Source organism: Xiphias gladius, chromosome 24, assembly GCF_016859285.1.
Source record: "Xiphias gladius isolate SHS-SW01 ecotype Sanya breed wild chromosome 24, ASM1685928v1, whole genome shotgun sequence".
Classification (NCBI taxonomy): Eukaryota; Metazoa; Chordata; class Actinopteri; order Istiophoriformes; family Xiphiidae; genus Xiphias; species Xiphias gladius.
The window spans coordinates 11,113,072-11,230,430 of record NC_053423.1 but is presented as its reverse complement, the minus strand read 5'-3'; the positions used below and the strand labels follow the sequence as shown (position 1 = coordinate 11,230,430).

Sequence of the window (117,359 nt, the reverse complement as noted above, 5' to 3'; positions counted from 1 at the left end):
CCTACATTGCTTTTAATTGCCTAAATCCAAAAGTTTACTTCCCTTAAATGTTAGTAAATGTCACTGAAACAATGTAAAGATCCAAAAGGAATAGGGTATCACTGTACTACTACAGTAACATCAGTTGGACAGTCAGAGATGAACGATACTGAGTTCAATGCCAACTCCATACGGTGCGTTTCAGAGCTCTCCATAGGGTTGCTGAGGGATGATTATGGGAGCATTACTGTGTTTTTGCATCACAGGCTGCGTGCGGAAGGTAAAGCCATCAGCTCTGACCTGAGGCCCTCGCCAGCCACTGGGGGGAATCGATTCCCACCCTTAGATCACCGTGGCCGTGTTATCTTAAACTTGAGGCTGTTGCTCTGACACAGAGGAATGTCACCTCTGTGGCTCTGAAACACACACACACACGCCCACATATAGGTTGTACACACATAGAGGGAGATTTCACACACCTACCAAACAGGGAAATACATTCCACAGAGAGAGAAAGAAAGAGAGATGGGGAAGAGGGCTGCTGCATCTCAGCTACTACCCCTCTTTGATGTCTGAAGGTAATGGGATGACGCTTGTTATCAGTGTGAAGGCATCTGGCTCTCTGGATTTAAGTGTGCTATGATTTATAGACTCTTTGATGACTGACACTCACACTCAAACATTCCCTCTCCCGCTCATTAATCACGGTTTATATCTGCCTGCTTTGGGCTTGTAGTCCTTAAACAAATCTAAATGTCAAAGGTGCAGGCCTGTGTGTGTTCTAATAGTGCCAGGATATGTAAATCTTTGTAAAAAATGACTTCCCATTCCTCTACATCAACAGCAGGCCCAGATGGTAGCCTGTTTGGTTGTTTAAACACTCCAGCAAAGGTCTACCTGTGTCTTTTTACCTTTTTCAGCTTTGTGTCTCCCTCACTTCCATCTATCTCTGAAATTCCCCATTACAGGGTAACAGGCCCTGGTTTATATTAACCCTCAATGCCACAAAAAGACAAGGGGGGAGAGGAAGTCGGGCTGAGACAGACAGACAGACACAAACACAGTCACACACACACACACACACACAGGGGGAGAGAGAGCAAGAGAGACTAGATTTACAGGTCTGGTTTCCATTAGTGCTAATTATCTGTGTTTTATCTCAACCTTAAGCAGTCTGTGAGTGAGTATGTGCAAGCGTGTATGTGCGTGATGATCATGATTGTATTAACCTGTGTTTCTGTGTGTGCACTAATATCTGTGGGCGGCTGCTTTGGACTCGTGCATCTCAAATTAAGACAATCATACCTGAGAACCTTCTCATTACTGAAAGGAAATATTGCACTCAAACCCTCCGCCTCCACTCATCACTGGTGGAATAAAATTTAAGAGCGAACAGGCCGTACATGAAGTGTTGATACTGATTTGTTATTGACCTACGGCGACAATGTTGAGCATATTTGCATTAAGGTTTATTGCTGACAACATGAATGTCTAAATGCCTTTTCATTTTATTTATTTTATTGCACATCACATTGAATGTCTTTGAACGCCATATAGTTGCCAGGGTGAGAGGCTGGGGTGTGGTCCACCTGATCAGATTGTTGTGATGCTGTATATATAATAAAACAAACACATACATCTATTTTGTTCAGGTGCTGAGTCCAAAAAATCATAATCATAAATATCTCATATTTATCTCTTTCAAAAGACTCACAGTACTGTCAGATGCTTCTGATGTTATTTCATACTTACTGAACAGTATCAAAGAGTTACAACATTTTGAACCCAGTGAGTTCATTTAACTCATTGTTTAATATCTTGTGTGGCAGTGGAGGCAGCTTTCCCTGATCAGAGCTATCTCAGTTTGGGCTTGAGACATATTACTTAACTGTAAGCCATTACAAACTGGGGAGACCGGTTTGAAAGAGTTAGGCATTTGGGAGGCAGCAGGGTATAGTCAAAGACCAGAGTTGAGCTTAGTTGAGTTCCATTATGGAAACTGTAGGATCCAGGCCATATATGGGACTAGAAGTCAGGATAGCTTGGCCTCTGCTTCATTCATTTTGACCAACTGAAAAAAAAAAAAAAGTCCTTTATGAATCCCCCAACTTTTTGGAAGCCAATACCAAGTAACTGGATTAGTATTTAGAAACAGTTTGGACTCCTTCTTTGAAGTAATCATTTAGTATGAAGTAATGAGGGGAATATTTTAAATTGTTGCTAGTCTTTTGAAAGAGATAGTAATACTTTATAAAGTCAGGGTCCCCTAAGCAAGTGGGAACAGAGTGACAGAGAAGTGCAGCCCAGTAACATAATGAGCGCGCGCGCGCACACACACACACACACACACACACACACACACACACACACACACACACACACACACACACACACACACACACACACACACACACACACACACACACACACACACACACACACACATGTTCCCTGAGGTGTGTGCCAACTGCACCAATCATTCTTGACCTGTGACCCCTCAAACTGACCCTGTCCCCTGACTACAGCGACCCCCAGCTGGACCACGAGCCACCTCATTTTGCCTCCACAAAATGATCATTCAGTTCACTAATACTTCTCAGATGCATGGGCAGCGGAGCGCAGCGAGATCTGATGAGGAAAAAGGCGTACAAAGGAAAATGTCCAATTGCAGGGATGAGTCTGAAAATGAACAAGCTGATAAGTAGTGGGAAAAAGAGGAGAACCTCAGAGAAGGAGGCTGGAAGAAGGGAACAAACGTACACGAATCCTCTTGGTGCTCATGCCCCGGGCTGTTTATCTTGCAGATTGAGTTAAGCACAAGCCTCTTATAACTCTCCACATACCAGACAATATCACAGTGGCCCCGCTTCAAGAATATAAACATACGCACTTTATCAAAGACCGGCACGGTTCATTCAAACACATAAGCTCTTTCTCCTAACTTAATTTACTGCACCCTATACAAAGTCCCTGTATTGGATTTAAGCTGTTTGAAAGTCTAATTCTGGCTGAAAATGGGGAACTTCAGGGGGTCTATTGATGAATGTTAAAGGGGTTTTCTTCATGTTTACCTTATAAAAACACACTGGTCTCTTATCATGCATAGATCTACGGACTATCAGTATGGAAAAGCCCTGGGTCACGCACAACACGGTGTGTGTTATTTCCACAGAGAGAAGGCATTGTTTAACTCAACATAGGAGCATTCACAATGCTGGGAGTGTGGCTTTCGATGGGGAAATGTATGTTTCCTTGTTGTGTTAACAGTGGAAAGGATTGTCTTGACTCTGCTCATAGTAACTGAGATTTGTCTGACACAAACACACACATAGTGTTGCATCATCCTGTATTAAATAAAGTTTTTGAGCTTTTCTCTGTTGAAAGCAATAACCAGAGCACAGCCATAGTTTACTGGCATTCTGAAGGCCTCTGTCATAAGTGAATATGCACACACACACACACACACACACACACACACACACACACACACACACACAAGGGTAAAGTGAGGGATGACTTGGCAGTAAGAGTGACTCCAGGCTCAGAGTTGGTCTAAGGGGAGCTATACTGGGAGAGAAATAGACGTTGAAATCTGCAGCCTTCCCTCTGGTGTTCACTGTGGGGTGGTCTCTGTTTCTTTCTCCAGTTTCTTTATTTCTCCCTCCTCAGTCCTTCTCTCATTACTTTGAGGTGGTCTGTTTCTGTCTTTCCGCTTCGCTCTTTTCTCCCTTTTTCTCATCCCAAATCTCCCTCTCCCTCTCCTCCTCTTCATCATATTCTCTCCTTTTATCTATCGTATAATCTCCCTCGCTCTGTTTAATATTTCCCCCTCTCTCATTTCCTCCTCTTCTTCAAACTCCCTCCATTTTGCCCCTTTTTGTTTACCTTGACTCACAAATACAAAAACACTCATCGTGCCCCACTAATTGCTCAACGCCGTTTGCCAAAAGTGCGCGCAACACTGGAGACTGTGAATGTACTTTAAGAAAGGAAGAAAACCATGCCGAGACAAAGAGAAAGATGCTGGGACTGTTAGAAAAGAAAGCCTTGATGATGCAGTGATTATCGCTAGCAAGCATTTTTCTAGCCAGTTGTGCTCTGAATCAGAGAGTGTGTGGGGTTTTTTTTACTTTGCAAAAAGTTTAATATCAGAACATTATATTTGCTTTCCTGACTGTTGTTTTTCTGCCTGCGCCTCCCTTTCTTCTCTCTCTCAGAAGGTGTTGACTGTAATTTTATAGACCTGCCATTTGGTGTCATATGAACCATTGCATGCTTTTTTGCAGGTCCTGTAAAACAGACCTAACTGCCCCATAATTCTCTGCCCCTGGCTGCCTGGTGAGGGTTAGTGCCAACTTTTAAACTCACATACACTAACACACCTACATGCATGAACTGGAGTCATGGCACAACAGGAAAAGTGTAAAATAACACCACCTATTTAACAAAAAAAAAGAAGCAGACTAAAACACATATAAATGCATGGAAGGACGCATGAACACAGATGGTGAGAGAGAGTGAGTTGGTTAGTTTATGTGTGTTTCCAGAAAACTAGTCTCAAGAAATAATAGCACAGTTAAAGCCAGGCACAAGGATTAACAACAGGGCAGAGGAGTATGGAGTGTGTGTGTGTGCGTGTGTGTGTGTGTGAGAGAGAGAGAGAAAGAGAGAGAGCATGCGTGTGGGAGAGTTATAAATAGTTTGATCATCTGGAGTACATTAGAGGTACAGTGTTTAAGTGAACAGGTCCGCTACCTGCAGCCACAGAAACCTCAGAACAGACACTGCCAAGCCCCAAGCTGGACACACACACACACACACACACACACACACACACACACACACACACACACACACTCACACACACACACACACACACACACACACACACACACACACACACACACACACACACACACACACACACACACACACACACGCACACGCACAGACACACACACAGCAAAGCATAAAGAGAAGAAGGAGAGAGAAAATAAAATTAATAAAGGCAAAGTTATTTAACAAAACTAAGCTAAAACAAAGCGCTGAACAGACAGACAGACTGGGTGTGTGAGAGGAAGAGACCCACACAATAACACGACCTGACTGTGGATAAATCATGGCGCTTCACAGCTTTAACATAAACAAGGATCATTAGCAAAGGCACAACAGGGATTTCAACTCTGCTATTAAATGTTGGGCTTGACATGAATTTAAAGAGAGGGGAAACATAATGTCTGCCCAAGGTTGTTTAACTTAGGACTGACCATACACCACTTCCCGAGGCCACACACATGAACAGCACCTGCACCCACTAATAAAAAAAATACTAGTACAAATCCTCATTCTGTCTCATGCACACACAAATATATGTGGAAGCTTACACACTTAAATAATATGTTTCATTTCCCCAAAGTGATGTAAAAATCCTTTATCAACCTTTATTATTTAAATCACTGTTCACAAGCTCATCCATTTACACTATATTACATGTGTTACGTGTATTTGTTTAAGGAGGGCTGTTTATAAGGGGAGATTTTCATCTCTCAAATGCAAGTGTGACTGCAGAGAGTGTGTATTTACACTCACTGGTCTCATGTACATATCAAATGTTTTTTTTTTTCAGTCTTTTAGCAAGCCCTGCTTTCATTTCATCTTCTCGCAGAGTTTGCCACAAATCTAAGCCCCCCAAAATCAGGAGTTGGTGAAGGAAGTGAACCCTCCCCCCATAGCACATTTACACTCACACACACTGAAACCTGAGCCACAGGAAGTGGTTCTGTGCAGCATCATGTCAGGGTAGACAAATTATTCACCATTTGAAAAATGCACCTTTTTTCTCTTCTCCTATATTTTCCTCCTCCCCCTGACTCCCTCCTTGTCTTCTGCTCTCCGTTTATTGTTTTTTTTATTTAAGGTCCTCCAGAGAGCAACAGTCAAGGAGACAAAAAGCTCTGCTACCTGCGTTATCTCAAAATGAGCTGCATTCAGACTCAAAATGAGCTCTTGCCGTGGTTGCACAGGCCCCAGAATTCCGGGAAATATTCTCCTGCGGTGTTCCCAGAAGACTTGTGGTATTCCTGCCCGCAGTATCCCCACAACGCTTTTGTGGAATTTCCTAAATGGATGAAAAGCAGGTTTATTTGAACTCATTTGAAAAGTGAAACATAGATCTTCCTTATCTCTATGTGGCTGTATTATTTTACTGTATAAACCAAACTGTGAATAGGCTGAGGGAGAGAATAAAAAGAACAATTTTGTCCTGGTTTTATGAGAAGAAGAATGAACAAACAGTAAAACCACCCGGTTTAACACATAATGTGGGAGATTAACACTGTAAAACCTCCCTCCAGTCACCTCACCAGCAACTTTACTTCGTGGAAGTGAGTTTACAAGTCAAAGCAGGACGATCCTTGTATCTTTTAAAAATATGTATAACAATATTTGATTTTGAATTGATGGCATTAATACAGGAAGTCTACACAAATTTGCTCACCTTTTCTTTCGCATAAACTGAAGGGGGACCGATTTGATGAAACCACACCATGATATTAACCACACCAGGCTTTTCGTGCTGCTATTGCTTTACCCTATCGAAGTCCATATCCATCATTTTTAAACACTGAATATGATTCGATCCATGATGTATCTTCATCACCTCCAACTGGGATTTGATTGACAACGCAACAGTTGCCCAAAGAAGCACATTTTTTAACCACTACCAGCAAACTGCAAACAGTTTTTGAGAGTGCAAGTGACTTACATATAGAATCTTTTTTAGTTTTTATTACATTTATCAGCCCCTTCTTGTCTTGTTGAACAGACTTTTATATAAATCCAATGGGCTGGATAAAATATTGGGACCTCTGTTTAGACTTGTGTTGTAGTTTTTGGTTCTGCTATCTGTGCTCATAATGTGACGTGTTATTCTGTCTTTTTGCAGTGTCATACCAAATGTCCCTGACTGACAAATATGTCCCCCACAAGGCCAGCAAACTACCCAACTCATGTTGTGTGACAGCAGTTACTATCGGACCACAGGAATGTGCACACAGCCCTAGAATGACACAGTTGTTGTGCACCAGGAAGTGTCCACTCTCCTCCTCCTGTCATGACTGTGTGGATTAGGCTGAGGTCAGGGGGGAGAAGGTTGTGTTAAGTGGAGTTTGGAAGAGCAGTGGCCAAACACACTTTCCCCTCAGGCGAGTGGTCAAGGGACAACTGAGGGCATACACACACACACACACACACACACACACACACACACACACACACACACACACACACTCACACACACGCACACACGCACACACACACGCACACACACACACACACACACACACACACACACCCACTCAACCTTAATCATGCAGTCACATATCCAAAATCGGTTGATTCTGAAGTAAACATCTTGCCCCATCAATATCCACAGTGCCTTGGGCTAGTTGGCCCACCGGCCCACCCTGGTGACCCTTGTTACCGTGGTGATTAGATATTGGGAGGCCTCATCTGCAAACATTTAGCCAGTGTCACCCCTAATCTACCTTGTGTCACCCTGCCACCACAGGTTCAGGAGCAACACACACACAAACATGCAACTGAGGACACAATTGTGCCAAATAATTAACAATTAAAAATTAATCCATCGTCCCTGTGTTACTGCTGTCGGGAAAAAACAAACAAACTAACAAAAAAACCTCAAAACTCTGATCTATTTTTATTATTTTTATGACTAAAAGTTAAACTCTGCCTTAAAATCTACCTTTTGAATGTCAAACACTCACCCAAGGTGACTGTAAAAAGTTTATAGCTTCCTCCTTGACAGAAAACAGTGGCTGATGTCAGCTTGAATTCTCAAACTACTCCAGCACCATAATCCACTTTGCCACTGTCCAGCTGTATTTTCCAAACAGTTTTTGCCAAAACATTGCAGTAGACACACATGTTGGAATTGAGTTCTTAATCAAAACAATGCTGTACCATGAAAGAATAGTATTTAGCTCTATTTTTTTTAACTTTATCTATAATTTAGAATGATTATTTATCTATATATCTATCTGGTTATCAAAAGATACATTTTAAGTAGAACTTTAGCCTCAGCTGAAGGATTTCACACTCTCTGGTTTTGCAAAATCCTCACAAAATCCAAATCTGCAAGGCATCAGGCAGAAAGTAAGGCTGTTTTTTTCTTATAGTTTAAGAGGTAACATTTTGGAAATGTGAGGGTTCCAGCCAACAACAAAAATATACCTATACCTATACTTATAATGTGCATTTCCTTTATCATTAAATTACCAGTTGCTGTCACATTCCACTTCCTGACCTCTGAACTATGACACACTGGTCCTCCTCCTCCAGGCCAGACCATCATGGACGCCATGCCTCAGGTCACTCATTGGCTCACTAAACAGAGCGTTACCTCTAGAAATAAGTCAATGACTCCTTTAAATGACAAATGAATTTTAAGTTGTTGCGCAACTTGCTCAACATGTATTCATCCAATAAATTTATATACTTTGATATTGTGTCTTTATGTCTAACAAAAATTCATATTGAACTACTCGTATTATTTACCACGTCGATGTTAAATGCTCTGACAAAATCACCTACTGTGCTTTTAGATCAAGGGGTCTGCTCACAACCCTTTTGGTCAAACTCTTTCTCATTAAGGGTGATAGAGCAGATAAGACCTCTGGGAATGTACCATCAAAAGAGGAGAGAATGTGTTGCTATATGCATGACACATCCCATCCTCAAGAGCGGGTAGGATTGAATTAAGCCGGATACAATGGATTGAAATGGTAAATAGTTTTTAAAGTAGAAAAAATATTGTAAATGTCCACCAATACTTCTCAAACAACTGCCACGGCACTTGTGGCCACTGTCAGCACGAATGTTCAAACTGCAAAAAAAAAAAAATCATAGTTTCCCCACATATGGCAGATTACATAATTTCCAGTGGAGTTTCAGGGCTTCAAGAGGGGATGAAGGGTGAGAGGGAAGCAGTGTGTGACCTGTATATGACAAGCTAACAACTTCCCTGTTGTCATCTTGTGGGTGGTTGCTGCATTGCCTTTAAATCAAATGTGTTTATGCTCTTTGCTTCAAATCTCCTCCATTTATATTTACTTTTTTTTTTTTTTTTTACAGTTTTGTCTGTATCATTGCTGTGCTTATGCGCTGTTCTTTGAATGGATTGTTTGAGCTTTTTTTCCCCCTGGGGTTTGTCGAAACTATGAATTGCACGCACGAAGGGATTTATTCGAGACACGCCACTAATTGCTCCTCTTAAATCCTCGACTCCCCCTGACGGGAGGTTAACATGGATTAGCAGTGACCTCTAGCGATACAGAGCCAACACTGCAGGTTAGAGGCCGACGTCTCGGCAGTCTTTAAGGACACCGCAGCACCGAGCTGCCGGTGCTGGGGACGCTGTGAAAAAGAGCCAAACGGCTGGAAAGACGAGCACACCCGCAGAACAGGTTGATCAACGAGCCGCTGTTATCTTATGCATACAAGAAAACGCTTACACTTCAACCTGATGTATTCACAGAGCTGGTTGCAAAATTACCACTGAGCTCGTCAAGTGTTCTGCTCATTGTACAGTAAGTCGCACAATGTGGGTATAAAGTCTGCTCTCCTAACTTTCCTGCGCGTTTTCATTGAGGTGTGTGGCGGGGAGAGAAGTAGAAAAACCGGAGGGAGACAAGCAAGAAACACGGGAGGGCTCTTCTGTGTGCACCTGGGTGTTGGAAGAATGGGCAGCCTGGTGGGCGTGCGCCGCTCTCCGGGACGTGGAGGGTCACCACAGAGATGTCTTTCGGCTAACAATCTTTTGCAGCCTCTACGGGACTCTTTGTCTCTCCCTCTTTCCATCCCTACTCTCTCCTTGCCAGGCAGTGTAAGGTGTAGGCCTGCAGTAGCTCAGGATAACGAAGGTGCCACCGGGGGCCACGCATTACGCCTTACCGACAGGTGTGCAGATAGCCACTGGCCAACCACGTGATCAGACTGCACCGTAGTTTCCCCTGCTCTGCCCTCGAATGATGCACTTTATTTGACCTGTGTGACTGGTATCAAGGAGACCCCAAATTATCAAAGCGACCAGGCCTATATTAAAGTGTATATTCAGCGGTGGAAGCGGTGGATTCATTTCAGAATGCAACAAATCCATCACTTTATTACTATTATTATTTTTTTTAGTATATGGAGCTCTATGCATAGCTCTCTGTTGAGCTCACAGACCTCCAGCTGCTGCAGAGACCGCAGCACGTGGCACGCAGGCGACCAGGGGAAGGCGCTTTTCTCGCCGGTTTTTGCCGCCTCTGCATGTGCGGGGCGTCGCCTGCAGCTGGCCGCGAGATCGTGAATTTGATAGGCAACGCGGTACCTATCCGAAAAAAGTACAGTATCTCCTTTTGGCACGTAGTGAAGTTGACGTGTAAAGTAGGATCACATTAAAACACTCAAGTGCAGAACTTGAGTAAATCTACTTGGTGACTTTCCACCGCTGATTATATTAAAGCACAGACCTAAATTTGGAGACATCGGTGAAACCACACAAGTGTCGTGTGTGTAATGGAAAACTTTTGCTTATAACTGGTCTGTAAATGAGCCTAAACCTGCTGTAGGCCTATGCGCAGCGACGCCTCCTCTCTCAGACACAGCACTCTACCATGTCGGCACACCAATGAACGGCACACCTGAGTCATTTCCCTGCACGGTGCCACTGACACAGCTCCAAAACAAATGTACCGACGTGAACCAGACAGAGGGTAGGTTTGGAAATGCTTCTCACGCTCATGCTGAAAGAGGTCTCCGGCGAAGAACTGAGCCACGGCGCCTCGGGTCTGTCGGGCCCCTCCTTTTGCCTGCAAGTTGAACATCTGATCGTGCGCACTTGGCTGCTGTCGGTCCCCCCTCGTCACACAATGCCCCCCTCGATGTCTTAGAGGAATTATAGACACGGGGATACCGTGATCCGCGACTTAGAACCAACGTGGGACAGGGTACAGATACATTTTACACCTACAAAGAAAAAAACAACAACAACAAATGCCTGTCGAGTGGAATTAGGCAGATACACCCACTGAGAATTAACATTCAAAAGAGAGCACTCAAATTTTTTAAGTACCTTAAATCCAGTCCCCTGGACAGCCTCCATTTCAAAGCCCTCCAAACCCAAGAGCTGAGCCCAGAAAAGCCCCCTTTGTCATTTGGTGTTGAGACGAGCTGCCCCCTCTCAAACACAGTCTGACCCGTGTTCAGTTATGTAATCCCACATTTTAATGACATCTCAAAATTCAAAACATTCCTAATATTTATTATTTGTTATATAAAAAATAACCCTAAGAGAAAGGGTATATCTTGCTGCCCAATATATATCATTTTAGTGTTGTTTTTTTTGTCCTTTTCCTTTTTGTGCACTTCCTTAAATTATATTTTGATGCTCTCGCAGTGTTTTTTGAAACTTTCATGCCAATAAAGCATCTTTGAATTTGAATTTATATATTTTTAATTTAAGTAAACCTTGTCTGAGCAAAAGAAGTCAGAATTTTTGGTGAATATTATTGTATATAGGTCAGTCGATTATCAATGCATTTGTGTCTGTCAATCAGCCACGGGTGTGTTTCTGCGTCACTGCTTCCCAGCCAATCACACGGCGACGTCCAGGAACGGGGCACCCAAGACGTAAACCTGGCAAACATGGCGACACTCCGAAGAGAGTACGGAGATTGGAAATACGACCGTTTTTAACCGAGAAAATAACCTCCTCTTCGCATGTTACAATGTGGTGGGGTTAACCAAAGCACGCACAGCCTTTTATACGATGTTTGCAGAGGTAAGTTGGCGCCGGTGAAATTGACGGCTGTATCGTTACAGTAGTTTGTTTTCCAGTTGTAGACATGGCTAGTTAGCTTGTAGCAGCTAGCGCCTTAGCGTTAGCCCCGCAGGTAAACACAGCCTGACAGGGGAGAGGACAGCACATAGCCGCGGTGTTTTCAGAAAGCCCGTCTTCTATAAGTGGCAGTTAGCCCGGGATTACACGGTTAACGCTAAGTTAATTCGATGAGCTGAGGATATCCGCACTGTCAACACCATGCTGGAATTAGCTCGACACAGGCAATGTCGGTAGTATGCGTTTAGATTATGAGTAACGTCCCTAAAAAACGAATTTCTGCATCACAACAAACACAGGTGAGCTGGGCGTTAGCTGTTTGCACGGCTGGTGGGGCTAAAACCTAATGTTAAAGGCAACAGAAAGTTATCTGTTTAATATCTGCAAGGTTGATTAACAGTACAGTTGTGGGCTGCTGGTTTCCCAACAGTTTTCCTTTTAGTTAGCTAGCGTCCACATTCCTAACAAGCATGTTGAGCAGTGGCGGCTAATTGTGCCGATTTGGAATGTTGTGGCATCTCCTCTCCTTCAACTTTAATTTAAGGGAAACACTGTGACGTTTAGCACACAGCTGTCCGATGAAGATGTTTACAGTGGCATTTAGTAGCCAGGCTGTCAGTCAGAATAGCTCCCTTCTCCTGTCAGACACAAACAACTGGCCTAACACAGGCCTGTCCTGAAATATTAATAGGGTATCTTGAGTCCATTGTTGCTGGTCAGAGGTTGTAGAGATTAGCCTTGGCTTTGTGATCATTCGTGACAAGCCGTTTTTAGTGTGACTTGCGATGACATTGTAGTTTTGCTACAGTTCTCACGTGATGCAGTTTCTCAGTGCACACTGGTTTCCTGGGTTTAAATAGATAGACTGGCCATGACATCTGCTGACAAGGAAACAGACTACAGTGTCCATCTCACCTGAGCGGCAGGTGACCTGACCACATCTTGGCACCTCTCCAGCAGCTTAATACAGGTTTAGCCTCGGTAATGAGGGTTCAGCTACCACTGCACTATTCTGCATGTCTGACAGGAAGTACTGATTTCTGTGTAAAGTGCAGTCAGGTGTTAAACTTCAGCTAGACAGTAGCTTTTTTAAAAATGTTGCTCTTTGTTAACGTTTAGTCTGAAGTGAATGATGGGCTTGTGTTGGGCTATCCTGTGATGATTTTTTTGAATTTACGTCATCTTTTTAGTGTCATCTTTGTTATGAATTTCAGATGTAAGGTAAGGTCAGATGTAGATGTAGCTTTAAGGGGCCCTTTCATCAACACCACTCTCGTCGTCGTCGTCGTCGTCGTCGTCATCATCCCAGATCTTACACACGACTGCTATTGCCTCTCAGTTAATAATAAGCCTACCCTCTGCTTGAACTCCTAGATTTTATCTTAAACTTTGATGATCATTATGTTTCATTTAGTCAGTTATTTGCCTTCTGCTAGTATTTGCATTTTTGTGTCATTTGATTTTTTTAAATGCATATTTGCAAAGTAAGTTATAGCTCAACTGTTGCTCTTGTGCTTTGTAGTTTTGTTGCTCATTGGATTGTATGATCACGTTTAGTTGTAGACGTTGGCGTGAACTTTTTTTTCCTTGTCTGGCTGTGATTTACTCCTGTGAGTGAATGGAGTACCCACATAGCGTGATGAATACGCATTTTTTTACACTGAGTTGGTTTGTTGTAGGGAGATGTGAGTGCATTGTGTGTTCAACCATGAGCACAAAAAGTTATCTCAGTGCTTTTCACACTTGGCTAAATCTCATTAAGGTGTCTTAATCAAAGCTTGATAGATATTAAGGCCAGCATGCCTTCACATCAGGCCTGCTTGCCATCTAGTACACCTCTCCCTCCCTCATTCTGTCAATAGAGGTGTGTGCACTATCAAACATGATGATACCTCTCAAGAATTAAGCCCCATTCACACCTGTGTCTGGTATCCAGGTATATCCACAATTAGTCTAGGTCATGCTGAGACACAGAATTCAGTTTACTTTTGTTATCATAATTAGACTTGTGTCACTGGTTTTGATTTGATTTTGCTTGATTTTATTTATCAGTTTTATTTGTCATTTGACTTTAAACTGGTACAGCTGCTAAAGTAACATTAATAAATAAATACATTAGGGGCAGCACATGTGATGCAAACGCCTACTGTTGAGAAGGTTAGGGTTCAATTCCCAGTAGTTGCGCCTCCTGCTTGGTTGTATGTTCCAGTTGGTGGTATGTTGCTGGCTCCAGGAGGGTTTATACACCCTCCTGGAGCCGCTTCTCACTAGAAGGTGACAAGAAGTAGCTGGGGACTATATATCAGAGGAAGCATGTGGCTGACTTCACCCTTCCCAGGGTAACAGTGTATTTAACACGTTAAGACTGCAGCTCAAGACTGCTGTCCATACCAAACTGGACAAAAAAATAAAGGAGCAAATACTTCTCGAACATACAGCTAGGAAAAGATGGCTAACTGGCACCTCACCTTGGCCACAGACTTTGTTTGGAGGGCATATGTGCCACAGCTTCGTGAGAAATTCATATGAAAAAACAACATTAAGTTTCGTAGTAAACTGTTGGGCTTTCACAAACTGCCAGAAAAGCCTCAGTGCTCCTTGGCGTAGATTGAAGAGATTAACACCATTCTTCAAAAAGGTGTTCAGTCATTTTCTGTCTAGGTGATGGTGGTGTAGAGCATCTAATACATCAGCCCAAGGCATCTATGTTTCTCCACCCATTCATTCAGATTTTTTTTTTAATATGGCACCCATACTACATCTGTTCACATGTATGTATCTGTGACCACCTCAGAAAGTCTAGTACTTCTTGTGCAGTCACACCTCCTTTTAGTTACTGCTGTCCCCCTGTGATCAGATCATCCAGGATGCATCATAGTGCAAAGTGTGAGCAGGGCCAAAGATTACAATCTTCTTAAGGTGTTGATATAAAAATTTTTCCATTTTTACTCACTGAAATTTTTGTCCCAATGTACACCTACTGTAAATGAATGTTAGTGCGAAGCATGTGTATATACTCATACATACTCCACTTGTTAGATTTTCTTATCTGTGGAAAATGAAGTACTCTGCTGGTCAAACACTTTAGCTTTACTGTGATTACAAGAGAAGAGCAGTTTACCCAGTTCTCACAGGTTTTTTTTTTTTTTTTTAGGTTAGAAGTGCTGGATTCATCGTAGGATTGTTGAAGAGTGGATCATTGTGGCCTTGTCTGTTTGCTCTCCTGCTGCACTTGTTACCTTACTTAATGTTAATGTAGTTGAGCTAATGATGGCTGAAGACTTGTTTGGTAGGGGATTGCACAACATAGGTTTTGATTTAGCAAGCAGCTAGATTTTTCCAGTCTCTGCTCTACTGACTGTCGTTTGTCATTGTGGGCTGTCAGTAAAGACAGTGGAAGGCTGACCGCCTTCAGATGACACAATAGGTTAGACATGCTGGTAAGTAGGATTTCAGCCAACTAGGATAAAAGACAGCTTACCAGAGCAAAATCTTCAGCAGTAAAATTGGATGCGGCTTATTACTGTGGTATCACAAAGTATTACTTTTATAAATATAAACACAAGGGTAATCCCAACACCAATGGTCAAACACCGCATTTGGACCCTGATGTTACTCCCAATTGACTGACAGATCTTTTGATGCACAGACTGACCAGCCAAGGAGAACTAAACTTTATAATGCTTTCTCAAAGTGTGAGATTTGTTTACATAGATTTGAATGATAATCCACTATTATCATAACCCTGACAAACTTTACCTATTGCAGTTTTACTATACCTTTTTAATTGCACAGCTTCAGTTTACATACTACTTTCATTCTAGAGATTTCTTCCCAAGGTTAATATGGCTGTTCTTTCTATCATGGTCATTCTGGTGGATTAGGACATTATGATCAGTCAAGCCCACTTACTTTCTCTGTCTCAGGCATTAACCATGGATCTCCCACAGGAGAGGTTTAATGGGCTGAGTTAACTTCTCGCCTAGTGACCCCACTATTCAGAGTTGCAGCTAAGCACTTGTGCATGGGTCACAAAAATAGAAATATTTACACCTCAGCTCACACGTGTTTCTGGATATGCATAGTGTGTAGTTGTGCCTAGATTTGTTTTTAAGTTGCGCCAGGAAATCTGGGAAATGATAATCTCCAAGACACTGATAAGAGGCTGTGTGCGCATGTCTGAATGTGCGTGGAGTCAAGGACATCTGACAGTAGAATGCACCTCAAAAACCTTGCCTCTCTTTATGGTAGTGCTTTTACACATTTAGATTATGTACAGTTCAAGTTGAATGGTATTGCTACCGTGATCTAAAACTAGATCTAGGATTTACGGTAATATAAAGTTGAGAAAAAGTTAAGTAATACAGATTTCTGTCTGTATGAGGTTATTTTAGTTTTGCAGTCAAGTCAAATGAACAGTGACTATTTCTCTACTTGATCCTTGGCCATTATAATAACACAACCAATTTATTTTTTATCATAGATCCTCTTACAACTGGGGCTGGGTGATGATTTGAATTAATTAAGTACATTTAAGTGTATGTTTTTGAGCAATGTCTAAAATGTCTGGATAAAACAATCAGGATTCAGTCTTGTGAGTGAGCCACAGAGTCATCTTATGTATCTCTGTTTAGCAAACAATGCCAAGGTCACATCAGTAACACAAACTGTTTTATGAAGACATGTGCATGTGCAGTCTACCAACCAGCCTCCAAAACTAGTGAAATTTTAATGATGCACAAGTTTTATTGCTCATTTATGCTAAGATCTTGTTTTAATTTGTGTTGTCCAAAATAGGGATGAGTGGCACACTCATCCCTATTTTGGATCAAATGTCGAATGAAAGACTTTACTTATGTTTCAGTCTGCATGTGCACACAGTATTGTTTAGAGACTGTAAGTACTGTTATGTTCATGTTTATATGCATCTGTTCAGTTTGGGTTACGTAAGGAATTGCCTAGATGTGTAGATGTGGCTTTGGGCTTTGGTGTTAATCACTTGTACAGATGGTTCATGTTTAAAACCCTGTGTAAGCTGTAATGACTCAAGAGTGTTGGTTATCATCTCTCCTACAGAGCCAAGCCTCCACAGCCTCATCGCCTCATCACACATTCCTACTGATAGCTTTCACAGTCACTGCTGCTGCTCACTGGCACCATTGACGTCAGACAAGACTTAAATTTCCCATTTGAACTACATTCAAATACTTTCTTAGGGAATGATTGCATTGAGTATGATGGATTCAGAAACGAGTTCTTTACATTATCCCTCTTGCATTTGCTCATAGAAGAATGCAAATAACCTAAAAAGGAAATTGTTTAAATAAAAGCTGTTTTTGAACTGCATTATTTACTGAAACTGATACAGGAATTTGCCTACCTAACCTGGGTATCAAAAGATAAACTACCCCAGCCCTTGTATTTACAAAACTACTTGGAAGAAAACACTGCTTGCAATTAGTTCCGACAAGCACAAACCTAGCCCACATGCACTGAATCAGGCTGGAAGTCATTCAAAATGTAAAACTAATTTAGCCAGTGTTGAGAGATGTATTTGGCAGTGTGTTTGTGGATCTGGCTTACCAAGTTCTTTGTTGTCAACTAGAGAGGTTTAGCGAGTAGTTGCTGCTCATGTTCATACAGACAGTTGTGAGACTTTGTTATCACACTGTTATCTTGAGTGTATATAATAGTCACCTGTTAGCCTGTAGCTTAGGCCTTGTGGTAATGACTGCAGTGGGCTTCTGAAAGCTTCTGGACCTTGTCAACAGTGGAATAGCTGCCCTCTCTGTGATTACCGTGTGGGTGAAAGTTAAACAGAGTAGACGTGTTTCTAAAGGTCAAACTGTTCATTGAGGTTCACATGAAAGTCAGTACCTAGAGTATAATTTGGTTTTCTTGTAAATGTCGACAACATTGGGGCTGATAACTGTGTTATAGTTGCTTTGGAAGTATCAAGACATTACCATTCAATTAAGATAGTCAAATTTTGTGGCAGGTTGTAAAATGTCCCATGAATAGCATTCCTTTGTATCTCTATCACTCGTAGCTCAACTGTGATAGTAGTCATCCTCTTTGGCCAGTCCTATTCTCTTGAAGACGGGGTAGTCTAGCCAGTTTGGACACATTCTGCAGCCCGGACACCAGTATGTACACATGTACTCGAGACATTTGATTATTGTCAAGCGTTTTGCAATAACTTTCTTAAACTCTGTAAGAAACCCGTAAGAAATTCTTTAATTATTGTAAGAGGAGAAGCTTGGTTAACACAGCTAAATCTCTGGTGGCTGACCTGATCTTGGCAATGTAGTTTATATGTTTAACAGGGTCGTAAGAAGAGTACTTTTGCGTGAGAAATATTTATGACAGGGAAAGTTGAGAAATCATCACAGAGTGATGAAAGCAAACATTAGCAGTGCTTACTTTTATCCAAACTGATTAAATTGTAAGCTTGAAATTGAAATGAATAAGTCTAGGCAAGCTGGTTTCTGCAGTAAAGAAAAAAATGTTTGCTCCCTTACTATGCTGTTAGCCCAGATGATTCAACGAAAAAGAAATGTCTGCAATGTCTTACATAACTGATACAATTAAATACATCAGCCTAGGTTCAAAGTATGGGAGGGTGTAGGGGAGAGAACTGATTACTCGCATACATGTAAATATGGGGTTTTAGAGTAACTGGGTTATTGCAGCGCATCAACATGTTCTAATATTTTCTGCCCTAACCTGATTTCTCCTATAACCAGGTTTGTAAAGAAGTGACTGTCTGCTACGCGTCATATTTTCCAAGTCGTGCTCATAGATGCTGTTGTTCTGTGATGACACATATGTTTAAAACCAGTTCTGCTGTCTTGTCTCAGCCTACACTCTGACACTCTCACTGTAAATGGCTGTGGCTTTACAGTGAGTAAATAAAGTCAGGGTCAATAGGCCTTACTGACAGTTATCAGCATCAGGTTTTAATTTTTCCAGAGTGCTGCATCATCAGTGTTCCATAGCTGGTGTGGTGATAAGAGATGTCACAAGCGGATCTGCACCATCTGAACCGGAACCAGTCAAAGTCAATTTTTAATCGACTGTTAATAGCTTTATGAAGCTTTGATCTGATAGACATCCTTTGTTTATTGTACCCTATCATACTCTGGGTACACCGTGGATCAGCACAAACAATAGTAGCCAGTTTGAATGGCGCTATCCACACTGACAGGGACTGTCAGCAAGCAAAGCTATCTGAGCAACAACATCTAATATGAGACTACAGCAGCTAATGTCAGAAAAAATATATATGCACATACTGTATTGATTAAAAAGGTTAAGCACAAAGGGTTCTTTTTTTTTTTTTTGGACGATATCAGACTTTTCTTTGTAGTATTTTTCTTACATTATGTTTAGTTTATTACAGAGTTCAGGAAAATGATTTTCCTTTGCATTCAAGTTGAAGTAATGAAACTGTAAGATATCAGGAATGCATATACTTTAGAGGTGAAATACTATATGTGTATTAGATTTCATGACACGATGCATCCCTAGTATCCAGATGTCAAGAAACCTGTGCAATGCTGTAGCATTTTCAGCCCGCCCACTGCCGTATTTTGAGCAGCTGGTATCCAAACCACCAATCTTTTTGGTGCTGACACTTGTTATCAGCAGATACTCCATATTAAATGACCCAGATTGTGAGAGGAAACACAAGAAAACTTCATCAGGACACCGTAGTTATGAGGCGTGCATGTGCGCTTTGGCAGCCGTTCGGCCGTCCCTCTAGATTTTCATGAGATGTCTAAAGTTGATCTTAACAAAAACTATTGTACTGAGTTCAATGAAATGTAGTTCCTATATCTAATCATGCATTAATAATTAGAATTATTAAATTTGTGATTACATCCTTTGTAATCTGTGGTAGCCTTATGCAACAACCTGTTTCAGTGTTCTTTTCTCAGAATGTTTCTGAGGTATTTTCTGATAGGTAAAATTGTAAGATGCATTTAACCAGCTTTACAAAATTTCTGTTAAATCGACCATATTCCTTAACAGTGGTTTTCTTAGTGCGGATTCTCAATAGCCTGCCTGTGTGCAGTGGTCATGCTATACATAGTAAGTTGGCTGGTCCATGTTTCCGACACGTTTGGCAGCCAGTCTAATGTGTGTCATCGGATTGTCCATAGCTGGCTGTGGCAGAGAGAACAATGTGTCAGTGTCCTGTGGAAGCTCTCTCTGTCCCATCTGACTGCATCAGTGGAGCTGCTTATCTAAGGAACTTTAGTGTGAATGTAGGGCAGGCGAAGATCATCGCTGCTGATCATCAGGATGTCTGTCAGTGACTCTGCCGTGATGGATCCATGGCTAGAGTGTTAGCGATATACAGATTGTGACTCTGTGAGTTTTTCACTTAAGTACATTTACTCAAGTACTGTAGTTAAATACTATTTTGAGTTACATGTACTTTACTTGAGTATTTCCAATTTATGCTACTTTAAACTTCCACTCCACTACATTTCAGAGAGAAATGTTGTACTTCTTTAATCCACTGCATTAATTTGACTCCTTTAGTTACTTTTAAGATGAAGATTTTACACAATGGATAATATAACAGGCTTTTAAAATACAACATGTTTTTAAAGATGAAACCGATGGTTTCCAACCTCTTTGGCTTCTGCGGTCTTATAAAAAGCAGTGTGGAGTTGTTACCAGCTCCACCAAAAAGTGATTTTTTTTTTTTTTTCTCCCCCTCTAAACCTCCCGAATGGTTTCAGTTAAATACATGTTCAAATGATCCAATATCCCACCAAAAATCAAAGAATAGAGAAAAAATCCAAAAACTGAAAACAGATTTGTGTAACAATCAGAGGGATGCAACCAGTACTTTCAATTTAGTACTTTAACTACATTTTGCTGCTAATACTTATGTACTTTTACTTAAGTAGGATTTCTTCAAGCAGGACTTTTACTTGTAATGGAGTATTTTTACATTTCTGTATTGGTACTTTTTTTTTTGAGTAAAGGATCTAAATACTTCTTTCACCATTGCCATTATGTAGATAATTGCATGTTTCACATTACCTCACGACACTGCATATAGTATATTTTAATACTTTGCCAAGCTTTTGCAGGGCCTGGTTTCATTTGTCTAGTTTGCCCTAGAGTTATTTAGACCAATACTATTATAAAGAATTGGGAGTTTAAAAATCTGTTAAAGATAAATCGGCTGATAGTAACTAATTTTTAACATAACATAAACAAACATCCTTGATACAGATTCCTTGGATTTGGATGCCCACAGAGTTGAGGACCCAGGTGATTTGGGCAGGAGGTTGACGTATTTAGTAGGGAGACCATCCTTTTTCTGGAGTGTGAGGATTCAGTCTCCCATGCATCCAGTCATGCCTTAGTGTAAATCTCTTTGTAAATACCCTGCTTTTAATATCATGGGTAAACATGACCTAAGAAACTGCAATCGAACAGTGAAGTTTATCTTATCCTATATGATGTGAAAGAATCAGCAGTCGGTTAAATCCCTCAGGCTGCATTGAGCTGACCTGAGTGTGTATTAGCTCTGCTGTTTGTGCCAGGGCTACTTACACAGTGACAGTAGCTTCAGCCTGACAGCCTGGCCTTGCTTTCCCTGACTGACATGTGGAGTGGCTAAAAGTAACAGTTAAGTTTTCTGGTGTTTTACCATTGCAGTAATCACATCCGCAGCATCGGCACAGTATGGGACTGAAAATAGAACTACTAGAGTAACTTATGTGGAAAAACTGTGACAGAGAGGTGCTAGCTGGAAACAAGAGTTTGGTTTCCTGCACTGGCAATAACAGGAAAACCATAGGATGTGACTCATGATTATACACACACACACTCACAGTCCTTACCTTATACTCTCTAACAATACAACACACCAAAGTGTTTGTCTTTTTAAATAATCTTTTCCTGTGCCAACTTTTCTGCATAAAGTGTATAACAGTGTTTTTTCTGCTCTGCGATGTCACTGTACAGTACAATTAGTGCTGCTGATTTATTGTTATTTTTCCTTCACAATGGAGTGAGCAGTTGAGCCCGAACAATTTTATGTGGGCAATTTATGATGGGGCTGGGAGAAAAGATTGAGCCATTTTTAGATGGTACTTAAAAAGCCAAATTTTGATGATACAAATTACACGTTTATTCACATATATAACCAAAGAGTTTGAATCAAAAAAGAGATACAGGGCTGTTTCTGCATGCAGTAAAGTACAGTAAAGTACAACAACGTAACAACAGTTAGAAACAGTGCTAATGTAAACAAATCTTAATCAGTGCCTTAAAACATGAATGATGTAAATTTATTTGGTGTCTGGGTTGCAAATTAAAAGACTTTTTTGACAGTGAGAGAAGATATAAATGCCTTGATGAGACATTAGGCAGGAAGCTTTTCTTCTGACCAACTTAAATGATCTTCAGACTAATTCAAATAGATACATATTTACATATAAGTCTCTGCTGATTAAAGTATAAACATTAACAGGGAGTATTCAGCCTGTGTTTTGTGTTTGTGTGTGTTTCAGGCCAGTCTGTCCATCTGGGGATGGGGGGGTCTTGGAGTCGTGCTGTTCCTCGTCACCTTTGGACCCTTTGCCATATTCTACCTGGCCTTTTATATCTTCTGCTTCATTGGAGGGTGAGCTTTAAGACCTCTAAACCATACATCATGTCTCTTTATAAGCCTGCACTTTCACATTAATCACAGAAGCCAATGTACAGGAGCCTGATGGATCAGTTTTTAACTGCTCTTGCTTTCACTTCTGTTTTCCAGGGGCTTTGCGGTCACTCTGCTCTATGGCAAGATCAACTCCGAGAAGCACCTGGAAAAATGCGAACATTCTTACTTGCCAACCACACAGATTGGTATACTGAAGGTAAAAGCATGCTAAAACACACACACATTTGGACCTCAACTACGCAAACAAACTAATTAGTTGTTAATCATGTGTCTTTGTTGATGAAGTCAACCTGCCAGTTACCATGCAGATCATCAAGGTTTTTACTGTTTAGATTGCTCACATTTCACTACATCTCTCATTGTTCTGTATTTCTTTTTCAGACATTGGATGAGATGAAGCTGGAGATGAAGCCTATAAAGATTGACAGGAGACTGACTGGCTCCAGCTTCATAGATGAACCACTACAACAGGTGTGTGTATGTGTGTGTGTGTGTGTGTGTGTGTGTGCATGTCTTTGTGTCATGTAGTGGGACTTCCTGTATATTTGACACCTGTGTCAAAGCTTCACTAGCATCATCATTGCACCTATGCAAGTAAAAATAGTGACACACATTATTATTATCGAGTTTGATAACATGATATTAGAAAAGGTGTCACACGTGACAAGTGATCTCTGTTAATAATGTATTTTATGCATTCTTTATGCCCCTTTTCAAACTGAATAATTGGTTGGATGTGGATAACTTTGAATTTATGATATAAAATATAAATTACAGTTACATGTACTAGTGTTATGAACTGTACATGATTGACTGTAAAAGAAAACCTTTCCTCTTATTCTGGAATGCTGACTGTCGACTTCGCTCAGCTATCAGAGTAGCAGAGTGAAGTGGAGATAGAGCAGTAGAGTAATTGGCCAGAAAAAAGCATTGCACAGACGGTACTGAGACAACAGCAAAGGAGAGAAGCTAAAACAATTTAACACGATTATGATTCGGTGACACATATCAACACTCCAGACTTTTTGAACTTTGTCCCACTTGGGTCACTGCCTGGCCCCTCTGCTGGCCTGGGTCAGCATTTAAATGGCCTCAGGCCATAAAGTCATCATCACTGTCAAACACTGCATGACCTCATAAAGCCTCTGCGGCTTTCTTTCACAGGAAGTTTGTTCCTTGTGTTTTGTGTGTCATTACATTAGTCTGGACCAGGATGTCTGTTAGCTTGTTTTTTTTCTGGCAAAACATGCATTTACCGAACAAATGATAATTTTGTCCTCCAAAACTCTAGAAAAATATGACAAATAACTAAATTAAGTACTAGCTTAATTGAATGATAAAAGGTGCTGACTGAACAAATTGCTGGCACACACTTAACACGAGCATTTCTTGTTCTTGACAGAATGAATCTCACTTCTGCTCCCGTATTAGTATTAGGTCACCATGCTATTGACACATCATCTTTACACATTATTTTTTTGGGTGTTTTCTATTGTGTCTCCTTATTCCTTTTTTATTTCTTATTTTTGAAATAAATATCATCACTTTCTGTCTAGACACTGAGCAAGCAGATTTTCTTTCTTTCAAAATAATAAGTACTGGACCACACAATGACTTAAGGGTCCACAATAAAGTTATTTTTCCTTCATATATGTATTCTAGATTACTTAAATCATGTAAGCAGATAATGCTGTACTAATGTGCGCTTCTCAAGTCTTACCAGATGTACTGACAGAAGAAAAAACTTGACAGAAAGTGGAAGTGAAAGTTTCTTTACTGTTGCACTGCCACACTACCACTGTTGCACCATCATGTGGCGTAAGCTAAAAAAAATGCATGGCTAAATGTATTTTCAGTAAGCATGGCTGAAATGAAACTGCGAATCTGATGGTGATTTACTCAGTTTAACACATTTGTAAAAAGATCCTGTAAATGATGGTTGGGTTGCCTGTCGGCATTAGCGACATGGGACATGAGCTTAGTGGCTTTTGTCTGGTGGTCACAGTTTGTCTTTTCACCCTATCCTGTGGTTACAACATTTCTAGTTGAAAACAAGCTTTTAGCATGTTGTCCTCAGTAAAGCAGCGTGGTTGGCAGAGTTAAGTGCAGATTCAGCAGTTTGAGACGGTCAGATGACACCAACTGCTCTACTGTGGTGTCGCTGTTCTCCCTTCCTCCCTGGGAATGCACACTAATCATTTCAGCAGCATGTGAACCTCGAGATCTTGCACAGCTTAATGTGACACAATGCAAACCTATGTCATGCTGTCTGAAAGAAATTGGTGGTCTTGATTTCTCTTGCACATTCTCTTAGTCTTTTTTTCTCAGATGCATTTAGATAAAAAAAAATATCTATACCATGACTTGGATAACTGAGAATCTTCATAGACTTAGATTTAAAAAAAAAAAACTTTTCGTGACCAAATGTTCCCTCCCTCTGCAATTCATACAGAAGCAGCGGATACTGACAGTTACCTTGATTCCTGTGTTGGCTTGATTTAATCATAAAACCCAGCTGCAATCTATATTAATATTTAACAGACTACAGCTAAATGAGTGATTTACCCAGGAATCTGTACACTGGGTGTTTGTGCTAGACATTGAAAATCAACAGATTTAATTTTCTTTAAAAGAAGAGTTATTTACTCATCTCACACTCAACTGTGGTGTAGCATTTAATTAACTCTTCCCTCACTCAACTTTTCATCCCCCTCAGTCTGGCTCCTATGTTTTTTACATGCAAATTTCTTTCTCTTTTTTGCTTTCTTTCTCTCTCCTCTTCCTCCATATTTCTCTCTCTCTCTGTAGGTGATCCAGTTTGCTCTGAGAGACTATATCCAATACTGGTACTACACTCTGAGCGAGGATGAGTCTTTCTTATTGGAGATCAGACAGACCCTGCAGAATGCCCTCGTCCAGTTCTCCACACGGTACAAGACAAGCACACAATTCCTCTCAATTACATGTGATTTCTTAACATTTTCTGCCTTGATATTTAAAATTTAGTACAAAAAAATTGCTCTGTACTCATTAGCTTTGTGTGTGTGTGTTTGTGTGTCAAGGTCCAAAGAGGTGGACTGGCAGCCTTACTTCACGACTCGCCTGGTGGATGACTTTGCCACCCATTTACGTGTCTTTAGAAAAGCACAGGATCGCCTCGCTGACAGAGAGGACAAGCAAAGTACACATACACATTCCTGGTTGCTTTCACACCCACTGTAGTCATTAGTATGTTTGGCATGCCTCCTGAGTTGTCTTAAACAGTGATTGTCATTGTGTAGTTTGCAGCTTAATCAGATAATTTGTGATCTTTTGATGGACTACACAATAAGATTTAATCACAATTGTGGTGCAGAAAAATAGTTCCATAGAGCTTATAGGAGAAAATGACAATGAAGAGTTGTGTCTGAACAGGAGACATAACGGAGGAGCTGGTGGACTCGTTCTTCGAGGCTGAGGTGGAGATGGAAAGGAAGATTTGTCGAGACGTAGTGTGCACTTCACACAAAGATGAAGAAGGTAAACACACGTCTGCAATCTCCCTCGTTTTACATTGTAACCCGTCACGCGGAACCCAATCGTGTCTGATTTTATAGCAAGTAAAAACGAATCGTAAGCTGTGTCTGTGTGTGCGGGTTTGTGTGCGTGTCAGGTTTCCTTCGGGACTTGTGTGAGCTGCTTCTGTATCTGTTACTACCTCCTGGAGATTTCCACAACAAGAACATGAGATACTTCCTAAGGGTGAGTGCACATATGGTACACAAACACAAAATCTCCCTCTCACGTACATGGTATACTGAACAACCTCAACATGTGTCACTTCATTGATCTGCTTGACAAAATGAGGCACAGTATGTCATACAGCCTGTGTTGTTATTTCATCACCGTTGAGCCACTGGCCAAATGCTGCCACTTTGGCAGTCAGCCATGAGACTCTCCTTGGCATGTTTGTAGTATAAATTACTATGACTGTGCCTAGAAATGCACTGTGATATTTTTTTTAGGAGGTGCTTGCGCGTGGTGTGCTGCTTCCTCTGATCAACCAGCTGAGCGACCCGGACTACATCAACCAGTTTGTCATCTGGATGGTGAGATTTGACAGTCACACCCATCCATACCTTCTATCTGTCAGCTGATTTTTAGCTGGGGTTTTTTTTGTGTGTGTGTAAATAATTTTAAAACTGTCCAAGAAACCATCCAGGAAGCAAATAAAATAGGACAGACATATTTGGCAGTGTTATCTGTGTTGTCGACTGTAAATGTAATCTGTGGGTGTGGGTGTGGGTGTGGGTGTGGTGTGTGTATGTGTTTGCGTGTGCGTGTGCGTGTGCGTGTGCGTGTGCGTGTGTGTGTGTGTGTGTGTGTGTGTGTGTGTGTGTGTGTAGATACGGGACACGAGCTGTAACTATGAAGCCTTCATGAACATCCTGAAGCTGACAGACAAGCCTGCTGAGCTGGAGGCTGTCAAGGACAAGGTGCTGGAGGAGCTGCAGTACCTCCGCTCCCTGGATACAGCTGGAGATGGTGGGCACTCGCTGACACACATGCACACACACACACACACTCATATGCAAGCATTTAGTCATGTGAGGCACAAAGGACAGCTGAAAAATTGGCAAAATAAATGCACTGCATTCTTCTCCTCCTCTGATGTCTTTTTGTTTCTTCTTCCTTTAGACATCAATGTGATCAAGAACCAGATTAACAGTCTTCTGTTTGTGAAGAAGGTGTGTGAGACCAGGATCCAGAGGTTGCAGTCTGGCAAGGTGAGAAACTACAGCACAGCCTTTATAGTGCTTACACTGGAGGACCCAAAAAAACGTGCATTACTAAAATTAATTTTAGTGTAATCAATTTTGATTGTTGCTTATTTATATATATTAGCATGATTGTCAAACAGTGCCTGCAAAGGTATCAGCTACATTTGCTCGAGGTCACTTTGTTTGTGAAGTTTTTTTCTTTTGGAGTCGGCTAGACTGAGAATACAGTGTTCTCTGTTGTGTGTGTACCAGACTTTTCTTCTCCTGTCTGTGTTGTGTAGGAGGTGGATGCCTTGAAGCTGGCAGCCAACTTTGGCAAGCTGTGTGTTATCCCTCTGGATCACATCCTCGTCCACAACATAGCCCTGCAGTTCTTCATGGGTAATTCTGAAAATGCATCATCATATATACCACGGATGCCAAACTTCATCCCAAGACATTAATCCTGAGCATTTCTGTTAATCATCTTCATACAGTAATCCATAACTTACTCAGTTTCTCTACAATTTATAACTCCAACCTGTCTTGTTAGGCATGTTCATATTCAGTCCCACATAACCTCGTCAGAGATTTTAAAAGGTCACTCCACTTTACAGATCAGATTACAATAGGTGTGTGTGTGTGTGTGTGTGTGTGTGTGTGTGTGTGTGTGTGTGTGTGTGTGTGTGTGTGTGTGCGTGTGTGCGTGTGCGTGCGCGCACTTGCAAACTAGGAGTTAAGCCAAATTGCGTAGGTTCTGGAGTGGAAAATGAGCCCTAGCCAACAACCTAAACATTCTGGCTGGTTCTGTCATTTTATCATTTATGCTGCTAGGACATTTTTTTTGTGATAGAATGAGTTTAGATCACCAAAATTCCAAAAGTGAAAGCAATTTAGGGTAAATTGACTGAGCGAAAGTTACATTTAGTCATTCGAGTGGCACAGTAATCCAAAGTATTTGTGTAATATATATTACAAACTGTAACAACAGACAGAGAGACACCTTTAGGACCAACTGTTGCATGTCTGTGGATCTAGACTTCATGCAGGCTGCAGGGGCCCAGGCGGAGCTGTTTTTCTGGCTCACTGTGGAGGGCTACAGGGTGACGGCACAACAGCAGCTGGAGGCCATGCAGGTCTGGCAGAAAGACGGTAAGAAGCAGCCCAGCGCCACCAAGGGGTTGCTGAAGGCCGCTGCACTGGGTGTCTACGAGCAATACCTCTCCGACAAGGTAGGAGGCATGTTAAGATCACAGGTCAAAAGTCATTTTAGCCATGAAGGAGATAAGCACTGAAGCAAAATGTTTTGGTCCCTCAGAAGTTCAACTCTTTATACTTACTTCCTGTGGTTACATGGTAAATTAATTACAAATGTGCCTGCTTTGAATTCCTCCTTCCCCCAGCCTGTGTACCTCAATACTGCAAGAATCTATCTGCTGACCTCAGTCTGCTATTGATTCTCCTCTAACAGGCGTCTCCCAGGGTGCAAGTGGACGAGGTGTCAGTGACAAAACTGGGGGAGAAGCTGCAGAAAGTTGATGATCCCACACCAGAGATATTTGATGAAATCCAGAGAAAGGTACAAAATGTTTTCAGCAGTGTTAACTCTGTATATGTTTAAGTTTTATGAACCATGGTAATACTTTGAGGAATTTTATTTACGCTATTTTCATAGATTTTAGTGCCTGTGAACTGTTTTTTAACAGAGATACAATTTTTTCTTATTTCCATGTAGTTGTTTTTTTCAAATGTTCTGCCTCATTTCTTGTGTTTTGCACCTGCTAACAAACTGTCTCACACACATTTTACCACAGGTGTATGACATGATGCTACGTGATGAGCGCTACTACCCCTCCTTCAAGCAGAGCCCTCTCTACGTCCGCATGCTAGCAGAGCTGGACATGTTGAAAGAGCCGAGCTACCGGGGTTCTGATGACGGCGATGGAGAATCTTTTAACGGCTCTCCCACAGGAAGCATAAATCTAGTAAGTCGTCTTCATTTCCCGTTTGCAGGTCTTAGAAAAATCCTGACGTGGAGGCACCACTTGCGATTTTTTTGGAGGTCAACTTCCCACTGTTATTTTTGATAACTTTTTTCTTGTGATTTCAGTCTTTGGATGACTTGTCCAACTCCTGCCATGATGAATCTATGCACCTACATGCCTTCATCTCCGACACAGGTACAGACACACACACACACACACACACACACACACACACACACACACACACACACACACACAAAGTACCCTCCTTTTTTGAAAATTTTTTTAAAGTGACAATCTTAAATGAAGGGTTATGAATAAAAATTTTAAGGGTTTGTGTTAGATTTTGGCAACTTGTGTATGCATGTCAGGTTTAAAAACATTTCTTTTGACTTTCACTTGGTTTGAGATTTGGGTTTTGTAACTGCTTATGTCTAGAGGGTTTAAATTATCATGCACACTGGGTATATGTCCCTACCAGCTCCTCCCTGCATGTTTTTTTTTCTTTCAACTTTTCACCTCCTAGCTCCATTTATCTGCATGTGTCTACTGTGTCACTTTCATCCTGTTCCAGTATTCTTTCTTTCATTCCATCACCTTCACTGTTTTTCTGTTCTTCCTCTTTCCTTCCTCCTCCTCCCTCCCTTACCTTTCCTGTCATTCTGTCACATTTTCCTCCCTTTCATTACATCACCACACCCTCTGCTCTGCATTGTATCTTTTGCTTGCTCTTCTTCCCCCCCACTTTGCACTTGCACATACTTTTCTTTCCTTTCGCTTCTTTCTTCTGCTTTCATCCACCCCTTCATCCTCCACTCCCTTGGTGTATGTATTGCCGCGTGGAGTAGCTGATGCTTGTCTCCCCGGCTTCTGGGGTGCTGCAGGGGTTTGCAACGACCACGGTAAGACCTACGCGCTGTACGCCATCACTGTGTTCAGACGCAACCAGGACGGAAGTGAGGACTGCTGGAAGACCTACCGCCGCTACTCGGACTTCCACGACTTCCATATGAGGATCACTGAACAGGTGTTTGTGAGTTGGGATGTTTGTGTAGCAGTTGTCCAGAAGCCAGCAACATTACTATCCCAGAAGAAAGTTAAGGTGTTATAGCAACATACGCATGCATATGTTTTTCTCCTTCTGATTGTATATATTTCGTTTTAGTTTGAGAACCTGGCGTCGATCCTCAAGCTGCCAGGAAAAAAGACGTTCAACAACATGGACAGAGACTTCTTGGAGAAGAGAAAAAAAGACCTCAATGCTTACCTACAGGTAACGCTAATACCGCTAATATATTAGATAAAATGTTTTATTGTCTTAAATTATTTTGTAGTATAACTACAAAAACTAACTTTATGTGTGTGTGTTCCAGTTGCTGATGAACCCAGAGATGGTGAAGGCCTGCCCAACTCTGATTCCTTATGTCTATGATTTCCTAGAAAACAAGGCCTACAGCAAGGGCAAAGGAGAGTTTGCACGAAAGGTCACTTAATGTTTTTTTTAAAAATGAGCATTTCAGTGTCATTTATTCACTACTGGCAAATAAATGACACTTTGCACTAACTGCAAAATGCTGTGTAATGTTTAAGTTAAGATACTTTCATCTGTAGCGCATATTTAATGTGTAGCTAGACTTAGAATTCTATACATGTCGTTGACCTTTAACACTTTTAAAACAACTGTGTGCTGGAGACCTCCAGTAAGCAGATTTTCTATTGCTAACTGTTATACTTGCACTAAGCGGTGTAGTTCTGTAGGCACGAGTATTGATATTCAGTCAATGAATTCAAGCCAAACCGTTTTTTTATGGTTGTTGCGTCACATCTTTATTGTGGGGTATGATAAAATATTAAAACGAGCACCTTATTGGAGATGCTCTCTCTTCCATGCTACTGAGAAATATTGGCATTTTACTTTCATGTCTTGACTTCCACATTAAGTAAAACGCAAATAAATGATAATTCACTGTGATGTGGCTGGATACCAACAGTAATGAGGTGAAACAATAACAAATATCATTTTAGCCTCTCTGCCATGTTTGTCAAACATGTTAAAAGTTACAGATCTCAGCTTTAAACTTTAATTCAGCAGTTATTTGGTATACTGAGAACCGAGGAATGTAACTGGTTTCATCAATTATATTTTTCCCCTTATGTCCCCATCAGATAGACACATTTGTAAATCCTTTGAGGAGCTCCATGAGGAACATGTCCAATGCGGTGAAAGCCCTGCCAGACAGTCTGGCTGAAGGGATGACCAAGGTGTCGGACAACATGGGCCGCATGTCAGAGAGACTGGGCCAGGACATCAAACAGTCCATATTGAAGGTAACACCATCAAATACTGCAAGTATTTTGCATCTTACCAAACCTTCCACTTTTGCTCATTGCTCTGACATGTTAGTTTATCCAACCTCTGACCATCTAGTGTCTCTCCTTTGCTCTCCTAGGTGCCTCCACTCCTCCCCAAGTCTGACATTGACCCTGAGCACTGTCGAGTCTCCGCCCAGCTTGATGACAATGTGAGTCAGTCAGTCGGTTCGGTCGCTAGGTGTTTATTTCTTTTATCATGTTTTTGGTAAAATCCTAGATGCGTGTCTTGTGTGTCCAGGTGGACGATAACATCCCACTGAGGGTAATGCTGTTGCTGATGGACGAAGTGTTTGACCTCAAGGAGAAAAACCAGTGGCTGCGCAGGAACATTAAGAACCTACTGCAGCAGCTCATCAGAGCCACGTATGGAGACACCATCAACAGGTCAGAGAGACACAAAGTGAAAAATCCAGTTTAAAGACCGTGGCAAACTATTGCCACATGTACAGCAGGCTAAAAATGTTTGCTCTATGTATAAAACATAGTTATAGATAGTTTATGTAGTTAACTATAAATGTGTTTCTACACCCATCAAAAGATATATTCTATTCATCATCTCATATTCATCTCAAACATGTAAATAGTCTTGCACATTTGGTTAAAGAATGGTTGTTCGTTTTTGACTGTAGATCTGAAGTCAAAGTAATTTAATCGGGAGGACTTTAGATATTTATATTGTGGACAAAAACAATTACTCATGCTTTTTACATAACTGATACCACGATCTACATCCAATTTCTGGTGAGTTAAGATCTGTTGGTGATGTGAAAGGGGATGACTGGGTTTGTTAAATATTCAAACCAATATACAGTATTTCAGAAAAACATTACCTATGATGCACTGTGTATATTTTGTACAGAACCAGTTCCACCTAAGCAAACAGCAAAACAGGATTAAAGTTCTCAGATCATAGAATATGTGCACATACTTAAACTAAACACAAGTAAATACATGTTGACAGTTTCAGGAAATGAAAAAGCACTGAATTCATTTCACACAGACCACAACCTGATCATCTTTTTTGTCTCTGTAGGAAAATCGTTGATCATGTAGACTACTTGACGTCACCAGAGCAGGTGGCAGACTATGTCAAGAAGTTCAGGTAACAGCTCCTCTTTTCTTTCAAATAAATCTGATTGGTCAGAGGAGTTAGGGGTGACTCTGAGTGGCTTCGTCCTCACACAGGGATTCCTACTGGCCCAACGGTATACTGGCTGAGACACCGCCCCGTCGGGACAAGAGCATCCGCATGAGGACACGAGTAGCTGCCAAGACCAGCCTGCTGGGTATCATGCCAGGTGAAACACACACACACACACACACACACTTTATCTAGGCATCCCCCAGCCCCATTTGGTACTTACTCCCCATCCCTTAGCCCTTCTCTCTTGTACAACCAAAACAAACTATTATTAAATACACAGCATAAAATCTCACCGTAAGCTTTTGAGTGGGTTCACTGCTGCCCCTTGTGGCCAATAGGAGGAAGAATGCCTGCTATGACTGATGTTTTCTGCTCTCCAGTCTTGGGGGGCAGTAATGAGCCCATTACAGCTTGTTACTGTAGAATAAGGCGAAGAAGACAGAACAATGGAAGACTTACTTGAACAAGTATCAGAAGTGTTTTCAGAGAGAGAAAAGACTTCAAGGGTGAAGACTGACTTGGTGATTTCGCAAACACACATTTGGTTCATTTTTACACCTCTGATAAAGGTCAGCACACAGCTGCTTCCCTACGCTTTTTTAGGGAAGGCATCCAGGACTGTCAGATAACAGGAGTTCAGCCTCTGTTAACAGATATCTAGAGGCGTGTAGCGGAGCCTAAAAGGACAGGAAAGGCTTGTCATATTTCTGTTTTTAGAAGTGTTGGACTATAAAGTCTGTATGGCAGTATACAAATTTGTCTAGCAACTTTCTTCCCTCTGTCCTTTTACACCTTTGATTTTGTAAAAGTTTTGCTGTTATGCTCGCCTCACTTTCCTCACATTCCATGCTTCATTCTTGCCCTAATGCCACACCAAAGTGGTAACTGAGTGACCGTAAGAGCTCCTCTGGTGTCGCTGGCGTGAGCTCGGGGCAAAAATGAACACATAAGGAAAAGGTTAACCTTTTTCACCACTGACTTCTCCACGATATTTCTCTTCCTGCCCAGATGAGCTGAAGCACATCATTGGAGCGGACACCACGAGAAAGGGCATCCTGCGTGTCTTTGACATGTTTCAGTACCAACCCATGAACCGTCGGCTAGTTTACGTTTTCCTGGAGGGCTTCCTGGAGACAATGTTCCCCCAGTACAAATTCCCTGAGCTCTTTGTCAAGCTGCACTCCCGCTCGCCGCGCATCCACAGATACAGCCAGAAACTCAAATCCTCCTCTCTAAAGAGGTGACAGGAAAGGACAGAATCAACAGGACCAACTAGTCACACACAGACCTGAGAGCTAACAGTAAGAGCGGGGGGGGGGGCTTGACGTGAATGTTGGGGTATGTGTGTGCGTGATTTCTGCCCTTCCACTTCCCTCACACACACTTTTTAGTGAAAACACTCCAATTATCCAGCTGATTATTTCTGTCAAAACAGAACTGAAGGATGAACAGCACACACTCTGCCCTCCTCTCACTCTGTGATACACACATGCGCAAGACTAAACATGGCATTATTTTCTTTTAGTTTCTATATTTCCCCCCTCCTTTTTGGACGTTTTAGTTGTGTTTAGCTTGATCCTGGGCCAGTCTGTGCTGCTTTCATGTGGTCCAGAGAGCAAGAGCACAGATACCGTATTGTTTTTAAAGTGCAGGAGTAGATAGCATAGACCCACACCTTGCCTTACCTTCCCGCTTCTGTCTTTTGGCCAGCTCGGTCTGCGATCTCTGAACCGGCCCCTAAGCTGTAGTCAAAATTACCCTCATGCTGTAGACATTTGATCTGCAAAAGCTGCACACTTGTAAACATGCAACAATATTTTGTTTTCATAGCAACCAAATATGTCAATAGCACTGGGTTAAAGAGGCGCTGTTTTTAAAATGTGACTGAACAAATATGGGTTGAAAGGGTGATTTTTATTTCATCTTTTCCAGCCTCAATGCTTTTCTTGAAACATTATGATACTGTTTGTTCTTGGGTTTTTTTTTGCTTTCCAAAGTGTTACATCATCTGTGCCGCCCACGATCCTCAAAGAATAGGCCACATCCCCTTTAATGCTACTTTTTATAACCTGTGACGACCAAAGCTCATGGTGTTCATACGTTTGTGTGTGTGTGTGTGTGTGTGTGTACTGGTTTGATGTTGGGATACTCTGAACATTACTGTGCTTCATATCGATAATCGTGAAGAAAGAGAACGCGATCTTGACCTTTACTGACCAAAACGGTGAAGCAGTGAGGACATACGAAGTGTGCTATGGTTATGGGAAGCTCAGCTCTGGCTGTCCAAGTGAACTATCAAAGAATGTACTCTCTGGTCTAGTCTTTATTTGGCTCGTGTAGAATTTGGTGTGTATGTGTGTGTGCGTGCGTGCGTGCGTGTGTTTAGCACGAAGATGCAACCCTCTTCAGTCAGAAACTGTGCCAGTGTGAGCTAGTGAACCAGCCTTAAAACTACATACAGTATATACTGACCAAGAGACGCACGCTAGAGGTAGCTCTCCTTCACACGACTGAACGTTACAAGGAAATCAACATAGCGATATGGAGATATATCCCTAATCACTTTTATTCAGAAAAATGTCTTTAATTTTGTGCAATATTTTTTTTTTCTTTAATGCATGTGCATTTTGAATCATTGTATACTTAAGAGTAACTCATATTGTTTTAAGAGTAGAGAACATGAAAGAGGTTTCCCCAGAAATGTCTTCTTATCCCAACAACTTTACATTCCGTTGTTGTAAAAGTACAATGTTTATTTTACAGACTTGTTTTATAAGTCTGTTTTTTTTTTGTTTTGTTTTGGGTGTGTGGGGGGTGTTTTCCACTTATCCCTTGCCCACTCATGCAGCATCTGTGTTTCGGGTCTCAATTGGGCGGTGTTTGGGGGCGTTCTGTCACAGCCCGATTATTAGCTCATTGGGCTATAGCTAGCTCAGAGGCAGCCTCAAACACCTGCTTCTTTTTAACTCATAAGTGGCGTTTTATGCATTCAAGCCTGTTCTGTTGAGTGTGAACAGAACTTTGTTATGAATCGACATTTGTAGGGACCGCCCCCCCAAATCAACCCCACCCCCTGACCAATAGACTCACAGGAGAGCTGCGTCCTGTGACCAGTGCAATCACCGCTAATGAGCACTTACCGTAGCAACTGTGGGAGGGCCTCTCCCATTGGCTGGACGGAGCCCCATTCTGCAGCAGTCATTGGATGGAACTCCCTCGTCTGCTGTGATTTGCTTACACTGAGCAGCCGTGGTGGACTCTGATTGGCTGAGTAGGAGGACATGAACTGGAGCCTCTCTTACTGGGAGGTGAATATTTTGTCCCCATGGTGGAGGAGATGTCACCTTTAACTTTCTGCACACCTCTCCATACAGGAAGGCTTGTTGTTGTTTTTTTGTTTTTTAACCCCAGTATATATGAATCTATTATAATGAAAATTGTGCATATCTGTGTACAGTATGTGTTAATAGTGTGCCTAAATGTACTGTCAACTCTATTTTCATATTTTTCTTTAACCTAAAAAAAAAAGTCAATCAGAATGTCATGATCATTTTACGCGACTGAAAATGATTTTAGGGTGTTTTTTTGCATCATGCTTATCAAACTCTCCCTTGTGAGCAGTTGTGCTCAGATCAGTATAACACTAATAAAAGTTAACTCAAACTAACTGACCCAGAGTGTGTATGCTGTCTTCAGTGTTTTTGCAGGTGTTGTGGAGTATGTAGCCACTGTATTTGTTCATAAAAACACTGCTAATATGACTGAAGTTTCTCCTGCAACTAAAGTAACAACAGAAACATAAAAGGCAGCGTCCGGTGCATAATGCCCCGATATGACACTGGGCTTTAACTAAAAACATTATCTCCGTGCTTCCTGCTACAGTATCGACAATGACACATTTTCTCGTTTTTCCTCCGTATCAACAGTACAGACACAGCTTCTAAATACAGAGCCAAAATAACAAAACATACCGGTCCACAAATGTTCAGATAGTCCTTCTTGTCCTTACCTTCCACTACAGTATCTAGCTTATGTATGGCTACCTTTTGCACTGACAAATATTTATCATTCAACATCAAAAATACATTTGTTTAAAAGCACTAATACCAGTGAAAAGCTGCACTGCTTTAATTTTCTTCTTTTTTGGTGTGTGTTTATCTTAGATGAACAAATTTTATTTCCTACAAATGACATGTTTGTCCAATAAACAATGTTCATAAAGAGAACTAATGCCCATGGTCTCCAACACAAAAGATGGTCTTTTTTAAAATACTGGTTATTTAATAGCCCCACATTTCTGAGACAGACATATTCTGGTACAGAAGACAGCACTTCGTGGGATTGAATAGTTTAAAGTTGTTTTTTTTTTTTTAAGCTTGAAAGGTGGCCATGAAACCCTAAACAGCTCTGTTCCCTTATGAATAAGGTCAGCTCTGTTCAAATTTTGAGTACATTCCCTTTAACTTAATTTTGTAGATTTTCATTTTCAGTTGTTTTCTTTCGAGGGAAAGTGCAAATACCAAAGTAAAAACTGGCACGAATAAGCATGTAGAATGGAAGTAGAAATGTGCCTATATTGTGACTGAAATTGCGTCTTCGCTAAAATGTTTAGGAGCAATTTGAATTCATAGTGTTCAAGCAACAGTAAAAACAATCATTATTAGGGAAGAACTCTGGATAAAGGGCTTTGCACCTTCAATTTCAATGTAAAGATACTGCAAGAATTCTTTTCTGCTGAAAATGGTTACGCTGCAACCATCTGCTAAATGGGCCTTTTTTCAAAGATATTTTTATGCATGAGAGTGGGAAAAAGTGTAAGTAGTAACATTAACGATTTCTGTATTTGCTCAGCTGATGCCAAGGCTCTGATACTGTGTATGCAGGCTCTCAGTCGCGACTTAAATGGAACATCACTGTCATCAAATCAAACTGCCGGTCGTTGTATTCGTGATGAATCGATACCGGTAGAAAGCCGTAATGCAGAGCTACCATACCTTCAGTTGATACATGCACAGCATTCCAGTGGTGACAAAGGGATTTAAAATAGCATCTTTAGTCACATTTAGGATCTCTCCGTTTTAATTGAAGCAGTCAATAGCTTACTGTCCTTCCACACACACAATGGCAACAAAAATGGACTCATGGTTGTGCATGAGACTAACACACTTTTTCTGCTGTTCTTCGGGAGCAGCGCCTTTGGCCTGCTGTCATGATCGTCGGGTGAATGTTCCTCCCCTCAGCTCTTGAACTACTTCATCACATCTACTGAATCAACAGTCCTCACGTCTTCTTCTGCGCTTTTCCCACCGGGTCGGCGATGACAACGATTCCCCACGCGGCCAAACCTGAGAGAGAAACACGGGTGTAAGTGTGTGTGTGTGTGTGTGTGTGTGTGTGTGTGACTTCTTTCAAAAGAAGACGACAAGTAATGCTGCACCTAAAACACTCGAGGCATATTGAGTAACTCACTTGCAGCGAATGTAATCTGTGCCACTGTGCCCATGGAGGTAGGTCCGCCTTGTCGCATCACCTTCCGGGCCGCCATGAACACATAGGCGCCGGACAGGATCAGACCACCACCGGAGATGAGCCGACAGCTCCAGCAGCTCTTAAACATCTGACTGGGTTTAGACACCGGGGCACCTGCTGCTCCTGTTGGTGCCTCTGGTGCCGTTGCCATTGTAGTGCAGGGCGGGGGCTAATGCTAATGCTAGTACACCCCCTGGCGAGAAACGTTTGGGGGCATCAGAAGAGCGGACAGACAAACACGGGGGGAAAAAAAACCGATCTTCCTGCTTTTTGGAATTTTCCCTCAAATGTTCAGACCAGTCGCCCACATGCAGATAAGATTTACATCGAAGGTTGGCCACAGGTCTTGCTCATGCTTGTTATGGGAGAAGGTCAAATTTGCAAAGTGGTTCCGAGTTATGCGCCTAATGTTTCCGGTCGTGTATTTTCAAAATAAGGCCTTTGTTTATGTCTAGTTGCCAGGTTTCCCCTTTAGTGCTGTGACAGAGCTGTGTGCAGTGCAGTGCAGTGCAGTGCAGTGCAGTGCAACGGATAAGGTACGACCGTGTGGATCCATATTTTTTTCAAAACACAAGACCATTTCGCAGTGGGTGCTACTTGTCACCTTTAAATCAGAAACTGGCTCAGCTGAGTCAGCTCTGTAAACCTGGACTTTGGATCTCTCGGGTGGTTTGGTGGAACTAGGCACCATTCGTGTCTCTCGGGGAAGAAGCAATGTTCTTGTTATTTGCCTTTGTGGTCCCTTTTTCTCTAACGTCGGCCGTTGGTCAGGCCGAGCCCGTTTCGGACTCCTCGTACGTCGCTGCTGTTTACGAGCACGGCGTGATCCTGAACCCGGAGCCTCATTTGCTGCTGTCCCGCTCCGCCGCCCTGCAACATGTGCGGGGAAACCTGGATATCTACGAGGAGCAGGCTGCCCGGGCCGCCCAGCAGGTACAGACAGAGGGTTTTGAAAATGGGATCTTTTTCCGTTACATGCTGACGAATCTTGTCTCCCCTCGGTCAGGGTGCCCGGATCCTGGTGTTTCCCGAGGACGGTCTGCAGGGTTTCAACTTCAGCCGATCGTCCATCTCTGGCTACCCAGAAACCATTCCTGACCCCCAGCAGGAGAACTGGAATCCCTGCACCGAGCCGGGCAGATACAACAACACTGAGGTGCACGATCACACCTTTAGATTTGATGCTGTTATTGAACGGGCGTTTCTGACATGACACACTGTTGTGGTTGAGGGTCCCCCCTCGACACGGACACACCGCCCAGAGCCTTCGCTCATCACTTGAGTGTGACTGTTTCATAGGTTCTCCAGAGGCTGAGCTGCATGGCGCGTCGCTACAACCTCTACCTGGTGGCCAACATGGCTGACCTGCAGCCCTGCCCCCTGCAGACCAGCCCTTCCCCCTCCTGTCCCTCCGATGGACGCTGGCAGTTCAACACCAACGTGGTGTTCAGGTGCAGTGTAACAGAAGCAGTTAAGCTGAAGTCGAGCGAGTGCACAGACCTCCAGTTTCCTGGTCAATGTGGGCCGTTCACAGTGTCCTCTGTCGTACAGGTCCGATGGCCAGCTGGTGGCGCGCTACCATAAACATAACCTGTACTTTGAGGAGGCCTTTGACACACCACCGCAGCCTGAGATCATAACGTTTGATACACCTTTTGCTGGGAGGTTTGGCCTCCTCACCTGCTTTGACATCCTGTTCCAAGAGCCCACAGTTTCCCTGGTGGAGAGGGTAGAAAAAACCATGTATTCAACTCTATTTTGCTTTGTTTGGCCTTCATCTCCTCTTAACCTCAGCCTGTTTTTTTTTTTGTTTTTTGTTTGTTTTGCACCACTCTCAGGGCGTGCGTCAGCTGATCTACCCCACAGCCTGGATGAACCAGCTCCCCTTGCTGGACGCGATCCAGATCCAGCGGGCGTTCAGCCTGGGCGCCAATGTCACCCTGCTAGCGGCCAACATTCGCAATGACCGACTGATCATGACAGGAAGCGGTATCTACACCCCTTTTTCTGCCACCTACCACCACGCCCGGAAAGGAGATCCAGAGGAGGGCAGGCTTCTGGTGGCCAGGGTGCCAGTGCTAGACCCACAGTGGCTGGGGCAGAGCGTGGCCACGGAGGGGTCCGCGTCTTCTGCGGCCACAGACCCCGGATTCTGTCACCAGGAGAGCTGTTTCGATTCCTCTCATCCTGACGCTACTTCTGCAGTCTCTCCCTCCTCCGCCACCTTCACCTCATCCATGATGTACGATCCATTTACATTTGTGCCCCTGAACGAGACCGAGGGCAAACTTGATGTGTGCGATGGCACTTTTTGCTGTCACCTGCAGTACCGGCAGTTACCACAGGGGAGCAGTAAAGAGCTCTATGCACTGGGAGCATTTGCTGGTACTCACACCGTGAACGGACGCTACGCGCTGCAGGTATGAATGACAAGGATTTTGAAAATGTAAAACTTGTTAATGAGACACTTGTCATACATCCTCTCTGTGCTTACAGGTGTGTGCATTAGTCCGCTGTGCAGGGTTGGAGACCAGTTCCTGTGGACAGGAAGTGGAAGAGGCTGAGACGAAAATGGACTTCCTGTTGGAGGGGAGGTTTGGGACCAGATACGTGTACCCGTCAGTTTTGGCCAGCCGTCTCAGCCTGGAGCAGCCGGAGCATCTGGAGAAGACTGCAGACGGCAGAGTGACCATGAAACACTCAAACATGACTGGTGGGCTGGTCACGGCCTGTCTGTACGGACGCATGTACCACCTGGACAATGAGTGAACTAGAGCTGCAGTGATTAGTCGGAATTGTTTGTCACACATTTAAAAACGGATTTAAAAAATGTTTGTTCTGACTAAGACTAGTAATGTCATCTCAGTAGTTACACATTTGTACTCGTCATATACAAACAAAGGAAACTAAACAAATTGCTTCATCTTGACAAACATCACACCAAGTAGTGTTCATTCTCTGCCTGAAAGCTGTTTGTTCCTCAAAAGGCAATATTTATTAATTTGTCTTTGTTTCACACACACTAACGCACACACACACAATCTCTCTTACACACACATATGCACAGTGTCAGTTGCTTTCTCCTGTCTCCAGTACAGTACACAACATTAAGTAGTTTACAGCATTGCAAGTTAAAAGTTCCTCCGAGTGCTCGTTTGCACCGTCAACCAGCTGACTCCTGAACCAATCATACAGCAAATGGGTCTCACATCCACCTGCTGTCAGAAACAGCTCCCAAGGATTCAGTCTCCATAATATAGAATAAATTCATAGGATTCAATAATGACTTCCTCTCCTGGGAATCAAAGAGTGGTTCAAAATCAATGATGCAGCACTGCCAATGTGCGAGAGCCATCAGTGTCTGCCACAATAGTTTGAAGAAAAACGGAAATAAAACTCAAAAGCACAGTAGGGAAAACAGCTCATCAGTCACCTGGTCCCATAAGACTGTCCCTCTGTTTGCTTGTTTTTTTTCTTTACACAATCGTGCCAAAAAAACTGTCCTCTGAGTTTTTCTTCACTAGATGCTCTTATAGTAGTAGTTGAAAGAAAAACTGTAAAGGTTTAAAACCACCCCATGGGTATGCACCTTAAGGAAACAAAATCGTTTTTACAACAATTATTAAATTTGACGAGGCTTACCTAAAAATACTCTGGCTCTATTTTCTCCCTCTTCCCTCTCTTTTTGTCCCTTATCAGTGAACTATTAAGGCTCCTGAGTGGCCGGCTAGCCTTGCAGAATTGTGGGGCTCTGTCAAATAGTTCTCAGTATGTCTCTGAATCCGAGTCATTCAGTTCATCGTCTGCAGAGACAGAGGACAGCGGGCGTTCCGGCCTGCAGTAGGAGGCGTGGTCAGGCCTCAGAGTGGGTGGGGCATCAAAGGCCACGCCTTTGGAGATGTGGTTGGAGGTGGGGTGGTGGTTGACGACTGTCTGAGCGAGAGAAGGTGCAGGTAAAGCTGCTATGGTGACCATGGGGGAGGTGGGAATCATGGAGTTCAGGATGAGGGCCAGGCAGTCGGCGACATCACGGTTGGGAGTGCAGGCCAAAGCTGGAGTGTAACCTAGGAATAAGAGGAGCATGGAAAAGGAAAAAGGTAATTCACTCTAGAATTACATGTGTGAATAGTGAGTGTGTCTAGATCAGTTATGTGAAAGCTGACCATTCTCATCCACTGCTAATACACTGGCTCCTTTCCCCAGTAGCTCCTGGACCACCACCGTCAAACCCTTCCTGGCGGCCACATGCAGGGGCCTGCAGGAGGGTAGGGAGAGATGCAGCGTTAAAACAGATCCAGTGTGAACCTTAGTGGCTCATCCTGCTGCATGGCACCCTGGCAGTATTACGTACGTTTGGAGAGCAGCATTGGTGCAGTTGATGAGGTTCCTGTCGCTGATCTTCTCCAGAATCAGCAAGGCACTCGTCTCATGACCCTGAAAGGAACAGGCAGTGATGGACAGTGAAAAATGCAAATAAATATAATCATAGATGTCGTGAGAAATATGAAAGTCCAATTGTAACCACTTTCAGATTAAAATCTACACTGATAAGGCAGAAAAAAAAATCCACTTTGAGTTGGTCATGCTATGTAGTAAGTCCCTAATGTATTACTTCTGTTGTAAGTTTCTCACATGTGAACATGTGGTACCTGCTTTTTTATTCCAACATGGAGGAAAAATCTGGTTTTTAGGACATTTTGTGACATTTTCCATAACACAAGAAAATCACAGTTATTAAGATGTTTAATTAACCTTTCCATCAGCTAGCAGATTTTTAATACTGAATCAGTAATTACTTTTCTTCTCTTTGGTCAAAGATCCTTATCTGAATCTGGAGGCATGTCAATAATTCACCATGGCCAGTGCATTAAAAAAAACATTTCCTGTCTGTGAACGGTTTTTACCTTGCTGCAAGCCAGATGTAATGCTGTGTTCCTCTTTGAATCCTGTAGTGCCAAGTCTGCTTTAGCGCTGCTCACCAGCACCTCTGTAACACATGCATGGAGATGGTCACATGTCAGAAGTTTAACAAAATCAAAGGCCAACAGTACATCTATGTGTCAGTAAGTGTACTGACCCACAGCATTGGTCTGTCCGTTTAGAGCTGCCATCATCAGCGGTGTCCTGCGCATGTTTGTGTCAACTACGTTTGCCCAAGCTCCATGGCTCAGAAGAAGGGAAACGCACTCCACGTGGTTGGAAAAAGCTGCAGCGTGAAGGGGGGTCCTGCAATAACACAAACACAAGTAACATTATACTAACAGAGGTTTTGCTCACCCTGTCTATAGAAACACGATGTAATTCGCATCTCTTACCTGCCCTTAGAGTCTGTGGTGTTGACGATAGTTGTGCCTAGGGAGTCAATTAACATCTCAGCCACTCCCTCGTTATCGTTCATGCTGAAACACACAACACGCACTGTCACATACCCTCAGACCAATGTCCATCTACATTAAAAAATCCTGGGTAAAGACACTGTCTTACACAGCACAGTGCAGTGGACTGAATGTGTTGCCCTTAATCTTCCTGAACACGTCCTGGTCTAACAACACCTCCACACACGCATCGTATCCTAGCAGGACAGAAAGATGACAGAAGTTGAAAGGGAGAGACACATGTAAATACTACTTTGCTGTGGCAGATGTTGACATGTCTCTCAAGTGTTCCATGCTATGTCCCAGTACCGTTGTAGCAGGCCCAGTGCAGTGGTGTGTAGCCCTGGTTGTCAGTGAGGTGTGTGTCAATGTGTGAGGCGCTAGTGGCCTGCAGTAGGGCGCCCAGGGCACCCACACGGCCACAAGCGGATGCCAGGTGAAGAGGGGAGCGTCCCCAGGTGTCCCTCACACACACACTGGCCCCCCGCTGGAGGAGGGCCTCCACACACTCCTCCTGGCCTGTCACTGCCTGTATGATAAAGTAAAAAGTGGGAAAAATCAGAAATGATAAATAAATCTTTATTATAATAAAAAGTTGTTAGTGGGTGTGTGTGACTGTCTCACCCCTCGGTGTAGTGCCGTCCTCCCCCAGCAGTCCTGATTCTCTACACTGGCTCCTTGACTGAGCAGAGAGTACACACACTCTGTGTGTTCGTTCAGCACTGCCAACATCAGAGGAGTCCTGTATACAGTGTTTTTTTATTTAGTGTTCAGGTAAAGTTCAAGTAGTCTACTCCAACAAAAGACTACCATAGTAAACTCAGTGACAGCCTCAAGCCTAAGCCGTTTTGTCTATATACACTCACTGTCCGCTGGTGTCTTGTACGTCCACATTTATGCGTTGGTCGTTGTTGTTCATGAGCAGACGCAGGCACTCTGGATGGCCATTTGTAGCTACAGTAGACAGACACACACACATGCTGGGGCATAACCTATCCTTCAACAATATGATTTCCATTTTACAAGCCAGACAATAAACCTTATTCATGCGTTTTGATCGTGCTGCATCCAAACAGATTATTTGCAGTTCTTTGTGTCTGTGTGTCTAACTGCTTGTATGTATACCTGCAGCGTGTACAGCTGTCTTTTTGTGTGTGTAGTCATGGGTCATGGGTGAGGCGCCGTGGTGCAGCAGCAGGGACACACACTCCTGATGACCCCTGGAGCAGGCCAGGCTGAGCGGGGTTCGGCCCTCTGGGCTGCGAACGTCCACATCCAGCAGGGATGACAAGAGGACCTCTAATGCTCCACAGTGTCCATGGTAAGCCTGGATGAATGAAAGACACACACACACTTTCTTTAAAAACAGTGGTACTGTACCTCGTCAAAGATGGCCAGATAGAAAACATGGAAGAGACTTTGAAATCCTGGGTGTGAGAGAGACACACTGACAAATCCTTGAACTGACCGCCAGATGCAGTGGACTGACAGGGGCCTGGCTCTCTGAGTCACTCAGGATGTCTGTTCCTGATGTCTCCATTAACTGAAATAGAGGGATGGTTTACATATTACTCATTTCATATCCAGGTTCACACATATGGCAGGTCACTGCCTCATTAAAGCTGCTCAGAAATTAAGCCATGGTCACACTGCTCCATGTGCTCCAAATTTACTGAAAGACAACAGGATGCAGCTACACAGGAGACTTTGCAAATGTGTGTGCCACGAGGAGTTTAAGGCTAAACAAGTATTTTTTTTTTTAATTGCATACAACCTTGACCTGCCAATTTTTATCCAACCAATAACAAGACAGAGGAGGTTTCACAGTAGCTCCATTTGACCAACAGAGGGAGCTACTTACAAAGAATAATTGTAAGGGCTCATTGTGTAACAGTGGGTGAGTTAAATTTCTTTCTTACCACATCAAGCGGTGTCTCACTGGCCATCTGAAAGAAACAGAAACAGACTGTTTAGGATCTTATGTCGAGTGTACGTTTCCAGAGTTTTCTCTTAAGTTCCAAAGCCTTTTAAAATATGAGGACTTAATCAGCATCAGGTTCAGGTTTTCTGACCCTGAGTACGACATGCAACTGACACACAGTAGCTGTACACACCAATTCCAGGCAGAGGGTGCGTCCGTAGGCTGAGGCATAATGCACGGCGGTGTAACCTTGTTTGTCTCTCACTGCTGGATCAGCATCGTTCCTCAACAGGTACTCCACGCACCTGACAAAGACAAAAGAGAAGAAAACCTTTTTTTTTTAAACAAAAACTTTTGGCTAACACTGAAGACTCTTTGATGCTTAACTATAAAATTACATAAAATAAACAAGAGTAGAACTTACTTTCCATCAGTGTCAGCTGCAGCAGCATAGTGCAGGGGGCTGCAGCCTCTCTGGTCCAGCTCATTAATGCTTGCCCCGGAGCCCACCAAGGCAAACACACACTGGTAGTTACAGTTGGCTGATGCATAGTGTAATGGAGTCCTAGGGATGGTCAGAGAGCCAACGTTATTTATACCAGTGAGGACTTCGTACTCTCCCTCTACTCGTCAAAGTGTTCTAAAAAGTTTACAAATGTCTTCAACCCTCATTTTATTCCCATTCCTAGAATTAAAATGCATGCTTGGCTCACCTTCCAAACTTGTCTTTCCTATTAAAATCTGCTCCTATGTTTAACAGCAGGTTCAGACACTCCAGGTTCCTGGTTGGAGAGACAGCTTTAACAGTGATGTTCTGTCCACATACCAATCTCGTAATCAGGTGCACAGATAGAATGAGAGTATGAGCTCTCTGTTTGTGAATGCTCTTAAATAAGGAACAAAAAAAACATACAAAGAGAACCAGAAATGAAATAATAGAAAAGCAGTGAGCATGAATAATGACTCACCCTCCAGCTGCAGCGGCATGTAGACATGTCCTTCCAAAGTTGTCAGGGGTGTCTATGTCAAATCCTGCGCAAATATGCAATCAGCATCAATTTGGAAGTCAACTAGGTGATTCCAATGGCAAGAATGGTGTCAGCATGAATGTACCTGAGGACAACAGCTTCCTGCAGCAATCTGAGAAGCCGCTGAGAGCTGCCAGGTGTAGAGGGAACATCCCATGAATGCCTCTCCTGAAAAGATAAAAGGCATAGAGGACAAGTCATTACAGGAAAGGAGGGTTAGGTGTTCAACTGAGGTGCATTTTTGATGAAAAAAGGAAAACAAAAAGAGGTTGAAAGAACGTTTAACCATTTCTATTCATTGATAGACAGACAGTTGAATGTCAGTTGTTACTAACTTTGCGGTGCTGGCTCCGTGTTTGATGAGTGCTGTAATGATGAGCTCATGGCCATAGCGGGCAGCGATGTGAAGGGCAGTGTTTCTGCTCTTGTCCTCACAATCAATCTCAGCTCCTACACACATAAAAGGTTATTAAAAAGGTATGTGTGAATTTACATTAAAACAACATAATACAAAATAAAAAAAGAAAAAAAAAAGAATCAAGATCATTTTGTGCAACATGCGGTATGTACTACATTTACAGACATGCAAAACCAATTTGAATTCACACATGATGCAGATAGCACACTGTAGGGGCTCTCACCATTTTGAATGAGGGCCTGAGAGCAGGAAAACCTTCCATGGGTAGCTGCCATGTGGAGAGGAGTCTTACCATCCTTACTCTGGACAGATGGAGAGACAGACAAGGACAGACAAAGAAGATGATTATGAATTTCTGAATAAAGCTTATATATACACACACAAACAAACACATACACACACGCACGCACGCACACACACACACACACACACACACACACACACACACACACACACACACACACACACACACACACACACACACACATTCCCTGAGCAGCTTGCAGCCTCAGGGAGCCACCCCCTCCTCCTCTATCTTCCATATGGCCTTGCATCTTGAGGCTGTGCGGACCTAATATCAGTTTCTATGACTGTTACCAAAGTGTTAACAACACTGTCATTTCAACTTTCTACTAGATGCTGAGTAGTATACATACTGATAAGAGATGAGGACACAGGCTCTTTTTCATTATGTTTAAATGTGTTCTTTTGATGATGTATACAGGCGATGTATATACACTCACTTCAGCTGTATCAGTATAAAGCACACACTGTTTCTCAGCTAAATTTATGTGTTGCAGTGCTTGTGTGAGAGTGAATTTGCATATGAACACACCCGCATGTTGATGTGACCTCCGTGGGCTAACAGCTGCTCCTGGCACAGCGCCCCCTGGCGCGAGGAGGAGGCAAAGTGGAGAGCAGAGAACCCTCTCTCGTTCACCTGAAGCAAGGTACAAAAATAACACAATTAAACGCACACAGTGATCACCAACGTACCATCTCGCACAGAGAGACGCTTATGCACCTGGTTGATGTTGGCCCCTGCCTCAATGAGCTCACTGACCACCACATCCTGTCCATTGTAACAGGCCAAATGGAGTGGGGTGTTTCCATAGGCATTCACCTCATTCACCTATGCAAAGAGAGAATCTGTGTTTATGTATGTTTTTTGAGGAACATGGTGTAATTTGCAGGGCCTTTGCAGTTTATTGACTAAAGAATATTATATCACTACCATACTATCTTATAATTTAAAATAGCTTGTATATTTACAGTTTAAGATTTAGCAAAGTTCAAGGGTCATGGCACATTATAAACATATTAAGAACATTGCTAGTGCATGTGTACTGACGTGGACCCCCAGGTTCAGTAAGTAGTGCACTGTGCTGCTCATGCCACTGGAGGCAGCTGCATGGAGTGGGGTGTAGGCCTTTTTGTCCTTACAGTCGACCTCAGCCCCACTGGCCACCAATAACTTCACCACCTCCAAGTGACCTGAACGAGAAGGAGAGAAAATGAGATGCGTCAAGTTCAACCCAGTTGAGGCAATCCAGTGTATTCCAGAAGTTCCTGTTTTGTGGCACTGAAAACTACAAAAAACCCATATTCCTGCAGTCTTACCCATGTAGGCTGCCCAGTGGATGGCTCTCCTGTCCTTCTTGTCAAAAGCGTTAATGTTGGCTCCTCTGGACAGCAGCAACTTCACCATCTGACACACAAAAGCAAATCAAATAGGTGCTGATGTATGTTTGTATGTCTGTGTATATGAGAAGAAGAAACCAACCTCTACATGTCCACTGAAGGCAGCGTGGTGGAGGGCAGTGCGTCCCGCCCGGTCAGACACGTTGACATTGCTTAGCAGCGGGACCAAAGCCTCCGCACAGCGTACTGCCTTGTTGCTGGCTGCTACATGGAGCGGCGTCTGCCAGTTTTTGTCCCGAGCATTAACATCTGCACTGTGCTTCAGCAAAACTGCTACTGCATCCTGAAGGGAGAGGGAGCTTGGGTCAGAGTGCACAGACAGAGGGTCTATTTTCTAATATGCCTCAGTGATCTAACAAAGTGCAGGTGGCTGTGTGTGGGAGGTTATAAAAGTCTTTGCTATTCTTAGGGGGCTTTCATGCTGAAATAGCACTGAGGAGGAACAACGCAAGGGGCTGTGTTAGTGTGGGCATGTTGCCCAGGACCAGACAGAATTGGTAAAGACATTTTGAAGGCCTATCAAACACCAACACATTGGTTATGTCAAATTTTCCCCTTTGAGACTGTTTAAATCTGTAACATTTATCACGGCAGTAATCATTTTCTCCTGGTATGTGTGCCTGCAGTGATAATATCATCAGGAAAGTCCCTTTAGAAGGTTACAATCTCAAACAGGGGTTTGTCTAAGGTATGAAAAGCTGTAATAATTAATTGTCAGACTTAGTACATTTCATTGCTTTTGACAAAGAAGAACAGAGTTACAGGACTGCAAGAGCGTCATCAAAATACACATTAGTGCTTGTGTTCGTGTAATGTGCTACCTCACTACAAGAGGCAACAGCTCGGTGAAGAGGAGTCAACCACTTGTTATCTTTGGCATTAACTCGGGCTCCTTGGATGAGAGAAGGAGAGCATGTGAGAGAGGAGACGGAAAAAGGGAGAGATGTCACAGTAATGTCAACAACAGCAGACACAGCAAAGGCAAACATGTTGAAAACCTGGAAAAATGTCTGATCACTGAAAGATACATTGAAGGCCCAAGATACCTAATTGAGAGTGTGAAGAATAAAAGCAACAAACTAATAGTTTAAAAGCTTTTTGCATGACTTGTGGGAATGGGGTCTTGTGACCCAGTGGTGCCCTGAAGATATAAAACGGCCATGATCCTCTTTGGCACAGCTTAGGGGTTAAAATAGCCCTGAAGCTGCACCTGTCGCTAGCTCTTCACATTATTGAGAAACACTGAACACACACACACACACACACACACACACACTTCCAGTCCACTCTTGTTTTACAACAAGTTTGGCCCAACCCCCTGACGTGCTCAGCTGACTTCATAGAAAGTAGAGCTTGCACAGACCCTATCAGATGATTGATAAATCACAAGATATGTCACCAAGAGAGCAGTGAGCAGACATACAGGCATGGAAACATCTGAGGGAACAACATGTGAGGATGAGAGAGATGAGGAACAGGCAGTGGCTTTGAGGAGTTTAGGAAAAGCACAAGGCTGGATGGAAAAAGGATAATGTAAACTGATAGGAAACAAAATAAGATGACGGGTAACATGACACTGATGAAAGTTAATAAATCTGCTTTGGCACTGAGACTCAAAAAATAAATAATTATCTTGTTTACAATTTAGTTTCTTTCAAGAATTTTTTTTTGACACAGATGACAGCATCTTGAAATAAAGTAAACAAACTCATCATTTTAATTTCAAGTTGTTAAAGTATTTCTTGAAACTAGCTGCTTTGCATCGGCAACAAATGAAATTATTTCAAGATAATCTCACCTAAAATAATAAAAGAAAGATTTTTAGACTCAAGGCTATAATAAATTAATTATAAACACAACACTGTAGTATGAGTATGGTGATACATTTTTAAATGCACAGTTCAAATAATAAACATAAACACATTTAGGAGAAGTGATATGGATGCACAGACGAAACACTCGGACAAATAAATGCATAAAAGAATGGTTGCTGACAGCCAGTGTGCATGGATGAGTAATCTTTCAAGGAAAAGAGACACTAGAGGTAGAAATGAAATTAAATTAACGGCTGAACATTGATAGATTGTAGCTAGCAGAGCTGAGCTGTTGTGTTTACCTGAAAGGATGAGCAGCTCAATGATCTCAGCATCTCCCAGGTAGGCTGCCGCATGCAGAGGTGTCCGCTTCTCATTGTCCTGACAGGAGATACCAAACCAAAGAAAACACTAATTAAACTAGGGCATAATTTCTCTTTTTGATACAAACGTGGGCATTGGAAAACATGCTCACACACAAACAAACAACATGTATGGGTGAAAGCATACATCACATGCCCCAAACCAAATCCAAAGACCTCACACTATTGCAGACCACAAGAAACATGAGACTCGAGCCATCATGGGAAAAATATCGATCATCAGTTCCCTTGTACTCTTCACTTTGCTCCATCACTCCGCAACACCCTACTACTGCAACCCCCACCTCTCTCTCTCTTCCTGTGCAGTAGAGAACAATCAGCAGAGTGGGGCTATAAACAAATGTCATGTGGCTGCACTAGGCCTTGGCCAGCGTTGCTGACTCCAGAAAGACTCAGTATGATGACCCCAGCACTATTTACCCAGAAAGACAAAGCCTAGAAAACAATGGGATGTAAACCGAGTAAATATATTCAGAAAGACTAGGGACAGAGAGAGAAAGTGATGTGAGAAAAAAAGTATAGATATATCGGGTGAAGGTTATGTCCTTAAATCATTGGAGAGGGTAGAGTGTTATGAACAGTTCACGTGTCCTGCCCTGGTTGACAGCCACATAAAATGGGAAAGGTAACAAGCTGCCAGAAGGCACTCTCAGCCAGTCAATCGATTGATAGCTACCCAGATCGATTGTAGCCTGCTGGCCGACTGCTGATCTTCTTGTCGTTGTTTATATGTAAAATAGTGTGTGTGTGTGTGTGTGTGTGTGTGTGTGTGAAACCAAATAAACAGGGGTGCGATTGGAACAAAAACATATATATTAGGAGAGAATCTGGGGATAAAGCTAAAAAAGTTTGACTTACCTGAATGTTGACATCCTCTTTTTTGAATATGAGGGAGCGAACTTCTTCTGGGTCCACGTTGAAGATAGCTCTTAACAAAGATGGCTACAGAGATGAAAAAAAAAAAAAAAAGACATGGAAAAGCTAATGCACACTATTACATTTTTGCATGGCAAGGCAGTAATTTTCTATGCTGACAACTGTGTTATCAGTGAGTTTTATGAGAGATAGAATTGGGAGAGTCTCAAACACGGACACTATAATCCCGAGCTGGGAGAGAGCCATAGGTCACAAATGGCTGTATATCACTGATTTGTTTATGACAGTAGCAGCTGCAGCATACAGCGCATAGACACACATATGCATGCACAAACTGTTTTGTAAACGTATGAGTCTGTCTGTGAGGGGTTGAAGCTCTGCTCTGTTGCCATGTGGTGCAAGGCCACTTGATAAGAATGTAAACAGTGATGTAAAAGACAAGTGGAATGTGGAAAAAAAATGATAGATTATCTATAGACACCAAAGCATTTCCTCAAGCATTTATTAGGACAATTTAAACAAGTTACACCATGTTTTTGAGAAGAGATGTCAAACTTCCCAAGGAGGAGGAAGCTACAAATGAACGAGAGATAACAAAAACACCCCTGGAACACCTCTTTTACCATCTCTCACCTTAGTTTCATTTACGTACATCTGTGTGTGTTAATGTAAACAGTTGGCAATGAGCATGAGCGCATGGTGCCGCCTGATACCGAGTGGGATTTGTAAAAGTGCATTGCTCAGCAGTCATCATAAACCTTCAAGAGGTAGCGGTGGGCAACAGAAGAGCATGACTCCTTTCAAATTAAATGTTAAGGGAAGTAACATTTAATATACCTAACATATTAAGCTCATAATTCAATTCTGGATAGTGGGCTCAAAATACAGTCCTCTCTTGATGTTCTTATACTTATGGTTTCTTTATTGTCTTTGTGACTTTAATTTTTATCTTGGATAACAAAGAGACCTTGATGTTAAAAACCAAAGTGAAACTAATTAATCTACAATAGAAAAATTTTGGTCTGCATTAGGTATTTTTCTTAATCCATCTTAAAGAACATCAGCTGTTATTTTTATATGAAAGTCTTCAAATTATGCAAATATTTTGTTACACAGCCGATATTTGGTATTACAATAAGCGGCACTATCACGATTGCTAATTACTGTGACCATCATTATAAATCACTTTTTGTCGCTTACCGACAGTGATTTTATTCTGTTTATAATGACACTGCTCTCTCTACTTTTTTACCTGATAATTATAGCTTCCTTATATCAGTATCTTTCAGGATTTTAATGAGGGAATAATATTGATCATACACAATTTCCTTTAAGCAGTGTTTTTCTGTTGGTGCTGCAACATTATTGAAAATGCACTGACAAACTAAACATATGAACGCTAACATGATGAGAGGTCCTTCTTGTCATTCCTTATTTTGCAATATACCAAGTATATGAAGTCCATTTAAATACTGTCTGTCTCACTGACCAATTTTTGTCCACATATGCACCCTTTTCCCCAGCAAGGGCTGCCAAGGTAAAGTGAGATTGAAGTTATGCCTTTCAGTACTATATAAGCTAGTTACTCTCAGCCTTTCTCTGTTCCCCATCCCTCTCTCATTTCGTCCCACCTAAAAATAAGTGGGGCTGTCAGGCATGTCGACATCTGTCTTATGCCTATTACGCTGATGAACATTGAAACTATGTCAAAGATCCGACAAGGTAGACATGGACTAAGAGCACAAACCCTGTCATCAAAGCAAGCACATCTTGTCTGGCTTTCCCCCTTCTCAGTGTACACTTCAAAGAGCAGCCTTCTTATAATGAAAAGCGTTATTACCATGTTTCAGTGGTAGGCTTGGCCCACATACAGCCAACACTGGAGACTACAAAGGCCTAGGCTTTGCTGATAATCTATACATAAGCTAAACCAGCAGTCATCTCATATGGCAGAGCTACATTGGTGATTATAATGGTGCTATATTTAGCACTTGATGACATGTGCATTGTATTTTAATACAATGGGACGTGTAAGTATGTACTTCAGCATAGGTTTAAACTTCAGAACAGGTCTGAGAAGTGCAGTGGCCTGTTTAGAATGCCAGTGATTTCTGTCATTTACACAGAAACGGTATATAAACCTTAAACGTGGAAGACCTCAGCTGAAACAAAGATTCAATTCTGATTCAATCAATAGAGAACCAAACAGAAGAGCCCACCTCACCTTGTCCTCCTGAGCAGCAGCTCTTCGAGAGGCATGATGTGATCTGCGCTCTGGGGATGATTTGGGCCGAGGAGGTGGAGGTGAAGAAGAGGAATCATCCTCCTCCACCTCCTCCAACACCACGATACACACACGGCTAGCCCGCTCTGACCGCATCAGGAACAACCACTCACACACACCAACAGAATCAGTCACACACACTCTCTCTCCCTCTCACACACACACACACACACACACACACAAATAAAAAGTGTTCCCTCTTACATACGTGCACAATTCAGGAACACAAGGGTCAGCAATAAATCCCATAAGCAGAGTGATTTCCTCGTAAACAAACACTGTACATCTTCATGTAAATCCAATGTGAAATCCAGCTCTGTCCTCTATCTGTCAGTGTTGCTTTGCTGCATGTCTCCTCTCTCCTCTCTCTAACCCACACTTGCACTCTCTGTGAGCAGCAGTAGCGGAGACAGCAGGGAATTCCTCTGCGTAATGGTGGCGGTAAGCGGCATGCGACAGAATGAGCTCGGGCTGCCTAGCAGCACACAGGAAGCTACATATCCTCACTGCTGTGCTGCAGCCAGGAACACACACATACACACACATTGGATACAAACACACAAAGAGCCTGTGATTAGCGTGACCAGGGGCCATAGCACCCACTGTATGTGTGGGTATGCATCGCTCATTTCAGGCAGACTGCTGAAACCAGCTCTTTCAAAAGGAGAGGGAGAGGAGGGGGAGGGGGAGAGAGAGAGAGAGAGAGAGAGAGAGAGGGGTTGTAATTGTAGGCAGTTAGCCGTACAACACACAAGGAAACCTGAAGATGAATGGAGCAGAGGACAAATAGGGGGCAGAGGAGAGCAATAGGTGTCAACTGGTTAGAGAAAGTTGACCGAGAAACATTATCACTCAAAAATCTAGTATTTAATGGAGCAAAAATAGAGAGGGGGGTGTTAATGACAGAAGGGAAAAAAACACTAAAAGGAACTACCAGACCAAGAGACAGTCAGGGGCCCTATTTTGATGCCCAATTGCTACCAAGTCCCTTTCTGGATGGTGCCAATCCATGAGTCCCCCGAGTTCATGGGTAAGAGCGCGCTATCACTGTTTTAAGTGTAATAACAAAAGTGGAAGTGGGATATTGGTTTTACAGCAGAGAATTAGGTGCAGCACTATTAAGTCTTTACTGAAAACGCTGCTGTATGTTGAGAGAATCAATACTTTCTGAATGTTTGCATATTTAAGACTGTATAGTGATTTTATGATCCTTGTTTTATGGATTTATTGCTAATCCTCTGAACAAAGCTCTGCTTTTTGATACTGTCCATTAAATTAATGATGTGAGGTTAAAGTTAAGGCATTGAAGGTCCAATCTAAAAAATGTAAAATCCAAAGAAATGTAACCCATGTAGCATGGTACAAACAAAATCATGTGCGCCACAATGTTGTTTTGTTTTTTGAATTTGCTAAATAAGAATTTAGTGGTCTGCATCTTCATAAAGTTTGTAATCTCTCTGTGTGTGTGTGTGTGTGTGTGTGTTCTAGTATCCCCTTTGGTGTATCGATGGCATAGCTTCAAAAGTCCCCGTCTCCTCATTATGAAACTGGAACAAACTGGCTTTGCCAGAGAATGTGAGGCTAGCTAACAAGACCAGCCTGTACGTGCATGTCTGTGTGTGTGAGTCTCAGTCTCCTTTATATTCAAGACAGATCCTAAAAAGAGCAATCTTGCCAAGCCGCACAACTCCATTAACTCAGAGGGAGGGACGGAGCAAGGGAGGACGAATGAGAGAGAGAGATTCATTTGGATGGAGCCTTTCTGTAGGCATAAATTTTGAGTCTAATGGACTTACCATGTATAAACTTAATATGAACCACCACTACAATCTCTCTGTTCCTTCAGCAATTGAGTTGACATTACAGATATGCATCAAAGGCACAAAAAAAGAATGATGTTTGGGAAGCATATAAACAACCAATGTTTTGTCTATCCCACTTGCTAGCACTGGGGGTATTCTCAATGGCACAGCCCAAAGATGTTTACAGAGCAGATTTGTTGCCATTTGCCAAACAGATATGAGTCTTTCTGTGGACTGTTTGTGTATTCATGTAGGTTTAAAGATGTAATCACGACTCAAAAGCAAAGCCAAACTAAGAAAGCACGTGCAGTAGGCTGGAAAACTTATACATACAGTACAGTGTAAGCAACAGCAAACAAGGATGAGCATAATAGGAATGACAATCTGAAAACAAAAACTGAAAACTCAAATCTGTAATGTGCTGGACACGTTTTCAGGAGGCACACAGAGACCAAATGCTTGCTCCTTGAATGATGAGCTGGTGCTCGTATAGTAATGGGACCCTAGGAAAAACACAGAAGTAGAACCCAATCTCACCCCAGCAACAAGAGGATGCACACACGTTATCACAAATACCCACAAACAAAATCACAGTGCAACCCAAGGGCTTTACTTTACAAGAGAGACCAAAAGTGACAGTGTGCATGTCTGAGCGAAAGTATGCAGGCTAGCACTGACCTCTGCTTTGACCCTGTGACAGGATGCACTGTGTGCAATGTAATCCCAGCCCAGACACGCAAAGGCCAGGACATGTGGGTCTGTGCGTGTGCTGGTACACACATTTCAAAGCTTTTAAAGATCAAGAGAGGGTGATCTGTAGTAAAGCTGTTCTGTCATGACATTACATGTACGGCATGCACAGTCTGACCACCGCAACCCGCTTAATCGTCTCACTGTTTGGCAAATTTGGGATAAAGTCAGTTACATTACATGGATCTGAACTCATATAAGAAAAAGACATTGTGATATAAAATGCCAGCATTTGACCAAGCAGCTTCACCTTCATGTTGACTCTTTTGTGGAAGATGATACTTTTCACTAATTTTTACTCATATCCAGATATGTATTGATTGTAATCTAATTATTTAGCTATTGTATGGCATTTGTTCCTACCTTTAATTAACATTTTATATCAAATTTGGTGAACTCCGATGACCAAGTGTTGGCTTGGCCATATGTATCCTAACAGTTGCCTGGCCCATTGAATCTGTCTATTAGTAAAGCAGCAGTCATGATGATTGATTTTATGGATAAGCCAGACAGTAAGAGATGGGGACCTATAGCAATTGCTCCGTGTGTATACTGTACACATTTCACTGGTTAGAGGCTCTCTCATCATAGACACAGCTGAAAAGTCATGGGCAAGTAAACACACACGAAACTATAACATGCTCTCTTGTATGCTTGACCCTCTGTTTTCATTGTGTGCGGTCTCTTAAATGTCTTTTCCGTCTCTCGCCTCTGGCAGGACCATTGCCTGGTTAGGGCACTCTGGTATCCTCCAAAGCAACAGGGCGCCCTCTAGAGGACAAACAGAAGCCTTTGCCAAAAGTGACACTCGCTCCTGTCTCCAGTCTTGCCCTCTCAGCGTGACTATTTTTGTCCCTTTGTCCAATTCTCTTTCAGCAAGCACTACAGAGAACAATGGAGAATAGAGAGGGGGATCTACTAACACAGACTCTTCCGTTTGTTGCATGCCTGTTGACTGGTCAGTCCAGGGCAGGCCACAGAGCTGCACAATCATTGACCCACTTTGACTGAAGTTTTACCAAACTCCACAAAAACAAAATAGTATCTTATTATAGCCATCTAGACCAGCTCTGAACCAAAAGGTATTAGGATTTCTAAACACTTGCCAACCATAATTAGTTCCATTTGTACAGCTAACAATTATTTTCATTCAATTATGACCTTATCATTATTCTATTTAACTACTGATAAATCATATAGTGTATAAAATGTAATAAATAAAGCCGAACGCACATAACGAGTTACTCGACCCCAAACTAGCCTGAAATTGGCAAGTTTTGTCTCATTAACAGTCACAAAACAATCGCACTCAATTTACCATAAAATGAATAGGAGTAAAGAAAGCATAATATGTTTAAAAGATCCGAATACAAGAAATGATTGGCATTTTTACTTGATCAAGGTTCTTTCACTAACAAAATGACTTGTGTGAATAAAACAACAGTGACGAAATCCACTTTTTTGTGACTATTGAATGTGTCTTGATGCCCGCTACAAGGCCCCCGGTATGACTGCCTTTAGCTCCCCGCAGTGTTCACATGAGCCGAGTGGAGACTGTGGATAGTGTCTGATTCATGAACTCAGCTGGAGACGTCGGAGCCAGCACCACCTGCTATTTCAGTCTGACAGCGTTTCTTATCTCCGGCAACAGGTGACTGTCCACAGCTGCCCCGGAGAGACTGTGCAGGGGGGCTAAAATAGACAGCTGAGAAAGCAGGCTCCCAGGGTGGAAAGTCATCGGCCTGCAGTCAGTTAATTCATAAACATGGAATCCAATTCAAGACAATAGGTTTCATTAACGTTGCTTTAATAACCTTACAATGGAGTGGCATCCTACTTGTCTATAATAAGTTCAAGTTTCTAACTGACATTAGCGGAGCAAGGCATCTGGCCACCCCGTTACCCTCGTAGCTATCCAGCTGTGTTCACCGGTCCATCACCTCCAGAAACAAACAGCAACAGTCAAAAACACCCGGAAAAAAAAAACCGACAAACGGCCGAGTTACCACTGATCTGACACGAAGCTGGCCGTTGTAACGGAACCAAGTTAACGTAAGGCAGGTGACGTGACGTTAGCACGGTTCACACGTTAACTGCTTTTCGGTTTACCGGTTACCGCTAGCTAGTTAGCTAACATGCCAGATGTCACTTTTACTTTACGGTGAGAACGACGGCAAAACTAAGCAACATTAGCCCTCCCATGCGACCCTTATTTTTACATTTTTATTTAGTTTCCAGACTGGTTCAAGTCACCAAATAAACTTTTGTGTGTTGAGTTTAATGTTAGTAAAGTGAAGCTATCACGAAAATGAGCAGTCAATGTTACATGTAAACATTTAAGCAAATTAGCGACGATCCGTTTTACTGGGAGTGACCTCGGCAAGTTAATTTGACGTTAAGTGTTAGCTAGCTAGATAGATAGATGGGGTTACCTGGTCTTGTATCTTCAACACAGCCATGGTCTCCGTGTAAAACCAAAGGGAGACAGTAACTCGCCCGGGAGTTACTGTAAATTAACCGGGGGGGGGCTGAATGAGAACACACTACAACGCTGCTGCCCCCCCTCTTCCTTCCTTCCTGCCTGCCTGCCATGGACGAGCTCCCCACATCATGAGACAGAAATGACAAAACGGGAACGTTGGGACAAGTAGCTCAACAGCGGTCAACGAACTGCAGTCAGCACAGTCCCGAGCTAACACTACCGACAGCTCACACCTACTGAGGGGCTGCGGGGGACAGTCCATTCAACAGCAGAGATACATTTTCTGCTTTTTCCATACAGTGACAAAGGCTTGTCATACAAGTCCAGTTTCAGATTCAAATACTGAGTAGTTACACCACGATCTTATAATTACATCATATGGAGGCAACAGCCTTTTCAAACTTAATATTTATATGATTTTTTTTATAGTTACAAAAAGATACATAATTCCTTGAACTTGAATTTAGATCAGGTTTCGTTAGGTCCTGGGGCTGATGGTTACTGCACTGCATTTACATCAGTTGATGTTCAAATCTATTTGGTGTTGTTGTATCCACCTAAAAAAACCCTTTCACTACCAAAATGCTGATTTATGAAAAAAATACACACAGGGAAGTTTTTTTTTATTGTAAGACTACAAAATTTAATGATATGAATACAATGATTTACAATGAACTATAAATATTAACTGAATGCCCCACACTATGACTGAGTATTTCTCCCATTAGTACAACACCGGACTGGCATCTCCCAAGTAGCAGATTTTACTGTAGTGGATCAGATTCCAATAATCACAGCAGGTTTTGATGCATTTATGACACTTTTAGGATTTTTCCCATCCGGGGTTTTTAAGCTGATGACGTGACATTTAAACCCTTTGGCCTGTGAAATCTCCTATGCCGTTTCAGACGGGAATTACTCGAAAATTGTTTTCCACAAATTCCACATTTGTTTCTCTTTGTGTGGCTTTGTAGGTGGTGGACTAAACTCTCTGTAGACTCTAAATGTTTTCCACAGATTCCACAAATAAGGATTTTGTCCACCGTGTGTGTTTGCGCATGTGTCCTCAGTGTGTACATGTAATGGAAAATCTTTCCACATGATTTACAACAATGAGGACCTGCGGGATTCTGATTGGCAGATAACTGTGTTGATTTCTTTATATTTAAACTACTGGGGGGTAAAGATCTCTTCACATGCAAATTCTTCTTTGAATTGAGTGCCTTTAAACGTGAACAAGTTGTATGCTTCCTCTTCCACTCCTCAGTCTCGCTGATGCTTCCATTCTCAGTGACAGCACTGCCTCCAGTGGTGTGCTGAGAGCCCCCAGCTGGCTGCCATATTTCACCAACCCCACTGTCAGGCTGCGTTTCCAGGGGTCGAGTTGAAGAATTAGGAAGAGGATGCCCCTTGCTGCTTTGCACACAGTTGATTTCACCAATATCTTGGATAAAACTGTCCACACAGACGATGCTGAAGGCAGAGTCTTGGGTGCGATCTGCCTCCGGACATTTTTCTCCCACTTGACTGTTACCTTTTTTTATCAGCTCACCTTTGATCTGTAGTTGCTCTGAATGCTGAAACTCCAGATGACTCACTGAGGATCAGGGTAAAAAATATTCACTTTTTTGTATCACAAGCTGTCACATGGGTTGTACAAACTGATTGCAGTGAAGGTGAAGTTCAGTTTACCATGCTCTTCCGCCAGACCTTGTCTCCACATTTCCTCTTCCTGTTCTTCTTTGACTTGAAATAGCAGTGAAGCCTGTTGGTCGTCCTGGTCCAGACTGCCAGGCTCCTGCTGACACCAGGGTTTAGGACTCAGGGGGACCTCCTCCTCACAGACAGAGGGCTGATCGATTTCTGGGGCGGGGGGAACATAGCAAAGTATTTTATGTTGAAAGACTGCCAAATATGTGTTTCTTTCCTTTAATACTCCATCAAACCATTTATTCAGTCTCAGTAAATGCGAATGTGTGGCAGCTACCACCTTTAGTGCCTACCAACCCAGCACTTTTCACTGAAAAATACACTTTTTTTTTTTTTTTTAAATAAAAGGAGCAGACTAGTTTATGCTGATTTTATGCTTCCACATATCCAAAAAATATGGGTGTGTGAACAAACTTAGGGGCATCAGACATATTGTCAACTAACCTTCATCTTGGCTTTGCTGCAGTATTATATAACCTGTAAAGTAAAAAGATACAGAAGCCAATATATGGTCAGTGGAAAATTACAACATAACCATTATTATTATTAGTGGTGGCACTATTACACAGCAGTAACTTAAAGCAGAACAGATACATGCTTTTACAACAAAACAAATGTAATGGTATAAAGTCACGAGAATGCCAGGGAACTGTACATACCATGTTGTTTCGATATGTGACCCTCAAAGTTACATTTCCGATAAATGATCTTTTTGCAATATGGGCAGTGCCAGTGACTTCTTCCCTGGATTCTGTCTTTGCACATACATGGTACCACAAATCTTTCTGAAAAAAGAGAAGATAGCCCACTGACTACTAGCACACAACTTACGTGGCTGGACGCCTTACAAGAAAACTGTTTTAGCAAATTGCCACACAATGCAATTCCGCTAGCATACTTGAAAATTGCTCAGCTAAGGTGATCCATTATTGCACACACACAGTTGACTTTTATTTTTACAATTTTTAAAATCAGTAGCTGGGTTTGAAAAGTTTCCGGAGTAGTGTGGCTATGACACCCGAGATTTAAGAGGGAAAAACTCTGCATTAATGAGCTATTTCTTTCAAAAAAATAAAACTGAGAAGACAACAATCTTTACACCAGCAATCAGGCACATCAATCTGAAAGACTTGGACTTTAGTGACATTAACTGAAACAAGTGACCTGGAAAGAAAATGCATTTATCAATCTAAAAAGCTATTGTGTGTTTTGGAAATTGTCTGGACGTGATATCAAGTATAAATGTTTTTTGGTAAATGGACTAAAACATGCAAAAACGCCAGTATGGTCCTTTAAGTTGTTCTGCTTTGATCAGTCAGCCACAGCATCCAACAGGATACAATAAAATACTACCCTCATTCATGTTCAAATACTATTTATGAAGTTCTCACAGTGAAACTAAACAAGACAAAAGTGATAACAAACTTCTCTGATACAGAATTTTAGTCCTCGATTGTGTGCTTAAGAGCTCAGGTTAATGTTTTGATTTTGATGCCAAAAAATCTTACCAGTGCCATCCTCAGTAAAATGAACGGCAAACAGATAATGCCTTCTCATCAGATGTGTCTCAGTGGCCTGAATTCTCTTGAGGCAGTAGGGACAGTTGTCACTGGCTGCAACCTTTAAAAAGTCGGTGCGTGAGGTGAAGACACACTGCAAGTCTTGAAAAAAAAAAAGACTTAATTTAGTGTGTCTAATTCAGTGAACAGGCTGAAGTCAACAGGATCATGTTTTTACAATGAAATGACTGACTTGGCACGTCACACTTGGTGGTTACTGGTGCCCATGTTGGAGGAGACCACTTCATTAACCATTTAATAACATTTTGTTGAGCTCCACAAAGGAGCTTAATGAGTTAATTTTACTGAAGAGGAGAACTTATTGTCAAGGCCAGTTTATACTTCTGTGTAGAATCGACGCCGTAGGTATGGTGTAGCCTCGTATTCAACACCATCGCCTAAGCTGTGGCCTGAAGTGCGCCTCCCTAGAAATCTAACTACATGTCGCGGCGACGCAGACCGCAACAACTGTGATCAGTCCGCTCGTCCACGTCTCTCAGTGGCCGGACAAGCACAGAAATGTCTTCGCTGTTTTCTGCGTTGCAGTAATCTAAAAAAAAAAAAAAGAACTGTTGTTCAGCATTTATTAGCTCAACACGATCCACTCAGTTTCAGTTGCCACTGTTTGAAGTACACGAAGAAACTCAACACAGTGGCATAGAAACCTCACCACTAACTAGCGCTTTGGTGGTGTAATTGCAGAGTGACCCAGACACACCAGTGCACAAGTAAAAATGCTCACAGCGGCGTAGCCCACTTGCATAGGCTACCGCGTAGGCTCTGCGTTGATCCTACGCGCAAGTATAAATTGGCCTTTAAGTGCAAGTCCTACCACTGGGATGGCAGGAAGTTTCTCTGGCCTTGCGGGCAGAACTTGAATCCAATGCACCTGGGCTAGCTGCAGCAGGGGTACTTTTGTTGGCATGACCTGCTGCAGAGAAAAGAACAGAACAAAACAGGTTTGAACTAAGGACTGAGAGCCTGAATATACTGAGAGAAACCACAGCAAAAAAACAAAACAAAGCTAGACTATATAAAAATCGTCGCCATTTTCAGGTGGCATTACCATCATTCAAAATGATTGCCATTTTTCCTCCTGATGAGCAGGACAACGGTGTCCCAGAAAACAGAAGAACATCAGCTCGTTTTGGCAATATCGGTGCTGGTCCTGACATTGATGAGCTAGTGAAAGGGACCACGATACGAGGACATGGACACAGTCTTGGCGTGCCAGCGGGCTGTCGCCTGCGGCCGGCAGCTGCCACCCCTCTGCGACACATCGTTGTGAGTGACGTGCCAGTACGCCATGATCGCAGCTGCCAAAATTGAAAGCACTGCTTCAAACATAGCAACTGTTGTCCTCTCTGACATGGGGAAACATTGATGTTAATGCAAATGAGTGGTATAACAGATTTCTGTCTGAATAATCAGCATGTCAACAGACCCTTTTTGTCTTTTTTTTTTACAGCAGTCATTTTGACTTGTGCTAGTAGAAAAAGCACACGTGTTACTATTAACCCAGTAAGCCATGACAGCGAGACACAACACCAGGACCCTGACATTAAAGCAGCTAACCGGAATACTACGACTGTGACATGTCAAAGTGTCGCCTGTGGGAAAAAAAGGCCTATTGAAAGGCGAGACATCTTACTCACATCTTTCTGTATCTTTAGGGGTTCTATATTGTCTTTTCCTTCACACATTACCATTTAATAAGTGGGATAGACTATGACTATGCTAATTGAAGTAAGCAACGTAAAAAAAAAAAAAAAAAATGTTAGTGATAAATGTTATAAGCTTTACTGTTAATTAAACATGCTACAGTCTTTCTGTGCTTGAGTGCCAAAATGGAGTTGTGATTCAAGCAGCTTTTGGCATGCTACTGTTGCTTTGAGTGGTACATCAGATTCTAACTTCACACAGTAATACCACCGCCGATCCGCTACTTCAGTAAAAAGGACTACATTGGAACTTCTCCAAAACTGGAAGAGCGAGTTTAAACGTGTTTTTGAATGTGTTTCTTTAAAAAGGTAACCTGGCGCCTCCAGCACAACCACAGTTTGTTATTTGGGCTAACATTAGGCCAAAATGCAGAAAGAAATAACACCATTAGACGTTTGATATCATCTGCAGTGTTGTCAGGAAATTCATGAAGCAACTTTAAACCGGTGGGTGACAACCGTTTGGACCGTGTCGGGGGGCTAGCAGTTTCGGGAGGCCAGAAAAAGAGGTGAGGGTCCCCAGCGGTGTTGTGTTTTGCTAGCGGGGAGAGGAGCACCGCGTCCGGCTAAAGTGGGCAACGGTAAATTTCGGGATCCGGGGTCAAAACATTTCTTGAACTTCTAGTGAGTCAGTTTCCGTCGGTGTAAAGTGGCACGGGTATCGCGAGTGTCGTTCGGATGGACCAACCTCCTGTCTGTGTTAACTTGGATTTGAGGATAATGTCCAGCAGAGAGCGGTGGCGGTCGTTTTCCTCCTTCAAACGGGAAGCCTGCTCCTCGTAATCCGTTATCGTTTTTTCAATAGCACCTAGTATTTCAGATGCAGCAGCCCGCAGCCGCCCGGAGACGAACACTTTGAGGTCTTCGATCTGACTCATCTCTCCGCCATCAATACACGCTACCTTCACCCGGAACCATATACACGGGGAACCAGTGGAAGTGAGTTAGTCGGAATGAAAAGGAAATTTCCGTTTGTTACTTTAAAAAATAAAAGGCCTGTGGTTAGTTTAGTTTTGATAATAATTTGCAACAGACAGGTTATGGCCGCATAAGACATCAGAGTAGGTGAAAAACATTTCACTCACATCTTTTTTTTTTTAATTTAAAAATTTTATTTTTTTTTCCTCACTAGAAAAGATCATGAAATGATTTAAGCTTGGCATTAAAGTTCCCCATTCACCGGCTGTATATATGAAAAATAAAAATAAAAATTCCGGTTAAGCATCTTCACCACATTTACTAAACCACTGCATTGCTGGATTTAATCTAGTAATGTGAATGTTGTTGCAGGAAATACGTTTCAAAAAATAACGCGATAAGACTGAAAATGAATGTTGATATCAAATCATTTCTGAGCACCAAACATACAGTACCATTCATCCGAAACAGAATAGACAATGAATAACAGGAAGAATCTTAAGAGCAGACTATTGATCCATGGAGTTGTCCATGGAGAGTAAACCTGAATCCGTCCAGTTTCTGTTCACTTTCTTTACTGAGGCTACAAAGCATTGTTACATTTTATCTGAAATGTGGACCAAAATAATGAAGAAAAAATGATGACAAAACGGTCACAGTGTAATTTGACATGTCCTCAGTCTGTTATTGCATGTTCCTGTGTTCCTGAGGGGACCTGAGAGTAGAATCTTCTGCATGTCAAGGAGGAGGGCTCGCAGGTATATCCATACTGACAGCAGTGCTGACCATCTGTGCAACACTGGCCCTGAAATCAGTACAAGTCTCGGTGTTAGATCAAAATACTGACTAGCAAATGACCGTATTAAACAGTGATAAGCATGTACATGTCAGAACACAGACATTCAGCCTTATGTAAGCTGCATCACTTTGAACCATTTACCTTCAGATCCCTGTGCCATTGTTTCTTCCTATCTTTAATATTTGATAACCCTTCTTGAGCCAAATCTAAATATTGTGTAACAGTTGCACAAAACGCACAATCCATACCAGTGGGTAGGGGCAGCACTTCCACTGGCCCGTGGATCCCTTGCAGCAAGTTGTCCCTTGTGAGCAGTAAAACTCAGAATTACAGCGAATGACTAGAGCGTTGGGGGCGCCGCCACTGGCCTCTGTTAGAGCTGCCATAGGTTTCTGAAAAGTAAATACAAACTGACGATTATACTCTTATCTAAATATTTAATCATAAATATATATTTTTTATTTTATAGGTAAAAAAACCTCTTTTTGGGTAAATGATAGACCTTCAAAGCCCCTAAAAAACTGGCTTACAATTTTAAGCATTTCTTTATAACATTAAATATTCATAATTAAGCAACAAAAAGTTCAATCTGCATTAACAGATTTCTTTGGCCACCGAGGGGCAGCAGAAATAAGCTGTAAACATGACACCGACATATCAAAGTCTCTTTAGTTCATATTGTTAACTTGTTAGTGCAGTTACTTATTTACACATCCAGCAGTAACAGGAGTAACGTGAGCATTCATTTGGAGTTGTGTTTCCGGCCACCTGACTTGACCCCCGCTCAAAACGAAACAAAAATGAAAATGAGAAATATCCCATGTGAAATAACCAAAAGTGTTCAAACTTTGCCAGAAGATTGTGTGTTCATGTAGGACACCATTGCTTATGGTAAGAAACTGATTGAGAAAATAGGTTTTTCAGGGATTTTAAAACTTTTTCTCAATAGATTCATTCATTCAGAGAACTAATCCCAGCATACATCACATATAGGAAGGTAGAAATAGTGTGATATGTCCTGACCTCCTGAGGGCTGGCTTTGTCTTCAGAAGATGAAATGAGAGAGGCAGGGACTGACGACAGAACTTGTTTGGGGGTGAGGGGATATCTCAGGCTTTCCCTCACACAGTATGTGTAAGTGAGGTCACAGTCGTAGCCATACGGACAACAGTGGTAGCCATCCAGACAGCACATGCCCTACGAGGGCATTTAATGCAATGATCAATACAAACTAGCACCGGTAAAACAATTCAGAAAACTGAGTTGCAAGCTTTGAGTTAATGTCATGTCAGCAGTTTATAAAAAGAATTTCATCACAGTCATTAGTCTTATTGCACAAGAGAACGCGGGTCAACTCACAGGAGAGTACGGGCAACAGAACCAGGTGCCTTTTGGGTGTCTGCAGCAGGTAGTGCCAGTGGGACAAATGTAATAGTTGTCGCAGTAGACAACTGCACTCTTTTTTTGCTCTGGGATATGATTGCTTTTGAGGTCCTGAAGGGGAGCTACGGTTAGAACAGGAGGGTGTGGGTCCTCGGCAGCCTCCTTCTTCACCAGGGGTGTATTCATCCATTGCTGGTTCGCTTTCTCACACATCTGGGTGAGGAGGTTACAACGAAACCCTGAAGGGCAGCAGTGGGCCAGGTCAGAGCAGCACACAGCCTGGAGACGCACATGAGTACAGACAGGCAGAGAATTAGTAGGAATTAATGGCACCAGTTTTCCAGACCAAAATCTCGGTCTTAACTGTGTGGATTCCTCTGACTTACATTTGGATATGGACAGCAGCTATATCCATGCTTGGTCAAACAGCAGGTAGCATCATTAGAGCAGACATTCCCGTCAAGACATGTGATGGAGCAGGACGCAAAGTCCCACACAAACACCCCAATTAACAGCCACAGTGTGATCCTCAGCATCTGCAGAAGAAGGTATTAACATGATGTTTATTTGATTCAGTTAAATGTGATACATATGTGCAGTTTCAGAAAAAAAATCTCCATGAAAACAATGACATGAAAACAGATTTTCATTAAAGTCAGATTTTTTAACTTAAATGTAAAATCGTTACCAAAAGTTTTTTCACTCTGTTTCATTTAATCGTGCACTAAAAGCTTCCTGTTCTCTAGAGCAGCCTCACTGAACAGTTATTAAGTAGCAGTTCTGACTGTTTATTAAAACACTATTCTGGTTGCACTTAAACCAAGAAAGAACTTGATGCCGATTCACTGTTTTTTATTTGATTATTGATTTCTTACCTTCAGCCAGTGAAGTGATTCAACAGCTTCCTGTCATGCGTCTCACACTTCCCCTGAGCTGAACAACAGACACACTGCTCTTTATATTGCAGGTTACACCCTCCTACTGAATAAAAGCTGAAAGCCAGTCTCACACATATCACAACGCTGTGTCCTCTGAATGTCAGATTAGGACAGTCAAAGTTCACACCCATTTTCTGAGGATTTGGGTAATCATTGTGTAAGGCTGCAAACAGATTTATATATATATATATATATATATATATATATATATATACACACACACACACACACACACACACACACACACACACAGGTCTAGGATTAACTATGGTTGCATTTACAACCTCACATTAACCTTTGGTATCATCACAGTTTTAGTCACAAGACATGCCTGTAAAGCCTCACTCAAAAACAACGATGCTACATGGCACAGACTTTTATTTTAAAAGCAATACGTAGGCTGAATTTTTACAAACTTTTTTTTTAGAGACTTTTTTAATCCAAAATGGATAGAGATGACAAAAAACAAGTTTAAGAAATTAACCTTTTTTTTGGGAGTTTTATCAGTAACAGTATGTAATTATGTGCATTAACTCTACTACTTTCTACAATACATTCTAGATGGAAATAGTATATTTTTTACTCTACTGCATTAACTATCTTATTTCAGTACTGTTACATATGTTTTAAACACAAGCATTTTATTTGCAAAAGATCATTTTTGCATGTAGTATACTATACTTTACTTAAGGAAAGTACCTGTGTTCTTTCTTCCAACACTGAATAGATATAGTTAATTAAAAAAAAAAAAAAGTACATTACTTCACTTGTTAGTCAAAAATACTTAAGCCATAACAGATTAGTAGGGAACATAATGGGACATATGTTACTGATATAATTTAAACAAAACAACTAGGTCTATGAACCTCTCCTAGTGGTAAAGTAATAAAAACTCATCGTCACATAATTATTGTTTGATCTTATAACATTTTAGTCCGATATGCTGCAGTTCAAATGTAGACTGTACAGTGCGAAACTGCAAAGGAAAATGGAATAGCCAGAGTGAGGGTTTCTGCATACCTACTGTGTTTGTTACAGTGCTGCTGACCGTGGCTTCAGTTTTAAGGAAGGAAGATTGCAAAAATAGATTTGTAACCGTTTGATATTAAAAAAAGTCGTTAGGGTAACAGGAGAAGCAAATAAGAGTGGGTGCAGGTCTCACAATAAAGTTGTAACAAGTAACATCAATAAAGGCTAAAACAATACTTTATTAATGAATTGCCATTCTTTATACATTTACACTGCAGTGTAACAATTCATCTAACTGAACAATTATCCCTTGTATAAATGTTGACTGTGCAGCTCACATTTCATATCACAAGTCCAACTTCAATATGAGGCTGGCGAGACATCGGGTCTACATGCATGACAACGGCACTAGCATATTAGCCTCGTCTAGCAACTAGAAATGCAAGATTTCAGGTATGAAGCAGATGGAGCAACTCCTAGAGGGCCAGCATACTGAAGGCGAAAGCGAGTGCCAGTCACACTCCAATCTCCAAGACGAGCCGGAAAAGAAAGATGTGGAATTCACTCCAGTCCTGTTGCTGACTGTAACTCAAGGAACAATCGTTAAAAAAAGCATGGTGATAAAAGTCAACAAAAGATATGTACCGGTAGTTGCCACTTAGAGGGATGGGTTCCTCCCTCATTTTCACCCCAGCATTACAAGTCTGTAGGTCTCCTTGATCAAGTGTGATGACCGCAGCTGGATGGGAGAAGTTTTTGGTGGTCAAAGGCAAAAAATAGCACTACTAGTGATCTGCCGGGAGGCTGAGAGAACCGTAAAGCGATGGTTGTTAGTCGAGCTCTGAGTCCGACTGAGATGCTGACTTCTTTTTCTTTTTTCTGCCGTGTTTCTTATGCTTCTTTTTCCTCTTCTTCTTGGATTTGTCCTGAGAATGTAAAGCAAATTACATTTAGCGAGTGATGCATCTTTTTCTTTTGCATCAAGCATTCACTTCACAGATGGATCAACAATACTGGTTTGTTAGGGGGTGTAGCCATGCAATTTTTATGTTAGTGAATTTCTGGCAGAGTAGACACACAAAGACATATTGCAAAGTGCTCACTGTGATTTTCTCCTTTTCCTCGCTACTTCTCTTTTTCTTCTTGGCTTCAGCCTATGAGTGGAGAAAAGTTGAAATGAGACCATGGAAACAGGGAAGTCTTGAGCTATACCCAATTCTAAAAAGTTCATGTAACATTGTTTCACAATAATGGCGTTCCTACAAGCATCTGCAAAGGCACAAGCTGAATAGATCAACACATTTCTACACCTGACCAAGCTCCTAAGATAAACGGTTTCCGAGCCAAATCGTTTGTTTCAAAAACTGTTGAGCAAAAACTGGTTAGCATGCCCAGTTGATGAAAAAAGTAATGAAAATGTCTTCATGGCATACTTGAGAAAAAGAGGACATTAAAACTGAGTTTGAAATCTCCATGTTATTGTTGATGAAAAAGATGCCACGTCCATGCACTGACACATAGAATTCAGGTTGAAGTTATAACAACTGGATACTACATTTTCCCTCTGTAGCAGAGTTGCTGTGTTATCATTGCAGGAGCTGCATTTACAGTGTACATTCCCAGCGCTTGGCTAATGCGAGGTGATGGCAGATAAAATGGATGATGGGCTTGGTAGGAAAAACTGGCTGATATTTAGAGCCAACTGACTTATATAACACCATTTTCCTGATTGACACTTTTACCACCTTGCCTACACTCTTCACCGCTGTACTTGCTTGCTCACACTCTCTCGTTCACTCAGGGTGCTGCGTGCCTTAGAGCAACATGGGTTAAACCTGAGATAAAAATGAGGAACTCGATCTGAATGGGCCAACTTGAGGTCATGAGCTCCAGCTTGATATAGGCTGATCATGCATCAAACACCACCTTTCTGGTAAACAGGAGTTTGCATCACAGATGGAAACTTAATTAAATGATATTGTCATTTGAATGCAGTTTAACCGACTACCCCTGAAGAGCCACAGAACATCTGGATGAGTTAGAGAGCGAGTAACAGTATGGGGAGAATTAAAACTAAAGCTTAACTTTGTAAGTAACTGAGTGTAAGTGTATGGTTTGGCCAATAAAAAGTTTTTTTTTTTGCTTACTATAAAAGCATGCTTGATCGGCCAAAGGGCTAAAATGGTCAACGATAATGTTCAAGATAATGCTTAAGACCAAAATTACAAAAATATCAAGTGTCTTGCTGACTAAAAGTATACTATGAAATGTCTAATGCTCTCTTTGACTAAATATCTGAAGGCAGTGCTTGACTAAATCTGTCAAAGGCAGGAATACTTTCTGTGGTACTTGAGATGAGTTCCTTTCCCCAAATTTCAATTAAAAGAGGAACGAAGAGGTAAAAGAGGAACAAAGGGGGGAGAAAGCAGATGATGGCATAATAACTGATCTGCTTATTTGAGGAGGGGATTTCTATTAACCCCTTTATTCACTGCAAGTGGAACACCTGGCGTATTTATAATAAAAGTCTGTCACCTAACAGAGGCAGATAGAGAAAGAAATGCTTTGTTAAATGTTTCCATAATTTTCTTGTCCAGTGTTTAATCAAAACCTGTCCTGTCAATCTATCTCCCCTTCAACAACCATATATGAACAATACTTACTACCTCGTCACCCTCAGAGTCCGCAGAGGACTCTAAGGAGGAGTCTTTGTAACTGCGCTCGGCCTTCCTTTTTCTTCTGCGGCTCTTGTCATCCTGAGGGACACATGATTTGCAAGATGATATGCAATAACTTTGTATTTAAAAACATCACATATCTGTAGAAATAAACACAAGGTCAGCAAAATTATTACCATAAAAAAGCGAGTTGCTAAACAAGTATAAGTTACCTTATCCTTATCCCCTTCTTCCCTGATTCTTTTCTTTTTCTTCTTAGGGAAAAAAAAAACATTTAGATTAAACACTGTCTTTGAAAATAACTTAAGTCATTGTAGGACAGATGCATAACTGCAGACATTTAGTATCAGAACATACATTATTTAGTATCAGAACATACATACAAATGAGGTATGCCCATTATGCTGTTGAAAAAAAAAAAAAAAAAGAAAAACCTTGCTTTCAGCATCCGATTCTTCCTCTGAGCTTTCTGATACTCTCCTGGCCGATGACTTCTTTCTCTTCCGTTTTCTCTTCACACTCTTCTTTTCATCCTGTACACAAATAGAGATGCAATTAAACAATGCTGTGCTGCATGTAGAAAACAATCTTGTGAAGTTGAACAAATTTGCAGGATTGCTCGGGGAACAGATCAGCCTTTTTAAAACTGATCAGTTTGAGCTTTCTGATCAGTCATTAAACGTTAACCCATTTACTCCAGATATGCCAACTATCACAAACTACCATTGCTTTTTATTAAAACTCTGGAACCTATTCCTAGAATGAACCTACAACAAAGCAGTTGACAGTTTGATTCAATCAATCAATCAGTGTTGTGCGCCATCAAGCAGAGTAGGTTTAGCTCTTTTAAAAAAAAATTAAAAAAAAGGTTGCTTATTGTCTTTATTTCAGGAGGACTATGCCTCTAAATCGCAGCTGTTCAACTGTATGAGGTTCAGTATTGTGATAATGCTGGGGATGAAAAAGAGGTTCCCCAAATCCTATCCAAACCTTTCCTCATGCAACAAATTAAGTGTGACATACCTTTCTCCATAGATAGTACACAAAATACTTCAGGACTCTATACAAACCCATTAAAAGAAATGGGTTTGAAAATATACTATCAGAATGATTCAAACTGGGATTAAGAGCAAAAACAAACCTTGATCAGGACATCCCTACAATTTAGTTCATAGTCTTTGAAGTCTGAGGTGAGGTGTGTAAGATTGCAAAATGTTTTTCATCTTAACTGATTTGGAAAATAAACTTTTTTTTTTTTTTTAAAATCACACTCGAAAGTTTGGTCTGACTTACCTCATCTTCAGATTCTGAGGAGGAGCTGCTGGAGGAATCAGAACTCGATGAGGAGGAGGAAGATGAAGAATGCTTGACCAAAACACAATGAAAGCAGGGTTCATTAGACTTGAGGTTATTTGCTTGTTTGAAATGGGAACATTACATTTACAGGATTCAATGACAGACCATCTCAAAGAGCAAGCTATATGTGTATGCGTGTGTGAGGCAGTACTGTTGCACAGCTGGCCATTAATATACTGGAGGTCTCTCCTCACCCTGTTGGATTTCTTCTTCTCTTTCTTCTTTTTCTAAACACAAATGAAAAGTCAACATTAGTAAAGATGGGTTTTAAGAGTGAGATCATTCAAATATCTGATAATGGAGATATACTATACCTCTTTTTTCTCTTTCTTCTCCTCTTTTTCCTTGTCCGTGTTCTTTTTGTCTCTCTCTTTGTCCTTGTCACTTCCACCTAACAACTTCTCTCGGTTTTTTGCCAGTTCTTTCTTCCATCTCTGGGGGGGGGGCAAACAAACAGTAAATATTTTGAAAAAAAAAAAAAAAAAAAAGTATGAATGTACATCTACAATATTGCCAATTGCTCCCCATATGCAGCTACAACTTCATCAAGTATGAAGAAGAGTTTCATAGCACAGTTAAAGACTGCCATAACTGTCCACATTATTTTTGACATTCATAGCTGGGATTGAAAATAATGTGAGGAAAGATGGTGATCATTGTCGACCAATATGTCAAATCTACATGATACAAACATACCTCATTCATTTTATCCTCAAAGTCAGCCAGGGCTCGAGAGCCTTTCTTCTTCTTCTCTAACTGCTCCTTTAACTCTTCCCTAAATAATAGACAATAAATCAGGTGAAATATGAGTTATTATGTAAAATCTAAGCAGACATTTGGGAGGATCTTCATCTTAGCACTTTACTGTAAATTCCTGTTGATGAAAATGTGGTGGATCAGTTTGAAGCCAGTTAACAGCAAATGCATGACTCTGTGGCCGTATTTATTTCAAGTATTCCAGAGATTTTAGTTTGGTGCGTTTAATGAACGAAGATTCTTCTGTTTTCCAAATTGTTTCTTTTATAATAAACTTTAATTCCTTTAAGCCCTTTAACTAATATTGTTGTACCAGACATGGTACTTTATGTCCCTTTTACCTTTTAATATTGTAATCGAAAACACTTTGGTCTTTGCATAATGCAGAGGAACCATTCATACTGACAGTGGTGCGTGGCAAATAATGAGTTAAATGTGCCCTCTTGTGGCTAGTATTGGAGTTATTTTCATTGAGGACACCCCAATTATCAGAACTACAGTTGGTTCCATTAATATTTGGACAGTGATACAATTATTGAAATTTCGCCTCTGTACACCACCACATTGGATTTGAAACAAATGTGTCACTGTTTGAAACAATGCCATCGTTTAATTCAAGGGGTTGAACAAAAATATTGCATTAATGGTTTAGGAATTACAGCCACTTTTATACATAGTCCCTCATTCTCAGAGGCTCAAAAAGTAATAGGACAATTGACTGACAATCAGTTTCATGGGCAAGTGTGGCCCATTCCCTCATTATTTCATGACAAATTAAGCAGATCAAACATATGGAGTTGATTCCAAGTGTTGAATTTACATTTGGTAGCTGTTCATTGGAACTATCAATATGTTGTCCAAAGAGGTGTCGATGCAAATGAAAAATGTGGTATAGTCTTAAAAAGCAGGAATTCACTGGCGAGCTCAGCAACACCAAAAGGCCTGAAAGACCACCAAAGACAACTAAAGTGGATGATGGCAGAATTATTTCCTTGGTGAAGAAAAACCCCTTCACAACATCTATCCAGGTCAAGAACACTCTCGAGGTAGTAACACCACTGGTAACACTCAAGAACAGCAAGGCCAGATTAGACTTTGCCAGAAAATGTAAAAAAAAACCTGCCCGGTTCTGGAAACAAGATTGTTTGGACAGATGAAATCAAGATTAACTTGAATGATGAGAAGAGAACAGTATGGAGAAGGAAAGGAACAGTTCATGATCCAAAGCAAACCACATCATCTTTCAAACATGGTGGAGGCAGTGTTATGGCATCGGCATGTATGGCTGCCAATGGAACTGGGTCACTGGTGTTTATTGATGATGTGACTGCTGATTGAAGTAGCAGGATGAACTCTGAAGTGTAAAGGGCTATGCTATCTGCTCAGATTTAGCCAGATGCTGTAGAACTGATAGGACAGTGCTTCACAGTACAGATGGTTAATGACCCAAAAGCTACTGCGAAAGCAACCCAAGAGCTTTTCAAAGCAAAGACATGGAATATTCTTCAATGGCCAAGTCAGTCACCTGACCTAAACCCAACTGAGCATGTTTTTCACTTACTGAAGACAAAATTGAGGGAAGAAAGAGCCACAAACAAGCAGCAAATGAAGTCGGCTGCAGTGAAGGCCTTGCAAAGCATCTCAAGGAAGGAAACTAAGCATTTGGTGATGTCCATGAGTTGCAGACTTCAGGCAGTCATTGATTGCTAAGGATTTTCATCCAAGTATTAAAAATAATCCTTGAATCAAAGTTGAAAGTCCACACTTCAATCACATCTTGATGGCAAATCCATTGTGGTGGTGTACAGAGGGCAAAATTGTTTTTTAAAAAAAAAATTAGAAAAATGTGGCACTGTCCAAAAACTTATGGGCTCGAGTGAATATCATATATGACATTTTACAAGATAAGATTTTAGGTATCTAATATAGTGGTGAAAAGGTCAGCCTGAAAAAGCTCTGTAAACTTTAAATGTCATCCATATCATTGCAAATCCCTCTATTCCTGAGACAAACAAATTTACTTTCTGTAATACAACTGGAAGCTCTTTGCTTATAGAAGGCAAAATTATTTATCGACAGCGCTTTTTCTTGCTAGGTGATAGGCTTCTTGGGTAGACAAATGAATGTCAATACACACATAAAAGGGTTGGATGTTGGCAGTTGAATCTACATAATTTATAATCGATACATTGGGGCAATGAATGAACCGACCCCTAGTTCACACACAGCTATCAAATCACAGAGGACCTGCTTCTCTGCTCTGAATCCTCTAAGGCAGTGCTACATCCCTGTTGTGAGAGCACCCAGTACTTGAGTAATCCTGATGTTGCAACTATACTGACCCAAAAATCACTGGGTGCTGCACTCTTAAAAATGCGATAACCGTCACATTTTTACCGCTATGACACTGATTTTGAACAACCCAGTGTCACTCAAAGTCTCTGTGTAGGAAGACTGTAGGGATGGATCAAGTGCCTTTTAATCTGTTATGCTATGGTAATGATTACATGTGTTATTACATCAAACACAGATCAGAAAATCCCTCATTTATGTCAAGCAATCAGATATTATTCCAGTTAGAATGCTGAAAACCATTTTGTCTCTTGTAGCAAGTATCACTTGTCCTAAAAGCAACCCCAGTAATATGAAGCAACCCCTAAATAATATCGTATGAACAACAAAGTACAGACTTTTGCACCTAACAAGGATACCACAATGCTGCCTTACAGCAGACAACAATGCAGAGCTTCTTGTGCCATTTTTGAGACTTCTACTAATTACAGTTATTTTGCTGATAGGTTTATCACTGCATGCTTAGACTTAGACTGAACAAGCCTAATTGCTTAGTTTGCTGAATAAAACAAAACACACAACATTACAAAACCCACACACTCAATGAGTACAACCTACATCAATAAACTGTGGTCAATTTACTTTATCTTGAACAGTTTATCTATCGCAGCCCATTAGATATGATTCTGGCTATCTGTAGTGAGACCCGTGAACTAGAAAACTGCACCTGTTCCATACCAGTGTTTTTAAGTGCTACATGTGATAAAAGAAAGACTAGAAAGAATGCAAATAACATGGGAATACTGCTGTGAGCAAGATATCTGTCATTTTATCTTTTGCTACCGAAGAGCAAATATTTATGTCAGTGTATGCCATTGGGAAGGTCTGTCCTTTACTCACCATGTCGGTCGAGGTCTGCTTAAATAATCCTGTATGGTTGGTCCAGAGTTCTGTACTGGCCCCCTGGCCCGCGCAGCAGCAATGGGGTTAATATAAGCCTGACACACCAAACAGAGGAAGAAATTTTACACACCTATATTGGAGGTTAATTAAATACACTATAGATTAGGCACTAAGATTAAACAGTATGATGTGATATAGTGCTGCAGCACCACATAATGTATCCCCAATGTAAGGATAAAAATTTGATCAACACACCTCTAAAACAGTTTCAACAAAAACCGATTCTTGTAATATCACTGAAGATAGGATTAAAGCAGGTATGCTGAATTAGACCACAACAGTTTTAGTTAGGTGTACCTAATAAACTGTCAAAGGAGCTTATCTAACGCCCAAAATGTCAGCAAGCGATGCTATTGGCCTTATTAATAGAATAAATTAACATATGGGCAACAATGACAAGATGGTTAACTTTGCAAACCGCTAGCGTTAACCAAAAACACTGGGCTAGTAATAAGCCAAACAAGACGGTAACATCAGTTTTCCTTGTTGTTTGGTTCTTAATCTTAACACCCTGCTAGTGTTCAGGGGTGGATGTAGCCCCGAAGAGCTTCGACTAACACTGCGCAACATCACCATGTCAAAACATTCCCTAAAATGCTGTGAGCTAAAGTTAGCATTTACTGCTTGCGCAGCTCCAGTAGTGCTGCACGTTAGCCACATGCACCAAACCATCAAGACCCACACAATGCTACATCAATCGAAAAACATTTAGTTGCATTTCCAAATGAGATATGTTAACGTGTGGCTTAGGTGACCACTGTATAGGCCTGGCATCAGAGTACCTAGCGGAGGTATACATTAGCTGGCCAAGGCTAGCTGCTGCGCTAACGCTGTTTGTGTTTGTGTTTAGCCTAGCTCGCTTACCAAATGTAAGTGCTTATGGACAGTTTGCCAGTTTTACACCATTTGTGTAGCATAACTCACCACTCGATTGTCCCTCTTGCCCATGTGGAGTTAGTAATGAGGAGAAATGTCCGACAGATAGAACGCGATTAGTGTTACCTTGCTAACATTGACCTAGCCACATCAGGCTGGGTTAATGGAAACGCTACTTCTCTTCACTCTTCTTCGACTGCTGCTGCCGCGTCTTCTTCTTCTTTTTCTTTAAGGTTCTGCGGCAGCTAGCATCCCGGTGGTTGCATAACTGCCATCTTTTGGAGACAATTATTTCCTTCAAAGTCCCGTTCTCTGATTCTTTTTTCAGCAGCCCAGTCTCTTAAGTGTATTTATTGGCACTTTCTTTATGTATTGGAGTCTCTCCATACTCTGGTTCACAAACTAGGTTATTTATAGAGAAAAAAACTGACTATAATAGCACTGAAAACAAATTAATTAATACAAACATATTCATTTATTTAAAAAGGTATTTTTGTGCTAGTATGAAATAAAGGCAGAAAAGAGTGTTGCAGAAGGCAAGTATTAGAACAAACGGTTGCATCTAATTTCCATTCATTCATTCCAAAAACAAATTCTCTGCAACCATTAATTAATTAATAACACTTATTAATGAGTCCAAAACAACATTCATAAAAAGCTGCTTTTTATTCAACTGGTGCAACACAATAATAAGACACCAATGCCTGCATTCATACATACGTATAATGCCATGATTGTGGTGCTCCTAGTCTCCATTTAATATGTTAAAAACAAATGTGACACGGGAACTTATGTGTAATGTGAGTTTATACGGTGGATTAAGCTACGTTGGTTTCATAACAGTGAAAGTTCTCAAAGCTCAACAGTGGACTTCAGTTTTATGTTATGAGATTGAAATGCATTTCAAACCAATTAACTCATAAGAAAAGGTACAGTGATTGTCTCAAGTGTGATGAGACTAAGGCAGTCATGATTTTAATTGTAAACCTCTGTGGCTAAAGTATTTGGAGCTTTCATTGCATCGTATGCACCACTGACACCAGATATGAGTCTTTATAAAATAGAAAATTCACACAGTGCTTAGTCAAGCAGACAATTATACATGGATCTACATCGTGTTCGCCATCTAACAATTAAAGGTTGCTGGCAAAATCAGTTCATACAGGCAGTTATCTCCAGACAGTAATCACTACAGTAACATATATTTGATAAACAGGAATGACAGTAGACTATGATCAATGACATGATCGTGGAACAGCTTGAAAGAAAACCTGAAGGAGTTGTGATGTGGTCAGTTAGTAGCCCAAGGATGTGCAAACTGTGCCCAAAAGGTTCGGACGTCCGTAATAAGAACCTGAGAAAGTTAGAGTGTGTTTCTGTGTGTGTGTGCTAGCAGCACTACCTGTTAAGAAAACGTAAACCAGTGTTAAAATATGTTACTGTTCTGCAAGAACTACTACATACAAAAATACAACTCTGCATAACTTGCGTTTTCCTTGCTGGTAAAAACTGAACTTGAATAGAACAGGACAAACTGTAAAATAAAGCAAAAACTGTACACAAAATATTTGTGCATTATTTCATTATAAAAACCACTGTAAAAATCATAGTCACTCTCAATCCAAAGTAAATGAAATTCAACAAGCACCCACAGAACCTACCCAACATTTCAATAGACAAAATACTCTTGCCATACAACATTCTGCTGACCCTCGCTACTCTACGTCTATCCATTTTTACGACATATCTATGGGCTGGCGATGAACAGATTAAAAGTTTTCTATCATTACAGCTTGTACTTAGCACTACATACTGTACAGTACCAATGCCTATCCTTTATACATTCCTTACACTGTCAAACTGTTCTTACACAAATTCTATAATTATCTAAAGAGTTGGTGTAATTGGTGTAAGAATATTATATGCCCCAGCATATAGCAAAAAGTAAAAACTTGATGAAACAAGCATATAAGACTTGTCAATAAAATTAAAATTAAATACAGAATATTGGCCACAATACCATGCCAAATGTTTTCATGTTGAGTAGTGCTGGTGGGAATTTCTCCACCTATTGCAAGCCTGTGCATTACTGTATCATTCGAATAGTAAATACTTGTAATTCATAATGATGAAAGCCCATGATGGGAGACCAAAAGCAAGTCATTAACATCAAGTGAGTGGCAGGAACTTTTCTATAAGGTTCTTTCCTCATTGTCTCAGCACCAATGTCAGCCCATTATGATGAGCCCCTTGAAGAGTGCAGAAACCATTAGAATCCCGCTACTGGTCTGCAGTTACTCAGGATATCCTCAAAGTGGCAGTGATATAACACATATATAACTGGAATGATAAGTCAGGACATGGCAGTGAGTGGCTGGCTTGTGATGCCTGATTAATGTTTCAATAGGTAGGCGTGTACATGAGTGTGCTTATGTCAGTGGTAGTGCACACACCAAACGTTGTGTACATATCTGCTCGCAGCACACACCCACAGTAAGCAAGAACGCAGGTGAGAGCCACGCTGTCGACACAGGCTCCGGTATGGTCTGGTCCCCCAGCCAAGAGGGCTCTTGCAAGGCTGAACACTGGTCATAAGAGAGGCCTCTTCTTCATGGCCTCTACAGTTTGTCCATCCACGACTACCAGTCAGTCTGAGATGCAAGTCTCTTTGCATTGTTAACACAGTCAATCAACAACATTTAACAACCTAAAAGCAGCAATTACAATCCATCAGTTCATGGAAGGAGGATAGCTTTGTGCATTGTTCAGGGGGGTGAGAGTGCTGGTGTCATCTTTCTCGACACTATCTTTACTCTCTTTTTCTGAGTACTTTCCCGGAGTGTTGTACATTGACTATAAAAGGTTTTTGCCCCCTTGGTCCATTTCATGTTTTGCTTTTGAGTTTATATACAACATGGAATCACAGTTGATTAAGCTTTTTTGACACTGATTATCAGAAAAAAAACTCCTAATGTCAAAAAGAAAAGAAATCTCTACAAATGGATCTAAATGACACCACAAGTACTGCCCCTCTTAACTATGACATACTTAACTTGTCACTGGTGCAGCCAACTGCTTTTTAGAAGTCGAATAATAGGTAGAATTGCAATCACCTGTGTGTAAACCAGATGTGATTTTTAGTTAAATGCACCTGCTGTTGGGCACAACAGTGGACATAAACTACCCTATAAAAACAGAAACTTCACAGAAACATCAAAAATGATGAATCAGTGGAAGGATACCGGTAAAATGTGAAGGCCATGAGTATGGAGCACAGTAAGGTCAGTCCTTAAACAAGGGCAACGTGGTGGCACAATCACAATCCAATCAAGAATTTCAGGTAGAACTTAAAGATGCTGTTCAGTCATGCTCGCCATGCAACTTGACAGAGTTTTTGAAAAGAAGAAAATTTGTTCTATTCAATTGTGCAACACTGATACAGAACCAACCACATAGACGCAAAGCTGTCATTGTAGCCAAAAGTACCTTTACTAAATACTGACTTGAGAGGGTGATTACCAGTGTAATCAGTTTTTTTGTGTTCTATATTTGTACTTAAATTTCATCAATTTCCACAGATTTGTTTTCACTTCGACATGTAAGATTTATCTGTTGATCAGTGTCAAAAAATGTTAATTAACACACTTTGATTTAACGCTGTAAAAACAATATAACATGAAGCAGACTGCGAAGCTGAATGCTTTTTATAGACATTGTATGGGATGATTAAGGGTGAAGGAGGACTGTCAGGCAGTCCTCTCCTCCATAGTGGGCTTGTTGCTGGGGATGGGCTGGGCCGCGTACACACTTCTACTGTGGCTGTCCACACTTTGAAAATAGGGGTGGCTCAGCGCAGCGAAGGCTGATATCCTCCTGGAGGGGTTGAAGGCGAGGAATTGCTGCAGTGAGAGAAGAAAACAAGAGGATGAATGAGAGGAAAAGTTTATGATGAGAGAAATGAGAGAAATTATCAGTTGGTGTATAATTTAATTGAAAAAAAAACACAAAAAGAAGAACAGGTATATGATATCAGTGGAGGTGTAGTTTGATATTAAGGCTTTGAAACTTTGAAACACTGAAAAGCGGTATCCACCATTAAGAGGGCCTGTCCTTGCTCTTCCATGTCCGGAACCAAGTCTTCTATTGGCTTAGGGGGCCGCGGGGTGAAGGCACTCTGTGGTAGGGCCACTTCCTGGGGCCAGTCCTCTGCTGAAGGTACCCCAACAACACTGTGGGATCATAATGGTCATCAGTACCTCTCCAGTTCAGATGTTTGCTAAAATTATCCTAAGTTTGCCGAATCAACTGACAGTCTTCTTGTGTGCCTGTTTGTAAGCTTTGCAAAATGGTGCTAATAATATTCACCCTAGCAGAGCAGTATAACTTAATCTTGTAGGTTATGCATTAGTTGTATTTAGGCCAGATGCAGGAAACGAAACTAATCCACACACTTGATTGAAGTACCCAAACTTTTATTGGATTCACTTTTGACTGATTTTTTATGGTCAATACAAGAAGGTTTTGGGAAGCTTAAATCCAGGATGTGCATTCATTCTCAAGGAACATACAGGACCTCAGAGGCTGTAACAGGAAACAGTAATACTTACTCAAAAATCTTTCCCAGCTGATCAACATCTGAGTTTCCTCGAAATAGCGGTCTGGAAAATAGAAAAAAAAAAAAAAAAAGTTTAGTTTGACTGCTGTGGCTGAAACATTTACACAAGTCAATGTCTATATACAGTATTTTGTGCCGTAAAAAAGGATATTGAATAAGGTTAAAATGCTAAAGCATTAATTCTAAAGCATTCATTCTGATATGAGCATTAAGGCTCACTGTCCCACGGTACAGTATGGACGAATGGCCTTAAGATATAAGCTTTTGGCTAAAGGCAAAGAGGAATGTGGGACTCTGATGTGAACGTTTGAAGTGGCCACACACTCGCAGCTCCATCTCATGGAGTCAAGATTGTGAAGCAGTGTTGGTAGTACCAATGAAGAGGGGAGGGAGGGATGAAAGGAGGGAGTAGAGCGACAGTAGGGCTGCTGGTGGTTCCTGTGGCTTTGGGCCGTCTTTGGATGCCCGTGGGCGGCCATGCCTGCCCTGGCATCCGCACAAATTCCAGTAGTCATCATCAGCACAAGCCTGCCGCCCGCCGCACAGGACAGAAAAAGCCTATTTATCCCTTATGTGTGTGTGTCTGCTTTTGCTCTCTCTGTGTGAATGTGTGTAGGAAAGTGGGAGGGAGTGGCATGTGAAAGAAGAGTTGGATTATTCTAACAGAGAAAGAGGTATGGGAACTAGACCTTCCTGTTGAAGTTCCTCTGAAAGGAAATGAGGAGGTGGTGTTGTCAAAGAGTGGTATTTCTTGAACAATGACTTTTAGGCTAAATAAGAAAGTCAAATATGTTAACGTTCAATATGACTGTAAAAAATGCACGAGTCTAGAAGGAGACGGAAAAGCCTTAGGCCTTCTTTTTGTTATATTGTATTTGTTTGAGATGATTAGTCACCAGCAGATGTCAATGTAATGCAGGATACTGACACATACTGTAGGTGTATGCATGTGTATATGGATTCTGTATCCAGACCTCAATACAGTTCGAGTGCACCCCACTTAACTGGAATCAACAGAGACTGCCTAGCCACCATGTATTCCCTGAGTTTTGCCACTTGCAGGAAGCTTTGCATAGCTGAACACCCACACTTTCCTACAGACTCAGACACTGGGATATTAGTCACACAGGGGTATTTTGCACATTTTTACAGTGACAGCAAACTCTATCACATGCTACAGTACAGAAGTGGAATATAGATAGAGTGTTTTGATAAGTCAGAAATGGTATCCTTAACTAATGGATGCCCCAGTGTTTTTGTTTTTTTTAATACTCTAGCACCACAGCTTTAAACATCTGACATTTAAACAGGAACACACCACATATGCAGGTCTTTTGGGGTAAAGCACTGCACCAAGGTTTGAAAGCCATTTAAGATCAGACCAAACCAGTTCTGACTGTTGCAAAGGAAGAAGAAAGAAGAAAAAAAAAAAAAAAAAAAAAAAAATCACCTACAGCAAAGTTATCGTGCCAAAACAAGTAGGGCTGATAATTCCAAGAGGTCCATTTTTAAACCTGGAGTGGTTTGTTGGTTTGTTGGAGGGGGATAACTGGATTCACATAAAGCTGGCCACTAGCATACACACACAATCAACAATCGAGTGCAAATGCAAGTACAAACATAATGGTGTACAAATGCACACATGTATGCAAAAGGGATTGTTTCCCACTCAAGAAATTTGCATGTGCGCGAACACGCACAGACAGATGGCAGTGAAAAGAGGACTGAGACTGGGTTGGGATAGGCAGCTGAGTCACGCTTCCTTTAGTGCCAGCACGGCTCTGTCCCACATTCCACTGAGACAACCTCTGGAATGTGTGTGTGTGTGTGTGTGTGTGTGTGTGTGTGTGTGTGTGCGCGCGCGCACGCGTATGTTTGCACGTGAGAGCGTCAATCTGTCTGGGTGGGAAATGGAGAGAGACAAATGGAGTGTGGCTTCTTCGTGTCTTTAAGCCTGAGTCAGTGTTAACTGCGTGGACATGTCAGTCTGTGCTGAGTTTAGATGTACTATACATCTAAACTCAGCACGAACACGCTCATTTGTGCTGACAAATGAGCGCTTATGCAAGTTTGCATTGTTGAGGATTTATCAATTGAGCTCCAAACTGTGAGAAAGTCAACACGGATGTGGGACCTCTCCCGGACCATTAACACAAGACGTTCCACCTTTTCGATTGGAGGAATGTCAACAAGCAGGCGCTCTCTCCCCCATTCACTCAAATGATGACTCACCCCGACACTATCCCAGTCATGCAGATGCAGACTTGTGTGATATTTACTCAAATCCCTTTGACAAGAAGTTGAGAACTATTCTCACTACAGTACATAGTCATTAAAAGAGATGTTTGAAGATGAAAGTGGAGAAGAAGGTAGGGGGGGGGTTGTTGTTGAAGTTTCATGAGTTACAAGTTCACCAGAAAATGTTTTGAAGTTAGATTTTCACATCCAACTTTGACCTGCAGCATAAGGTGAGAGGGTTAACTGGGGTTGTCACTGCTTAGTGGATCCCCGGCATGGGGCTGAAACTTACACTTACTAAACGCTTACTAGCTGTGAGAAAATATGTAACATCTCCAGATTGCTTTTTTTGTCTAGCCAACATTCCAGAATCAAGAGATATTCAATTTACAAAAATATAAAAATAAACTACAGCAGCAGTCTTCTCATTTTAAGAAAATATTGGACATTTTTTTTGTAAGAAAAATCACTTAAACTATTTATGAATTATCAAAATTATTGCCAATGAATATTCTGACGATAGACTAACAGATTAAATGACTAATTGTGCTGATGAAATTTCTAACCTGATGGATCCATTCATTCTCAGAAGAGTGCATTCAATTTAGATAACAGCTATTTTAAAAAGGCAATTAAACCACCAGTGGGGCTGTCTGGTTTGTTGTAATTGACCTGTCAACAATTATAATCTCCACTTCAACAAAACTGCAAACAAATAAACAGTGTTTTCTCATCTCCTCTTGTTCTGCACTTTTCCTCAATCACTCTTTCTTGTGCACTCTTTCCCCGCTTCTCCCAGGTGCCCTTTAATCTCTTACAGGTGGCCTTTTAAAAAGCCATCTTAATCACCTGCAGAGAGCAAGAGATAGAGAGAGTGAGAGACAGAGTGAGATAGAGAATGAGTGTGTACAGTATGTTCTGTTTATGGCCATCAAAGGGCTCTGCCTCGTTTCCGCCTTAAGGCAACGTTGGACAGGTGCCAGATTGTGAAAACACACATATACTGTATACACACCAAAGCTTTTTACAGCTTATTGTGTCAGGGTGAGAGAAGAAGTACCCTAACCCAGACAACAGACGCACGCACGCGCACACACGCACACACACAGAGCCAGCTCACTGCTATCAGACAAGGTGGGATTGCCAAAGGATTCAGATTGTGCCTGCTTTTAAAGGAACACTATATGAAACAAGGACAGACCTCTTCTGGACATATTACTTACAATACATGCTACTGTTGCTTTGTGTCAATTCCTTATGGGCAGTTAGATGTTCACGTTAAGTGCCACAGATTTTCTGGTGCATGTTTTAGCATTAAAAAGGCTACACAACCAGGAAATACACTTCAGCTTTGTGGTGTTCATGTTGCAGTGTTATGTGCAAGCATGACTATGAATATAAATCAGATATATCTTTTCATACCTGGCTTCACAAACTTCCATGCCAAAATGTGGAACATTGTCTCAGGGTCTGAAAACTGTTTGCACTTGTCAAATCTTATCCATGCTTATTTTAGATCACGTGTTTACATCCACACTAGGGCTACAACTAAGGATTCTTTTCATTATTAATTAATCTGCTGATTAGTTAATGATTAATTGCTATGTCTGTAATTGTCAGAACATAGTGGAAAATAACAATCACAAAGACAAGGCCGCAAATCCTTACAATTTAAAGGTTGAAATCAGACTATAAAAATTGCCCCTGCCTTTCAACCTCCATTCTGTTAGTCCATCTTAATGTACTGAATGTGTACAGATCTTGTTTGGGAATGTGAAAAACTTATGTGTCACCATTTTTATAGCAGGCTGCTAAATGTAGCTTTTACACATGACCTGGCGCACGATTGCACCAACGATGTTTTTAAAGGACGCAACAGCATTAGATAGTTTCCAGCGGATCATGTTTTGTCGGGATATCACACCAAACACTCCAGAGGAATGTTACCAGAGGAGTAAATGGGGAAAACACTTTGTGCATGTTTTTATTTTTTAGGGGAAAAAAAAATAAACTTTGGGCCTGAACAGAACAGAAGAGCTTCAATGCACCGTGGAACCATGTTTCTAAAAGGAGATTCCCCTATTTGATGTTTTGCTGATGATGGTATATAACAAATTGGTCCAAAATCTCCTACAGGTCATTTTTATACTCACCAAACCATTCAGTGACCCCTTATGCCCTGTATGGAAGCATCTGCTTTCATTATATTGCGCCACTCATTTGTCACTCGTCTGTATACCACACGACTACACAATCTCTCTTCACCCCGTGTCACCCTTTGCCACCAGAGCACATACATCTCCACTGAGGCCCACCCGCACAGCGTGGGGTGCTGTGTGAGACTGTGGATGTTGGGGTGAGACAGTTGGGGAAGGAAGCATAAATTACAGGCAGGGCTGCTCCGCCTGGCAATCAGCCCTACCTCAGAGAGTCTGTTCTTATCTACTCTGAAGCACACCACTAAAAACTACAAGACCCCATTTTTCTGTTGATTGCAAGACACATTTCTTAACACAGTATGGCAAATAAATATAGACATCAGACATCAGGCATATGGGCAAAATTTGCCCATATGCCCTGGAAAAGTCTTTTTTCCTTGCATAAGCAGGCAGTTGAACCCTTTTTTTTTTTAAAAATGGTCCGTTATTAGCCTGGCTCTCCAGTGTGTGAAGTTCGTTAGACCACAAACTGACAAATACCTATACCAAGAAGCAGAATCTTGACTTGCATGCCGCAACCACAGCAGGCAGCCTGTCATTACTGTAATGGTTTGATAAGCCAACCGAAATGTGATTCCTCAATGCTCACAATGCATCTGACAGGTGTCACTTAAGGAAAAGATGACAAGTTTAAGAAACACCCAAATAACTGATTCTGTAACGACAGCAGTTTGTTTTTCTATGAAAATATAATATCTAGAATGTGAGCCAAATTAAAAAGTTAATGCAGAGAAATAGAAAAGTCTCTTTTCTGTGGAGTTCCTTTGGTATCAACTAGCAACCTTCAGGTCTTGGACCGAGGGTTACAAGTTGAAATACAAATATGTATAACATTTACAAGAAGCACCAGGTGAATAAAATTTATACACCACAGATCTGGGACATCTATTCTAAATAATTTGTATCAGTATTCATGTAAACAGTAACGGCAGATGGCTTTCAGTGATACTCACTCCATATTGAGACCTAGTCACAAGGATATGAGCATGTGAATGTGTGTATACTGAATGTGTACATCCCTGTCTTTCACTGTGGTTTTAATAAGTAAATGTGGTAAATCCATCAGTAAAGGAGGCATCGTCTGACCGATGACTCCAGTAACCCATGTAACAGCCAGACCAGTGACACTAGTAACACAGTGGTAAGTAGCACATGGTTAAGTTCAACCATCTGATGGTTAAATTAGCTCAAATTTCAGACCTCACTTTGATGTCACCACACTTACAAATTCACACTGAAAAAAAGCATAGGATTCAAATTATATTCTGTAAGTAAAATAAGTTCAGGGGTTTTAGTTTACTTCATTTTCTACTTCAAACCACTTTAACATGAAAAATCGTTAGGGTAAACACAATGCAATATAGGTTCGTGGTACAATTCATGCTAAGCCTGAAAATAAAAACATTTTATACATGAAAATTAGCTACAATTTGGCACAGTAAGTTCATTGCAAAGGATAAAGAGCCAGCTTGTATGTAGCAAGGACATTGTGCCGATGCAGGTCAGTAAGTGAGTGTAATCGTTTCCATGTTATAATGGTACGTCACACTTATCTTTTCCTAACAAGTCAGTTGTCAGTTGTTAAGGTGTAAATGTTTAATGTGATTTCATTGTGAAAGCAGAAGAGATGGAGGATACAACAGTGGATGAATGAGGGGATAATTTGAAAATAATGACATGTGAATAGCAGTAACTTGGTTCCAGACCTCTAAATCGCTGCCTGCATCTCCAAGGTTTTCAGCTTTTTTTCCCAGTTCGCATAGGTCTGGTGTTGTGCTTACTGAGGGATGCTTCCCCGGTTGGAAAAACATTCAAGCCAATCAGAGCTTTCTCTATCCTTCCCTTCTGCTGCCATGTTATATCTCATTCCTCCTGCTCAAGGTTTCTGAGAAATCAGTCCTAAATAAACTGATAAGACTACAAAGGTATAAAACAGTGTGCCTGTGAACTTTTCAGTTTGAGAATTACACCAATATTTCAGTCAAAAGGTCTCCATCTGGCTCTTTAGCTCTCACCTTCTCCTGAACATCTCAGCAAAGATGCAGCCAACACTCCACAGGTCCACTGGTGTAGCGTAACTGGACTGGAGCAGCACTTCTGGGGCTCTGTACCATAGTGTCACCACCTACAACACACACAGCAGAAATCCATTAAAGACATTATTGTTAAAATTTACATACAAAGACAAACAAATATTCTTCTTTCCATGTAGTTTTATCTGCCAGCAGCACTAGGTAAATGTCACTGCCCAGGGGAGCTCTCCCTCTCCCTCTCTCTCTCACACACACACATATACACACACACACACACACACACGGTAAGGCTTCTCTGCCCCCATCTTAGGCTTACGTAAGACATGAAATCATATCTGGCAATACACGTCTCCCTGCTGCCGTTTTGGTGTACCCACATCACACAGTCTTTCCACAGCAATCCAACAGGGACACACAATACTGTACCTACATATAATGTATATGTGCGTTTACATGGTGTGCTCCCCATTATGATAATGAACAACACGTTTCACTGGATTAAACCTGCCGGATGTCATATCTACGTGACGTGATAACGATTTGACTAACTGATAACCACCAACCCACCCTAACCCTACCTCCTTGCCAAAATAGAAAAAAAACAAAAACAAAAAAAACCCCCAAACAAATCACTTCCCGTCTTACATCAAGCAACCTTGCACCCACCTGAGGTATACTGGCAGCCATTTTGTGCCACTTCACAGTAGGCATGATTTCCAAATTTGTCACTGCAACTCTATTGGTAGTTCTGAGTGCATGTATGAGTGTGTATGTGTAGTCATAGCCTGCAGGAAAGCAGCAGCATTGTTAACAGCTACAGTAGGGAAAGCCTCCAGACAAAACTCAGTGACCCCTAGTAAGAGAGTGGACTGTTTCCAGGTGCTTTCCTAAACTCCAGATTTTTCCAGCAGCTTTTGGCTGCAGTCCCCCCTTCAGGCCCTGCAGAGTGCTTATCGGGATCTTAGAGTCGGAGGGGAATGTTTGTAAGCAAAAAGAGTGCAGTGTCACCTAGGTATCTTTATTAGCTGGCGTGGACTCTCTGCTGGAGTATGAGGAAATACCCTGATTAGATGTTATCCACATGCCCATTTGAGTAATATGAGAGCGATGATCTTCAAAGTATGCACATGGCCAAATATGAACTATTAAAAAGAGTGAAGCAAATTCTTGCTTATGTTCTCAAGTGCCTCATGAGAAGTTACATGGAGTCAGCACTCACGTAACTTTATGGTTCACAGACTTTTGGATAGGATTTCTTTCACTAGGGGTGGTTGGATGATTTCAGTATTACATGTGTCGATTGGTGATTTTAATCCTGTCCAAAGAACGTGTGTGTGAGATCCTGTACTTCAATAAGCGCACTTGTTGGTCCTTGCCTAATTTAATTCCCATTTGGAACAACCAGATGTGTTTTAGCCATGCTGTGGCTCTATATATGGCAATGTCAGTTGGTTGGTCCAACAATCTTTTCAGTGTGAAATATCTAAAAACTATTAAAATTATTGCTTATAAAAATTGGACAGACATTCGTGGTCCCCAGAAGATGAATCCTACTGACTTTGGTTATCCTCTGACCTTTTTTCCAGCACCACAGAGAGGTTGACATTTGTGGTTCAGAGTGAAATGTCTTTGAATGGATTTCCATGAAATTTCGCACAGATATTCACGGTCCCTAGTGGATGAATGTTAATGATTTTGTCGATCCCCTGACTTTTTCTCTTGCACCATCATCAGGTCAAAATTTCAACTTGTACAAAACTTTTGTTCATGATCAAATACCTGAAAAACTAATGACATTCCCATCAGCCTCAACTGTACTTGCTGTGCTTACTGCCAATTTTACCAATGTTATCCTAACATGCACCTAAACTGCACCTGGTAAATATTACCTGCTACACATCAGCATGAGAGTATGATCTCATGCTGATGTTAACAATAGCTCAAAGCAAGTACAGTCTCACAGAGACTAGCTAGCATGGCTGTAGACTCTTTAGTCTTGTCATCTGTATAAAGACTGAGTTTAATCAGTCCTTTTCCTATTGTAAATTGTCAATTCAGAAAAAACATTTTTTTTAGTTTACAACTGTCTGAAACTGAAATAACTGTTTGGAAGTAAAAAGATATTTTGGTTTAACAGTAATGTTAATAGTAATATAAAATTTAAGCATTTAAAAAGCCATTAGTGACAAATATAAAATTATTTTCCTGCAGAATATCCCTGTCTATCTGTCTTTGTCAATGGCTAAAGAACCATCCTGAACAATGAGTTTAGTTATCAAGTTTCGGGACAACATTTTACTACTCACCTGTCCCTAGAATAAGAATGCAACGCTAATGGGGAATTGTTCATAATTGTAGCGTAAAGGGAAGTCATTGATATCTGAGGCAAACCTGCAATCTGACCAAACATTACCCCAAGCGGGGATTCTTAAACAGGGCAGTCCAACAGATACTGAGAAGAGGAATAAAAAGTTCAGTCACATTTTGTCTTCTAAACTGAATGACACTATTAATAGAGCTGGGGGCTTCATTTTGCAGATGTGTGACACTTTCTCATCTCCTGCTTCCTGCTTCAGTCGAAATAGGGAGGAAGTTGAGGCTAGTTGTCTGAGATGTGTCGGCTGAGCCACGTGACCAGAAATGAGACATACGCTGAGAATGAACAGACTGGCTGTTAGGATCACAGAAGATTTTCAGAACAGTGAAACCTCAAAGAAAAACATGAATGGAAGTTGTACAGCTGCCCATATAGTCAGGCAACAAAATGTTATTGATAGTTTTTTTTTTTAGCGTAGGAAAATTCAAGAATGAAAGCATTGCTTTCTTTTTTCTATGAATTCTTTGATTTTAACTAAGTTTTCTGCAGGTGCTCAGGTTAATATCTAGTTAGAGCACATCACATCTCAATTTTCCCCCTACCAGCCAAGACATGGCATTGCTAAAACCCTCAAACATTCAAACACATGTTCTTTTAAAATGAGGATGGATACATCAGTGACAAATGGCCCAATCAACACTTTCCTGTAAGTCTTTAAGCTTCAGGTTTAAATACATGTGACTTAAGTGTACTGCATAGAGATTGTAGCCCTTCAGAGTCAAAAGTCAGGGCTCTTGTGAATACGCGCTCACATAGAGCCTTCTAGGAAGAACCACAGATTTTGAGCTCGGGGTATATCCGCCTCAGTGCTATACAGAGTTATTCGAAATCCTGGCCACAACTGCAGATTAAGGCATATATATCACACATGCATGCACTCACAGATACACCGGAAGATAGATACGTTAAGGTCTATTGCAATCTGAAAGTACACCCTGACTACTTGCACTGTAGCATAATGTTTTTGTAGCAGTATACCTTCGGTAAGGTGATCTTTCATTCTATCCTGCATTAAAAGGAGCCTGCCGTAATTCAATATTTTTCTTTTTTTGCCAATGAATATCCTGAAAAGACCAAAACCAACAATGCATTAGTCCATCTCTCACTACTATCTGACTTCTTTGCAATGTGACACTGAAAAGCCCAGGCCCATTTATTCCTACTCAATTTTTTAAAAAAAGGATCAAAAATATATACTCTTTTCTAACTTTTGCGTACTGTACGTTATATAGTGCACTTGTTGGAGACTGATTTCAGTTGCCGATTTCAAATACATTGTATACACCAGTTAGTATTTACTGTGCCAGGATGATGTGGCCCTGACTCAACATAAACTATACATCATAATAAAAGGAACATTCCAGCCTGTGCAAGAGTGTGGCTCATTTTTTTTCTTAGTTTTTGGAAGAATAAGTTATTTCAGGCTTTGGCTACACAGGCAAGACTTTTTAGTACAATTAAATTGTTCTTGATTTTGGTCTTTTCAAGAGATTTGTTGAGAAAATATGGACTTGTCATTTCAGCAGACGTATCATTTCACTAACTTTTTAAACTGAATAGTATTAAAAATACCCTGCTGGTTTGCACTGCGATTTTCTACTTTGAGCCTCACTTCCAAACAAGTGCCAACCATTAAGTGTTTATAAACAAAACCCTTTTTCTGTAAACGTATACTGCTATTCTTTACTTTACCTAATGCCTAATATTCTCAAATTATTAACTGCTTGCCCCCCTCAAATGGCTCATCTGGAACCTCAGATTCAAAGCTTCAGGGTGCTCATTTTCATTTCTAAACAAACATTCTGCTGTCGGCACTGCTTTCAGCTCTACAACCCTCCTCACCCTTTTCTTCCTACCTCCTCCCTCTCTCCTGCAATCTCTTTTTCCTGCTCTCCAAAATGACTCTCTTTCTCTGTTTGTTTCTCTAAGCCCCCAAGTCTGTAAAACACATATGGCTGAGATGTAGTAAAGTCTACATATAACAGTTGGAGAGCCTGTAATGTCCATGAATGCACTTTGATTATACACACAGTTTAAAGCTCTCCATAAATACTTAAGTGTAAAGTATGTCATACTAAATATCTCAAAACTATTACCCTGACAAAAGAACATGCTCAGAGACATGGCCTATATACACCACTTAATAAACATTTACAAGGATATGACAATAACACATAGACGGCTGTAAAAAGAAAAAGGACATGATGCAATTGCAATGTTGCTTTTTTCTATCCTTTCCTCGTCCTCTTCTTCCGACCACGTTTGCATTCCTTCTTGTTTAGCCTCTGTTTCTCACCCTTCTCATTCTCTGTTCTTCACATATCCTTTCATTACCCCCTCCTGCTCTCCCTCCTCTGTCCACGCTGCATGAAAACAGAGATACAGACTCATACATAGAGTATGTTGGACAGACAGTGAGTCAGCCTTAAACTGTGGAACACAGTGTTTTGCTCTTAGGTCAGCTTCTTTGGATTTTCAATCCATCTCTCTGCCTATCAGACACACTTCTTCCCTTCCTCATGGTTACAGAAAAGCCGGAGGTGGTCAGATAAAACTGAGGGAGAAAAAACTAGAGAGTTGGCCTGAGAGACATAGAGTGTGTGAGAGGCTGACTCCAGATTAAAGGACAACATTCTGGGAATTCCTTTCTGCTGAGAGCATCCTCCCCCTCACCACCACCATCCTCCTCAGCCCCCACTGCTGCTCTCTCTCCTCCCAACTCTGCTTTGCGGAGGAAATGGCTTCTCCTGCCCCAAAGGACCTCCAGACCTCCTGGGCTGGACCTCCAAGCCTGTCTGACATGCAACATCCGGACCTGTGCCACCAGTACACTGTGCATGCACAGCGGAGAAGCATGACAATGGAGTGCATGCATGTGAGCGTGGGGGCATTTGGTTTGTGCTATGTGTGAGTACTTGCACGTGACTATGAGAGCACCTGCTTTTGCCTGGAAGAATGTACTTGGATGCCAAATGCTTTTGTGTTTGAGTGTCTGCAAATGTATGGAAGTTATTTGGAGCATGTGTTTGATGTTTACAGGATAATGATAGTTTATTACAACTTGGGACTTATTTTTGTAGATTTAACTATCATTCCTATCAGTGATAAGAAAATGTATTCACCAAATTGCTTAGGTCTGGAAATGTGGCAGCATCTATAGAGGGTAGCTTGTGTTTCTCGCCCTGATGTTTCCTCATCAGGTCAAGAAACACAAGCTGTCACATTATCATGTTTCAGGGAGAAACATCTAGCTAGCTAGCTCTGTCCGAAGGTAACAAAATCTGCCTACCAGCACCTATAAAGCTCACTAATTGTATATCTTCTTTGTTTAAACGAGTAAAACCAGAACTTCTAAAACTTTGGACAGGGACAAGCTAGCTGTTGCCCCCTGCTTTGAATCTTTATATTAAAGCTAATCGCGTGCCGGTTCTAGCTTCATATTTAGTGTACAGACACGAGTGGTATCAATCTTCTTTTCTAAATCTCCACAAGAAAGCAAATAAACATATTTTCCAAAGTATTAAACCATTCCTTTAAAATGCTGACTTGTTTACAGGCTGTGTGCTTGTATTTCCCGCACCAGATTTTGTTCTGTTAATTTGGCCATGTTCCTGGATCTCAGCAATGACTCTGATCAGTACAAACGTCTAATAACCTAAAGAAATTATAGATAATAGTATGAAAATAAAATCCATGGTTTAATTAACCCGAATTATTCTACAAATCTTTGGCAAATCATGGAGTTGTTAGGAACCACATTCCTTCGTCCCTCACTTTATCCTTTTTTGACTCTCAACACCACTGCCATGACACAAGCATTTTCCTGTCACTCTCCATGTGGACCTTTGCAGTGACCTGCTGGGCTTAGGGCTGCAGCACCAGAGGCACTGGGGTTGATGGAGCTTGGCCAGGGGCCCGTGTTTACATTCTCTCTCACTGAGGAAGCCCAGGATGAAAGAGCACCACTGCACAAACAGACACATGCCATCTACACACACATGCACACTCACAGACAAGTACTTTGGATGCACCAGAGGCCAAACAACAGTTGTAACTGAATCAGTAAGAGCATGATTGAAAGTTTTAACTTTCAGCTGTTACTGAATAAAAAGGAATAAACGTGCAGTGCAGTTCATTCTCTCAGGTAAATGTTCCAACTGTTTCATGCTTTGGGTCTTAAGCTAGAATTTGATTACATTCCTGAAAGCAATCCACCACAAATTAAAGTCTTCCTAAGTGAATCTCACAGGAAAAAGGATAAAGGCTACAGATTGTATAGGCAGGCCACATATGGGAGAAGCAGCGGATGTTATAATAATATGAGCAAAACTATGCACATTCAGAGAGTACAGTGGAGCTGAGGCTGTGATGTTGTGTCTCCAGAGAGGCCCCATTCGAAGCTCCAGCAGTCAGCCATGTTGTAAACACCATTATTTCACTCCTCTCTCACTTTCCCTCTTTCTCTCTCTTGTTCTGCAAAAAAGGACAATTTACAGTCGCAACAATACCGCTGTGCCAGACCAAGAAAGGAAATAAGAAAGGAGAGAAAGAAGATTTAAGAGAGAGAGTGAGAGAGCGAAAGAGAGGAGGAGAGCGAGGGCGAGAGAGAGAGATGAGGGGAAAGGTAGATTGAGACAGAGGGAGGGAGAGACAGAGCTACAGGGCCAGAAAGAAAAGTGCAAGAGCAGCACACAAACTGTATACAGTAAAACAGAAAAAAGGGGCACCACAACTGTTGCCAAAGTATGCACAGCGTACAGGAATGCAGCATGGGGCCCTCTGCGAGCGAAACAAAGACAGCACAGTCAGTGGCTCTCTCTCCCCAGTGCTACCACATCCGCACATCATTAGCTGGAAAATTCCTGATATATGCTGTAATTTTTTCTCTTTTTTTTCCTCCTCCTCTTCCTCTTGCCGTTGCTGGTACAGACAAGGCTTTAATATCCAGATGCCGGTGCGTGTGTGTGTTTGCACATGCACCATGCACACACTGATCAGTACCCCCTTTTCCCAACCGGGAACCTTGCCAAAAGACCATCGACAATTAATATATTGAATTGCAGAGGAGTGTGTGTGTTTTTGCGGGGCACGCACAGGAAAACCACACTATGTATGTGATGGTGTGTATGTGATTGTGTGTTTGCAAACAATCACAACAATGTAACTGTCTGCGCTTGAATGCGTGTATGTACAGTATATGCCTGTTCATATGTGTGTGTGTGTGTGTGTGTGTGTGTGTGTAATGTGTGTGTGTTTGCTTATGTCAAATTGGGGCCAGCCCCTTTGCTCCAGCCGGCTGCAGTCAAAGCACAGAGGATGACTTTTCCTTTTTTTCCCATGCGGAGCCGTTTGAGGAGATATCTAAACATTCCCAGAGAGTGCTGCACGTGCTCTCCTGCGTGCAGTGCAAGGGTTTTCCCCCCCTCCCTCTCCCTGCTGCTGCCTGCCTGCTTTTCTTTCGGTCGGTCCAGAGTAGAAACACACTGTCTGGCAAAAGAGCAGATTCACAGACATGACTGTCCGGTTCATCCTTGGTCATCACTGAGAAATTTCAGTTTCATCAGTCTTTGGTTCTGAACTCTGTTGCACAACTAAGGACAGTGCGCTAGTAATGCTTGCGTGTCGGATATACTCTGTAGAGTCCTGAAACATCATGTTTTGAAAAAAGGTTTCCTTAAAATCAAAGCTTAATTTTTCAATAAAAAAAGCCAAAAGAGTGAAAAAAAACATCATCATCAAGCACGTGGTTTGCCTGAGAGACAACTTTAATGCAGTATCGTCACTATCTTGTAAGATTATCATAATGTGTCACAAGTGAGAACACACCAATCTAAACTTTCCCCTAACCCACACCCACAGAGTTTAACTGATATTCATAGTCAAAAGAGGGCCAAAAAAAGGGAAACACCATCACAGTGAAAATACAAATCCAGACTGAATGGAGGCTGACTGCTCTTGAAAGCTTTGTATTGTAAAAGCCTGTCTGCTGTTTGAGCGCAGGCAGGAAATCTGGTTTCAATTTGTTTAATGTCGTCTGAGATATGGGTGTCTTATTCTGGTAAACGCAGTGGGAGGGCTATAAGTAGAGGGAACCAAGGGGAAGAATTGGGAAAATACCTTTGATCAGGTAACAGATTCACTCCTCTGCATGTCACCAACAACAGAGTTTACTGGAACCTATAGCAGTGACTGTACAGATTGTCTCAGAAGATACTATTCAAGAAAGTTAATAACAATACTGATATTTGCTTCATTTGGTTATATAAGAGAAAATGTAGAAAGAATTATTTCACCGAACAATACTTGACAGGACCAGGCTTGAGGAGTCGTAAAACTCCCTTCAGCTATCGTGTAACTCAATAACAGCTCACTTAAAGTTATCTTTTCATCTCTTGTAAATTAATGCAACTCTTCAGTTAATTTTGGTTTCAAACTATAAAAACACAAGAGTCCAACAACAAGTGCTTACATAAAAGTATGGTGACATTCCCCTCGAGTTTTCTAAATCCAATTTGACAGGCAGAGACATGCACATGACATGCATGAGAGTGGAAACTAATGGCTTTCATGGGACCATCCAGTCAGTACTGTATTACAATGGTTGCCAATATGTAGAAGGTGAAGTTATAAAGACCACCATGGTCAGGTTACTGGAGGTTATCTTTTGTATACTTTGAAAAGAAAAAACTACCGAACCTCTACTCCCCAGTCACTTCCAGATCAAGGGCCATATTAATTCCTTCTAGACGGAGCCCAAAGTTCCTAGCTAAGAGATCTTTCTAAGACCTGTTCACAAAGCTGCGGAGGGCAACTTTTACTGAGTTGCTGAGAGAACTCCGCGACAACAACAGGTCGACCCTGTTCAAATTTCATTATTTGTATTTGAATAATGTTCAGGATGGTATTTTTCCAATACGCTGATGTGACCATGTGCAATGCCAGAAGCAGCTGACTGATTGCAAGCAGGGCTTATGAACATCGTGAGTCCTCCAGACTACCTCTTAATTCTCACAAATTTAGGAGCCAATAATTATTCTAAGAACAAAAACTTAGGAGTCCTAAAGTTAGGACTGAGGTGCCTAGCTGAAGCTTAGACTCTCCACACTTGGCCAGTTAGGAGCTACTTTGAGCCTTAGGATATTTAAATTTTACTATGTCCTTTGAATTTAGATGAATTCAAATCTAGATTTAGATTTAGATGAATCCAAGTCAGATGAGGAAAGGTCTCCTCCTAACTTAAAATATCTATCAGGATCTTTGATCTAACCTGCCCAATTCTGCACCAGTATTTGGATGTTAACAAGTCATATTTTAACACTGCATATCCCAAAGTAATTTCTGCAACACCGCAGACTCTTAGGTTGTATTTTGTATCAAAATTTCCTGTAGTATTTATGCCGAAATTCAAACAACATCAAAAGAAACATTTTCCCTAAAGTGCTTTAGCAGAAATGGGATCTCAGTGGGATGGACCGACAAAGATCCCTCTCCACTCTTTTCTAGTATGTCAGATTAACCCATCAGCTTTTCCCATCTGCCTGTCACCCATGGCAGTACAATGAGGCTGTAGCCAGACTGGGGTCATTAAAAAACCATCAACAAAGCAACAGACCCATAAGGGACTGCCAGGGGCAGACTAATCTGGACCCCTGTTACAACCCAATGGGTGGTCTCCCTCCCTCTCTCTCTCTCTCTCTCTGAAATATGTGCACCATGGTAGGTGAGTGATGTATATGGAGCCATCAGTCACACACACAACCATGCATGTGCAAATGCATCCAGCCTCCACACATTTTTTATACACACACCCAGACTGCATTTTTTGTCAATGACATATTAACAGGCCAGCATGTTGCTAAGTGAGAAAGCAAATTCATCACAAAAAGAGAAGTTCAACAATGCTGGTAAATCATCAGTAGAAAGTTCAACAGTGCAACTTTCAGTTAGCGACACTGGAAAAAGAAAAAGGACCGAGGGACTCTTTTATGCAAATGCTCATTTCATCTATCTTGTCATTTTAGTAGTGCTAAATGAATCACTTTGAAAGTGAGAGAGAAGTGTCTTGTTTGCTTAAGCAACAGCAGTTCTCCAAAGCCCATCTGTCTTCCAGTAACGGTGGCATTAGGTGACTAAATAAGTAACTGCTGGTCTGTTGGGCAAAGGGGAAGATCCTCTTAAACAGTGTGTATATTTGTGTATGTGCGCAGTATACAATGTAGATTATCTGCTTTTATTAGCAACAGGAAACACTGAATGGATGAATGGAGATTGTGTGTGTGTTTGTGTGTGTGTGTGTGCGCGCGCGCGCGCGCACACTCACGTGTGTTTATGTATATGTATGTGTGTGTTGGACTGATAGGGGGATTCCAGACACAGGAACATTCATCTGGAACCAAAGATCCCGTGCTCACGTTGCAGCGCACACATGCAGTGACACACACGCACTCACACATACACAAACCACCTCAATATAATTTTTGTGGCCCAATCTGTATAACTGAGAAAGGAAATAAGTGTGTGAGTTTATGTGCCAACAGATTCACATGTTAAGTGCCTCCGTGTGTGCATGAGTAGTTTCGGGGGCTTGATATCTGACACTCATATTTAAAGGTGATTTCCCGGGTAAGTATTCAAGCCTTCAAGTGTCCCTGCCTAGTCATAAATGAAGTAAAACATCTACTCAAAGCCAAAACCTCCACTGAAACTACACATATACTGAATATTGTGTAACACTGTATAAATTCTATGGGAAGGTATGACTTCCTCTGAGAGTTAGCTTTGTATAATCATCAATCAGAATGATAAATTACGGACATTAACTGAGAAAATACTTATCTTAATCATAAAAATTACCCTTGATAATAATACTGAGAAATTAGTGGTTGGGGCCTGGACTACAATCACACATTACTCAAACAGAGAAAAACCTTGGGGGGAGAAAAAAAAAAAAAAAAAAAAAAATCTAAAATTTTGAAACTCTTCGTGACTTCTTTGTGACTTCGGTCACAACTGACAGTCTGTCCTGACATTTCTTACATAGACATCTATCAGTATGTCTTTAGAACTGCTGTCTTAATAGTTAAAACACGTTATCTTGTTGCAGTAATCACTTTATCAGTAACCCCATCTTTACATTATCAGTGATCAAAAGTCTTAATAAATTCCAATTAAAATTTGAATAAATTACTCTATCTGCTTTAGAGTCTAAATAAACTTTATGTTTCCTGCGATGTTGTGTTTGGCTTGGCTTCTTAAGATCTTTTATTGCTCATGAGTGTGAAATAAGCATAATATAGGTACAATAAATAAAAATAAATATAATACATACAATAAATACAATAAAAATACATTTTTGAACACAGTCCATTATGACTACTTTTATTGGTGCCAAGAAAAACAAAAATGTTAAACGCTGAACAAACTACCTTAGTTAAATACTGCTATTATGCCCAAAAAAAAAAAAAAATGCTAAGATGAAGCCATAGAACAAAATATGTAGTTCACTGGTGTTTAATTAGTGCAAGAAGAAGGAAATCCGAAGTTAATAATGTGGCTTCTTTTTGCGTGTGGTAGGCTATCAAGGGTTTCATGTTGTCCCTAGCACCTGAGTTGCTGAGCGCAGAGTAATAGGTTTTTAAACTTGACTTTCAATGAACCAGAGTTGCCTTGTCTTAAATTGCTTTATGTTATGGTTTAACAAAAATGTGCATTTGCGATCTTTAAGAAATCTGTCACAGAGTACAAGTCCCTATTTACTGAGTCTTACAGTGTATACTGCACCCCAGCTCTAGTTGATATGAAGGGAGGAGCACCTGCTCGTGTCCACTAGCCCAGCTGCTCATCTCTCGTTATGCAGCGACAATGGAACAGACGCATGTGCCAGTCTGAGAGCAGAATAAAAGTTTGCATTCTTTCCAAAAGGATGTTTATATATGATCTGGATTCCCAAGTTATTCTGATGCGTCATCAGCAGATTGAGTAAGTAAGATTGACTTATCTGTATTTTACACACTGTATTGTACTTTTGTACAAAATTGAGCTGCCTATTGGGTAAAGCTAGATAGTAGGTCAACCACTCCATGTTAACGCCAAGTCATTAATACCTGTCTCTTACACTACTCACACTATTTACAACTTTGTCAGTTTGATAACACCTCCATCTCAGCTAGTACCATTACTAGGACACCTCCAAAGTGAAACAAACAAAGCATTATTTGAACATTAAGAGGAAGGCCTGTGCTGAAATCCAGTTCTCCACTAAAAATCAAAAATAAATGAGCCTGATAGGTCGGGTCTGGTCAGGTTGATCAGTGAAGGAGGTAAAAGGCATACATGCATGTATCTGTGTGAAAGTGAAACAGATCAGAAACCTGCTCTTGGCAAATAAAGGCTTATAAAAAGGAATGGGGCTACTGAGCTGGACTTTAATCTTAAAAGTCTAATTTCTCCTCATTTCAAGCTCTTCCAAAGACTCCTTTCATTTTTTCTTTCTATGTTATCTGGTCATCAGAGCCCAGAGCTCAACAGTTTGAAATCAAAGTAGAGACACTGGGAAGGGAGGGGTGTCTGTCTCTCCTCGTCTGTTCCATCCCTGCCTCTGACAACCACTGAGGGATTCCTGAGACATGCCGCGGGGGCCCTTGGCTCCCACTTTACACAGAGAAACCATATCATTTGGCCCAGTGCTGCAGAGCTACCCGCTGATGCCCTGTAAGTGCCCGCCTCACATTAGACGCTTTTCATCCTACTCTCCGGAGATGGGAGGTTAGTTCAAGGCCCTGTGTTTGTGTGTGTGTGTGCGTGTCTATTAAAAAGCCATGATGAGAATGATGCTGTCAGTGTAAAAATAAAAATAAGAGGAGGAGGACACCGATAGGTAATGAGGCTATATAAAGTTTCTTTGTATTTAAAAAGTACCTACATTGCTACATTATCTGTTGCCATCTGTCTGTAGTGGTTATGGGTTGTATTAAAAAAAAGCAGTCGCCTCAAGAGTTTATCACGGCAAAATGCTATTAAATGCCTCTCCAGCAAGAGATATGATGGTTATGCTGACAAAGATGTGTAATATGACAACTAAATAGTTGACAAGCATCCAGAAGTAGCATTTAATATTCACCACAGGTGCAAAAGAGCTCGATTGGTACCAGGTTCCGAACTTTTTGTAACTTCATCACCCTGACTATTTGTATCTACGACCCAGTTAAAACATCATGAAACCCACTTTTGGGTCTCTGTTCATCTTTTATGAAACCATGGGCTGACAGTATTTGGGAGTGTTTGTTCAGATTACTCTGTTGCAAGAAACTACTGAATGAGTCCTACGGTGTTTAGATATATGAACAACATAACTAACCACAGAGGTGAGTGCCATCTGGAAGCTGTAGATGCGGGCTAGGCCGAAGTCGGCCAGTTTGATCTGTCCTCCGCTGGTGACCAGGATGTTCTGGGGCTTCAGATCACGGTGGACAACACGGTGGGAGTGCAGGAAGTCCAACCCCTGGAGTAGCTGGTACATCATATCCTGAAAGACAACAAAAAGGAAGGAGCAGAGAAACAGGTGGATTTTTGTAAACATGATGAAGACACAAATTTAATACAGTGAATTGAAAATTAGGATGATCTAAGTTTTAAGATATTATAGTCAAGGTTTAAAATCATGATAAGATGACAATGATGAGTGTGACACTGAGCAAACAGCACAGACCAGGTGATTTGAACAAATTTCTCATATGTGGCTCTGAATGATTAAATCTGACCTGATGAATTTAATTTCTTGAAAAGTTCAGCCTTAATTGTCCCTGCAAAATGTCAAAGACAGATGGCTTCATGACCTTGCACCTCTAGAGCAACATTTGAATGAATTCCTCTGTCAAACCAGGCAACAAAAGCCCTGAACGAGACCTGCAGTGAGAAGTTAAGTAGAATGGCTGAGACATCGGGAGGGAGTTAACTAGAGGAGGCCTGTGTCTTTTTTTGTTGACTGTGGCAGATGTTTGATAACTGACACGCACGCACGCACGCACGCACGCACGCACGCACACACACAAATTCAAATCATAGGGGCATAGAGAGGCCCCGTTCTGTGGAAGCATTGATCTCTTTTTCTCAGCAGCTGTCCTGCTTGAGTTAAGTGGCACTGGCTCTCTTTTTATGCCCAAAAGCTGACCTCCGAAATGGCTATCGGCACTGAATCCATGAAACGCTAACAGAGGTAAACTGGTGTGAACAGAAATTTTATAATGTCAAAACCAGCTTAGACTTGTTCTTTAATACTCTCAAACAGGTCCTGCACCTGTAAACCAACAAGTTATTTCAAGGGATTGTGGCCAGGTGGTTTTGACAGAGCTATGATTTAGACTCTTTGATCAAATGAAGTCTAGGGAGCACTTATTTTTGAGGTAAGACCTAATAACAGATAAAAATGAAATAAAAAATTTAAGTCTCAGCAATCATTTAAGGTCTGTTTGAAAACCAACCCTAATAAAGGAAACAACGTGGAGATAAGAGAAAAGAGAGATGTTAGTGAAGTCAAATACCGTCATGCTGGGTGTGTGGCATCCTAGAACTTACACCCCCCTCTAAAACACACACTCTCTCCTATACACACACCCACATGCCCCCTACACACCCCCCCAAAACCCTCCGCCAAGACCTCACAAGTGACATGGACCTGAGCCCGCATCTCTATTCACTAGCCGACCAGCTGGTGAGTGAGTCAAAGGGGTCTGCACACTCAAGCAGAAAACATTAGCAAACGGCGCGGGGCTGGCTGCTGTACTGGCCATAGTGGAGGAGACAGGGCGCCCCACACAGTACTGTAGAGATGGGGACTGATGTGAGTGTGAGTGTGAGTGTGTGTGCGGTTGTGTGCGTGCCTGTGGGTGTGTGTGCGCATATACACACACAAACGGAATGTCCCCCTGGGTTTGTGCTAATGTAACATGTGCGTCTACATTTTCATTTGTGTGTGCTTTTTCAGGTTGTGTAAGGGTACAACAGTGTGTGTGTAGAGCAAGCACATGTGTGGGTGCCCTCTGACCAAGGGCAGGCAGGATGCATAAACAGACCTTCCTTTCTACATCTCCATCCAGCCATGACCTAGCGAGTGGGGCAGCAGACAGACAGGGCCATAGGACAGAGACAGGCAGTTGGTTATTTTGTGTGTGTGTGTGTGTGTGTGTGTTTTGAGGGTGGCTGACACAATAGCATGCCCCCCCCCCCATCAGTTCCTCTCTACTTTAAATAGCCATTTCACCGTGCTTCCTTTTCAGAAGCATTTCCTAGTAAACACTAATTATCTCATAAGTGTGACTCTTGGACAAACACACAATTTTGGTCCCTTGGCCTGAGTGCCATATTCTCTGTTGCATCAATTACCCTCACAACAGAGTAACCAAAAATATTTCAACTATGTTAAACAGAATAACTTGCAGCATAGCCTGTAGGAAAGCCAAAGCTAGGAAATTATCGAGTACTGACTCAAAAGTTTAAGAACATATGTGACACAGAGAGTAAAAGTGATCCACCTCATAGCCTAACACGAAGTTGATTCCAACAGCAAAGAGACTCACAAGAGTTGCTCAACACACAACTGTCTGCAACTGGCAACACTTCAACCAAAAACCCAACAAACAACTTGGCCAGGAGGAAACAAAAATCACACAAAAAGGCAACAGAACTGACCCTGAAAAAAACAGGACGACCAGGAAAAAAGTAGTCAGCCCTCTGCAAGATGCAGTCAAAACATGGCTTTCTGAGAGCGCCTCCCTTTCTAATGCAAATTTACCAGAGGCAGCCATATTGTTTATTGTAGCTAGGCACAATATGGGACATCTGCCGGTTAGCGTTAGTGTAATTCCCTCCCCATGCTTCATTAACCTCCCCCTTTATGGGCCCACAGAATGGAGTTGTGGAAGCTTGGACGATGGCGGCAGAGGAGGGTGGGTGAGACCCAAGCGCTGGCCCGGCTGAGGAGCACTGAGGCTGGGGCAGCCTGGCTGCTTGATGTCCTTCCAGCTCATTTGATTCCTGGAGGAGGGCCTCCTTCATCAATGACCATGTGGTGGGTCTTGAGTCTGAGTAAGGCTGAGTGGGTGGTGGAAGGTGGGGGGCTGAAGTGGACAGGCTGGGCCAGGGTGGGGTGTCTGGTGCTGGGGGTAGATTGGTTTTGAGGAAAAGTATGCTTGTTCTTTTTGGGTATGGGTCTTTGTCTGAGGTTGAATATTTTACCTTGGTTTAGGGCATTCAAAAGGTAACACTGAGGAGGTAAGAATTTAATCACATGGGGAGAATGTGCTACATTCGTGATCGTTGGACAGGGGTCCATAATCTGGTGTCATCTGGTATACCCAAGGGCAAATTAAGTTATTGAGGAGAGGGGGGCACATTGGGGGTTACTGTGCAGTATCCACTGTCCTAGAAATAACAGGGGATGGTGCCTGGGTCATCTTGTCACTCCATCAGTCCTTTTGTCTCCTCAAGACTCCAGCTGTATGGATTTTAGGAGAAAGCAAAGGAAGGAGGTGTGCCTTAACGACCAGTATGCTTCAAACAAAGTGCTTGCTGGATTGCTGAACAGTATTGGATACCTCGTCTCCTAAACTTTTCCAATGTCAGAATTGCAGTGGTGTGGATGAGGGGTATGTCCCACAATTTTTGCAACTTTCAAAATAAAATCCTACAAGTCTACGCAACAACGACTACTGTTGCCTTCGAGGAAAGACTGTACAAAAGTGTGCACTGAAATCCCTATTATAAATTAATACTGTGTTGCACCACTTTCTATTATGGCAGGCTTTTCACTGAGCCCTTGAGTGTGGCCATTTGGAACAGATGTAAACACTTTTGCCTTCTGTTGTGGTTGAACGACACGCCATATGAGGCATGGTATATCAGTGAATTAAGACTGCAACTAATGATTACTTCCTTTTACTATCCATCAGTTACTATCAATCCAGTGGTTAATTCCTAATCGGACGCTGGAAACAGTGAACAAAACAATTTTTAAAAGAAAAATGGAACAATCAGTTGTCCATTTATTTTCTGTTGATGACTAATTGATAAGCTTATTGCTAAGGCACTATAATTAGTTAGGAGTGGGTTTCAAATGCATACCTAATGAACAACGAAATGGTTAAAACTACTAGGGCTGAGATTAACCATTAATTCCTATATAAATTATTTTCTTACGTAGTTGTTTTATCTCTAAAATGTTATAAAACAGTGAACATTTTCCTAGAACCTAAAGGTGACAAATTTTTGTTTTGTCCTACTAACAGTCCAAATCCAAACGATATTCAGTTTAAAATTATATACAACAAAGAAAAGTAGTAAATCTTCATATTTGAGAAGTGTGTCAACCTAAACTACAAAAAACTATATAGTGGCAGTGTATGAATATTTCACAGTCAAAGACCAAATAGTGAATAATAACTTGTATTTGCAGTCACAGGTTTTCATGTAAATGGGTACTACAGTATTGCAGTAGAAGTTAAATATTGGAGGTCAACAACACATCACAGTCATCACTGCACAGAGATATCCACGGAAACTACAGTACCACATACAGTATCAACTTTAGCGAAAAACCCCGAGAAAGCCTCAGGTGTGATCTACCTGACTCTTCTTCGCTTGCACAGCATCCTGCCAACATTACAGCCCAACACAAAACGTTCAAACATAAACGTAGCCCGGGGTGAAAACCAACAGTTATTCTAGCTTCCACAACTTCTCTATTTCAAATATCACACTTTAAACTCTGAGGCCCCTCTGTCCAAAAATAGAAATATACCCCTTCAGTACTGTCCACAATATATCTATAGACCTTGGGGTGAAACATGATAGAGATTTTAAAAAGGGATTTGTGTGGGAAAGATTAAAATAAAGACAGTTACAGAGGAAAGGAGTTGGCAACACATCCACTGCCGAAGTGGACACTCGTGGATTGATTTAATGAATTTGAGAAAGTAATATTGGTGGCAAGTCTGAATAAGTTGTACCTTCGATATAATGGCTGACACAGAGGAGGACTGACTGTGACAGACAATTGTTGGCATCAGATCGAGTACTCTTGGTTTTTAAACACATAGGGAAGGTTTTTAGATCTAGTTTCTCTCTCACACACACACACACACACACACACACACACACACACACACACACACACACACACACACACACACACACACACACACACATTTTCTCTGTCTCCATCTGTAATACAGTGTAAAGCTGGAGAGAGAAAATAGAGAAGGCACGGAGCCTCTAATTTGGAGCCCATCTGCCACATGTGCTGCCCTTCAAAACGCCTCAGTACCTCTGATGTTAGAGGGAGCTGCACTCTGTCCTCCACGTCTCTGGCCAAGAAGGCTCACTCAGCACCATACACATACAGTTGTGGTCATGCAATGTTCATTCCACAGAGGATTAACAAACAGCTTCCTTCATATTTCAAATAGAAACTGAAAGTTATATTTAAAATGAAATTCTTACATGTTTTGAAATGTGTCTAGGCATATTATGTATGCATTGGTCACTGATGTTTTAATAGTGAAGCAAACAAATGTCACTTACACTGGCCATTAAAGACACCAGTTTATAATTAACAGAATTTGTCTTCCCAAGTACTTTTAGAAAACAATGGCAATGTTTACCTTGATGGTCTCAGGTGGTACTCCGGGGTCAGGGGCCTTCTCCAGGTAGGTGGTCAGGTCCTGATCCACATGCTCAAAGACCAGAGTGAGTTTGGTTTCTCGGTCAGTTCGGGAGACTGTACACACATCAAACAACCTGGAACAAGAGGACCAGGTGGAGAAGATCAGTACAATTGATTTCATGGCGTCCACTGTGTTCAGCATGCCACAACAAAGCTTCTAATACCACTGAAAGACAGGCCATATTCGCTCTCTGCATTGGTGGTCTGGTCTTTCATACAAGGGATATTAATGTTATCATGTTACTTGGAAATAGGCTGCATCTAAAGTCACTCCCTCATGGACTCGTTCAATATTCCCTTTTTAAATAAAACAAAGTAGTTAGTTACTTGAGATTTCAGACAGACAAACTGTGTATATCATCACTATTTTGCACCATCAATGACAGGTTCAGTGTCACATCATGATAATCTATGTATCTAGCAAACAGGGAGTGATTTCAGGCACAGAAATATTTGTGTTTTATGACTAAGGACCATTAACAATGACTGGTAGAACAACTAAGTGTAAAAGATAATGTTACTGTTTACACCAGTATGTTTCCTGCTATGACAAGTCAAAAGGTCTGCTTGAGAAAAGGATCTAGGATCTTGATGCACCAAAGATAACAGGACACAAGAGAGGCAGTAGACACACTAAAGAGACCAGAATTATAAACTCCTGCAGGTTATCACTCTCTCAGGTTACTCTGAAAAAAGTCTGCTAGTTCCATGCTAGGCTTTTGAAGATTCAAGACCATCAAGCTCCAAACCCTAGTGTTTATGGTTGTGTTTCACTAGGCAACTAACTAAGGCCAAGAATCCAGATTATGTAGGCAGACCTGCCAAGGCAGGCTTTAGTGAAAAGCTGAAAAACAAAACAAAACAAAAAAAAAAACTATCCAGTATGTCCTCTTCAAAGAGCTGGGGACCACAAGCAGCATTCCTCAACCAGTACTATGACAACTCCTGATGCTCTATGGTGGAAGAGGGGATCCTTGATGGATCTTCACCAAACACATATTGTGCTGTTAGTGATGGATTACCAAGTAATGGATTACTGTAATCATGTTACCTTTAAGGTATAGCATTATTATCTTTAAGTGCAAGTGAATGAGCCAATGAATTGGTAAATATGTTTTGTAATGTCAGTTCAAATCTGTAGACTACAAAACATAAAACACGATTTTGTCTCTCATTAGTTAGATTTAGCCTACATCTACAATACATTTAATGACATAAAAAACGATAAATAATAAACCCTGCACAGACCTTTTTAGGATGTAAATCCAATATAGGTTTCAAGTCATGTCATGACTTATTGAGGATACCACTGGTTGTCTTATATAACTTACAACCTGTAATGCAAAGAGTGATGGAATTAGAGGAAATAATGACACCTAAGGGAATAAATCCTAGACTGTTGCTGCAAATATGAATTCATAGTGATTCTACTCAATGCCACATCAATACTTTCAATGCGCGTGCTGCTATAATTCAAAATAGCTAATCTACATAAACTGTTTAAAACTGAAGCATGGAAAGAAATGACTAAATCTCTCCGGAAACTCTTTCATTCCTATCCAACAAGGCAAAAGAGTTGTGTCCATGCCAACAACCTTGTAATCATTGGACTTGTTGGAGTCAGAATAATGAGTGAGAGGCGATTTGTGCAAGGTATTAGTACTGTGCATGATGTCACAGGATAGACAGCGCCGTCCTCTTGAAGCACTGGGGTTAAACGCCCCTCACTGCTCGATTGTCGGGCTACAATGGGGGCTCTCAGCAGACACTGAACATATGGAATGAATAATGGGCCTCATTACAAACATCCAAGGGTTTCCTGGAGTCACACAGAAGGTCCACAATGCACTCTTCCGGCTTGGTAATGCTGCTTGGCTAAACTGGAGGATAGTTAGGTTCCTCTGATGGTTCAATGAGCTTGCCAGTTTGCACTCTTGCACCGATTTATTGCGATAAATGCCACTGCATACTCTCTAAACTCGTGCTTTCGCAGTAGTGCACAAATTAAATTTAACCACTAAATAAAACTGACCTAGAACAACTTTAATGCTCACTGACGTACATGTATTTGTCTTCCAGTGAGAACAAAACCCATTGTGATCCCTTTAAGAGAGAACCATGACCATTATCCTCCATTATTCATTTCTACACTGGGGAATTATTGTTAGAGGCACAAGGGCACTAGCCATGCTTCTGAAACGTCCATTTAGAACTTCCCCTTCCATCCCAAAGCACTCAATATTCCATAATAAAACAAATACCAAGGTCAGACCTTGGGTAGTGCCAACATATGACGCAGTATCTGACTACTGACCTCTGAATGAACAATTCATTACAAAAATGAAAGAAAATGTCCTCCGTGTGCAGAGCAGAGAGGATCGGAATTACAAAAACTGGGCTATATGTAACTTGTCTTTCAAATGCTTCTATTCAGTAAATCCAGTCTGACTTTCAGTAACTGAGCAAGGAGAATGTTATCGTCTTAATCAAGGGCACTTTAACAGCATAAATCAGGATTGATGAGCACACACTAACATTCACTTTGGATCTGAAACAAACTTTCAATAAGTTGATTTGCTGACCACCAATTAATTGCTAACAAATTAATAATTAACAATCGTACAAATAGATAACTAGATAACTTTTTAATCACTTATCTGAATAAGCAAAAATGACAAGATCGTTGGCTGCTGCTATTCAAATGTGAATTGTTGTTTTTTCTGTCTTATTTGGGTTTGTGACTGTTGGTCAAGCAAAACAAGTAATTTGATGACATTAGGACATTGTAAGGGATATTATACTTTGGCATTTTATGGACAATATGACCAGTCAACTAATCTGAAGATTAATCAGTAATGAAAATTATTGTTAGTTGCACCCCAAGTCCAAATACAACTTTTCTTCAGTCATGTGATGACACCTGAGCAAATTCAATTTGCCAGAGGTCTGTAAAAAGCTATTAAGTGAACCTTCAGTTTTGAATATTCAATTACAGATACTGAATGTATTGCCAGATAAATAATTAAAACTAATGTAAGCTATAAAGATCTTAAAGAAAGGTGATGGCCAAATCGTTAGAAAGGCCAACTTTGAATGGATACTTAAATGGCTTGATGCATTCCAATACTCATCAGCCCTGTCAGTGTGCTCTTGAGCAAGACACTGATGGAGTACCTAAAACACTACTCTACCTGATCAAGCTTTTGACTTTTATTTAATCCTAAAACACAAACAACGGGTAGTCTAATTGAGATCATGGTCTCTTTTTCAGGCATTTATGCATTAAAAATGAAGTATTTAAAAATATGCATACAGTGTTCCACTCACCAGTGGCTTTCTCGGGGAAAATGGGAAAAGAAGGCTACCAGTTTGTAAGGATGTTGTGTCTTGTGTCTTTAGGCAGAGCAGACTAATTTTTCAAGCAGAGTGGAGTCCAGCTTTTTAGAGATACGTGCATGAAATGGATCAGTGTGATTGGATGTGACCAGTTGTCATGACTAAAAGGTGGGGTTTCAAACTTGGCAGGAAAGCAATAATGCAGTCATCAATGAAAATGGAGACAGTTGTGATTGGACAGGTGTGCATCTACAGCCTGCTAACGGTGGCAGCAACCAGCTAGTTGTTGTGCAACCCACATTTTCTTTTTGTCAGCAGGAAACTGTCAAAGAGAGGGACTTCTGCTACAAAAACGGTGGACAAGTATGAGTGCAGGCCTTCCCTAAAGGTCATATTAGGCAGTTTTGTTGCCGCCAGAGACCATAAAAAAGGAAGTAGAGCGTCTCTCCGTCTCATGCACAACATTTCTCTCACTCTCGGTGCATCTCTCTCTCAAACTCAAACTCAAACTCACACACACACACACACACACACACACACACACACACACACACACACACACACACACACACTCTGGGCTACCCACCTCTCCCCCTCACTTACCTGACAACATTGGGGTGCTCAAAGGCTTCAAGCTGCCTCAGTACCGCCACCTCCCGGATGGTGGAGAGAGGCATCCCCTCCTCTTCCGTCTGGACACGAACTCTTTTTAGGGCTACAAAGCGTCCCCCGTTCTTCAAATCTCTCGCCTTGTACACTTTCCCATAAGCACCTTCTCCAATCTCGGCCACGGGCTCATATTGAGTACCAATGCTTTCTTTGTCCATTTTTGCAGATTTGTTTTTTGTTTTTTTTTCTCGTCTCTTGTTGAAAATATTGCGGGGATTCCCGGCGAGGGTGACGAGCCAGAGACTTTTTCTCACAAAGGCATATTCACAGAAAAAAGTTGGCACATGCAATGCCTAGATGACAGGGAGACACAGATGGTAGAAGACACCATCTTTGTCAGATATGGTCAAACTGTGCTCCAGGTAGGCAATAACAGGACTGTCATGTTTTATTACGACTATCAACACGAGCAGCGTTGCGTCCCAACGTCCACTCCTCCTCCTATTACGCATAGCAACTCATGTCCTCCTACCTCTAGCACAAAGTAATGTAAAATAATTCAAATTAACCACGCTTTTTCAGCTAGCTTTGCATTAAATAAAACTGTCTCGCGCTTTCAGTAATTCACTCCACGCGCAGTGTCGCCGAAGTTAGGTTCGTGTGGGCTGTCTGACTCTGTTAAAAGGAAATTAAACAAGAACATTTAAAGAGAACACGCAAAAAAAAAAAGAGAGTACAAACATTACACGCCAAGCTGTTCTGGGTCGGTAAAATGACTGGCCAGCTGCTTACCCTGTCCTGTTTTTATCAAAAGTTTATGTTTGAGGGGACACAAACTTGGCGAGCACGTGGCTGTCTACTGGTTGCATTGTTTGAACTTCCTACAGCAACAGTCCATTTAAAACCCCGTAAAACTCGCCTTTCAAGCCTCGAATCGTTGGAAGAGTACAAAACAATTTGGTCTTCATTGGCTTAGGTGGCTTCCTCTAATTTATTCTAATTTTGCTGTGCATGGAGACAAATAGCCCAATTAAAATAAATCCTAACAAACCCGGGAATTGCATATTTCGGTTTTTAAAATATTATTGGACTGTAACACGACATTTCCAGCCTCACAAAGACATTTTTTTTTGTATCAAATTTTCCACAAATACCCCAACTTTTAGAGTTTACCTTTTCTTATGCTGTCAATAAAATGTCGTAACGTCGGCATGTCCGATAAAATGTTGTGGAGGCGTTGGTGTTTCGGGCAAGATGTCCTGCATCAAACGCATCCCCGTCCGCTGTCCTCCATGCGGGGGCCACACAGGTAGTAGGACGGTGCGGTCTCTAACCCCCCATCCCTCAGACTGCACCAGCCCAGGCAGAGCCACTCAAACAAGGGGGGGTGGTGGTGGTGGAGGGCTGTACGACAGCTCACACACACACACTATCACTGCAACTTTGTGTGGAGGGGAAGGGGGTGTAGAGAGTGTGTGTGTGTGGGGGGGTCATAGGACAAAGGCAAACGCGTGATATAGCCCTCCAGAACCACGCTCTTCTTTGGATTTTCTCCTTTCTTTCTTCGTTTTTTTTCCCTTCCATATATCCCCGGATAGGCCTACGCAACTGCAGCCCCGCTCGCCTGTGTGAGCTCCGTCTCTGCCTGGCTTTCCCACGCCGGCTGAATGTGGCCTGACCCCCTTCAGAGAGGTTTGACACGGAGCGGGGACATTTCCGCATTCCTCCCCGACTACAAAGGCTCACCGCCTCCTTTTTGCTCTCCCTCTGCCTCCTCGGTGCTTTACCATTCATAGTCCTCTCCGCGGGTTTTGTCTCCAGTGTCAAAACCGGGAGCACCGCGGGGATCGGGGAGGGGAGAGAGGAGGTTTATTGGATGGACGGCCACACTATCTATCTCCCTCAAACCATTGAGAAAGTCCCGCGGCAACAAAGTGCCAGCGGGGATGCAATGTGACAGGCTCGCCCTAGATGGTCCTGAGGGGTCAGGTTCAAGGCCCCGGTGGCTTGATCTGTGGCAGGACGACTCCTCTGCTCGGGTGGTCGTTTGCAAAAGCTGATGGCCATGTGGGCGACTAGATGGCAAACGTTTTTTTTTTATTGTGAAAATATGGAATATTCTGCAAAGCATCATGTTCGTTACCATCTCAGGGTATAACCTACATTTGATTAATTTCACAGCAAAAGATGGGAAAATTCGTCATTTCTGCCAGTCAGCTCATAACAAGTTAACACAGTAATAACAATAATAATATTAATGATATTACTACTACTAATGATGATAATAAAATGTGAAGAACCATAATAATAATAATAATAATGAGAAACTTAGAATCATAAAATAGAATGAATTAAAAATAAATAGTTAAATTTCAATTTATATAATTTATATACAACTTATATACAAAATATACTAACCTTACAAGTTATTTTGATAAGGAATTTATTATCAATAAACTGCAGTATTAAATACATTTCATTGTCAGTTCTTAAAACTTAAAACTTCATATCTTCTATTCTAAAAAAATAAAATTCTGTACACATTTTAGTTCTTGGCTTTTATCAACTTAATTTAATATTCTTATGTAATTATTTTTCTTTTCTTTTTTTTTGTTTTATCCTGATAGATTAATTTATGTTTTATATTCTAACTCATAACATGTTAGGACAGGTATAAATTTAAAACAATATCTTCTCTCTGAAAAGTTCTTTAAACTGACATAAAGTTTGTATTTCACATTTTTTTTCTTTAATGCCAGACACGGTTTAGACATGACAAGACTTGATGTTAGATTATCCCATTGAATAGACAATTACAGGCGTGTACCCAAGCGGCATTATCATAACTTCATTGGAAGGAGGGTGTTAGGAATGCACAGAAGATCAGAGGAAAGGCATTCCCCCAGTGCTATGATTTACATGCAAACCCGTCATGCAAGCTGCTTGTAGAATCCACTGATTTCCATTGAAAGGGTAAAACAATGAGGGATAATGACATGGAAGTATGTATAGCCATCTCCCCTGCCCAACTTTATAGGCAACCTCAAATTTAAACCATTTGCATCACAAAACATACAACGCAGACAATGTGCCCAAGACCAATTACTGTAAATGTGGGCATTTACATTTTTTCATCATCATTGTTTGCGTGAAATCAGCTCTGAGAGCCATTTCCCAGATTGAATACATTAGCATGCTTACTTCTTATCTGGCTGGAGAACAAACCAATTAGATCTGTTGTATGCAGTACAGAGATGAAAAAGAGATAGACACCTCAAACATTCACAATCACACATTCTGAAACACTGTGGCATTTCTGTATAACTTCCAAGAGAATGCATCTATTAGTCAATATCTGACGCATAGGCTTTTTCTGCAAATTTCCACAGTATATGCTTGTGTTGTGTTTACCTTGATGGGGCTATTACAGGGGACTCGTTTTAGACAAGATGCAGTAACAGGATTACCAAAATCCTGTTCTGGGAACACCATAGTCATAATATACTTTAGTGTCTAATCCTGTACTTTTCTTGAGTTCTTGAAGTGGCAACATGAACAATATATTAGCAATAGTACCCTGTTCTGACAGTTCCAAAGGAAACACTGACAAGATGCAAAAATGAAATACTAAACCATTCTGATAAACTTATTTTAGCCGATGGTGTCATATTAGTTGAGTTTAATTGCACTTCATTTAACTGGAAAATAATCTTTTATATATTTAAAATTTTCAACACCTAATTTTCGTAATTTATAATTATTAATTTCTAATTTCATTAAAAATATACCTTATTTTGTATCTTTGTCAAGAGGCAGTTACTGTGAACAAGAACAGCAACCTGTGCATCTTGCTTTTCAGACATCATGCTTAAAATGTGCTAATTTGGAATATGTGATTAACGGCTCATTTACCAAAATGCTATTCAATCAGGGCAGTTCTAATTTTGCTGTTGAATTTTTATGTTTCTGCTATTTAATGTTGGTTTTTGATACAGGCATCCATGGTGCATTAATCAGTAAGCACCCTGATCCTTTAGTAAAATAAGTGATACAAAAACCGATGTACCGATGTAAAAGTACCCATTCATTATGCATGAATGTGTAAGCAGCATTTTACCATTATTGCGGGTTGAGATAAAGGTAGTTTTAGATTAATCCAATTTTTTCCAACATTGGGGTCAATCCCCTAAAGGGGTCATCTCTCTCTGGTGGTATTTCTAACATCTTATAGACATCTGAAATGTGAAAAGGTCACCGATTTTTACCTCCGCCAAGGAGGTTATGTTTTCAACCATGTCTTTTTGTTGGTTTGTTTGTTTGTCAGCAGGACTACGCAAATGTACCGAACCGATTTGTACCAAACTTGGTGGAGGGATGGAGGATGGACCAGGGAAGGACCCATTACATTTTGGTGCAGATCCAGTTAAAGGGGCAGATCCAGGAATTTTTTTTAGTATCACTTTCTTGAACATTGTAAGATAGGGCATTTTTCCACATTTTCGTCAATATTCAGTCTTGGCAGAGGTATGCGCTCTCCTTATCAAGACATTTAACAACCCCAAATGACAGTTAAAAAACACTGCACTAGTTGCTGTCCCAACTGGCATTTCAGATCCATATTCCTAAGAATCTGCCAATAGCATCCATAGCGTGGAAGATTCCTGTTTGACAGAGCAACTCCTTTACATTTATTATGAAGTGATACTTAAAAAAAAGTGTTTTGACTTTTCTTTTTAGTCAAGACATTAGTTCATTGATGGGGTGGCAATATGTTCACCAGACCGGTTGTCCAGATAGTTCCTCAGGCACGGACAGGTCAGATAATAAGCGGACAACTCTTTCTGCAAATGAATGTTGTTGTGATAAAACAGTCTAAAGTGTGCTGTGGCCGAACTGCTCATTCTTCAGAATTAAGTGAAACCAGATAGGGGATCACATATCAGGGAAAAACAGAGAAGGATAGTGCTGTTTGCTGTCATGGTTTTCTTTCTTGCTAGTATATGTCACTCATAACTGGGCAGGTATTTCATTGCATTTCATCAAATTGAGACCGGGAATCGAAAGCAAATCCTTTCAAATCACGATAAAACTTAAAGCTGCATTATTTTTTTTTCATCAT

General features: G+C 41.4%; 8 protein-coding genes across 19 annotated transcripts; 2 read left to right on the top strand and 6 right to left on the bottom strand.

Annotated features, from left to right (window-relative positions):
• The first annotated feature begins 11,684 nt into the window (after positions 1-11,684).
• Positions 11,685-36,981, top strand: snx13 (sorting nexin 13). 2 transcript variants are annotated; one of them, XM_040121600.1, is made up of 25 exons: positions 11,685-11,821; positions 22,420-22,532; positions 22,668-22,770; positions 22,956-23,045; positions 25,383-25,504; positions 25,637-25,755; positions 25,989-26,093; positions 26,227-26,315; positions 26,579-26,662; positions 26,960-27,098; positions 27,252-27,340; positions 27,616-27,715; positions 28,352-28,545; positions 28,785-28,892; positions 29,128-29,298; positions 29,424-29,493; positions 30,183-30,325; positions 30,464-30,571; positions 30,672-30,782; positions 31,465-31,626; positions 31,749-31,820; positions 31,910-32,055; positions 32,705-32,773; positions 32,857-32,969; positions 33,824-36,981. In XM_040121600.1, exons 1-25 carry the CDS (start codon positions 11,810-11,812, stop codon positions 34,057-34,059), a joined length of 2,868 nt encoding a protein of 955 aa, XP_039977534.1. In that variant the 5' UTR covers positions 11,685-11,809; the 3' UTR covers positions 34,060-36,981. The 2 variants fall into 2 exon arrangements, with proteins under 2 accessions (XP_039977534.1, XP_039977533.1); XM_040121599.1 differs by having other exon boundaries at positions 30,183-30,331.
• An 871-nt stretch (positions 36,982-37,852) lies between these two features.
• On the bottom strand, positions 37,853-38,704 carry dmac1 (distal membrane arm assembly component 1). Its single transcript, XM_040121603.1, has 2 exons — positions 38,285-38,704; positions 37,853-38,160 (listed from the first exon to the last, which is right to left on the bottom strand). Exons 1-2 carry the CDS (start codon positions 38,493-38,495, stop codon positions 38,096-38,098), a joined length of 276 nt encoding a protein of 91 aa, XP_039977537.1. The 5' UTR covers positions 38,496-38,704; the 3' UTR covers positions 37,853-38,095.
• A 143-nt stretch (positions 38,705-38,847) lies between these two features.
• Positions 38,848-41,176, top strand: btd (biotinidase). Its single transcript, XM_040121602.1, has 6 exons — positions 38,848-39,277; positions 39,351-39,500; positions 39,644-39,795; positions 39,896-40,073; positions 40,183-40,764; positions 40,841-41,176. Exons 1-6 carry the CDS (start codon positions 39,059-39,061, stop codon positions 41,111-41,113), a joined length of 1,554 nt encoding a protein of 517 aa, XP_039977536.1. The 5' UTR covers positions 38,848-39,058; the 3' UTR covers positions 41,114-41,176.
• Positions 41,177-41,294: 118 nt separating this feature from the next.
• Positions 41,295-59,388, bottom strand: LOC120786263 (serine/threonine-protein phosphatase 6 regulatory ankyrin repeat subunit A). 2 transcript variants are annotated; one of them, XM_040121597.1, is made up of 29 exons: positions 59,129-59,388; positions 51,843-51,926; positions 50,904-50,982; positions 49,609-49,679; positions 48,870-49,070; positions 48,707-48,794; positions 48,438-48,580; positions 48,111-48,218; positions 47,922-48,026; positions 47,310-47,388; positions 47,004-47,118; positions 46,754-46,836; positions 46,609-46,672; positions 46,354-46,422; positions 46,065-46,205; positions 45,834-45,945; positions 45,639-45,665; positions 45,188-45,262; positions 44,845-45,046; positions 44,586-44,673; positions 44,344-44,461; positions 44,029-44,248; positions 43,829-43,916; positions 43,660-43,743; positions 43,422-43,570; positions 43,249-43,331; positions 42,696-42,778; positions 42,508-42,599; positions 41,295-42,408 (listed from the first exon to the last, which is right to left on the bottom strand). In XM_040121597.1, exons 1-29 carry the CDS (start codon positions 59,153-59,155, stop codon positions 42,110-42,112), a joined length of 3,177 nt encoding a protein of 1,058 aa, XP_039977531.1. In that variant the 5' UTR covers positions 59,156-59,388; the 3' UTR covers positions 41,295-42,109. The 2 variants fall into 2 exon arrangements, with proteins under 2 accessions (XP_039977531.1, XP_039977532.1); XM_040121598.1 differs by lacking the exon at positions 59,129-59,388 and adding an exon at positions 54,085-54,240.
• A 408-nt stretch (positions 59,389-59,796) lies between these two features.
• LOC120785919 (zinc finger protein with KRAB and SCAN domains 5-like) lies at positions 59,797-65,106 on the bottom strand. 6 transcript variants are annotated; one of them, XM_040120904.1, is made up of 8 exons: positions 64,857-65,106; positions 63,514-63,811; positions 63,280-63,378; positions 62,397-62,549; positions 61,548-61,673; positions 61,333-61,365; positions 60,871-61,041; positions 59,797-60,775 (listed from the first exon to the last, which is right to left on the bottom strand). In XM_040120904.1, the coding sequence occupies exons 2-8, from the start codon at positions 63,725-63,727 to the stop codon at positions 60,027-60,029; spliced, it is 1,545 nt and encodes a 514-aa protein (XP_039976838.1). In that variant the 5' UTR covers positions 63,728-63,811; positions 64,857-65,106; the 3' UTR covers positions 59,797-60,026. The 6 variants fall into 6 exon arrangements, with proteins under 6 accessions (XP_039976838.1, XP_039976840.1, XP_039976839.1 ...); XM_040120906.1 differs by having other exon boundaries at positions 60,889-61,041; XM_040120905.1 differs by having other exon boundaries at positions 63,280-63,375.
• Positions 65,107-65,294: 188 nt separating this feature from the next.
• On the bottom strand, positions 65,295-68,284 carry LOC120786047 (progranulin-like). Its single transcript, XM_040121095.1, has 6 exons — positions 68,144-68,284; positions 67,655-67,804; positions 67,245-67,547; positions 66,909-67,082; positions 66,134-66,277; positions 65,295-65,891 (listed from the first exon to the last, which is right to left on the bottom strand). Exons 2-6 carry the CDS (start codon positions 67,802-67,804, stop codon positions 65,763-65,765), a joined length of 900 nt encoding a protein of 299 aa, XP_039977029.1. The 5' UTR covers positions 68,144-68,284; the 3' UTR covers positions 65,295-65,762.
• A 1,110-nt stretch (positions 68,285-69,394) lies between these two features.
• fam133b (family with sequence similarity 133 member B) lies at positions 69,395-78,448 on the bottom strand. Of its 4 annotated transcripts, none has more exons than XM_040120855.1 (11): positions 78,145-78,448; positions 77,158-77,255; positions 73,906-73,984; positions 73,524-73,643; positions 73,404-73,436; positions 73,147-73,218; positions 72,288-72,386; positions 72,066-72,107; positions 71,842-71,931; positions 70,279-70,329; positions 69,395-70,101 (listed from the first exon to the last, which is right to left on the bottom strand). In XM_040120855.1, exons 1-11 carry the CDS (start codon positions 78,166-78,168, stop codon positions 70,006-70,008), a joined length of 804 nt encoding a protein of 267 aa, XP_039976789.1. In that variant the 5' UTR covers positions 78,169-78,448; the 3' UTR covers positions 69,395-70,005. The 4 variants fall into 4 exon arrangements, with proteins under 4 accessions (XP_039976789.1, XP_039976787.1, XP_039976791.1 ...); XM_040120853.1 differs by having other exon boundaries at positions 71,839-71,931; positions 78,145-78,447; XM_040120857.1 differs by having other exon boundaries at positions 72,066-72,104; positions 78,145-78,444.
• Positions 78,449-78,759: 311 nt separating this feature from the next.
• On the bottom strand, positions 78,760-114,053 carry cdk6 (cyclin-dependent kinase 6). Of its 2 annotated transcripts, none has more exons than XM_040121507.1 (8): positions 113,414-114,053; positions 112,235-112,593; positions 108,234-108,369; positions 102,935-103,102; positions 89,184-89,293; positions 82,704-82,754; positions 82,190-82,325; positions 78,760-81,995 (listed from the first exon to the last, which is right to left on the bottom strand). In XM_040121507.1, exons 2-8 carry the CDS (start codon positions 112,456-112,458, stop codon positions 81,843-81,845), a joined length of 978 nt encoding a protein of 325 aa, XP_039977441.1. In that variant the 5' UTR covers positions 112,459-112,593; positions 113,414-114,053; the 3' UTR covers positions 78,760-81,842. The 2 variants fall into 2 exon arrangements, with proteins under 2 accessions (XP_039977441.1, XP_039977442.1); XM_040121508.1 differs by lacking the exon at positions 113,414-114,053 and adding an exon at positions 113,033-113,402.
• Between the last annotated feature and the right edge of the window lie 3,306 nt (positions 114,054-117,359).

What these genes read in the sequence shown, in the direction of transcription:
- LOC120786263 (XM_040121598.1), bottom strand. Translation starts at nt 54,240, where the DNA reads ATGCGGTCAGAGCGGGCTAGCCGTGTGTGTATCGTGGTGTTGGAGGAG. An exon ending in TGAGCTGCTCATCCTTTCAG is followed by an intron (nt 49,680 to 50,903) that starts GTAAACACAACA and finishes CTCTCATCCAAG; the next exon opens with GAGCCCGAGTTAATGCCAAA. An exon ending in TCAGGCCCTCATTCAAAATG is followed by an intron (nt 47,119 to 47,309) that starts GTGAGAGCCCCT and finishes TTATGTGTGTAG; the next exon opens with GAGCTGAGATTGATTGTGAG.
- snx13 (XM_040121599.1), top strand. An exon ending in AGCAATACCTCTCCGACAAG is followed by an intron (nt 28,546 to 28,784) that starts GTAGGAGGCATG and finishes CTCCTCTAACAG; the next exon opens with GCGTCTCCCAGGGTGCAAGT. An exon ending in GGATCACTGAACAGGTGTTT is followed by an intron (nt 30,332 to 30,463) that starts GTGAGTTGGGAT and finishes ATTTCGTTTTAG; the next exon opens with TTTGAGAACCTGGCGTCGAT.
- LOC120786047 (XM_040121095.1), bottom strand. Translation starts at nt 67,804, where the DNA reads ATGCTGAGGATCACACTGTGGCTGTTAATTGGGGTGTTTGTGTGGGAC. An exon ending in GCTGCTGTCCATATCCAAAT is followed by an intron (nt 67,548 to 67,654) that starts GTAAGTCAGAGG and finishes GTGCGTCTCCAG; the next exon opens with GCTGTGTGCTGCTCTGACCT. An exon ending in ACAAAGCCAGCCCTCAGGAG is followed by an intron (nt 66,278 to 66,908) that starts GTCAGGACATAT and finishes TTTACTTTTCAG; the next exon opens with AAACCTATGGCAGCTCTAAC.
- cdk6 (XM_040121507.1), bottom strand. Translation starts at nt 112,458, where the DNA reads ATGGACAAAGAAAGCATTGGTACTCAATATGAGCCCGTGGCCGAGATT. An exon ending in TACCACCTGAGACCATCAAG is followed by an intron (nt 103,103 to 108,233) that starts GTAAACATTGCC and finishes GTTGTCTTTCAG; the next exon opens with GATATGATGTACCAGCTACT. An exon ending in AGATGGCACTCACCTCTGTG is followed by an intron (nt 89,294 to 102,934) that starts GTTAGTTATGTT and finishes TGTGTGTTGTAG; the next exon opens with GTGGTGACACTATGGTACAG.
- fam133b (XM_040120853.1), bottom strand. Translation starts at nt 78,168, where the DNA reads ATGGGCAAGAGGGACAATCGAGTG. An exon ending in AGAAGAAAGAGAAAAAAGAG is followed by an intron (nt 73,437 to 73,523) that starts GTATAGTATATC and finishes ATTTGTGTTTAG; the next exon opens with AAAAAGAAGAAAGAGAAGAA. An exon ending in AAGAAGGGGATAAGGATAAG is followed by an intron (nt 71,932 to 72,065) that starts GTAACTTATACT and finishes TGTGTCCCTCAG; the next exon opens with GATGACAAGAGCCGCAGAAG.
- LOC120785919 (XM_040120904.1), bottom strand. Translation starts at nt 63,727, where the DNA reads ATGTGTCGCAGAGGGGTGGCAGCTGCCGGCCGCAGGCGACAGCCCGCT. An exon ending in GGCAATCATTTTGAATGATG is followed by an intron (nt 63,379 to 63,513) that starts GTAATGCCACCT and finishes TTTTCTCTGCAG; the next exon opens with CAGGTCATGCCAACAAAAGT. An exon ending in AACTTCCTGCCATCCCAGTG is followed by an intron (nt 62,550 to 63,279) that starts GTAGGACTTGCA and finishes TTTTTTTTCAAG; the next exon opens with ACTTGCAGTGTGTCTTCACC.
- dmac1 (XM_040121603.1), bottom strand. Translation starts at nt 38,495, where the DNA reads ATGGCAACGGCACCAGAGGCACCAACAGGAGCAGCAGGTGCCCCGGTG. An exon ending in ACAGATTACATTCGCTGCAA is followed by an intron (nt 38,161 to 38,284) that starts GTGAGTTACTCA and finishes TTTCTCTCTCAG; the next exon opens with GTTTGGCCGCGTGGGGAATC.
- btd (XM_040121602.1), top strand. Translation starts at nt 39,059, where the DNA reads ATGTTCTTGTTATTTGCCTTTGTGGTCCCTTTTTCTCTAACGTCGGCC. An exon ending in GCAGATACAACAACACTGAG is followed by an intron (nt 39,501 to 39,643) that starts GTGCACGATCAC and finishes ACTGTTTCATAG; the next exon opens with GTTCTCCAGAGGCTGAGCTG. An exon ending in CAGTTTCCCTGGTGGAGAGG is followed by an intron (nt 40,074 to 40,182) that starts GTAGAAAAAACC and finishes CACCACTCTCAG; the next exon opens with GGCGTGCGTCAGCTGATCTA.